This window comes from Bubalus bubalis, chromosome X (assembly GCF_019923935.1).
Source record: "Bubalus bubalis isolate 160015118507 breed Murrah chromosome X, NDDB_SH_1, whole genome shotgun sequence".
NCBI lineage: Eukaryota > Metazoa > Chordata > Mammalia > Artiodactyla > Bovidae > Bubalus > Bubalus bubalis.
The window spans coordinates 10,756,149-10,900,327 of record NC_059181.1 but is presented as its reverse complement, the minus strand read 5'-3'; the positions used below and the strand labels follow the sequence as shown (position 1 = coordinate 10,900,327).

The following is a 144,179-nucleotide window of genomic DNA, read 5'->3' as shown; positions in this document are numbered from 1 at the left end:
GTAAACAGTGCTGCAGTGAACATTGGGGCACATGTGTCTTTTTCAATTCTGTTTTCCTCAGGGTATATGCCCAGTAGTGGGATTCCTGGGTTGTTCAGTTCAGTTCAGTCGCTCAGTCGTGTCCGACTCTTTACAACCCCATGAATTGCAGCACACCAGGCCTCCCTGTCCATCACCAACTCCCAGAGTCTACCCAAACCCATGTCCATCGAGTCGGTGATGCCCTCCAACCATCTCATCCTCTGTTGTCCCCTTCTCCTCCTGCCCCCAATCCTTCCCAGCATTAGGGTCTTTTCCAATGAGTCAACTCTTTGCATGAGGTGGCCAAAGTATTGGAGTTTCAGCTTCAGCATCAGTCCTTCCAATGAACACCCAGGACTGATCTTTAGGATGGACTGGTTGGATCTCCTTGCAGTCCAAGGGACTCTCAAGAGTCTTCTCCAACACCACAGTTCAAAAGCATCAATTCTTCGGTGCTCAGCTTTCTTCACAGTCCAACTCTCACATCCATACATGACCACTAGAAAAACCATAGCCTTGACTAGACGGACCTTTGTTGGCAAAGTAATGTCTCTCCTTTTGAATATGCTATCTAGGTTGGTCATAACTTTTCTTCCAAGGAGTAAGTGTCTTTTAATTTAATGGCTGCAATCACCATCTGCAGTGATTTTGGAGCCCCCAAAAATAAAGTCTGACACTGTTTCCACTGTTTCCCTATTTCCCATGAAATCCATATATATACGTTAATATATAGCATTTGTCTTTCTTTCCTACTTCACTCTGTATAATAGGCTCTGAGTTCATCCATCTCATTAGAACTGACTCAAATGCTCCTTTATATAAATTAATAATATTCCATTGTGTATATGTACCACAGCTTCCTTATCCATTCCTCTGCCCATGGACATCTAGGTTGCTTCCATGTCCTAGCTATTGTAAACAGTGCTGCAGTGAACATTGGGGCACATGTGTCTTTTTCAATTCTGTTTTCCTCAGGGTATATGCCCAGTAGTGGGATTCCTGGGTTGTTCAGTTCAGTTCAGTCGCTCAGTCGTGTCCGACTCTTTACAACCCCATGAATTGCAGCACACCAGGCCTCCCTGTCCATCACCAACTCCCAGAGTCTACCCAAACCCATGTCCATCGAGTCGGTGATGCCCTCCAACCATCTCATCCTCTGTTGTCCCCTTCTCCTCCTGCCCCCAATCCTTCCCAGCATTAGGGTCTTTTCCAATGAGTCAACTCTTTGCATGAGGTGGCCAAAGTATTGGAGTTTCAGCTTCAGCATCAGTCCTTCCAATGAACACCCAGGACTGATCTTTAGGATGGACTGGTTGGATCTCCTTGCAGTCCAAGGGACTCTCAAGAGTCTTCTCCAACACCACAGTTCAAAAGCATCAATTCTTCGGTGCTCAGCTTTCTTCACCATCCAACTCTCACATCCATACATGACTACTGGGAAAACCATAGCCTTGACTAGACGGACCTTTGTTGGCAAAGTAATGTCTCTGCTTTTTAATATGCTATCTAGGTTGGTCATAACTTTCCTTCCAAGGAGTAAGCGTCTTTTAATTTCATGGCTGCAATCACCATCTGCAGTGATTTTGGAGCCCCCAAAAATAAAGTCTGACACTATTTCCACTGTTTCCCCATCTATTTCCCATGAAGTGATGGGACCAGAAGCACAAGCTGGAATCAAGATTGCTGGGAGAAATATCAATAACCTCAGATATGCAAATGACGCCACCCTTATGGCAGAAAGTGAAGAGGAACTAAAAAGCCTCTTGATAAAAGTGAAGAGGAGAGTGAAAAAGTTGGCTTAAAGCTCAACATTCAGAAAACGAAGATCATGGCATCTGGTCCTGGGTTGTATGGTAGTTTTATTCCTAGTTTTCTAAGGAATCTCCATACTGTTCTCCATAGTGGTTGTATCAGTTTGCATTCCCTCCAACAGTGCAAGAGGGTTCCCCCTTCTTCACACCCTATCCAGCATTCGTTGTTAGTAGACTTTTTGATGATGGCCATTCTGACTGGTGTGAGATGATAACCTCATGGTGGTTTTGAGTTGCATTTCTCTAATAATGAGCAATGTTGAGCATCTCTTCATGTGGTTATTAGCCATCTGTAGGTCTTCCCTTGGAGAAATGTCTGTTTAGGTCTTCTGCCCACTGTTTGATTGGGTTGTTCATTTTTCTGGTGTTGAGCTGCATGAACTGCTTGTATATTTTGGAGACTGTCAGTTGTTTTGTTTGCTATTGTTTCCTCCCATTCTGAGGGCTGTTCTCTCACTTGCTTAGTTTCCTTCGTTGTGCAAAAAGCTTTCAAGTTCAGCCAGTTCCCATCTGTTCACCTTGTTTTTACTTCCGTTACTCTGGGAGGTGGATCATAGAAGACCTTGCTGTGATTTATGTCGGAGAGTGCCCTGCGCAGGCTTTCTTGAAGTGCGATGAGCGGGGCTACTCTCTGGTTGCAGTGCGCAGACTCCTCATTGTGGTGCTCCTCTTGTTGCAGAGCATGGGCTCTAGGGCATGGGCTCAGTAGTTGTGGCTCAGGGGCTTAGTTGGTCCGCAGCATGTGGGGTCTTCTCGGATCAGGGATCAAACCTGTCTCCTGCATCGGCAGGTGAAATCTTTACCACTGAGCCACCACGGAAGCCCCAGGTTTTAAACTTTCTCTGAAACCTTTCCTTTTTTATGTTTATTTAACATTCATCAATAAGAATTTTAGTGCATATACTACAAGCCAACTGTTGTCATAATCTGAGCTGCTTATATCTAGGATTTTTAACTACTTAGAAACATTTAACATTTGTTTCCCTACAGCAAACTCTATATTCTTAAAATTTTTTCACATGATTGCCTCAAAAGTTGCCAGATACCACCTCTGAGTAATCAGCAATTGCAGACCCACAAGTGGAAGTCTCTTGATAATGGTGTCAGTGGTTTCATCTAATACAACCCAAGTGATTCTAGCTGAGGAAGTCTGGCTTCTTTGCAGGAGCACATCCCAAACTACAAACCTAAACACCTAATTCTCATTCACTATATCTCCCAGAGGACTATAGACTATAATTTTTATAGACTGGATGCCATGATCTTTGTTTTCTGAATGTTGCACTTTAAGCCAAATTTTTCACTCTCCTCTTTCACTTTCATCAAGAGGCTCTTTAGTTCTTATTCACTTTCTGCTTGAGGGTGGTGTCATCTGCATATCTGAGGTTATTGATATTTCTCCTGGCAATCTTGATTCCAGCTTGTGCTTCATCCAGCCCAGCATTTCTCATGATGTACTCTGCATATAAGTTAAATAAGCAGGGTAACACTATACAGCCTTGACGTACTCCTTTTCCTATTTGGGTCCAGTCTGTTGTTCCACGTCCAGTTCTAATTGTTGCTTCCTGACCTGCATACAGGTTTCTCAAGAAGCAGGTCAGATGGTCTGGTATTCCCATCTCTTTCAGAATTTTCCACAGTTTATTGTGATCCACACAGTCAAAGGCTTTGGCATAGTCAATAAAGCAGAAATAGATGTTTTTCTGGAACTCTCTTGCTTTTTCCATGATCCAATGGATGTTGGCAATTTGATCTCTGGTTCCTCTGCCTTTTCTAAAACTAGCTTTAAAAGTTGGCTTAAAACTCAAAATTCAGAAAACGAAGATCATGGCATTTGGCCCCATCAATTCATGGCAAATAGATGGGGAAACAGTGACAGACTTTACTTTCTTGGGCTCCAAAATCACTGAGGACAGTGACTTCAGTCATGAAATTAAAAGACACTTGCTCCTTGGAAGAAAATCTATGACCAACCTAGACAGCATATTAAAAAGCAGAGATATTATTTTGCCAACAAAGGTCCGTCTAGTCAAAGCTACAGTTTTTCCAATAGTCATGTATGGATGTGAGAGTTGGAGTATAATGAAGCTGAGCGCCGAAGAATTGATGCTTTTGAACTGTTGTTGGAGAAGACTCTTGAGAATCCCTTGGACAGCAAGGAGATCCAACCAGTCCATCCTAGAGGAAATCAGTCCTGAATAGTCATTGGAAGGACTGATGCTGAAGCTGAGGCTCCAATACTTTGACCACCTGAAAAAGAACTGACTCATTTGAAAAGACCCTATTGCTGGGACAGATCGAAGGCGGGAGGAGATGGGGATGACAGAGGATGAGATGATTGGATGGCATCACCGACTCAATAGACATGTGTTTGCATAGACTCCAGGAGTTGGTGATGGACAGGGAGGCCTGGCCTGCTGCAGTCCATGGGGTTGCAAAGTATCAGACTCGACTGAACAACTGAACTGATAATTGGTTAACTAAGTCAGATGATCTGGGGTATAGAGGGCTATACCTAATGATAGTTATTGACTTAAATTCTTGATTTAAATTATGATCTTACTAATAGTTGCTAGCTATATTATTTTCTATGTCGCTTGTTTCAGAAGATTATTTCTTATGTTACCAAATGTGTAACTGAGCCTGTGATAAAATGCTGATATGCAATTCCATATGGGATCAATGATTGTAATAATGTAACTCTAGGTATGGGAAGAAGCAACAAGAGGGAATATTTTCCTGGAGCAAGAGGCTAGTAAGACAGGTATGGTCCAGAGACTTTTGCTATTCGCAAGGCCTGGTCTAGTAACAGCACACTGAGTGGCCTATCAATGGAATCTTCGCTAGACCTGGGAATAAGCCTTCCCAGCACCACAGGTCACAATGGCCATGAAATGCCCCCAAAGTATGGTCAAATATGTGGCTATGAAGGGGCCCTGCTGACTGGAAATTGGCATTTGTCAGCTGCCTCTACAAAGACTAAATAATGACCATTGCAATCTGCTGATCTTCAACATCCCCTGAAAGGAGTTCAAGGGTGGAGATCAGAAATAAGGCACTCTGTGCTCTGGGAAAAACCCAGAAGAACAGGCATTTAGTCAGATGTTTTCAGGTAAAGATTTTTATGAGTCCAAATTCTTGCATCTTCTCATCCTTAGAGAAACACTAACATCATGAACCAATGTTTGGTCCTGATTCTCCTGGCTAGCCCCTCAGCAGCTTTTCTACTATTAATCTTTGGGCCATGTACCTTTAAGTTTCTTGTTAAGTTTGCTTTTTCTAGAATACAACAAATCTCCAAGTGGTAGTATGACAAGAATATCCTCTGGCCAACATCCAGAGAATGCTGAAACAAGCTGCCTTATCATTCCATGGACTCTTCCCCCTCTGTAAATGCACCCTGACAGAGAGCAGACAAAGGAACAAAGGTTTCCCAGAGCCCAACGATGCCCCCGTACAGCCTGAAGAAGCCATACTGGTTATTGCCCCTTTTCTCTTGAGACTGGGTTCCCAAATACCTGAGAAGGGAAATAGGTAGATAGTCAGACATGAGCAGGGTATCAAAAGAGGCCAAAGAAAAGTGAAAGTCGCTCAGTCATGTCCAACTCTTTGCAACCCCATGGACTATACAGTCCATGGAATTCTCCAGGCCAGAATACTGGAGTGGGTATCCTTTCCCTTCTCCAGGGGATGTTCCCAACAGCCCTAAAAATAGAGGGAGGAATGTGGTGTCCCAAGGATGAAAGAACAGGGGGGAAAAAAAAAACCAAGGAGGGCCTTGGAATGCAGGAATGGAAAAAAACAGACCCTTATTGTCCTTCCCACTCCCCCTCCATGTTGTAGCTATTAACGAATTTCAGGTCCTCCCGAGCAGTATAACCTGTCTCCCCTCTTACCCCATAGGGAGAAGGTATTTGCCTTTCTCTTCCCCCACCCAGTATACGTGCCTCATCCAATCAGCAAATGACCCACAAGACCACTATCCTGCTCCATGTACCCTGGATATAAAAATGGACCAAGGATTCCCATTCAACATCGGTTGTCTCTTGAGCCAGCCCACTGTTCTAATAGCGTCTCCCACTGTAATAAACTATTCTCCTCTCATGCTGCCTCATGTCTGGAAATTCTTTTCCAACCTGCACACAGACCATGACAGGAAAGATTGAGGGCATGAGGAGAAGGGGACAACAGAGGATGAGATGGTTGGATGGCATCATTGTGTAAAATGAAAATATCTCCTGCCATATTAACAAACAAGAAATGTCACAGCCATCAGCAATTTCTGGCCTCCCAATGTGAATGAGGGCTCCCAAAACAGCGATCCAGCGGCTGCTGCCATTCCCCACTGTGCTTGCTGAGGAGCTGGGGGAATGCAAGAAGCAAGGTGAACAGAGACAGGATTGGCCCCAATAGCTGAGGTGCCTATGAAAGGAATGAACTCAGTGAGCCTAGAGGCTTGATCTTCCCATACACAGAATGCTAAATTCCTTAACTTGATACCTGATCTTTGATGTTCAGACTGCTTGCTCCCTTTGTTGCTAACTTGTATATAGCCTAACTTCCTCTCCTGCCTCCTTAAAGCAGTTTTCTCAGAGCTACTGAGATGCTGTCTCCCGGGCTGAGAATCCTAAACATTCCCACCAAATAAAATAACTCTATATTCAGGTTGTGACTATATTTTTAGTCGAGTGGACATGGGTTTGAGCAAACTCCAGGAGACAGTGAAGGTCAGGAAAGCCTGATGTGCTGTAATCTACTGGGTTGCAAAGAGTCGGGACACAACAGAGCAACCGAACAACAATTTGAGGTGCTGTCTCCTGTGCTGCCTCAAATAAAACTTAACTCACAACTCTCTTTTATTTTTTTAAGTCAACAGGGCGTAGAGAAATTGGGGAATATTTATGAGATGTTTTGACAGTTCTGGTTTAAGGTTGGTCTTTTGTTCCGGGGGCTTGATGAGGATTAAGGATCAGAACTTGGTGTGATATGATAAGTGTAGTTTAGGCTGCTGCTGCTAAGTCGCTTCAGTCGTGTTCAACTCTGTGCGACCCCAGAGCCGGCAGCCCACCAGGCTTCCCTGTCCCCGGGATTCTCCAGGCCAGAACACTGGAGTGGGTTGCCATTGCCTTCTCCAATGCATGAAAGTGAAAAGTGAAAGTGAAGTCGCTCAGTCGTGTCCGACTCTTCGAGACCCCATGGACTGCAGCCCACCAGGCTCCTCAGTCCATGGGATTTTCCAGGCAAGAGTACTGGAGTGGGGTGCCATTGCCTTCTCCGTAGTTTAAGCTATAAGGACACAATGAAGTGTTTCCATCAAGTCTTAGAAAACAGCTATTTGATGCTATCTATCGACATGTTGGTTAGTCTGACTGAACAGAACAATAAAGGTATGTACATTTTTATCTTTCTAGGCAAGAGTTCCTGGGAGAGTTAAGTCATCCTGATAAAGACATCCAAATAGTAAAGGCATGTTAATATAGGTAGTAAACTGTATAGGAATAAGGGTTTCATTCTGAACCACAACCTCTGAATTGGGTTTCAGAGCCTATTTTGGTGATTAAAAGCTAGAGTTTGTCTTTGCATTCCTGCTGTCATAACCTTTAGGATCTTCTAGACAATAGATTCCTCTGGCTTAATGTGATGAGGTTCAATTTTATAAAGTACCAGCTTGAAAGTACATATCTCTAGCTTTTATCTTCCTACATATATATGTTCAAGTCTCTCAAATTTTATAAACAAATCTCTCCAGGTAACCTGGGGATGCCTGGGGCATTCAACAGTTTCTGTGATTCCCCCTGTGCTTGGCATCTCATCTTAGATGCCTCCTCCTGGCCGACTGGGAGGGTTCTTGACATCACCGCATTTCAGCAGCTCTGGGAATAGCACCTGTGCATGGCAAATGTATACCCACTGCTTGGAGAACTGCATTAATAAAGTAGACAAGGAAGAGGAAAAAGCAAGCAAGCAAGCAAAGGCAGTAAACCTCCACACTTTTTGAAACGGAGGCCCAGAGTCTCTCTGTTTCCTTTGCTCTTGGCTATCTGTCCTGTTTCCTCCACTCCACTGCTTTTCTTAAAATTTTGGATGACATCATAACTACTACTCAGTGGCCACTTCTTAGTCCTTATCTTGCTTGATCTTCCTGCTCCTCTAGAACTAAGAAAGAATTATCAGAAAGGATGAAAGATGATCAGGAAAGCATAGAGTCATGGAAGTCTACAGAGGAGTTTTAAGGAGGACATGATCAACACTGCCAAACATTGCAGAGAAATAGGACCAGAAGAATCATCCCATGCTTTCTGGCAGGTACAGGGTAGTTTGTTTGGAGAGAAACTTCCTTCAATACTTGCTCAGTGTTTTCCTTCTATATCAGTTTCTACCAATCAACCATGATTTGGATCTACTGCCAATGTAAGCAGATGACTATTCTCAAATTAAGGATGGTGGCTACTCCTGTTGATTTATTACTAAATGCAAGAAGTTGTTAACCTAAAACAATAAAACAGCCAGTTATTTACTAGCAAGATAGGTTTATTTGGGAACGGGAAAGAACTGCAGTCTGGGACATATAAATATGGTAAACCACAGGCAAGTCTGGTAAAGCAAAGGAGAAAAAACTCTTTTATAAGGAGAAGGGGAAATTTGGAGGAGCTATTATTTAAAAAATAATAATAAAAGTCCAATAAAGGAAACTGAGAGTTTGAAGTATAGTGGATTTTCATTGGCTGAGCTGTTACAGTCTATCTTTGGCTGAGATGTTGCCAGGCAAGAAGAAAATCTTTCTTCCCCCTGCACTTGGTGGGACTGTCATTTCTTGCTGGAAATGCTAAATATGTCTCTTCCTGTTGGGATCTGTATTGATATTGACTGATACGTGCATGAGAGTTCCCTCTTCTGGCCTCCTGACTCCATTTAACTGAGGTTTCTGCTTAATTTTCACAAAGTCTATGCTAATTGGAACCTTCAAGCTGTATTTGAGGAATGTTCTTGTTTTGTCTTTTTCTCCCATTCTTCGCTTTCTATTGATAAAGGAAATTTGAATTGGGACCCACGTAATGGTGTTGTAGCCATGCGTTTCGGGAAACAAACTCACTCAGAAGGACAATGCAGATAGTGGAGTACGGTTTATTACACCGGCAGGCCCAAGGCAGAGTCTCCTCTTAGCCAAGGACCCCGAACAACTTTTGTGAAAACCTTATATACCTTAAGTGTACTGCTCAAGCCCACATCCCCAGATTCCTTAAACCTAGCCTGGAAAGTGTTAAAGGGAGATACAATCAGGTTATAGCCATGATTCATAATCAGAAGGTCAGCTGGTTATACACTGTAGCCTACACCATGGGTGCCATAAAGATTACAAAGGTGATTGACTACATAGGGGATTATTACATTCTTTTTGGTGACAGGAAATCTTGGTATGGAATCTGGTGTTTATCAGTCTGGGAGGCCAGTTTGGCCATAGGTATGTTATCCCCATGGCTACCAGGCACATAGTTCAAAGTTCACTGAAAGTGCAAGATGGAATTTCCTTCTTTTTCAAGATGGAGTCAGCTTGGCCTGTTCCTTTCCTCCCTCAGTGGAGGCTGCTCCAATGGCCCAACTCACATCACAAATCTCAACCTAAGTCAGCCTGCACTTGAAAAAAGCACTTCACTGCCTAGGAAACCTAATATACACTAACCACAATCCTCCAGCTCAGATTTAGCTAGTTCATCTTACCTTAGAAAACAGAATGTGGTAACCTTACTAGGAAATCCCTGAGTGCCTAGCCAACAATGCCCTGTTTCTGCACTGCTGCCTCTACTGCTATCTAAAATTTGCTCTTGCCTAAATCCCTTGGGAAGTGTGCTCCACTGCTTATGAGGTGCTGTACTCCCCCAATCCATGGATCGTTTTCCCTTAAATAAAGGACATCAAACTTGTCACTAAATTTATTATTTTTGTCACTGACACTGTACAGCAATATGACGTGTATAGAATTTGTCAAAGCTCCCACAAAGACCACTAGAGCCACACCTAGGTCAGATAAAGCAGGTTTATTAAACTTGCTGAGTAAGCAAGCGCCCCAAGTTCACAAAGTCTCAGTAGTGACTTAAAAGAAGGAAGTTAGAGAAGCTACAAACATAGACAGTGTAGAGCTTTGGGGCTGGGCTCAGATGGTTCTAAGGCTGATTTAGGCAGGGAATGAACATGTGTCAGAATTTGTAAACCACACAGGTGGCTGAACCTTGGAACACACGGATCTGAATGGGCTGATGTTAAAACAATTTGAGTTTAAGCAGGGTTTGTTGCAAGTTTGTGGTTTGCCTTTCTGGGACACAGTTATGTTATCCATTATAGGAAATCATGCTATAAACAGTGTTTTAATATATTAAAAGGGAACGCAGCCATTGTTTTGCCTATTCCAAAGTTTTACATATTTTTTTCTTAATAAAAGTATTAGCTTTGCATTAGAGGTCTGGGAGCAACATGATATGGTACATGGATGATAACTGTAGATCTAAGTTAGTGCCATTGGGAACACAATGCTGGGTTGAGAAAGATTTTGACACTATGCCTGGGGTCTTAAAGAAAAAAAAAATCCTACGAAATAGTACAACATTCTTTTAGGATTCTGTAGAATTAGAATGGTCTGTAGAAACTGGAAAGCTAAAAACTACATTTTCTAGATTCACCTAAAGTTAGAATTTCAGATGTGCTTTGGGTTCTGCCAGTCAGATGCCTTCAAGCCAGAGGACATGAAGCATCTCTGCGCTGGCATGGATTGTGGCCCCAGACTCTGAGCTTCCCTGGTTATGCCCTTCTGCAGCATGGTTATGCATGTCTTTCTTGAACTTCATGAGCCAAACCAAGACCCTGCCATCAAATCCCCTTTGTTATTTGTCAGTCCTATTTGGGCTTCACTTGTAGCCAAGACTTCTGAGTGATATATCTAATAGCACACAGATTTTTCTATTCAATTTCAGGCCCTCAAAAAACCCATCCACAACCCCCAGATTAAAGAGTCCTACAGTGTAAGAATTTTATCATTTTGACTGAAAATCTAGTAGAAAGTTTATGAAATCTCTATCCACATGGCTACACATGAGTGATTATAAAGAATTCTTTGGGGAGTTTCCAAAAAAAATTAATCTTTTCCTCTTCCACTGATTCACCAAAATACCTAAAAACCATTCTTAAGGGGATGTTGCTCAGTGTTAAACTGTAACATCTTATTCTTTTTTTTTTTTTTTCCCAAAAAATAGGTACTATGCCCCTACTACAGTGGACACTATACTACATGAAGGCAATAAACATGATTCATGTTCTCATGGAGATTTAAGTCAAGTCGGGGAGAAAAACAAGTAAGCAGGGGGGTCTCTTATTTAAATGTCCCTGATGTACCATTTGGGGGTTTCTCTGATGGCTCAAGTGGTAAAGAATCCACCTGCAATGCAGGAGACACAGGAGACATGGATTCGATTCCTGGGTCAGGAAGATCCCCTGGAGGACAAAATGACACCCCACTTCAGTATTCTTGCCTTGGAGATCCCATGGACAGAAGAGACTGGTGGGCTACAGTCTGTAAGGTCACAAAGAGTCAGACACGACTGAGCACATGATGGATGGATAGATGTACCATTTATCATTCATTACACTAAATAAGAAATTTATTCACATAATATTCAGTCTATTTGGCATTATCTACAAAAGTTAAACATATGTCATCCCATGACTCAACAATCCCATTGCTAGATATAAAGCCAAGAAAAATGGTGCATAGGGCTACCAAAAGGCTTATACAAGAATATTTATTTTTTTATTTTTTATAAATTAGTAAATTTTATTTATTTTTAAAATTAATTTATGTTAATTGGAGGCTAATTACTTTACTATATTGTAGTGGGTTTTGCCATACATTCACATGAATCAGCCATGGGTGTACATGTGTTCCCCATCCTGAACTCCCCACCCCACTTCCCTCCCCATCCCATCCCTCGGGGTCATCCCAGTGCACCAGCCCTGAGCACCCTGTCTCATCCATCAAACCTGGGCTGACGCTCTATTTCACATATGATAATATACATGTTTCAATGCTATTCTCTCAAATCATCCCACCCTTACCTTCTCCCACAGAGTCTAAAAGTCTGTTCTTTACATCTGTGTCTCTTTTGCTGTCTCACATATAGGGTCAGCATTACCATCTTTCTAAATTGTGTTAATATACTGTATTGGTGTTTTTCTTTCTGGCTTACTTCACTCTGTATAATAGGCTCCAGTTTCATCCACCTCATTAGAACTGATTCAAATGTATTCTTTTTAATGGCTGAGTAATACTCCATTGTGTATATGTACCACAGCTTTCTTATCCATTCATCTGCTGATGGACATCTAGGTTGCTTCCATGTCCTGGCTATTGTAAACAGTGCTGCGATGAACATTGGGGTACGTGCAACTATTTCAATTCTGGTTTCCTTGGGGTGTATGCCCAGCAGTGGGATTGCCGGGTCGTATGGCAGTTCTATTTCCAGTTTTTTAAGGAATCTCTACACTGTTCTCCATAGTGGCTGTACTAGTTTGCATTCCCACCAACAGTGTAAGAGGGTTCCTTTCTCTCCGCACCATCTCCAGCATTTATTGTTTGTAGACTTTCTGATAGCAGCCATTCTGATGGGCGTGAGATGGTACCTCATTATGGTTTTGATTTGCATTTCTCTGATAATGAGTGATGTTGAGCACCTTTTCATGTGTTTGTTAGCCATCTGTAGAAAGGCTTATACAGGATATTTAAAACAGCTCTATTCATAACAGCCAAAAACTGGAAACAACCCAAATGTCCATTAACAATATAATGGATAAACAAAGTACGGTGTATTCATACAAATGGAAAACTATACAGCAAGAAAAAAAGAACAAAGAACAAATTCCTGCTAACCCCAACTGATGGAGGAGATAGATAGGCTCTAGGTTAGATATTTACATCTGGCCTCCTATTTGCATTTCTTGGGGCACAAAGAAGTGGGCTTCGGGCTGGATACTTACAACTGTTAGCATTTCCTGAGACAAGAGATAGATGGGCTCCAGTTAAGGCATTTACAGTCAGCCTCCTGCTTGACCTCTAAAATGGAAGAAAAACAGAAACAGGGTAAATAGTCAGTATTTGTTTCTTGTTAACACCTTAAGGTAATAGTCATGGTGATAGTCAAGGCAATAGTCACGGCAAGGACAAAGAGGGGCAAAATCCTGTTTGAGTAAAGGATTAAGGGATCTCCACTCCCCCTTCTCTTGGGACAAGGGAGACACTACACACGCACAGAAAGGCTCCTTGTGGGTCAAAAGTTAAGGGATAACTCCAGGCCATAATGAGTCTTGTTCCTTCCGGAAGCCTTCACTTCCATCTTGACTGAGGGATGTGTGTGCATCCAGGGGAAGGTCCCAGGATAAGTCAGGTGTGGAAAAAGAAACCAGATAATTGACCTGAAGGAAGACAAAGACCTGGAAAAACTGCCTTATATAAATGACTTAGCTGCCTCTTTACTGTGCTCCTTCTCACAAGGCGGGGACACCCAGACCCTTTCTCTCCAGGTGTGCATCTCTGCCTTGCTCCTGCTTAACTACAGACCATTTCTCTATGTGCTTTCCCACTTTTTGTTATACTGTGTCTTTAATAACAAACTTGATACCTGCATTTACAGTTTCTGCCTCTGTGATAAATGCATTTTTCACTGAAGGTAAAGATCCAGGGAAAATTAGCTTCTCGTCTCTAGCTCTTGCTGTTCTGGTGGCTAAGATTCCTGGTTCTCATCCAGGCTATGTTGTGCTATGCTAAGTCGCTCTGTTGTATCCAACTGTTTGCAACCCCATGGACTGTACTCCACCAGGCTCCTCTGTCCATGGGGATTCTCCAGGCAAGAATACTAGAGTGGGTTGCCATTTCCTACTCCAGGTAATCATCAGGACCCAGGGATCAAATCCAGGTCTCCCACATTGCAGGCAGATTCTTTACCATCTGAGCCACCAGGGAAGCCCAGGCTACCAAGGTTCAATTCCTGGGCAGGGAATTAAGATCTCACTTCACGCCACCATTCACTGCTGCCTTGCTGAGATCACAATCACATGGATGAAGCTCACAAACAATATGATAAGTGAAAGATACCAGACACTGGAGAGTACGTTGTGTGTGTGTGTGTGTGTGTGTGTGAAGTTGCTTCAGTATAATTCCATTTAAATGAAATTCAAGAATGTGCAAAACTAACTGATAGTTATAGAACTCAGCGGAGTGGTTACTTCTGGGTTGGGATTGGTATTGACTGAGAAAGGGGCATGAGACTAGCTATCACACAACCATGTATGTGTTAAACCTCAATTTTAAAAGTTTTTTTTTAAGTCCTGTCATTTGGAGAGGCTTTGAACTCTGGAGCTGGAGATGGGTTGTATAATGAGAGAGACTTCTTAAGGACACTACCTCTGGTCCTGCAATATGGTAATGTTGAGAGATTTGGAAGTGCTGCTACTCATGTTTGGCTCCATATGCAGACTTAATTGTGACCTAGATGTATTCCATTAACAAGAGCCATTCATCTGTCAGCTTAGCCTTGGTGACTGAGGCCAAATACATAAAGGGTGAGTTAAGACAAGCACTGGTTGATTTCAGCTTGTTTCACCAGCTCTCTTGTCAGGAGATTTTTGAGTATTAAACAGTAATCTAATTTAAGTAATTACATTGCTTCAATTTGGTAGTTAGAAAAGCCAAACACACCATTGTACTGTATTTTTTTAAAAATTAGAGAAGTAAGACTCAAAAGAGACACCAATTTTTTTTTCATATATATTGTGCCTTACCAACAAGCACTTGTAGTCAAAGGATCAAGGAAAAGCTAAGACAGGAAATAAAAATAAAAGTTGAGGCAAGAAGGATAATCTTTACTGAAATATCAAAGTGAGACTAGAATTAAGCTACAGGACTATTAGGATCAAATAGGTAATCAATCCATTTAGAGGAACCAGGTTACAGCTGCAGTGTGGTCCTAGAAGGACTTAGCCTAAAGGAGAATCTTTTGCAATGTAGGTTGTTTGAGCAGACATTTTCTTGGATGAGATGGGAGGGAAAGTGGCTCTTATTTTTTAAATTGAAGTATAGCTGATATTAGTCGCTCAGTTGTGTCCAACTCTTTGCAACCCCATGGACTGTCACCTGCCAAAGTCCTCTGTCTATGGAATTCTCCAGGCAAGAATACTGGAATGGGTAGCCATTTCCTTCTCCAGGGGATCTTCCAGACCCAGGGATCGAAACCTCATCTCCTGATTGCAGGTGGACTCTTTACCATCTGAGATACCAGGGGACCCCTAATAGCAGAAATAGAAGGACTAAGGATAAGGCAATGGCACCCCACTCCAGTACTTTTGCCTAGAAAATCCCATGGATGGAGGAGCCTGGTAGGCTGCAGTTCATGGGGTCGCTAGAGTCGGACACGAATGAGCGACTTTACTTTCACTTTTCACTTTCATGCATTGGAGAAGGAAATGGCAACCCACTCCAGTGTTCTTGCCTGGAGAATCCCAGGGACGGGGAAGCCTGGTAGGCTGCAGTCTATGGGGTCACACAGAGTCGGACACGACTGAAGCGATGCAGCAGCAGAAGGACTAAAGAGCCTCTTGATGAAGGTGACAGAGGAAAGTGAAAAAGCTGGCTTAAAACAACATTCAAAAAACTAAGATCATGGCATACAGTTCCATCACTTCATGACAAACAGAAGGGGGAAAAGTGGAAACAGTGACAGATTTTATTTTCTTGGGCTCCAAAATCACTGTGGACAGTGACTGCAGCCATGAAATTAAAAGACACTTGCTCCTTGGAAGAAAAGCTATGACAAACCTAGATGGCATATTAAAAAGCAGAGATATCACTTTGCTGACAAAGGTGCATATAGTAAAAGCTATGCTTTTTCCAGTAGTCATATACAGATGTGAGAGCTGGACCATAAAGAAGGTTGAGCACCAAAAAAATTGATATTTTTGAATTATGGTGCTGGAGAAGACTCTTGAGAGTCCCTTGGACAGCAAGGAGATCAAATCAGTCAATCCTAAAGGAAATCAACCCTGAATATTCATTGGAAGGACTGATGCTGAAGCTGAAGCTCCAATACTTTGGCCACCTGATGGGAAAAGCTGACTCATTGGAAAAGACTCTGATGCTGGGAAAGATTGAGGGCAGGAGAAGGGGACACAGAGAATGAGATGGTTGGATAACATCACTGACTCAATGGACATGAGTTTGAGCAAACTCAGAGATAGAGGAGGACAGGTAAGCCTGGCGTGCTGCAGTCCATGAGGGCACAAAGAATCAGAACATGACTTAGCAACTGAACAATAACAATAACTGAAATAAAATAAAACATATCAATCTTAAGTATACAGTTCAAGGGTCTTGATCATTACATACACATGCACCCACCATCCAAATCAAGACATAGACTATATCCTTCATGCCAGAAAGTCTCCTTGTGCCTCTTTCTAGTCAACATCCATTCAGTCTAATCCCTTCCAACCACTTTCTAATTTTTATTCTTCTAGGTTAGTTTTGCTTGTTTTAGAATTTCATTACATGGAATTCAACAGAATGATTTATTTTACTGAACATTTCTTTTTTTTTTTTCCATGCTGCACAACTTTCAGGATCTTATTTCCTTAACCAGGGATTGATCCTGGGCTGGCAGTGAAAGCACCAAGTCCTAACCACTGGACTACCAGGGAATTCCCCTCATTCAACATGTTTTTGAGATTCATCCATATTGTTGCATATGTCCAATTTATTTTCTTTTTATTACTCAAGAGTATTCTATTGTATAAATACACTGTTAGTTGATAATCTACTCTACTGCTGGTGGATATTTGAGTTGCTTCTAGTTTGTGGCTCTATAAATAAATTTGCTGTGAACATTTTTGTACAAATTTGAGAAAATACATTAGAGTGGGATTCTTGAGTATTAGAGTAGATAGATTTTTAACTTTATAAGGAATTGACAAAAAGTTCTCTAAAGTTGTCGTATCATTGGACACTACCACCAGCAGTTCAAGGAAATTCCAGTTGCTCCACATCCTTCCCAATAGTTGATGCAGTCAGTCTTTTTTATTTTAAACACTCTATTGATATCTTGGTTGGGTCGTAATTCCATTTCTGTGATGACTAATGATGTTGAGCACCTTTTCATGTGATTGTTGTACCTTCCTACATCTTCTTTTGTGAAGTGTCTGTTTTTAATACCTTTGACCCGCCATTTTTACAACCTGCTTTATTCTCCTTAAATAATAAGCAGTTATCCAGTTTGCTGCCTGAAAGAGTTCTGTGATGAAACAGATCAATTCAAGCAGTAGATTTAGCCAATATAGCTTTTTATACTGATCCAATGTCACAGTTCAGAGAAGGCAATGGCACCCCACTCCAGTACTCTTGCCTGGAAAATCCCATGGATGGAGGAGCCTGGAAGGCTGCAGTCCATGGGGTCGATGAGGGTCTGACGTAACTGAGCGACTTCACTTTCACTTTTCACTTTCACGCATTGGAGAAGAAAATGGCAGCCCACTCCAGTGTTCTTGCCTGGAGAATCCCAGGGACGGGGGAGCCTGGTGGGCTTACCGTCTATGGGGTCGCACAGAGTTGGACACGACTGAAGCGACTTAGCAGCAGCAGCAGCAGCAATGTCACAGTTAAAAAGCAAATAGCCTTGCTCAAATAATAAACCTGTATGACTTCCCCAGAGTCAAATGACGACTCTAGTACTTTATTTCCAACTCTGGGGTTTATGTACGTACTCCAAATAAACAGTTTCACCACAAGCATGAAAACTGCAGGCTATGGTCTATTATAGATAAATTATGTTTTTAAAAACTTATCTGTTTGTTTTTAAATGAACTCTGGCTAGGGGAACACTGCAAATCATAAGGATTTCTATACCCACAGAATGAGGTTGAGGCTGTGTGTGTGTGTGTGTGTGTGTATATATATATATATATATATATATATATATATATATATATATATAAAATCAATGAGTTTTAAAAGGCTTTAGAATGGTTGGCATGAAATAAACAGTAGATTCTCATTAAGGGATGAACAGAAAATTTTAGTTTCACCCACTATAAAGTGTTTCAATAAAGATCAAGATCTTACAGTGAATAAGAAAAGTTAAAATTTTACATAACCTCCTGCTCATTCTGCCTCTGTAACTCAGCTTGCCCCTTGCAAAGTCTGGATCATGTAGGTCACGTAGTCTTAGAAAATGGGGACTTACAATACTAGGAACTGGAGCTTATCTCACTCGCCCTTGTCCTGCTGTTTACAATTGCCCAGCCCCTGCAAACCTGCTTAATCATGCTGTCCATGTAAAGGTCAGACATCCCCCTCCCCATCTTGACTGCTGTTCCCACATGCGTGAAAACCCTTAGTTTAAACCAGCTTATTAGCAGCTAGTGTTGCCCACTATAGTAGGTCTATAAAAACTCTGTAACCCCTTTGTTCAGGGCTCAGAGCTTAGAGTGTTAACTCCTCTGGGCCTGCCGGTGTAATAAACCTGAGTTCTCCAACTCTCCAAGTGTGGTGCTTGGTTTCTCAATTAATGATTTCTGCAACAACAGAATGGAAGACTTGGATTTCTGAGGTAGGTTTACACCAATTCATCTAATGTCACTGTTAGATGTCACTAGAAAAATTATATTTATCTTAAGGGCTGATCAGTTTGAATGTTTAATTATTCTGTATTTGCCAATGAGGGCTTCAAGGTGGCTCAGTGGTAAAGAATCTACATGCAATACAGTTGACTCAAGAGATGCAGGTTTGACTCCTGGGTCAGGAAGATCCCCTGGAGAAGGAAATGGCAACCCACTACAGTATTCTTGCCTGGGAAATCCCATGGATGGAGGAACCTGGTGGCCTACAGTCCATGGGGTGGCAAAAGAGATGGACATGACTTAGCAGCTATACAACAACAGTTACCAATGAAGACTGATTAATTTAATGTGCTGTAAAGAACTTAATATTACCAAATGTAATCATAAATGTGATGGTAGGATATGGTACTATGCTGTTCAGTTGCTCAGTCCTGTCCGACTCTTTGCAACCCCATGGACTGTAGCACACCAGACTTTCCTGTCCTTCACCATCTCCCGGACTCCACTCAAACTCCTATTCATTGAGTCTGTGATGCCATCCAACCATCTCATCCTCTGTCGTCCCCTTCTCCTTCTGCCTTCAATCTTTCCCAGCACTAGGGTCTTTTCCAATGAGTCAGCTCTTCCCATCAAGTAACCAAAGTACTGGAGCTTCAGCTTCAGCATCAGTCCTTCCAATGAATATTCAGGGTTGATTTCCTTTAGTATTGACTGATTTGATCTCTGTCCCTGCTGTCCAAGGGACTCTCAAGAGTGTTCTTCAGCATCACAGTTTGAAGGCATCAATTCTTTGGTGCTTAGCCTTTTTTATTGTCCAGCTCTCACATTCATACATGACTACTGGAAAAACCATTGCTTTGACTATACAGACCTCTGTAGGCACAACAAAGGAAACTATAAGCAAGGTGAAAAGACAGCCTTCAGAATGGGAGAAAATAATAGCAAATGAAGCAACTGACAAAGAATTAATCTCAAAAATATACAAGCAACTCCTGCAGCTCAATTGCAGAAAAATAAGCGACCCAATCAAAAAATGGGCCAAAGAACTAAACAGACATTTCTCCAAAGAAGACATACAGATGGCTAACAAACACATGAAAAGATGCTCAACATCACTCATTATCAGAGAAATGCAAATCAAAACCACAATGAGGTACCATCTCATGCCAGTCAGAATAGCTGCTATCCAAAGTCTATAAACAATAAATGCTGGAGAGGGTGCGGAGGGAAAGGAACCCTCTTACACTGTCGGTGGGAATGCAAACTAGTACAGCCACTATGGAGAACAGTGTAGAGATTCCTTAAAAAACTGGAAATAGAACTGCCATATGACCCAGCAATCCCACTGCTGGGCATACACACCAAAGAAACCAGAATTGAAATAGACACACATACCTCAATGTTCATTGCAGCACTGTTTACAATAGCCAGGACATGGAAGCAACCTAGATGTCTATCAGCAGATGAATGGATAAGAAAGCTGTGGTACATATACACAATGGAATATTACTCAGCTATTAAAAAGAATGCATTTGAATCAGATCTAATGAGGTGGATGAAACTGGAGCCTATTATACAGAGTGAAGTAAGTCAGAAAGAAAAACACCAATATGGTATATTAACGCATATATATGGAATTTATAAAGATGGTAATGATGACCCTATATGTGAGACAGCAGAAGAGACACAGAGGTAAAGAACAGACTTTTGGACTCTGTGGGAGAAGGCGAGGGTGGGATGATTTGAGAAAATAGCACTGAAACATGTATATTATCATATGTGAAATAGAGCGTCAGCCCAGGTTTGATGGATGAGACAGGGTGCTCAGGGCTGGTGCACTGGGATGACCCTGAGGGATGGGATGGGGAGGGAGGTGGAAGGGAGGGTCAGGATGGGGAACACATGTACCCCCATGGCTGATTCATGTGAATGTATGGCAAAAACCACTACAATATTGTAAAGTAATTAGCCTCCAATTAAAATAATTTTTTAAAAAAAGAAAGATACAGTCTCTATAAAATAGATAACCAACAAAGAGCTACTGTATAGCACAGGGAATTGCACTCAATATTTTGTACTAATCTATAAGAGTTATATATATTCTTTCTCAGATTCTTCACATTCAGAATATATATATACATATATATAAACATACACATATATATAAACACACACACATATATATGTATAACTGAATCACCATGCTATATACGTGAAACTAACCCAACATTATAAATCAACTATACCCCAATACAAAAAAAAAAAAATTGAAAAGAAAGATATAGTCTCCACATTTGAGTATCTTAAGAGTCTACAAAAAGGGAAACAGGTTCCAAAAGAGGGACTGTTCAGTTCTATTCGTGGGGTGGGCTTCTCTAAGACAGTGCACCTTGTTGTCTTGAAAGATGTTAAAAAGTCCACTGAACTTGCCAGACTTGATTACTGAGTTACGGATGCCAGCCTATGACTGTCTTTGAAATAATGCAAGAGGAAGAAATCAAGATCCTAACACCTTTGTTTCTCATCACCAACTCCTGACTGTGAGCCTTCATCTTATATAAGCCCCTAGACTCCTTGTGGAGGAGGTCACAGTTCTTGAAGCATGAGCCTACAGCGTTCCCCTCTCCACTGGCTGAGAATTAAAGCCAACTTTCTGTTTCCTCCAAACTCTGTCTCCATATTTTTTATTCAGCTAAGTGGGCAGAGAAAGCCAAGATTTTGGCCAGCAACACTATCTCCTGATTTTCCATCTTTTTAAAAAATTGGATCAAAGAGCAAGAATATCTTGCTCAATACATATTATCAACTTTTTTTTTGGCTGTGCTGCATGGCCTGTGGGATCTTAGTTTCCTGCACAGGGGTTGAACCCAGGCCCCTTGCATTGGGAGTGCAGAGTTCTAGCCACTGGACCACTAGGGAAATCCCAGGGCTAGATGATTTCTTAAAGTAACTTTCTTCATATAATCTACACAATGGCTGCTTCCAAATTCTATATAGGGAAGTATCTAGAAGTAGTTATCTGTTTGAATCTGTGTTTGCACAGCAATTTACAAATACTAAGATGTCAGTTGTCCAAATCTAAGAATGGGTCAAGATTGCCAGGAGAAATATCAACAACCTCAGTTATGCAGATGACACCACTCTAATGGCAGAGTGAAAGGGAACTAAAGAGCCTTCTGATGAAGGTGAAAGAGGAGAGTGAAAAAGCTGGCTTAAAACTCAACATTCAAAAAACTAAGATCATGGCATCCATCCCATCATTTCATGGCAAATAGAAGGGGAAAAAGTAGAAACAATGGCAGATTTTTTCTCGGGCTCCAAAATCACTGCAGACAGTGACTGCAGCCATGAAATTAAAAAATGCTTGCTCCTTGGAAGTAAAGCTATGACAAACCTAGACAGTGTATTACAAAGCAGAGACATCACTTTGCTGACAAAGGTGTATGTAGTCAAAGCTATGGTTTTTCCAGTAGTCATGTACGGGTGAGAGAGTTGGACCATAAAGCTGAGCATTGAAGAACTGATGCTTTCGAATTGTAATGCTGAAGACTCTTGAGAGTCCCTTGGACTGCAAGGATATCAAACCAGTCAACCCTAAAGGAAATCAGCCCTGAATATTCATTGGATGGTCTGATGGTGAAACTGAAGCTCCTGTACTTTGGCCACCTGATGGAAAGAGTTGACTCATTGGAAAATACCCCGATTCTGGGAAAGACTGAAGGCAAAAGGAGAATAGGGCAGCAGACGATGAGATGGTTAGATAGCATCACCGACTCAGTTCAGTCGCTCAGTCGTGTCCGACTCTTTGTGACCCCATGAACTGCAGCACGCCAGGCCTCTGTCCATCACCAACTCCTGGATCTTACTCAAACTCATGCCCATTGAGTCAATGATGCCATCCAACCATCTCATCCTCTGTTGTCCCCTTCTCCTCCCACCTTCAGTCTTTCCCAGCATCAGAGTCTTCGTCAATGAGTCAACTCTTCGCATCAGGTGGCCAAAGTATTGGATTTTCAGCTTCAGCATCAGTCCCTCCAATGCATATTCAGGACTGATTTCCCTTACGATGGACTGGTTGGATCTCCTTGCAGTCCAAGGGACTCTCAAAAGTCTTCTCCTACAACGCAGTTCAAAAGCATCAATTCTTTGATGCTCAGCTTTCTTTATAGTCCAACTCTCTCACCCGTACATGACTACTGGAAAAACCATAGCCTTGACTAGATGGACCTTTGTTGGCAAAGTAATGTCTCTGCTTTGTAATATGCTGTCTAGGTTGGTCATAACTTTCCTTCCAAGGAATAAGCGTCTTTTAATTTCATGGCTGCAGTCACCATCTGTAGTGATTTTGGAGTCCAGAAAAATAAAGTCTGCCACTGTTTCCACTGTTTCCCCATCTATTTGCCATGAAGTGATGGGACTGGATGCCATGATCTTTGTTTTCTGAATGTTGAGCTTTAAGCCAACTTTTTCATTCTCCTCTTTCACTTTCATCAAGAGGTTCTTTAGTTCTTCTTCACTTTCTGCCATGAGGGTGGTGTCATCTGCATATTTGAGGTTACTGATATTTCTCCCAGCAATCTCGATTCTAGCTTGTGCTTCATCGAGTCAATGGACATAAATTTGAGTAAACTCCAGGAGATAGTAAAGGACAGGGAAGCCTGGAGTGCTGCAGTCTGTGGGGTCACAAAGAGTGCACAGGACTTAGTGACTAAACAACAAAGAATTGTTCACATGAAGATTGCTGGCTGGAGGCCTAAACATCCCTCAAACTACTCCTTAGGGTTATCAAGGAAAAACCAGAGCTGGACAGTAAAGAGATTAAAAAGAAGGAGGAGGAAGAGAAGAATAAAAAGGAAAAAGATTTTATTCAAGGCTACTACAATAGAGACAAGAGACTTCAGTATAGAATGAGGTTAATTCTGAATACAGCATGAGCAAGTGGAAATCTATAGCCAAGGAGCATTCTGGGGGCCAGTGGATAGAAAATGACTAAAAACAAACAGCAAGGGGGTTAGGGAAATTGTAGCTAAACTCACCTAACAGGATTCTTCGCTGAAGACAAGCCTGGGTAATCAGATATTACCTGAGGGACAGAAGAGGATGCAGAACCAGTCAGATATCAAAGGGGACCAGATATGGAGGATGAGGAAAGTAAAGTGTTAGTCAATCAGTCGTGTCCAGCTGTTTGTGATCCCATGGACTGTAGCCACCAGGATCCTCTGTCCATGGAATTCTCCAGGCAAGAACACTGGAGTGGGTTACCATTCTCTTCTCTAGGGGATCTTCTCCACCCAGGGATTGAACCCCAGTGTCCCGCATTGCAGGCAAATTCTTAACCGTCTAAGCCATGAGGGAAGCCCGGAGGCTGTAGGTTAAATTAACAAAGCAGGGTTTCTGCTAAAACTGGAAGTACACAGATGGGCCTAGGAGAAGGTTCAGGAGCTTGACATCAGTTTGGTGTGGTGATCTTCACCACCATCAACAGGAATTCACATAATATTGTTCCAATTCAAAGATGATTATTCAGAGCCTTGGAGATTTTAAGTAACTTGCTCTAGAGTCTCATGGATACACAAATGTCAGAGACCGAAAACAGAAATATCAGGGCCCAGTGAATGGGATTCCTCAGTTCATAGAACAAAAATCAAAAGAAGTAGCAAGAAGGATACTACGTCATCAGTCATTACAGGAGCTTTCTTGTAAGTCTCAAATATAACCACTTCTCACATCTCTACCACTGCCACCCTAGTCCAAACTACAGAGCAACTCAGCACAAAGACCACAGTCCCTCGACCTCACCCAAGCTCCTCCACAGTCCATGTTCCACATGTCTCCCAAACATTTTAGCAGTCTTCATGCTCCTTTGATTCATTTGGTAGACAAGAAAATAATTTTGGTCAGCCTCCTTTCATAACCCTTTAGTCCAGGTCCACTGCCCTCCCCACCCCACCCCCCAGCACACAAGGGAAAGAAGAACTGAAAGTACCTGAGCTGACCTGTTTCCCTCCTGTAGACTCTGGGTCTTGCCCATGCCTGGATGGGCAAGGCAGCCTGACACTGTCTCAGCTACCTTAGATAGTCTCCTTCACTCTCCTTGTTCAATTCCCAGTCTGCCACTTGGAGGAGAAAAAAAACCTTCATTTCAGTTTTCATCCCATCTTGAGTATCCGCTACGGAAGAGGTGCCATGCTATTTCCTAGGGACAGGATAGTGAAGCAGACACATATGGTCCCAGTATTTTGATACTGGGATACTGACAAACCAAGTCAATAAATAAATACAGAGAAAGTTCACCAGCCTGATAAGCACTAGGAAGAACGTGGGGTGTTAGATTAGAGAACAGTAGGGAGGGAGCCAACTTAGATTAGGTGGTTGGCAAAAGTCTCTCTGGGAAAATGACATTTAAGCTAAGACCGAAGGGAGGGTGAGGTTGGGGGTGTAAAGAGGCAAAAAGAGAACTTAATAAGTTCAAAGGCTCTGAGACTGAACAGACAATTGGCAAGTTCAGTAAACTGAAAAAGACCAGAATGCTCTTGCTGCACAGTGAACATGAAATTTCTTGAGAGAGAATCAGGAGTCCAATTAGATAAGGCCTTAGAGACAATGAGGTGGCTTCCCAGGTGGCTCAGACTGTAAAGAATCTGCCTGCAATGCAAGAGACGTGGGTTTGATCCCTGGGTTGGGAAGATTCCCTGGAGAAGGGAATGGTAACCCACTCCAGTATTCTTGCCTGGAGAATTCCATGGACAGAGGAGCCTGGTGGGCTGCAGTCCATGCGACTGCAAAGAGTCAGACACGGCTGGGTGACTAACACACTTTACAGACTATGGTAAGGAATCTGGATTCTATTCCAGGTATTAATATAATGGGAAGGTACTGAAGAGTTAAGTAGGGAAGAGAAATAATCAAATATTTCTTAATAGTTTGTGGGAAATGGATTTGAATGGTTAAGGGTAACAGTGGAAGACCAGGTAGGAGGCTGTGGCTCTGGTCAGGTAAGAGATAATGCTGGCTGGGACTGGGCTGGTGGCAGTGAAGAAGGAAAGAACTAGAGAGATCTAAAGATATAATGTGGAGGAAGAATCAAATAAAATTGCTGTTTTAAAAAATCCACTTTTTTCAAATAGCAATAGACTCATTTATTTTGTTAATAAAAATTAAATATTCTCAGATACAAATGGCAATATATATATAAGTAAAGAGTATTCTGGAGAAGGCAATGGCAACCCACTCCAGTACTCTTGCCTGAAAAATCCCATGGACGGAGGAGCCTGGTGGGCTGCAGTCCATGGGGTCGCTAGGAGTCGGACACAACTGAGTGACTTCCCTTTCACTTTTCACTTTCATGCATTGGAGAAGGAAATGGCAACCCACTCCAGTGTTCTTGCCTGGAGAATCCCAGGGACGGGGAAGCCTGGTGGGCTGCCGTCTCTGGGGTCGCACAGAGCCGGACAAGACTGAAGCGACTTAGCAGCAGCAGCAGCGAAGAGTATTCTAGGATTTAAAAAAAACAGAAAGAGACTCAGACTTAGACAACGAACTTATGGTTGCGGGTGGGTAAGAGACAGGGACCTTGGGATGGACATGTGCACACTGCTATATTTAAAATGATAATCAATAAGGACCTACTGTATAGCACATGGAACTCTGCTCAATGTTATGTGGCAGTCTGAATGGCAGGAGAGTTTGGGGGAGAATGGATACATGTATATGTATGGCTGAGTCCCTTCACTGTTCACCTGAAACTGTCACAACATTGTTAACCAGCTCTACTCCAATATAAAATAAAGTTTTTTAAAATAAAAATAGAGTATTCTAGGACTTCCCTGGTGGTGCAGTGGATAAGAAACTGCCTGCCAGTGCAGGGGACATGGGTCTGATCCCTGATCAGGGAAGACATGCCTCATGCCACATGCCTCAGAGCAACTAAGTCTATGCAACACTACTACTGAGCCCTTGTTTTAGAGCCCTCAAGTCACAACTACTGAGCTTGTGTGCTGCTGCTACTGAAGCCCACATGCCTAGAGTCTGTGCTCCACAACAAGTGAAGCCACAGCAATGAGAAGTCTGTGCACTGCAATGAAAAGTAGTCTCTGCTCACAGCAACTAGAGAAAGCCTGTGCAAAGAAACCAAAGTCCAGCACAGCCAAAAATAAAAAAGCGAGAGTATTCTAGACAGATAAAGTATCCACCTGCAATGCAGGAGACACAGGAGACGTGGGTTCGATCCCTGGATCGGGAAGATCCCCTAGAGCAGGAAATGGCAACCCACTCCAGTATTCTTGCCTGCAAAACCCCATGGACAGAGGAGCCTGACGGGCGACAGTTCAAAGTGTCACAAAGTTGGACATGACTGAGCAACTAAGCATGCACCTTCTAGAAATAAAAGTTATATTTGCCATTTGTGATTTAAGTTTTTCTGAAGGTACTTAGATGAATTATGATATTTGAAAAACATTTGAACCTTTATATGCATAAGTGCCACCAGATTTGGGGAAACATCATTTTAATTCACCTGAAATAGAAAAAAAAAGTTATATTCTGGCACTTAAAAGTGGATGACTGTTGAGTCACAAATTATTTAATCATTTAAAAACATTTTGAAAAAGAAGTTGCTGATGGAGTAGATGGAGAAGGTAGAATCAAGAATGGTGCCAAAGTTTCTGGTTGAACAATCAGTTGGTTGGTATTGACTGTTCCTTTAGTTTTTTTTAATATAATCTGCTTTATTAACATATTGTTCATCATTTTCTAAAGTCTGAACATCAATAGAACAAGCTCTGATTTGTAGTGTTTATCAATCTCCCTGGTGTAAATACTCCCTCCATGACCCATCTCAAGATTTTTTTGTTTTTGTTTTTGATTTAGACCATTTTTAAAGCCTTTATTGAGTTTCTTACAATATTGCTTCCATTTTATGCTTTTGGTTGTTTTTTTTTTTGTTTTTTTTTTTTTGCCACGGGTATGTGGAATCTTAGCTCTCCGACCAGGGATCGAACCTACACTCCCTATATTGGAAGGTGAAGTCTTAACCACTGGACCGCCAGGGAAGTTGGTATTGGCTTTGAATGAGATAAGGACAACTGAACAAGGTACGAGGTAAAGTTGTACAAAAGGATTAAAAGTTCAGTTCTGTACATGTTAAGTTGGAGATGGGCTTAGTCTTCTTGACTCTGGATAAGGTAAACCCAAAATGGTTTTGATGAAAACAAATGTGTCTTAAACTGACACAACAAATTAATAACGAAGGGAAATGTGTATAAGACTTTGCAAAAATTAAAGCATCCAGAACGGCTGTGTTTCTTAGAGATTTCATTTATCTAAAACTTGCAACTAATGACACTATGATGTAAGTCCACGATTTTTGCTCTCTTATAGATGGGTAAACAAAAGAATGAAAACTTAACTCACCCAAACCATACAGATAATAAGGGTAGGAGTTATTATGGTATAAATTGTAATAATATGATAAAGATAGGAGAAGATTACCTTATTATTCTATGACCTTATGTCAGAGGGTATTTTTCCCCAGCTCCAAACCTGACCTATACGTATTCTGGCTGATGATGCCAGAGAATTGCAACTCTGCAAACCACTTCTCTACCAGTAGGGGGAGCTAGCGAAACTGTAAATGAACAAGGAGGAAGAAACTCACTCTCCCTATCTGTTCGCTACACCTTGGCAGCAGCAGCTCCTTTACACTGCAGCATCTGAACCCAGCTGGCAGTTTTTCCAACATTTGCAGAAGAACCAGTTTCATCATCACTGCATCTCAACCCCCGAATAGCAGCCTCAGTTGGCAATGCCCCTCTTTCCTGATGTCTGGGTCCCAGTTCTCTCCTCTCAGTTTCTAAGTTTAAGTAATTTTAACCTCTTTATTTTGGTCAGCCATGACACCTCAGAGATCTTTTTATCCTTTAATAGTTAAAAATTCTTTATACGACATTCTTTTAAAAACTCATAATCTATTATAACCTTTTATTTTTGCAGTGAATACAGTTACAGGATGTCCTTTTAACAGTGACTTTCCTAGGCTTGCTTAAAGCTAAAGAGATAATTACAAGAATATTCTTTGTATAAAAACTGTCCTTTGCCTAGAAGAAAGACTAGAGAGCTCTTCAATTGATATCATACAACTCAATTTGGATTTCATACACAGAGAGAACGCTCTTCCAGGTGAACTTTTCTTTTCCCTCCAGAACTTATTTATTTTGTATAACTGAACTTTGTACCCTTTGACCAAAAAAAACCTCCCATTTTCCCCTCCCTCTGCACCTGGTAACCACCATTTTACTCTCTGCTTCTATGTTTTTGACTATTCCACATCCCACATATGATTGAAATCATGAAATATCTGTCTTCTGTTTTAATAACTAGTGTGGCTTTTTGTGGAGAAGGCAATGGCACCCCACTCCAGTGTTCTTGCCTGGAGAATCCCAGGGACGGGGGAGCCTGGTGGGCTGCCGTCTATGGGGTCGCACAGAGTCGGACACGACTGAAGTGACTTAGCAGCAGCAGCAGCAGTGGCTTTTTGTCTCCTAACTGTCCCCGGTTGATACAGGACTGAAAGATAAATATTACCAGTCAATGTCACTTATGAATACAGATGTTAAATTCTAAATAATACTTTAGTAAACTTAGAAACAAAACGGTTAGAGGCATAGTCTGCAGCCACAGAATGGATCAACAAAGAGCAGCAGGTCTAATAACTAAACCATTCATTTAATACTAAATTCTCATGGAGCACAGCCTATACATGCAAGACTCAGTCAGAAACAGGCCATAAGACTGGAAGAAGACATTGCAAATCAGATATCAGATAAGGAATTTGTATCTAGAACACATAAATAACACAGCTCAATAATAAGAAGCCAAATAACCCAATTTAAAAATGGGCAGAAGATCTGAAGAGACCTCACCAAAGGAGATAAATGAATGGCCAACAGGCACATGAAAAGATGCTCAACATCATTAGGGAATTCAGACTGAAACAGAAGAACATATGGAAAACCACTAGGTCATTCAGGTATGACCTAAATCCCTTACAATTATATAGTGGAAGTGACAAATACAGTAAAGGGATCAGATCTGATAGAGTGCCTGAAGAACTATGGACGAAGGTTCATTACATTGTACAGGACAGTGACCAAAACCATCCCCAAGAAAAAGAAATGCAAAAAGGCAAAATGGTTATCTGAGGAGGACTTACAAATAGCTGAGAAAGGAAGAAAAGCGAAAGGCAAAGGAGAAAAGGAAAGATATACCCATCTAAATGCAGAAAGTGTTAGTCTCTTAGCAGTGTCTGCCTCTTCGCGACCCTATGGACTGTAGCACATTAGGTTCCTCTGTCCATGGGATTCTCCAGGCAAGAGTACTGGAGTGGATTGCCATTTCCTTCTCCAAGGGATCTCCCCAACCCAGGGGTCGAACCTGGGTCTCCCACATTGCAGGCAGATTCTTCACCATCTGAGCCACTAGGGAATAGCAAGGAGATATAAGAAAGCCTTCTTAAGTGAACAATGCAAAAAAAAAAAAAAATAGAGGAAAACAACAGAATGGGAAAGACTAGAGATCACTTCAAGAAGATTAGAGATACCAAGGAAATATTTCATGCAAAGATGGGCACAATAAAGGACAGAAACAGTGTGAACCTAACAGAAGTAGAAGAAATTAAGAAGAGGTGGCAACAATACACAGAACAACTATACAAAAAAAGGTCTTAATGATCCAAATAAACACAATGGTGTGATTACTCACCTAGAGCCAGACATCCTAGAGTGTGAAGTCGAGTGGGCCTTAGGAAGCACTACTACGAACAAAGCTAATGGATGATGGAATTCCAGCTGAGCTATTTCAAATCCTGAAGGGTGATGCTGTTAATGTGCTGCACTCAATATGCCAGCAAATCTGGAAAACTCAGCAGTGGACACAGGAATGCAAAAGCTCAGTTTTGATTCCAGTTCCAAAGAAGGGCAATGGCAAAGAATGTTCAAACTACCATACAATTTCACTCATTTCATATGCTAGCAAAGTAATGCTCAAAATTCTTCAAGCTAGGATTCAACAGTATGTGAACTGAGAACTTCCAGATGTACAAGCTGAGTTTAGAAAAGGCAGAGGAATCAGAGATCAAATTGCCAACATCCACTGGATCATAGAAGAAGCAAGGGAATTTCAGAAAAACATCTACTTATGCTTCGTTGACTATGCTAAAGCCTTTGACTGTGTGGATCACAACAAACTGTGGAAAATTATTAGAGCGATGGGACTACCAGACCACCTTACTTGCCTCCTGAGAAACCTGTATGCAGGTCAAGAAACAACGGTTAGAACTTGACATGGAACAATGGACTAGTTCCAAATTGAGAAAGGAGTACGTCAAGGCTGTATATTGTTACCCTGCTAATTTAACTTGAATGCAGAGCACATCATGCAAAATGCCAGGCTGGATGAAGCACAAGCTGGGATCAAGATTGCCGGGAGAAATATCAACAAGCTCAGATATGCAGATGACACTGCCCTAATGGCAGAAACTGAAGAGGAACTAAAGAGCCTCTTGATGAAGGTGAAAGAGGAGAGTGAAAAAGCTAGCTTAAAACTCAACATTCAAAAAACTATGATCATGGCATCTGGTCTCATCACTTCTGGCAAATGGATATGGAAACAAAGGAAATAGTGAGAGACTTTATTTCCTTGGTCTCCCAAATCACTGCAGATGGTGACTGCAGCCATGAAATTAAAAGACGCTCGCTCCTTGGAAGAAAAACTATGACCAACCTAGACAGTGTATTAAAAAGCAGAAACATTACTTTGCCAACAAAGATTGGTATAGTTAAAGCTATGGTTTTTGTAATAGTCATGTAGGGATGTGAGAGTTGGACCATAAAGGAAGCTGAGCATTGAAGAATTGATGCTTTTGGACTGTGGTGTTGGAGAAGACTCTTGAGAGTCCCTTGGACAGCAAGGAGATCAAACCAGGCCATTCTAAAGGAAATCAGTCCTGAATATTCATTGGAAGGACTGATGCTGAAGCTGAAGTTCCAATACTTGGCCACCTGATGCGAAGAACTGACTCAGTGGAGAAGACCCTGATGCTGGGAAAGACTGAAGGCAGGAGGAGAAGGAGACGACTGAGGATGAGATGGTTGTATGGCATCACTACCTTGATGTACATGAGTTTGAGCAAGTTACAAGAGTTGGTGATGGACAGGGAAGCAGGGCGTGCTTCAGTCCATGGGGTGGCAAATAGTTGGACACAACTGAGCAACTAAACTGAATTGAACAAATGTCTACCAGCTGATGAATGGAGAGACAAAAATGCAGTTTTCTGGGGTACAGGTCACTGAAGAAAGCTGGATAAATGATTGGTTCTTTCCCTTTATTTACCAGCCTTAAGAAATATCATTTGATTGTCTAACATTTACCAAAGATGACCAATGAAGTTTTGTCAGTTTTTTTTCAAGTAATTGTAATGAGCTTATTGACTGATGAATATTTGATATGTTTTGCTTCTATTTTTGATATTTTCAAATTGATACATATCCATGTAAAATACAGAAGAAAAAAGTCATCCCAATCATTTGCCTGTATATGCATGCATGCGTGTGTCAAAGTCATTCATAACTGTATAAACCTCTGTTGACATTTTGGTTTGTTTCCTTCTGGCCTTATTTCTATGCATATAGTTTTATCAGATAAAAATGTACTAGATTCCAAATATCTCAGCATTTCTTCAGCACAAGTGTGAACACTGATATTGCTAGTGAGCAGTAGGGAAAGGGCTAAAAGCCAATCTCTGGCCTTCTGAGAGCTCAATGTAGTGGTCCTGTTCTCTTAACTTGACAGTTAAGATATCTTAACGTGACACAGTAATTTTCCCATGAATTCCAGGAGTCTGCAGTCTAACAAGCAGAAAGTACAAATAAATAACTATAACCAGAGGTAAAAATATTAAGTGGTATGAAAGGAAAATTCTATGGGAGAGATGATTTCTACTGATCCTCTTGCCTTCCTAGGGTATTGCTCTGTGGCTTCTCTTAATATGTTACTATGATTATTTAAAAACAAAAAGGATTCTAAATCAGTTCTTCTTGGCCACACATTAGAATCATCTGGGGGTACTTTTAAAGATCTCATGCTGCACCACAGACCAATCATGTCCAAATTTGGGAGGAGCGACTCAAGTATCAGCATTTTTAAAAAATTCCCCAGAGAATTCCAACATGCAGTGAAGGTTGAAAATTGCCAAATGACTACTGTATTCAAAACTCTATGCCAAATTCTATGCAGTACTATAAAATCCATTAGATATATGTATGTATATGGAAGCATTTCACATTTTTACAACATGCTGTTCTTACGTCAAGTCATTTTCCTTGTACATTTGTGTCCATTCAAGCAATTAAAGATAAAGGGGTTAGCCATTTGAACTCATAACTTATTGTACCTTATTAATTGCCCACTCTAACAGTACTAGTGAACTTAAGATCCTAATCAGAACTGCACGTTCAAAGTCATGAAAAAGTTAATGATTCATCCTCCTTTCTGTTGTTGCAGAAAGATGAGTATTTGATAACCCTCATGTTTATTCTGGAAGCAAAGGAGATGCCTACTGTAAAGAATGACCCCAATTTCCATTCCAGATTTAATCTAGAAGTCTAGAATTGTAGCTGCCTTTTTCTAAAATTGAAGTATAGTTGACTTACAATATTGTGTTATTTTCAAATGTAAAGCAAAGTAATTCAGTTATATTTTTTCAGATAATTTTCCATTATAGGTTATTAAAGGATATTAAATATGGTTTCCTGTGCTATATAGTACGTCCTTGTTATTTATTCTATATAGAGTATTCTATATAGAGTATATATTCTATATAATGTATATCTGTGAATCCCAAACTCCTACTTTATCCCTCCCCCTCCCCCTTTGGTAACCATAAGTTTGTTTTCTATGTCTGAGTCTTCTGTTTGTAAATAAGTTCCTTTGTATCATTTTTTTTTTTAGATTCCACATATAAGAGGTAACAAGTAATGTCTGTCTTTCTCTGCCAGACTTACTTCTCTTAGTTTGATAATATTTAGTTCCATTCATGGCGCTGCAAATGGTAATATTTCATTATTTTTTATGTCTGCAATTGCCTTTAAAATTTTTTATTGTGAAATAATTTCAAACTTACCCAAAAGTTGCAAAAACAGTATAAAGAAACCCCTCATATATGCCCTTCATGCAATTTCATCAACTGTTAACATTCTACCACCTTGGCTTTATCATACGATGGATAGATAGATAATAGATAGATGTGTAGAGAGATATAGATGGATAGTTTTTATGCTTACAAGAGTAAGAATAACATTATCATGTTCCTTAATCCCCTAAATATTTAGAGTGTATTTCCCCTTAGAATAACCCTTAGAATAAAAACATTCTCTTACAAACCACAAATCAATCACAAGAATCAGGGAATCTAGAGTTTATAATCAAATTTTCCCCACTGTCTCAATCATGTCCTTCAGTTCAGTAGCTCAGTTGTGTCTAACTATTTCCACCCTATGGACTGCAGCATGCCAGGCTTCCCTGTCTACCACCATCTCCTGGAGCTAGCTCAAACTCATGTCCATTGAGTTGGTGATGCCATCCAACCATCTCATTCTCTGTCATCTCCTTCTCCTCCTGCCTTAAGTCTTTCCCAGCATCAGGGTCTTCTCCAATGAGTCAGTTCTTTGCATCAGGTGGCCAAGTATTGGAGTTTCAGCTTCAGCATTAGTCCTTCCAATGAATATTCAGGACTGATTTCCTTTAGGATGGACTGGTTTGATCTCCTTGATGTCCAAGGGACTCTCAAGAGTCTTCGCCAACACCACAGCTCAAAAGCATCAATTCTTCAGTGCTCAGCTTTCTTTATGGTCCAACTCTCACATCCATACATCACCACTGGAAAAACCATAGCTTTGACTAGATGGACCATTGTTGGCAAAGTAATGTCTCTGCTTTTTAATAGGCTGTTTAGGTTGATCATAACTTTTCTTTCAAGGAGCAAGTGTCTTTTAATTTCATGGCTGCACTCACCATCTTCAGTGATTTAGGAGCCCCCCAAAATAAAGGTTCTCACTGTTCCCATTGTTTCCCCATCTGTTTGCTGTGAAGTGATAGGACAGGATGCCATGATCTTAGTTTTCTGAATGTTGAGCTTTAAGCCAACTTTTCCACTTTCCTCTTTCACTTTCATCAAGAGGCTCTTTAGTTCTTTACTTTCTACCATAAGGATGGTGTCATCTGCATATCTGAGGTTCTTGATATTTCTCTTGGCAATCTTGATTCCGGCTTGTGCTTCATCCAGCCTGGCATTTTGCATGATGTACTCTGCATTCAAGTTAAATAAGCAGAGTGACAATATACAGCCTTGACATACTTCTTTCCCGATTTGGAATCAGTCTGTTGTTCCATGTCAAGTTCAAACTGTTGCTTCTTGACCTGCATACAGATTTCTCAGGATGTAGGTCAGGTGGTCTGGTATTCCCATCTCTTGAAGAATTTTCCACAGTCTGTTGTGATCTACACAGTCAAAGGCTTTGGCATAGTCATAAAGCAGAAATAGATGTTTTTCTGGAACTCTCTTGCTTTTTAGATTATCCAACAGATGTTGGCAATTTGATCTCTGGTTCCTCTGCCTTTTCTAAATCCAGCTTGGACATCTGGAAGTTCATGGTTTATGTACTGTTGAAGCCTGGCTTGGAGAATTTTGAGCATTACTTTGCTAGCGTGATAGTGAGAGCAACTGTGCGGTAGTTTGAGCATTCTTGGCATTGCCTTTCTTTGGGATTGGAATGAAAACTGACCTTTTCCAGTCCTGTGGCCACTGCTGAGTTTTCCAAATTTGCTGGCATATTGAGTGCAGCCTTTCACAGCATCATCTTTTAGGATTTGAAATAACTCAACTGAAATTCCATCACCTCCACTAGCTGTATTCATAATGATGCTTCCTAAGGCCCACTTGACTTTGCATTCCAGGATATCTGTCTCTAGGTGAGTGATCACACCATCATGGTTATCTGAGTCATTAAGATCTTTTTGGTATAGTTCTTCTGTGTATTCTTGCCACCTCTTCTTAATAGCTTCTGCTTCTGTTAGGTCCATACCATTTCTGTCCTTTATTGAGCCCATCTTTGCATGAAATGTTCCCTTGGTATCTCTAATTTTCTTGAAGAGATCTCTAGTCTTTCTGATTCTATTGTCTTCCTCTATTTCTTTGCATTGATCATTGAGGAAGGCTTTCGTATCTCTCCTTGCTATCTTATCTTATCCTTCTCCATCAGAAGGCAGACAGAATGAAAACCACAATCACAGAAAATTAACCCATCTGATCCCATGGACCGCAGCCTTTTCTAACTCAATGAAACTATGAGCCATACCACGTAGGGCCACCCAAGGTCATGGTGGAGAGTTCTGACAAAATGTGGTCCACTGGAGAAGGGAATGGCAAACCATTTCAGTATTCTTGCCTTGAGAACCCCATGAACTGTATGAAAAGGCAAAAAGATAGGACACTGAAAGATGAACTCCCCAGGTCAGTAGGTGCCCAATATGCTACTGGAGATCAGTGGAGAAATAACTCCAGAAAGAATGAAGAGACGGAGCCAAAGCAAAAACAATACCCAGTTGTGGATGTGACTGGTAGTGAAAGTAAAGTCCGATGCTGTAAAGAGCAATATTGCTTAGGAACCTGGAATGTTAGGTCTGTGAATTCAGGCAAATTGGAAGTGGTCAAACAGGAGATAGTAAGAGTGAACATTGACATTTTAGGAATCAGTGATTTAAAATGGACTGGAATGGGTGAATTTAACTCAGATGACCATTTTATCTACTACTGTGGGCAAGATCCCTTAGAAGAAATGGGAGTAGCCATCATAGTCAACAAAAGAGTCTGAAATGCAGTACTTGGGTGCAATCTCAAAAATGACAGAATGATATCTGTCCATTTCCAAGGCAAACCATTCAGTATCACAGTAATCCAAGTCTATGCCCCAACCAGTAATGCTGAAGAAGCTGAAGTTGAATGGTTCTATGAAGACCTACAAGACCTTCTAGAACTAATACCCAAAACAGATGTCCTTTTCATCATAGGGGACTGGAATGCAAAAGTAGGAAGTCAAGAGATACCTGGAGTACCAGGCAAATTTGGCCTTGGAGTACAAAATGAAGCAGGTCAAAGGCTAACAGAGTTTTGTCAAGAGAACACACTGGTCATAGCTAACACCCTCTTTCAACAACACAAGAGACCCCTCTATACGTGGACATCACCAGATAGTCAATACCAAAATCATATTGATTATATTCTTTCCTACCACAGATGGAGAAGCTCTATACAGTCAGCAAAAACAAGACCAGGAGCTGACTGTGGCTCAGATCATGAACTCCTTATTGCCAAATTCGGACTTAAATTGAAAAAAAAATAAGGAAAACCACTAGACCATTCAGGAATGACCTAAATCAAACCCCTTATGATTAAACAGTGGAAGTGACAAATAGATTCAAGGGATTAGATCTGATAGAAAGAGTGCCTGAAGAACTATGGATGGAGGTTCATGACATTTTACAGGAGGGAGTGATCAAGACCATCCCCAAGAAAAAGAAATGCAAAAAAGCAAAATGGTTGTCTGAGGAGGCCTTACAAATAGCTGAAAAAAGAAAAGACATGAAAAGCAAAGGAGAAAAAGAAAGATACACCCATTTGAATGCAGAGTTCCAAAGAATAGCAAGGAGAGATAAGAAAGCCTTCCTGAGTGATCAATGCAAAGAAATAGAAGGGCCTTGCTTAGTAAATCTTTAATCCAATTTTCTGTTGATGGGCGGGGCTGTGTTCCCTCCTTTTTGTCTGACGTGAGACCAAACTATGGTGCAGGTAATGAAGATAGTGGTGACCTCCTTCAAAAGGTTCTTTGCATGCATGCACTGCCGCACTCAGTGCCTCGACCCTGCAGCAATACACCGCCAACCCACGCCTCCACCGGAGACTCCTGGACACTCACAGGCAAGTCTGGGTCAGTCTCTTGTCGGGACCCCTTTCTCCCGGGTCCTGGTGTGCACAGGGTTTTGTTTGTGCCTTCCAAGAGTCTGTTTCCCCAGTCCTGTGTAAGTTCTGTAAACAAAGGGACAATAATGTCCTTTCTAGCACTCTTCTGATCCAGGACCCAGTTCAAGAGTATTATGCATGACTTTTAGTTTCATGTCTCTCCCATCTCCTTTCATCTGAAATAGTTCCATGGCCTTCTTTGCTTTTCTTGCCATTGACAGTTGTGAAGAGTACAGGCCACTTGTATTATGGAAGGTCCCTCAGTCTGGGTTTATGTCCAGTTTTCTCAGGATTAGATTGAGTCTTGTGCTTTTGTTTGTTTGCTTGTTTGTTGGCCATGGTGTTTGGCTTGTGGGATCTCAGTTCCTGGACCAGGGGTTGAATTCAGGTCATGCAGTGAAAGCCCAGAATCCTAACCACCAGATCATCAGAAAACTCCCTGAGTTCCAAGGTTTTAGAGGAGGATACCAAATAAGAGCTCCTGTCTCACTGTCAAGGTACCACAGAAAGAGGATCATGAAGTTGGCTTATTTCATCACTGGTGAGGTTAACTTTGATCACTTGGTGTCTGCCAGTTTCGTCCACTGTCAAATTACTAATTTTCCCCTTGCAGTGTCATTTTGAGAGACCTGCAGGGCAGATATTAAGATGAGGTGAGCAAGGCACTTAGGGCACAAAATGTTGAGAAACTCACTCTCAAGAGGGAGTGCAAGTGCAGGTCTAGCCCCTGATAGGAACATCTATTATCCCTTTTCTGCAGTGAAAGCAAGGAGTCCTAAGCACTAGATTGACAGGGAATTTCCTGACTGTCCCTTTTAAAAACTACCTTGATACATAAGCAATTCCTCTGCCATCTCTTGGGGGGTTCAGGTGACAATTCTGCAAACTTAATGTTATGATATCAAATTTGAAAAATAAAACTGAAATAAAATTCTGCCATCAAATTTAGTCTCAATGAGAAAAGGAATCCAGGTGGATAGGGGTTAAAACAGTAAAAACAAAGCAAGTGGGAAACAGGATGTTGAGAAAAACCACTGGTGCGAGGAGCAGAGCATAAGGATCCCATTTACTGTGCCTGTCCCCGGGCTGGACCCTTGAGTCCATCCTAACAGAAATACCTGTTGTGCCTTCAAAATTCTAAGTGCCATCATGTGAATCCTCTGCTCTGGGAGTGAAAGGTCAATTGCTCAGCAGACTGGGTAGGAGCTGCCCCCGCTCATCTCTCTGACCTCATCTCCCACCTCCCGCTACAGCTCAGCAGCTCTGCTAGAACAAAGTCATCTGGCCTCAGGGACTTCGTGCTAGTTTTCTGGCACAGGACATTATGTTCCAGATCTCCATATGCCTCCTGCAGATTTCTGCTCAACCTGGTCAGTGAGGCCTTCTCTGAGAACCATCAAAGTTACTGCCCATTCACCCCTACTCCCTGCCTCCCTCCTCTGCTTCACATTTCTTCAGAGCACTTAGGACCACGTACTTACAAACATGTTTCTTTGTTTTATCTATTTCACCCCTGCTGGAATAGAGAGTTTAGGCAGGATAGGCATTTTTGTGAGTTTTGCTCACTTCTGGATCCCCAGTGTCTAGAACATGCCTAGTACATAAGAGCTCACCAAATGTGTGTGAGTGTGTCTGTGTGTGTGTCAGAGATAGGAACAGAGAAACAGAGAGAAAGGGAAAGGTCCACAGATAATGTTGAGAGGTAAGTTGGAACTGATGCTCTTGTCTCTAATAGGATGGGTTTATCGTGAAGCTAATAAAGCTTAAGGAAAAGTCCTAACATATTTACACAGCCATATGCTGAAATTTGTAAAAGTAAAATGCTTAAACTTCAGTTAGTTCAAAATAGCATCTCTCTCCACTCTGGCACCCCCACTCTCACACTTTCTGTAGTGGCTTTGTCCTGCATCAGCTTAGCTAAGCTGGAACCACATTCTCTTCTCCACATGCTTCCAGGTTAGGCATAGAGACATTTTGTGGGAGGCAGATGTGAACCGGAAATCAGATTTTTGAAGCTCCAAAGGTGAGTTCAGGGTGCCAGGAACTGTGACAGCTTGCACTCAAGTCACTGATCGGATCTCCACTTAGATGGCACTAGGTAACACTCTGCCACTAAACCTTCTTCCACATAGCCAGTCCCACTGACCTACAGCAACTTTGGGCTCAACAGCAGACACAGGGACAGCAGTCCACACGATAATCAGACCCTATTATGAGTCCCTCACTCTATGTCATTCATGGCAGTTCCGCTTCTTTGATGACCCCTGACTATTACACCTCCTATGGGGCTCAGTGACACTGGAGTGGTCAAAGGAACTCCAGTGGGGGCCAGCTGAAGGAAAATTGAGTTGGGCACATATTTCACTGGGATTCAGAGAATTATACTCACAATATGGTTTACAATCACTTCCTTGAATGGTTGGGTCATTTATAGCCACCCTAAATGTGAATGGCTCCCAGGAACACACTGATGGTCTGCTGTCAGAAGGCATATGGCAATATGATCATGCCTTAGGGCACCTGGCATCAGAAGCATGTGGGGTGTGGACAAGAAATGAGGTTTAAAATGTATAAAGCCAGAAGCAAATCTGTGGGAAGTTCTTTCTATCATATTATGCAATTTTTTTCAGATTTTGTGATATTTCTGGCATTTGTGAGCTTTTTAACAATCTTACTTTGTTATAATTTCTTTTCTCATTCCAAAGAATTGTTCACTTTTGTACCCAGTGTTGTATTATTAAGTTTGTATTACAGTTGCATATATTGGGTTAGCCAAAAAAGTTTGTTCAAGTTTTATGAAAAAACTCAAATGAACTTTTTGGCTAACCCAATAAATTGAAGAAATTAGGACACACCCTCTCACTATACACAAAAAGAAACGCAAATGGTTAAGTTAAAGACTTAAACATAAGACACCATAAAACTCCTAGAATAGATCATAGGTAAAGCATTCTCTAATATAAATCAGACCAATGTTTTCTTAGGTCAACCTCCTAAGGCAATAGAAAAAAAACAAAAATAAACAAATGGAACCTAATCAAACTTACAAGCTTTTTCACAGCAAAAGAAACCATTTAAAAATGAAAATGCAACCTACAGAATGGGAGAAAATATTTGCAAATGATATGACAGACAAGGGCTTAATTTTCAAAATATACAAATAGTTCATATACCTCAACAACAAAACAAACAAACAACTCAATGAAAAATGGGCAGAAGACCTAAATAGATATTTCTCTAAATAACTACAAATGGCCAATAGACACATGAAAAGATGTCAACATCACAAATTATTAGAGAAATGCAAATCAAAACTACAATGAGGTACCACCTCACACTGTTCTGAATGGTCATCATTAAAAACTCTACAAATAACATCAACATGAATTAGCCATAGATGTACATATGTCAATGCTTCCCTGGTGGCTCAAATGGTAAAGAATCTGCTTGCAATGCAGGAGACCTGAGTTTGATCCCTGGGTTGGGAAGATCCCCTGGAGAAAGAAATAGCAACCCACTCCAGTATTCCTACCTGGGATATCATATGTCCCAACCTTTTTGAACCTCACTCCCACTTCTCACCCTTTCCTACCCTTCTAGGTTGTGTATCCTTCAATTAAAAATAAACAAAACAAAAATAACCTCTACAAATAACAAATGCTGGAGAGGATATGGAGAAAAGGGAACCTTTCTCCACCATTGGTATGAATGTAGGTTGGTACAGCCACTGTGGAAAACATTGTGGAGGTTCCTCAGAAAACTAAAAATAGAATTACCATATAATCCAGTAATACCATTCCTGGGCATATATCCAGACAAAACAATAATACAAAAAGATATTAGGTTGGTGCAAACTAATTGCGGGGCTTCCCTGGTAGCTCAGATGGTAAAAGCATCTGCCTACAATGCGGGAGACCCGGGTTCAATCCCTGGGTCGGGAAGATCCCCTGGAGAAGGAAATGGCACCCCACTCCGGTACTCTTGCCTGGAAAATTCCATGGACCGAGGAGCCTGGTAGGCTACAGTCCATGGGGTCACAAAGAGTCAGACACGACTGAGTAACTTCACTTCACTTCACTTCACTTCACTTCAAACTAATTGCGGTTTTCCATTGTTGAACTTTGTTGTTTGATATTGGAATACATTCTCAAATAAATATGGTTAGTTATACATCATTTTAATGCACATTTCTCACTCTGTGCTTTTGCTAATGACTTATTGTTGTTTTTTTAGCTGCTCAGTCATGTCCAACTCTTTGCAACCCCATGGACTGTAGCCCACCAGGTTTCTTAGTCCATAGGATTTTTCCAGGCAAGAATACTGGAGTGGGTTGCCATTTCCTTCTCCTAGGGATCTTCCTGACCCAGGGAATTGAACCTGTGTTTCCTGCATTGGCAGGCAGATTCTTTACCACTGAGCCACCAGGTAAGCCCAATGAGTTTTTACTTGCTGTTTATTTTATATTTATTTTAGACTAGGGAAAATGATGTTAGACAAAGTGCAAATTCGAGCAATTTTCTTAGCCAAGTTCAAAATGGGTGGTAAAGCAGCAGAGACAACTTGCAACATTGACAAAGCATTTGACCCAGGAACTGCTAATGAACATACAGTGCAGCAGTGGTTCAAGAAGCTTTGCAAAGGAAACAAGAGCCTTGAAGATGAGGAGCGCCGAGGCTGGCCATTGGAAGTTGACAACGACCAATTGAGAGGACTACCAAATCTGATCCTCTTATAATTATTAATACACAGAAGTTGCCAAATAACTCAAAGTCAACCATTCTATGGTCATTTGGCATTTGAAGCAAATTGGAAAGGTGAAAAAGCTCCGTAAGTGGATGCCTCATGAGCTGACACACACACACACACACACACACAAATCATTGTTTTGAAGTGTTGTCTTCTCTTATTCTTTTCAACAACAATGAACCATTTCTCGATCGGATTGTGATGTGTGATGAAAAGTGGACTATATACAACAACTGGTGATGACCAGCTCAGTGGTTGGACCAAGAAGAAGCTTCAAAGCACTTTCCAAGGCAAAACTTGCACCAAAAAAGATCATGGTCACTGTTTGGTGGTCTGCTGCCCATCTGATCAACTACAGCCTTCTGAATCCAGGAGAAACCATTACATCTGAAAAGTATACTCAGCAAATCAAAGAGATGCACTGAAAACTGCAATGCCTGCAGCTAGCACTGGTCAACAGAATGGGTCCAATTCTTCTCCACAACACCACCTAACCACATGTGGCACAACCAACACTTCAAAAATTGAACGAATTGGGGTACAAAGTTTTGTCTCATCCACCATATTCACCTGACCTTTCACTAAACGACTACCACTTCTTCAAGCATCTCAACAATTTTTTTGCAGGGAAAGTGCTTCCACAATGAGTAGGAAGCAGAAAATGCCTTTCCAAGAGTTCCTTGAATCCCAAGGCGCAGATTTTTACACTACAGGAATAAACAAACTTATTTCTCACTTGCAAAAATGTGTTGATTGCAATGGTTCCTATTTTGATTCATAAAGATGTGTTTGAGCCTAATTATAATGATTCAAAATTCATGGTCCAAAACCTCAATTACCTTTTCATCAACCTAATATATGCACACCTATATTCATAGCAGAACTATTCACAGTAGCCAAGATATGGAAACAACCTAAATATCCATTGACAGATGAACAGATAAAGAAGATATGGTACGTATATACAATGGAATACTACTCAGCCATCAAAAAGAATGAAATAATGCCATTTGCAGCAACACAGATGCAACTAGAGAGTATCATACTAAGTCAGAAAGACAAAGACAAATACCACATGACATCATTTATACATGGACTCTAACATTTGACACAAATGAACTTGCCTATGAAACAGAAACAGACTCAGACATAGAGAACAGACTTGCAGTTGCCAAGGGGGAGGCGGTTGGGGGACAGATAGGGTGAGAGGCTAGGGTTAGCACATGTAAGCTATTATACATGGAATGGATAAACAACAAGGTCCTACAATATAGCACAAAGAACTATATTCAGTATCCTATGATAAACCATAATGGAAAAGAATATTTTAAAAAAGAATGTATGTATGTATATATATGTGTGTGTGTGTGTGTGTGTGTGTGTGTGTATAACTGAATCACTTTGCTGCACACCTGAAACTAACATGACATTGTAAATCAACTATACTTCAGTAAAAAGAAAAGTTTGTTCTGTTGTTCTTAAAGAGGAACTCCAAACTGCACAGGCTTCAGGACCCATGAGACCTGGACCATCCCCTGCTTCTAAATATGAAGCTGATGAAATTGGCTTTTCTCCTGAAAGCAATCAGGAACCACCACAGGATTGTGGTAGAGGACCTGTATCAATAATCAGACCTGTGCCAACTGGTGGTGCACTTGGAGCAGGGTCACACTGGCTTGTGAGAGCTAACTTAAACTTTCAGAAATTTCACAAAGTGGTTGAAATCATAATGGCAGCTTAAAATCATCCACTGTGGTAGTATTTATAACTACACAAATTGGCAAATGCTACAAAGCAGGCCTTCTTCTATCCCCACCCCCAGGGAACCCAATTTTAAACTTATACTGCTGGTATCAAGGGATTTCTTGGTCATAAATCCTCATGAGAAAATATGACCATAATTAATCTACTCTCAGGTGTAGCTGAGATGCAGATTAGATGAAGAGTAATAAAGGAAAAGGATGAAAAACTCTCTCAAGACAAACAAAACTGTACCTACCCATCCACTTTAAACCTTGCTTTTAAGATTAACCCTGCTGATCTTCAGTTCTATGGGAGAAGGGTTGGGGTTCACTAAAGTGGAGATTTTTGAGTTTGTGTGTTGCATGCCATGCCTCAGTTATGTCTCAGCCAAGCATTGATTATGACAAATACTATTTAATATTTTAAATTGGATTTAGAATCACATAGAAGGTCATTGCTTTTGCTTCTGGGGGGATTTCAAAGTGTGTATTAAAATAAATATAAAGATAAATATTTTCATTGATAGTCTAAAATTACACAGACTATATTTCATCTAGTCTAAAGTATCATGAATTTAAGACATTTTATATGTATAACTAAGGAAAAATGCTGCCAACTGTGAAGTGCCACTGTCAGTCAATTATGTTAAAATGTGAATAAGTGTGAGTCTCAGAATCCATGAAATATGAAATGGCCATTGGCGATTTCCTAGGCTAAAAGCATTGTTTAAGAAATGAGGAAATTTAAATAAGGCCCTACTGTATAGCACAGGGAACTATATTCAATATCCTAAGATAAACCAATAATGGAAAAGAATATAAAAAAGAATATGTGTGTATACATATATGAGTCATTTTGCTGTACAGCAGAAATTAACACAATATTGTAAATCAACTATACTTCAACTTAATAAATAAATAATAACAGAAATGAAGACATTCTAGCTCTGGAAGGGCAAACCATCTACTTAAGGTCATAGGCTTGCTGCTAAGGTGCTTCAGTCATGTCCAACTCTGCGCAACCCCACAGACAGCAGCCCACCAGGCTTGGTTACTGACAAAAGTGGAAATGGAATCCAGTTACCTCCTGCCTAGATCAAAGCTCGCAGTGATAATTTCATACATCAGAGACAACACTAAGGGTTAGTCTTCCAACTCTAGGAACAGGATGTGCAAAAATGTATGAATCATCCTCAGATAAATCAGAAAATGCCGGGCACAGTAGCTGGCCAACGGCGGGAACATCACTGTTAGTGTCCTTTACCTCTTATTATTGTTAGATTCAAAGTTGTTTAAATGCCAACATAATAAAGCCATTCAGAAAAACCAATATTCCTATAGAGTCTAGTCTTCTAGACTTGCATGGTCCAACATGGCAGCCACTAGTCACATGTGGTTATTTAAATTTATAATTAAACTAAATAAAGTAAAATTAAAAATTTATTTCCTCAGGCACAGTAGCCACATTTGAAGTGTTCAATATCCACAGGTGGCTAGTGGCTGATCCACTGGACACCACAGACACGGGACACTAACATCACGGCAGAAAATTCTATGGGACAGTGATGGTCTACATTCATAACAAGAGTACTATATTGCTCATGTTTTTTTGGTTTGAGAGCTTTTTTTTTTTCTCAACCCAAGTAAGGCTCTTCCCAAAACGTTTTACCAAACTTAACTTGATGAATGTATTTGTGCGCCCTCCTGTGGCTAGAGATGGAAACTAGTTTGCTTTAACTGAGGTGAAGCTTCATATTTATAAAAGGGATAGTTTAGAAATCTTTAGTAATCTCTAACACAATACTGGGGCTTCCCAGGTAGAGCCAGTGATAAAGAATTCACTTGCCAATGCAGGAGACACAGGAGACTCGGGTTCAAGCATCGGCTCAGGAAGATCCTTTGGAGGAGAATATAACACCCCATTCTGACATTCTTGCCTGGAAAACTCCATGGGCAAAGAAGCCTGGCTGACTACAGTCCATGGGGCCACAAAGAGTCAGTCTGAGCACAACACAATATCGTAAATCAACTATAATTTTTTTTTAATTTAAAGAAGTCTTTAGTAATCTGACCACTAGCAAGAAATGTTACATAAAACAGTATACATTTTGAATTCACTAGAGACTAAGGAAAATCTACTACATTTGAGAAGGTCTGAGCCTCAGCCTGAGAAACCTATATGCAGGTCAGGAAGCAACAGTTAGAAACCTATATGCATAGAGAAACCTATATGCAGGTCAGGAAGCAACAGTTAGAAATGGACATGGAACAACAAACTGGTTCCAAATAGGAAAAGGAGTATGTCAAGGCTGTATATTGTCATCCTGCTTATTTAACTTATATGTAGAGTACATCATGAGAAATGCTGGGCTGGAAGAAGCACAAGCTGGAATCAAGATTGCCGGGAGAAATATCAATAACTTCAGATATGCAGATGACACCACCCTTATGGCAGAAAGTGAAGGGGAACTCAAAAGCCTATTGATGAAAGTGAAAGTGGAGGGTGAAAAAGTTGGCTTAAAGCTCAACATTCAGAAAACGAAGATCATGGCATCTGGTCCCATCACTTCATGGGAAATAGATGGGGAAACAGTGGAAACAGTGTCAGACTTTATTTTTGGGGGCTCCAAAATCACTGCAGATGGTGATTGCAGCCATGAAATTAAAAGATGCTTACTTCTTGGAAGGAAAGTTATGACTAACCTAGATAGCATATTCAAAACCAGAGACACTACTTTGCCAACAAAGGTTTGTCTAGTCAAGGCTATGGTTTTTCCTGTGGTCATGTATGGATGTGAGAGTTGGACTGTGAAGAAAGCTGAGCGTCAAAGAATTGATGCTTTTGAACTGTGGTGTTGGAGAAGACTCTTGAGAGTCCCTTGGACTGCAAGGAGATTCAACCAGTCCATTCTAAAGGAGATCAGTCCTGGGTGTTCTTTGGAAGGAATGATGCTAAAGCTGAAACTCAGTACTTTGGCCACCTCATGCGAAGAGTTGACTCATTGGAAAAGACTCTGATGCTGGGAAGGATTAGGGGTCGCCAACTCGATGGACGTGAGTTTGAGTGAACTCCGGGAGTTGGTGATGGACATGCAGGCCTGGCGTGCTGCAATTCATGGGGTCGCAAAGAGTCGGACACGACTGAGCGACTGAACTGAACTGAACTGAGCCTCAGCTTGTGAGATAGACATTCCTGTTTAAACAAGGGATAGTACTATATAACTGCTTAAAAATGAGGAGAGACAGCCAGAATTATTCGGTGAATGATCCCAGGAACTCTCTCAGTGGTAGCTGGCAACAAAGAAGCTGGAACCCATGGCTCCGCCAGTGTGGTCTCGCAGGTGGGGAGGCTAAACTGAGACCCAGCTTTCCACTGGATGAAGGGGATTCCTGTTTCTGTGTGCCAGGCACGTGGCATTTCCTAACACTCCCCTACACAGCTGGCACCTAAACTCAGCTTCCTTGGTGTCTGATCCCCAGAATTTATTCTCCAGCTCTCCACTTGTTATGGCAGGCTGTTCAATGTGCCTGTGCAATAAAAACAGAGATCAGGAGTGGAAGGTTGAAGCTTTTCCTGCTGCAGTTGGTGCCATAATTCAGCAGCCCTAAACCAAGCTCGGGAGAAGGCAATGGCACCCCACTCCAGTACTCTTGCCTGGAAAATCCCATGGACAGAGGAGCTTGGTGGGCTGTGGTCCATGGGGTCGCACAGAGTCGGACATGACTGAAGCGACTTAGCAGCAGCAGCAGCAGACCAAGCTCACTCTCCACTGACTGCACACGGAATGGGATACCCGGGCAACCACTGAATCTTCTGCCCGGAGTCCAGCCTTACCACTGACACTCCTGGTATGGAAAAAATGAAAAAGCTAAAGTCTTTGTAAAGGTTTATTTTTTTCTTAAGACAACATTAATATGTAATTCCCAACAAAAACAAGAAATCAGAGAGCTTCTGGGTGGAGGTGCTGAGACCATGGCACCTGGAGAGGGCATGGAAGCTCTGTGCCCCTCCCATACTTTGCCCTCTGCATCTCTTCCATCTGGCTGTTTGTGAGTTAGATCCCTTTATAACACATCAGCAATCTCTAACAGATTACCCCTGTACTACTCAACCAACAAGTTGCAAAAGCATGCAAACTCTCTAATTCATTTTATGAAGACATTATAACCCTGAAATCAAATCTTGAAAAGTTTACAGGCATATCTCGGAGAAACTGAGGGTTCAGTTCCAAACCACAATAAAGGGAATATCACAGTGAAGAGAGTCATGCGACTTTTTGGTTTTCTAGTGCATATAAAAGTAATGTTTACACCATACTGTAATCTATTAAGTGTGCAATGGCATGAGGTCTTTTTTAAAAAGTACATATCTTAATTTAAAAATTTGTTATTGGGAATTCCCTGGCAGTTCGGAGATCCAACCAGTCCATCCTAAAGGAAATCAGTCCTGAATATTCATTGGAAGGACTGATGCTGAAGCTGAAACTCCAATACTTTGGCCACCTGATTCCAAGAGCTGACTCACTGGAACGACACTCACTGACACGACTGAGCGACTGAACTGAACTGAACTGGCAGTCCAGTGGTTAGGACTCGGTGCTTCCATTGCCAGAGGTCAGGTTCAATCCCTGATTGGGGAATTAAGGTCTCCCAAGCTGCATGGTGCAATCAAAAAAAAGTTATTGATAAAAAATGCTAACCATCATTTAAGCCTTCACTGACTCATAAACTTTTTGTAATAGTAACATCAAAAACCACTAATCACAGATGGCAATGGCAGCCCACTCCAGTACTCTTGCCTGGAAAAATTCCATGGACGGAGGAGCCTGGTAGGCTCCAGTCCATGGGGTCGCTAAGAGTCAGACACGACTGAGCGATTTCACTTTCACTTTTCACTTTCATGCATTGGAGAAGGAAATGGCAACCCCCTCAGGTGTTCTTGCCTGGAGAATCCCAGGAACGGGGGAGCCTGGTGGGCTGCCGTCTATGGGGTCGCACAGAGTCGGACACGACTGAAGCGACTTAGCAGCAGCAGCAGCATAACAAATACAATAATAATAACAAGAAGGTTTAAAATATTGTCAGAATTACCTAAATGTGACACACAAAGTGAGCAAATGTTGTTGGAAAAATGATGTCAATAGATTTACTTGAGGCAAGGTTGCCCAAAACCTTCCATTTGTAAAAACAACAACAACAACAACAACAAAAAAGGCGATGCCTGTGAAGCACAATACAGTGAAGTTCAATAAAAATGCTGCTGCTGCTGCTGCTAAATGGCTACAGTCATGTCCGACTCTGTGCGACCCCATAGATGGCAGCCCACCAGGCCCCCCCGCCCCTGGGATTCTCCAGGCAAGAACACTGGAGTGGGTTGCCATTTCCTTCTCCAATGCGTGAAAGTGAAAAGTGAAAGTGAAGTCCCTCAGTCGTGTCTGACTCTTAGCGACCCCATGGACTGCAGCCCACCAGGCTCCTCCATCCATGGGATTTTCCACTGAAGTAGGGTGCCATTGCCTTCTCCGTCAATAAAATGAGGTATGTTTATAGTTTGGGGGAAGAAAAACCCAAACAGAAGACCAAAGCACTAGCTGAAAAACTATAAATAGAATAATAGCAAACAATTCAATAGTACATTAACAGAATCATTCACCATGACCAAATAGGATTTAGTTCACGAATGCAAAGACTTCTGTTTTTCAGATTATTTTATTAAAAAATAAATAAAATCTTGCAGATTAAAAATAATCAGAAAATATACATAAGTAAAAGAAAATAAAGATTACCCAGAATTTTGTCACCCAAAGAGAATCACTAGCTAATACAGCTAACTAGAAGATTGCACTACACTCAGTTCAGTTCAGTCACTCAGTCGTGTCCGACTCTTTGCGACCCCATGAATCGCAGCACGCCAGGCCTCCCTGTCCATCACCAACTCCCAGAGTTCACCCAGACTCACGTCCATCGAGTCAGTGATGCCATCCAGCCATCTCATCCTCTGTCATCCCCTTCTCCTCCTGCCCCCAATCTCTCCCAGCATCAGAGTCTTTTCCAATGAGTCAACTCTTCGCATGAGGTAGGCAAAGTACTGGAGTTTCAGCTTTAGCATCATTCCTTCCAAAGAAATCCCAGGGCTGATCTCCTTCAGAATGGACTGGTTGGATCTCCTTGCAGTCCAAGGGACTCTCAAGAGTCTTCTCCAACACCACAGTTCAAAAGCATCAATTCTTCGGCGCTCAGCCTTCTTCACAGTCCAACTCTCACATCCATACATGACCACAGGAAAAACCATAGCCTTGACTAGACGGACCTTTGTTGGCAAAGTAATGTCTCTGCTTTTGAATATGGTATCTAGGTTGGTCATAACTTTCCTTCCAAGGAGTAAGCGTCTGTTAATTTCATGGCTGCAGTCACCATCTGCAGTGATTTTGGAGCCCCCAAAAATAAAGTCTGACACTGTTTCCACTGTTTCCCCATCTATTTCCCATGAAGTGATGGGACCAGATGCCATGATCTTCATTTTCTGAATGTTGAGCTTTAAGCCAACTTTTTCACTCTCCACTTTCACTTTCATCAAGAGGCTTTTGAGTTCCTCTTCACTTTCTGCCATAAGGGTGGTGTCATCTGCGTATCTGAGGTTATTGATATTTCTCCCGGCAATCTTGATTCCAGCTTGTGTTTCTTCCAGCCCAGTGTTTCTCATGATGTACTCTGCATATAAGTTAAATAAGCAGGGTGACAATATACAGCCTTGATGTACTCCTTTTCCTATTTGGAACCAGTCTGTTGTTCCATGTCCAGTTCTAACTGTTGCTTCCTGACCTGCATACAGATTTCTCAAGAGGCAGGTCAGGTGGTCTGGTATTCCCATCTCCTTCAGAATTTTCCATAGTTTATTGTGATCCACACAGTCAAAGGCTTTGGCATAGTCAATAAAGCAGAAATAGATGTTTTTCTGGAACTCTCTTGCTTTTTTCCATGATCCAGTGGATGTTGGCAATTTGATCTCTGGTTCCTCTGCCTTTTCTAAAACCAGCTTGAACATCAGGAAGTTCACGGTTCACATATTGCTGAAGCCTGGCTTGGAGAATTTTGAGCATTACTTTACTAGTGTGTGAGATGAGTGCAATTGTGCGGTAGTTTGAGCATTCTTTGGCATTGCCTTTCTTTGGGATTGGAATGAAAACTGACCTTTTCCAGTCCTGTGGCCACTACACTACACATTGTGGTAATGCTGCTTCCCACACTAGTTTACACAGCTTTAAAACGACATGAAATAAGCAATGTACGTGGCCAAAAAGCAGCTGCCTCCAGGGGATCAGGCATAGTTTCTGGGTCCCTCCACCACATGGAGCATGCTCAGTTGCAACCATTGGATTGAACCCAGTGCTGAGTACAACTCCGGGCAGCCACCCTTTCAGTTTAACACCTACGTGTACAGTATGCTGGGTGCTTTGTCTCTGAGATTAAGTGCCAAATCACATCCCTCCTAGTGCAGCTGCAACTCATCAATCAGGGCTTTCACAATGAATGCTTTTGAAAAGTAGGTACAAGCTGACCCACTAACATTCCACATTTATCTTAGTAAACTACATTCATGGGAGCAAATACATATAGTGTTGCTTTTATTTTAAATATATATATATATATCTTTATTAAGATATAATTCACACTGTACAATCGCCCATTTGAAGCATACAAATGACTAGGTTTTAGTGTATTTATGTGTGTGCAACTATTGCCACAATCTAATTTTAAAACATTTTCATTCTCCCTAAAAGAAACCTGAATACATTAGCAGTCACTCCCCATTTCCTCCCAAACCTCCCAGCCCTAGGCAATCACTAACCTACCTTGTGTCTCTATTCATACATTTCATTTAAAAAGACTCATACAACATATGGCATTTTTTGCCTGGTTTCTTTCACTTACTATATTTTCAATGTCTATCCATGGTGTAGGATATATCTGTACTTCATTTCTTTTTACTGCCAAATAATATTCCATTTTAATAGATATATCACATTTTACATAGCCATTCATCAGTTGATGGGACATTTGGGTTGTTTCTACTTTGTGACTACTATGAATAATGCTGTGATGAACAGTCATGTACAACTTTTGTGTACATCTGTGTTTACATTTCTCTTGGGTACATATCTATGAGTGCTTATTGGTGACAGAGTTTAGGACATGCACTAGCCCAGTTTATTATTCTTAGCTCATATCCTGTTTATCTTATTACGTTTTCCCACAACTCTCTGCTCTTCGTAAAACTTAGCATGAACACATTCATGTTTAACCACTTCTTCAGGTCTTCATTTCCCTATCACAGCTCCTGTGTCACATAAAACTTGTAGTAAATAAATTTGTAAGCTTTTTTCTTGTTAATCCATCTTTTGTTATAGGGGCCCCAGCTGAGAACTTAGAAGGGTAGAAGAAAAATTCTCTTTCTCTCCCCTCCCCTATCTTGGCTATTTGTACATCTTCATTGGAAAAAATATCTATTCACATTCTTTGCCCATTTTAAAATTGGGCTATCTTTTATTATTGAGTTGTAAGAGTCCTTTATGCATTTTGGATACATTCTCTTACCAGATACATGGGTTCCAAAAATTTTCTCCCGTTCTGTGGGTTGTCTTTTTACTTTCTTGATGTATCATTAGCACCATCAGTTCAGTTTGGTTCAGTTGCTCAGTCATGTCTGACTCTTTGCAATCCCATGAACCGCAGCACGCCAGGCCTCCCTGTCCATCACCAACTCCCAGAGTCTACCCAAACCCATGTCCATTGAGTCGGTGATGCCATCCAGCCATCTCATCCTCTGTCGTCCCCTTCTCCCCCTGCCTTCAATCTTTCCCAGCATCAGGGTCTTTTCAAATGAGTTAGCTCTTTGCGTCAGGTGGCCAAAGTATTGGAGTTTCAGCTTCAACATCAGTCCTTCCAATAAACACCCAGGACTGATTTCTTTTAGGATGGACTGGTTGGATCTCCTTGCAGTTCAAGGGACTCTCAAGAGTCTTCTCCAGCACCACAGTTCAAAAGCATCAATTATTTGATGCTCAGCTTTCTTTATAATCAACTCTCACATCCATACATGACCACTGGAAAAACCATAGCCTTGACTGGATGGACCTTTGTTGACAAAGTAATGTCTCTGCTTTTTAATATGCTGTCTAGGTTGGTGATAACTTTCCTTCCAAGGAGTAAGTGTCTTTTAATTTCATGGCTGCAAAGCTGCACTCACCACCTGCAGTGATTTTGGAGCCCCCCAAAAAATAAAGTCTGACACTGTTTCCACTGTTTCCCCATCTATTTCCCATGAAGTGATGGGACCAGATGCCATGATCTTAGTTTTCTGAATGTTGAGCTTTAAGTCAACTTTTTCACTCTCCACTTTCACTTTCATCAAGAGGCTCTTTAGTTCTTCACTATCTGCCATAAGGGTGGTGTCATCTGCATATCTGAGGTTATTGATATTTCTCCCAGCAATCTTGATTCCAGCTTGTGCTTCCTCCAGCCCAGCATGTCTCATGATGTACTCTGCATATAAGTTAAACAAACAGGGTGACAATATATAGCCTTGATGTACTCCTTTTCCTATTTGGAACCAGTCTGTTGCTCCATGTCCAGTTCTAAACTGTTGCTTCCTGATCTGCATACAGGTTTCTCAAGAGGCAGGTCAGATGGTCTGGTATTCCCATCTCCTTCAGAATTTTCCACAGTTTATTGTGATCCACACAGTCAAAGGCTTTGGCATAGTCAATAAAGCAGAAATAGATGTTTTTCTGAAACTCTCTTGCTTTTTTGATGATCCAGCGGATGTTGGTAATTTGATTAGCAGCATAGAGGTTTTAAATTTTGATGAAATCCGGTTTATCTTTTCTTGGGTGGGAGTCATTTGTTCTTTTGGTTTTATATCTCAGAAATCATTGCCTAACTCATGGTCTCAAGATTGTTGTTGTTTAGTCACTAAGTCCAGTCTGAATCTTTTGCAACCTCATGGACTGTAGCCCACCAGTCTCCCCTGCTCATGGGATTTCCAAGGCAAGAATATTGGAGTGGGTCGCCATGCCCTTCTCCAGGGGATCTTCCCAATTCAGAGATCAAACCCATGTCTCCTGCATTGGCAGGTGGATTCTTTACCACTGAGCCAACAGGAGAGCCCTCTCAAAGATTAACTCTTATCTTTTCTTCTGAGAGTTCTACAGTATGAGTCCTTCAAGTTTGTTCAAAACTATTTTGGCTTTTCTAGGCCCCCTGATCTTCCATATGCACTTGAGGGCCAGCTTATCAATTTCTGAAAAGTTAGTTAGGATTGTGATAAGGATTGCACTGAATCTATAGATCACTCACACTGTTTTGTAACCTGCTTTTTACCCCAATTAAGTATACTGTGGACATCTTTCCATTTCAATACTTCAAGGGCCATGATTTTTTATTCTTATGTAATAACTTAATAAACACTTATTAAACAAACACAAGACACAAGGTGGTCTGGTGTCTGGTTGATGGTTATACCAAGATGAATCAGGCACATATCATATCTGAAAAAGGAGCTTTCTACCTAGGAAGGGAAATAAGACATGAACAAAAATAACTGGGCTTCCCTGGTAGCTCAGTGGTAAAGAATCCACCTGCCAATGCAGGGGACGTGGGTTCGATCCCGGGTCAGGAAGATCCCCTGCAGAAGGAAATGGCAACCCACTCCTGGGAAATCCCATGGACAGGGGAGCCTGGCGAGCTAGTCCATGCGGTCGCAAAAGAGTTGGACACACCTTAGTGACTAAACAACAACAATAATAAATAACTGTATTCCAAGTATGAGAAAGAGCTAGATTAAATGCTACCAAAAAGAAAAAGATTATTCACAGATATGAGGAAGGAGGTAAAGCTTCCATGAAGATATAGACAGTTAGCTAAAACTAGGATTTCTTACCCTTTAGCACTATTGCTATTTGGGGATCATTCTTTGCTGTGGAGGCTGTACTGTGCACCATGGGATGTTTAGCAGCATCCCTGGCCTCTACCCACTAGACACAAAGAGCACTCCCCTCCCCCAGTGTGACAACCTAAAATGTCTCTGGCATTGCCAAATGTCCCCTGAGAGGCAAAATCACCCCTGATTGAGAGCCACTGAGCTAGAACTTAAATCATCATTGTTAATGGCTGTGTAGTACACTGCATAGATCATCTACAAGTTACGGAGCTAAGACTCTGTAATTGCACATTCCTGTTGTGTCTGATTTTCCACTATTTTTTTCTTTTAAGTAGTACTTTTATTTTATGTTACTTTGGGCTTCCCAGGTGGTGCTAGTGGTAAAGAATCTACCTGCCAATGCAGGAAACACAGAGACTTGGGTTCGATCCCTGAGTCGGGAAGATTCCTTGGAGTAGGAAATGGCAATCCACTCCAGCATTCTTGCCTGGAGAATTCCATGGACAGAGGAGTAAGGCGGGCTACAGTCCATGGGGGTGTAAAGAGCCAGACATGACTGAGCATACATATACATGTTATATTATTTATTTATTGCTATGCCATGCTGTGTGTGTAAAGAACCCACCTGCCAATGCAGGAGAGGTAAGAGACATGGGCTTGGTCCCTGGTTGCAGAAAATCCCCTGGTGGAGGGCATGGCAACCCACTCCAGTATTCTTGATTGGAAAATTCCATGGACAAAGAAGCCTGGGGGGCTACAGTCCATGGGGCTGCAAAGAGTCAGACACAACAAAGCAACTCAGCATGCACACTCATGCTGCATGGAAGATCTTAGTTCCTCGACCAGGGACTGAACCCATGCCACCCGCATTGGGAGTGTGGAGTCTAAACCACTGGACCACCAGAGAAGTCCCTCCACTATGTTTTATAAAACATTACTTTTAGAAGTATGACATGACATTGGCTCCTTAGGATAAGTAGCTAACATCATGCTAGATTTCTTTTTTACTATGAAAGTTATACATGTTAAAATTAGTCTTTCGAAGGCAACCCTCAGAATGGGAAAAAATAATAGAAAATGAAACAACTGACAAAGGATTAATTTTCAAAATATACAAGCAGCTCATACAAGTCGACACAAGAAAAACAAACATCCCAATCAAAAAGTGGGGAAAAGACCTAATCAGACATTTTTCCAAAGAAGACATACAGATGGCTAACAAAAACATGAAAAGATGCTCAACATCACTCATTATTAGAGAAATGCAAATCAAAACTACAATGAAATATCACCTCACACTGGTCAGAATGGCCATCATCAAAAAGTCTACAAACAATAAATGCTGGACAGGGTGTGGAGAAAAGGGAACACTCTTGCACTGTTGGTGGGAATGTAAATTGATACAGCTGCTATGGAAGATGGTATGGAGATTTCTTTAAAAAAAAAAAAAAACTAGGAATAAAATCACCATATGGCCCAGCAATCCCACTCCTAGGCATATATTCTGAGGAAACCAAAATTTAAAAAGACACATGTACCCTAATGTTCATTGCAGCACTACCTTACAATAGCTAGAACATGGAAGCAACCTAGATGTCCATTGACAGATGAATGGATAAAGAAGCTGTGGTACACATATACAATGGAATATTACTCAGCCATAAAAAGGAACACATTTGTGTCAGTGCTAATGAGGTGGATGAACCTAGAACCTATTATACAGAGTGAAGTAAGTCAGAAAGAGAAAGATAAATAGTGTATACTGATGCATATATATGGAATCTAGAAAGATGGTACCAATGAATTTATTTGCAGGGCAGAAAAGGAGAAACAGACATAGAGAATAGAGTTATGGACATGGTGTGGGGGGTGGAGAGGGTGAGATGTGTGGAGAGAGTAACATGGAAACTTACATTACCGTATGTAAAATAGCCAATGGGAATTTGCTGTATGACTCAGGGAACTCAAACAGGGGCTCTATATCAACCTAGAGGGGTGGGATGGAGATGGAGATGGAAGGGAGGTTCAAGAGGGAGGGGACATATGTAGACCTATGTCTTATTCATGTTGAGGTTTGACAGAAAACAACAAAATTCTGTAAATCAATTATCCTTCAATTAAAAAACAAATTTTAAAAATTAGTCTTTCAAACAATTTGAAAAAGTAAAATTAAAAGCCTTGCTCAATCTCACTCTCCAGAAATATAGTCTGTGGTATGTCAGTTTTAAATTGTTATATGTATTCAGAAGTGAAGTGACAAAAGCCTTCTTTTAAGGCATTTTTATCATCACATGGGATACTCTGGTCTATTCACTACAAATTTCATCTGGAGCTTTCCAAGCCACAGTTTTTAAAATACAGGTCTTGGCCCATATGTGAAACCAACTTAAAGGATCATGATTAACATTTTTAAAAAATGAAAGAGAACAAAATAGATCAGACCATCAGAGTATATTACACACAGTGATGAGAGGTACTACTTTGTAAGAATTTTGTTTCAGTATCATAGAAAGATAGGTGATAGATTGAAAGATAATAGATAATGTAAAATGTAGATGTTGCTGTGGATTGCAGCCAAGAAAAAATTTAAAGCCACTGCTTTAAGCAATATATATACACACACACACACACACACATACATACATATAAAACATTCCTTTATATATTATATCATCCCTTTATATATTATATATATATATATATAATATATATATATATAAAACATTCCTTTTTATAATGGGAGTGAAGTGGTAGGTGATGCAAGCCTATTTTTTCTTGACCAAAAATAACAATAAATATAATGTAAGCAAGAATACTTAATGTTAACAATTACTTCCCAGAAAAGGAACACTGAATTCCATACTGGATAATGATTCATGTAAATTTAAAGTCAGAGCTCCATCAGTTCAAATTCCTCTGACTTCTTAGAAATTAAATGATTCAGTAAGAATCATCCACAATGCTTTTATATGTTTACAGTTTAAACAGTACTGTGATATACATTAAGATGGTTGCTGATAATAGATAACCAACAAGGATCTACCGTATAGCACAGGGAACTATACTTAGTATCTTGTAATAACATAATGGAAAAGAATCTGAAAAAGAATATATATATGTATACCTGAATCACTCTGCTGTACATTTGAAACTAACACATTGTAAATCAACTATATTTCAATAAAAATTCTACTCTCTTAGCAAATTTAAATTGTATAGTACAGTAGTATCGACTATATTATACCTTAGATCCTCAGTCAGACCTTATTCATCCTACAACTGAAAATTTGCACCCTTTTACCAGGTTCTCCCTTTCTCTCCCACCATCCATCCACCGGCAATTACTTTGCTTCTCTGTTTCTATGAGTGTTTTTTTGGGTTTTTTTTTTTTTTTTTCCTTTTTTATTACCCATAAAGTGATACCGTGTAGCATTTGTCTTTCTCTCTCTGGCTTAGTCCAGTTAGAATGATGCCCTCCACATTATAAATGACAGGATTTCCTTCTCTCTTTCTGGCCACCCTGCAGGATGATCCAATCAGGGAACTTAGTTCCCATGGCCCCTGAAGTGGAAGTGTGGAGTCCTAACCTCTGGACCACTAGGGAATTCCCAGGATTTCCTTCTTTTTAAAGGCTGAATGATATTCCATTGTACATACATACCACATCTTCTTTAACCCTTCAGTCATTGACTAACTCTTAGGTTGTTTCTATACGTTGGTTACTGTGAGTAGTGCTGCAGTGAACATGGGGGTGCAAATATCTCTTCAACTTAATGATCTAGGGACTTCCCTAGTGGTCCAGTGGTAGGCACTATGTGCTTTCACTGCTGAGGGCCAGGGTTCAATCCCTGGTCAGGGAACTAGGATCCCACAAGCTGTGGAGTGCAGCCAAAAAAAAAAAAAAAGATTTGGTTTCTTTTGGAATATAAACCTAGAAGTGGGATTACTGAATCATATGGAAGTTCTCTTTTTACTTTTTAGGTATCTCCATACTGTTTTCCATAGTGGCTATACCAGTTTACATTCCCACCACCAGTCGACAAGGATTCCCTTTCTCCACACCCTCACCAGCATTTGTTATCTCATCTTTTTGATGATAGACATTCTGACAGGTGTGAAGTGATATCTCAGAACAGTTTTGATTTGCATTTCCCCAATGATTACAGATGTTGAGCTCCTTTTCATCTATCTGTTGGCCATTTGTTTTCTGGGAAAATGTCTATTCGGGTCCTTTGCCTATTTTAAAAATCTTCTAGGGATTTTAGTTTCGCATTTAGGTCTATTATCCACTTTGAGTTAATATTCACAAAAGATGTATGATCTGCATCTCAATTCGATCTTTTGCACGTGACTATCCTGTTCTTCTCACAGCATTTGTTGAACAGACTATCCTTTGTCCACTGAATTGCCCTTGCTTCTCTATTGAAGAAAGGGTAAGACATTTTCAATAACACATCCAGGTGCTCTTTTTGTGTCAGCTTTTTCTGCTATAAACCAACTACATCTGCATTTAAGGGAACAGCAATGGAGTCAAGGATCTAGTGTTTGTTTATTTTTTTTGGATCTAGTGTTTATTAACATAATCTGCTGCTGCTGCTGCTAAGTTGCTTCAGTCGTGTCCGACTCTGTGTGACCCCATAGATGGAAGCCCACCAGGCTCCCTTGTCCCTGAGATTCTCCAGGCAAGAGTACTGGAGTGGGGTGCCATTGCCTTCTCCATAATATAATCTAAGCTCCTTCAATTACAAGCTGTGAGATCAGGGGCAAGTTACTTCTCTGAGCCTCAGTCTTCTAAAGTATATAATGGGTTTGATAATAATAGATTGATAATAATCATAGGGTTATCATGAGACAAATTAGATAATATATGTAAAATAACTGGCACATACTAACTGCTCAATATATGTTATTATTACAGGGGCTATTATTATTACAGTACTCTAAATTTAACTTGCTTCCTGTCTCAGGGACTCACCATCAAAATATATCAGACAAGAAAATACACATATTTTTCTTCATTCTCTAGATTTCTTTCTAATTTTTATAAAATCGTGTACCATTTAGGTTTGTTGGTTCTTTTTTCAAAACCACATTCTCTGTCAACTCATCTATAGTGACAGAAAGCAGATCAGTGCTTTTTCTCTGGCCAGAGATAGAGGAAGGAACACAGCGAAACTTTTGGGGACAATTAAAATGTTCTGGTTTTTTATTGTGGCAGTGCTTTCATGGGTGTTTACATCTGTCAAAACGATGAATTGTATACTTTAAGTGGGTGCAGTTTATGGTACATACACTGTATCTGAATAAAGCTAAAGCACGTTCCTCATTATGAGACAAGTCAGGAAATGTAAATGCTATCTGGACACTGATATCAAAGAATTTTACAAGTTTTTTTGCATGTAAGAATGTATTGCAGTTATTTTGAATTTTTTGAAAAAGAAGCCCTTAGAATCTTCATACACTGCTGATGAGAATGTAAATTGGTGCCGCCACTATGGAAAACAGTGTGATTACTCCCAAAATTAAGAATAGAACTACAGTATGATCCAGATATTCCAATTTTTTTTTTTTTTTTTTTTTTTTTTGCCACACTACACGGCTTGTAGGATCTCAGTTTCCCAACCAGGGATTGAATCAGGGTCTAGCAGTGAAATCCTGGAATCCTGGCCACTAGGCTGTTAGGGAACTCCCCCGGCTATTCCACTTCTGACTATTTATGCAAATAATACAAAAACACTAATTCAAAAAGATACATGCACCCCTATGCTCATCTCAGTATTATTTACAATAGTTAAGTGCCCATCAGTGGATGAATGGATAAAGAAGATATGATCCATACACATACACACACACACAGGAATACTAATCAGTCACAAAAAGACGAAATCTTGCCATCTGCAACAACATGGATGGACCTTGAAGGTATAATGCTGAGTGAAATTAGTCAGACTGAGAAAGAAAAATACCACATGATTTCACACATATGTGGAATAAAACACACACACACACACAAATAAATGGACAAACCAAACCAAAACAAACACACAAAGAACAGTGTATTGGTTACCAGAGGGAAAGAGAGGAAGGGAAAAATGAGTAAAGGGGGTCAAACTGTATGGTGATCAATAGAAACTAAATGGTGGTAAGCACACTGTAGGGTGTAGAGAAGTGAAAATATAATGCTCTACACCTGAAATATACGTTCTAAACCAATGTTAACCTCAATGTGAAAAAATAGTAAGGAGCCACTGTATTTTAGAGATGCGTATAGAAATATTTACAGGTGAAATCATATGAGATGTGATACGTGCTTCAAAATAAATGAGGGACGTCAGGACTGGGTGGGGGTTTAGATGAAACACATTTGACCATGAGCTGATCATTATTGAAGGTAGGTGGTATCTACAGGATCTTCATTACACTATTCTCTTTTGTGTATGCTTGAAATTGTAACTTAAAATTTGAAAAAACCCACACATGCCAGGAATTATTATCTTTACTTCAACTAGTAGATGAATAAGACTGAAAGTATCCCTAAGGTTTTCTTTATTGTTTCTGCATACCATTTTTTTTTTTTGAGTTTAGAACAGAAAAAGGTTTATTGCACAGCCATGCAAGGATATGGGCAGCTCATGCTTTAAAAACCCCAAAACTTGGACATTCCTGGTGGCCCAGTGGTAAAAATTCACCTGTAAATGCAGGGGACACGGGTTTAATATATCCCTGGTCTGGGAAGATTCCACATGCCGCGGAGCAACCAAGCCCATGTGCCACAACTACTGAGCCCATGCACCTAGAGCCCTCGAGCCACAACAAGAGAAGCACCGCAACGACAAGCCCAAACACAACTAGAGAGTAGCCGCTGCTCACGCCAACTAGAGAAAAGTCTGCACAGCAATGAAGACCCAGCACAGCCAAAAATAAATAAATAAATAAATTCAAAAACACTCCCCAAAAGCTTTCAGCAGAGTCCTTTTCTAGGATAGGGGAGGGAGGGGCAAACGTCTTGGTGTCAAGACCTGTTCTTGAGGTCAGGTGACAAAGTTCCTGCAAACCTCCACCAAACAAGTATTATTCTCTGTTCTGACAAGAAGGGGCAAGGTTCCAAGACTCAACATTCACCCTCAGAGCTCCAGGTCCTGGTTGACAGGAGCGGGTCCCTGTGCCGGCTGGTCATCCTGCCCTAAAGCGTTCAACCAGCACCCAGGCTGGGTCCTTCCAACCAGTGCCAGGCCTGGTTGAGGAGACAGATCTCAGCTGGCGGCACCCTCAGGGCCGGGTCCCCAGATCTCGCTTAGCCATCCTCGCTGAGGGAGCCAGGCGCCCAGGGCCCAGCCAGCCCTCAGGCTCCTCAGGTAGCCAAAATCGGGGGGCAGTCAGGACCCACAGTCTGTGACTCATGCAGTCTGTGACTCATGCCGCTGCCATTAGGTCACAGAGACAGGAGAAGGTCACTGCCACCTCAAGGGCTGGGCCTGGCCAGTGGGCGGCCTTGGCCAGGGCTCTGGAGCCCTCCAGGACACAGCCCCCAGCCTGTCCCCTGGGCCGCCGGTCCCCCCAGTTCACCCGCCGGCTGGTGGACAGGTGAGGTAACTGCCCCCTCAGAGGGCTGGGATCTGCCTCTTGCCTCAGTCTCCACCTGCAGAACGCCACTCCCCAGCCGTTGGCCCACCAACGGTCATTGGGTGACAGCTGCTCACTTAGGGAGGGGCCCAGTGCGGTGCTCACCAATGGCTGAGCAGGACCACTGCTGGTTGCTCATGACAGTTGCTCACTTGGGGGGCAGGGCTGAGTGACCCTTAGTGGTCTCACAGTAACCACGGCCTGGTAATGGGGCCTGCACACCATTTTTAACTTTCATTTGTAAGTAAAAATGTTGAGGTAATTGTGGATTCACACACAGTATAAGAAATATCATAGATACAGCCTTCATACACTGTGCCCAGTTTCCTCCAAAGCTTAACAGCTTGCAAAATTATAGATGTTGTTCGGTCACTAAGTCGTCTCTGACCCTTTGTGACCCCAGGCACTGCAGCACGTCAGGCTCCTTTGTCCTGGACCATCTCCCAGAGTTTGCTCAAATTCATGTCCACTGAGTCAGTGATGCCATCCAATCATCTCATCCTCTGCTGCCCCCTTCCCCTTTTACCTTCAATCTTTCTCAGCATCAGGGTCTTTTCCAATAAGTCAGCTCTTCTCATCAAGTGGCCAAAGTACTGGAGCTTCAGCATCAGCATCAGTCCTTCCAGTGAATATTCAAGGTTGATTTTCTTTAGGATTAACTAGTTGGATCTCCTTGCTGTCCAAGGGACTCTCAAAAGTCTTCTCCAGCACCACAGTTCAAAAGCATCAATTCTTTATCCAGCCTGGTATTTCGCATGATGTGCTCTGCATATAAGTTAAATAAGCAGGGTGACAATATACAACCTTGACACACTCCTTTCCAAACTTTGAACCAGTCCGTTGTTCCATGTCCAGTTCTAACTGTTGCTTCTTGACTTGCATACAGGTTTCTCAGGAGACAGGTAAGGTGGTCTGGTACTCCCATTTCTTGAAGAATTTTCCAGTTTGTTGTGATCCACACAATCAAAGGCTTTAGCATAGTCAATGAAGCAGATGTTTTTCTGAAATTCTTCTTTCTCTATGACCCAACGGATGTTGACAATTTGGTCTCTGGTTCCTCTACCTTTTCTAAATCCACCTTGTACATCTTCAAGTTCTCGGTTCACATACTGTTGAAGCCTAGCTTGAAGGATTTTGAGCATTACTTTGCTAGTGTGTGAAATGAGTGCAATTATGCGGTAGTTTGAACATTCTTTGGCATAGCCTTTCTTTGGGATTGGAATAAAAACTGACCTTTTCCATTCCTGTGGCCACTGCTGAGTTTTCCAGATATGCTGGCATACTGAGTGCAACACTTTAAAAGCATCATCTTTTAGGATTTGAAATAGCTCAGCTGGAATTCCATCACCTCCACTAACTTTCTTCGTAACCCCAGTTTTACCTGTATTTATTTTTGTGTTTGAGTGTCTTTGTGTATTAAGTGCTACATAATTTTATTCCTGTGTAGATTCATGTATCCATCACCACTGTCAAGATACCGAACAATTCCAATGCCATAAGCACAAGGATTCCTCCCTCATGTTGCTGTTTTATAACCACACTCACATTCCTTAAACCTTACCCTAATCCCTAAAGTCTGGCCACTACTAATCTCTCCTGGATTTCTAAGGTTTTGTCATTTCAAAAATGCTGTATGAGTGGAATGATAAGGCATGTAACCTTTTGGGATTGGCTTGTTTTGCTCAACATAATTCTGTATAGATTCACTCAAGTTGTGTGTATCAATTGTCCCTTTCTTTTTATCGCTGAGTAGGATTCTGTGGTATGGATTGTAGAACGGCTTGTTTAACTATTCACCAGCAGAAGGACATCTGGGCTGATTTCAGTTCTTGGCTCTTACAAATAAAGCTGCTATGAACATTCACAGATGCATTTTTCATCTAACATTTTGTTTTGCTAGCAGTATAATAATTTCTCTTATTCATTAATCTTAGACTATTGGTAATTTTCCAAACTTTCCAAGTAAAATCTGTTGGGTTAATTGCTTTATACATTTTAAGCATGTGTAATTTCCCTTAAGTGAGATTATGAAGTATTTTCTAAGTGGTATTATGAATTTCTCTGACTTTTCTTCTAACATACTTAGAAAAGCAGGTCTCAATAGAAATCTGTAAATGACCTTACAATTATAGACCTCTTGAAGACTATGACAGCTTTACATTAGTGCTGGTTTTTTCTTTGCAAGAATTAAATGAAGCAATCTTGCTGTAACTTCTGCACCTCATAAATATGTATTAGGAGACACATTTTCCAACTGATACATTTAAATGCCATCACTAAGGGTCAGAGAACATGTTACAGGTTTGAAATTTGTGCCCTTGGGTCTTTAGGCATAAAGTACAATAATGATGTAATTTACATTCAGCCACAGATACACTGAAAATTGCCAAATACCAGGCTATTCTATTTTCAAAAATCACCACTGATCCTTTTAAAGGCAAAGTATGTTTTTGTTGTAGTTATTTACCTGCCTGAGCTCTAAGCTGACCCTTTTAACTCTGCTGTGATACCAGGGCTGGGGCTCTGCAAACAGCTTTTCCAAACTCCCAAGCCAGTTCCCTTCCCATTAGGTTCTGTCAGTGGAAGTTCTGATGGAGGACTAGAAGGAGGGACAATGGACCTATGGTTGCCAGCTTCCATCAACAGCCCCCTCTCCCCCAACCTCATGCAGGGCTCCAGCATCCAGCTTCTTTCAGCCTTCCCAGCATCACCATACCATGGCCCCACAGAGGTACCAGTGCCCACCAGCCACACCTTCTTAGGGGTCTGAGCAGGGGCTGCTGGAGTGCACCCACCAAAGGTCCATGCACCAGCCTATGCAGGGCCTCTCTTCCAAGCTCTGAGGTCCTGGTAATCCCACTTCTTTCCTTTCATTCTCCAAGCCCTAGGCGTGGGAACTGCTTCTTGCAGTTACTAATATCAGCCCTAGGGGTACAAGAAGCAGTGACAAAAATTCAAGTTGCCTTGTTATCTTTTCTTCCAGCTGTGCATCCAGTTCTCTGTATTGAATCTGCTCTGTTGGAAACACTTTGTATGCCTTTCTGTTTTCCTGTAGCTTTCACAGAATTGCAAATACACATTTGCAAAGTTTTCAATACCTTATCTCTTTCCTTTCCAACTGCAAGGGTCATAATCCTTATTCAGTAGAACACTGAATTAAATAGTTAAATTCAGGCCTTGGAGGGGGAAGGGGTTAGGTGAACATCAGACATTCTTTGGTTGTAAGCAACAGATGGACTCAGGCTAACTTCAGCAAAAAGGGAATATATGGTAGGGCCTGAGGAGATGACAGAATAAAAGAGCTATTCTAGACATCTCAGAAGCAGGAACCAGTGGCCAGCATTTTGGGGTGCTTCACCAGCAATAGTCTAGGGAATCCACATTCCAGAAAGGGGGTGGTTGATTGGCCCCTGGGGGTTAAGTACCCCCAGGGTACTTTGGCTTGGCTGCTGGAGAGCAGGGTATCCTGATGGACAGTCCTACCAAACTGTAAGAAGTCTGGAGAAGGAAGTGGAGCTCACTCTGGAAGAGGAAGAATGGACACTGGCCAGCAATTACCGAGTCCAGTGAACTTCAGAGGAGGTCTTCAGCTGTAAACTAAAATGTATTATATACTAAAACTTTGAATAAAAGAACATGCTAGGGGTAGAATTGTGCGGTAGCTTGAGCATTCTCTGGCATTGCCTTTCTTTGGGATTGGAATGAAAACTGACCTTTTCCTGTCCTGTGGCCACTGCTGAGTTTTCCAAATGTGCTGGCATATTGAGTGCAGCACTTTCACAGCATCATCTTTCAGGATTTGAAATAGCTCAACTGGAATTCCATCACCTCCACTAGCTTTGTTCGTAGTGATGCTTTCTAAGGCCCACTTGACTTCACATTCCAGGATGTCTGGCTCTAGGTCAGTGATCACACCATTGTGATTATCTGGGTCGTGAAGATCTTTTTGTACAGTTCTTCTGTGTATTCTTGCCATCTCTTCTTAATATCTTCTGTTTCTGTTAGGTCCATACCATTTCTGTCCTTTATCGAGCCCATCTTTGCATGAAATGTTCCCTTGGTATCTCTGATTTTCTTGAAGAGATCCCTAGTCTTTCCCATTCTGTTGTTTTCCTCTATTTCTTTGCATTGATCACTGAAGAAGGCTTTCTTATCTCTTCTTGCTATTCTTTGGAACTCTGCATTCAGATGCTTCTATCTTTCCTTTTCTCCTTTGCTTTTTGCTTCTCTTCTTTTCACAGCTATTTGTAAGGCCTCCCCAGACAGCCATTTTGCTTTTTTGCATTTCGTTTCCATGGGGATGGTCTTGATCCCTGTCTCCTGTACAATGTCACGAACCTCAGTCCATAGTTCATCAGGCACTTTATCAGATCTAGGCTCTTAAATCTATTTCTCACTTCTACTGTATAATCATAAGAGATTTGATTTAGGTCATACCTGAATGGTCTAGTGGTTTTCCCTACTTTCTTCAATTTAAGTCTGAATTTGGCAATAAGGAGTTCATGATCTGAGCCACAGTCAGCTCCTGGTCTTGTTTTTGCTGACTGTATAGAGCTTCTCCATCTTTGGCTGCAAAGAATATAATCAATCTGATTTTGGTGTTGACCATCTGGTGATGTCCATGTATAGAGTCTTCTCTTGTGTTGTTGGAAGAGGGTGTTTGTTATGACCAGCACATTTTCTTGGCAAAACTCTATTAGTCTTTGCCCTGCTTCATTCCGTATTCCAAGTCCAAATTTGCCTGTTACTCCAGGTGTTTCTTGACTTCCTACTTTTGCATTCCAGTCCCCTATAATGAAAAGGACATCTTTTTTGGGTGTTAGTTCTAAAAGGTCTTGTAGGTCTTCATAGAACCGTTCAACTTCAGCTTCTTCAGCGTTACTGTAAAGTAATGCTCAAAATTCTCCAAGCCAGGCTTCAGCAATATGTGAACCGTGAACTTCCTGATGTTCAAGCTGGTTTTAGAAAAGGCAGAGGAACCAGAGATCAAATTGCCAACATCCACTGGATCATGGAAAAAGCAAAGAGTTCCAGAAAAACATCTATTTCTGCTTTATTGAGAAAGCCTTTTATGCCAAAGCCTTTGAACTCTGTGGATCACAATAAACTGTGGAAAATTCTGAAGGAGATGGGAATACCAGACCACCTGACCTGCCTCTTGAGAAATCTGTATGCAGGTCAGGAAGCAACAGTTAGAACTGGACATGGAACAACAGACTGGTTCCAAATGGAAAAAGGAGTACGTCAAGGCTGTATATTGTCACCCTGCTTATTTAACTTATATGCAGAGTACATCATGAGAAACGCTGGGCTGGAAGAAGCACAAGCTGGAATCAAGATTGCCGGGAGAAATATCAATAACCTCAGATATGCAGATGACACCACCCTTATGGCAGAAAGTGAAGAGGAACTCAAAAGCCTCGATGAAAGTGAAAGAGGAGAGTGAAAAAGTTGGCTTAAAGCTCAACATTCAGAAAACGAAGATCATGGCATCCGGTCCCATCACTTCATGGGAAATAGATGGGGAAACAGTGGAAACAGTGTCAGACTTTATTTTTGGGGGCTCCGAAATCACTGCAGATGGTGAGTGCAGCCATGAAATTAAAAGATGTTTACTCCTTGGAAGGAAAGGTATGACCAACCTAGATAGCATATTCAAAAGCAGAGACATTACTTTGCCAACAAAGGTCCATCTAGTCAAGGCTATGGTTTTTCCAGTGGTCATGTATGGATGTGAGAGTTGGACTGTGAAGAAGGCTGAGCGCCGAAGAATTGATGCTTTTGAACTGTGGTGTTGGAGAAGACTCTTGAGAGTCCCTTGGACTGCAAGGAGATCCAACCAGTCCATTCTGAAGGAGACCAGTCCTGGGATTTCTTTGGAAGGAATGATGCTAAAGCTGAAACTCCAGTACTTTGGCCACCTCATGCGAAGAGTTGACTCATTGGAAAAGACTCTGATGCTGGGAGGGATTGGGGGCAGGAGGAGAAGGGGACGACAGAGGATGAGATGGCTGGATGGCATCACTGACTCGATGGACGTGAGTCTGGGTGAACTCCGGGAGTTGGTGATGGACAGGGAGGCCTGGCGTGCTGCAATTCATGGGGTTGCAAAGAGTCGGACTCGACTGAGCGACTGATCTGATCTGAGGGGTAGAATGCTCAGAGAAAGTTTTCTAAAAGGAGGTTCTATGTGAGAAGACTTCTCATCTCTGCTATGGATTGGGTAAAGGTCAGGAGGAATTTCCTATTCAATATTTTTCATTGGAGAAGTATTTATTTACTTCGCTCCGGTGATTCCAAGTCTAAGCCCCAAGGATTCTGGTCTAGGTCATTTCCTTGACTCACTGTCACCAATGCAGAGCTCGACTGGCTTAACCTTAAAGGCTAGCACAGCAGGGTAAACTGGCCTTTCAGAAATCTAGAGGGATACTCCACAAGGGTTAAATATTAACTAATTTATAAGTATAAAAGAATTACTTCACTCTTATATCACAATAGTAAATGAAAACAAAGTACAAGTTCAAACAAGTAGAGTGTGCTTTCAATTTTATAATAATTTCCCTCCAACTCCCTCTTACACAATTGCATTCAATATTTTAAGAGAGATTACTTAGAATTGTATCACACTAAAGCAATTCTGTCCATTTGTCTCCATCACTCATCTACCATTCCTTTTGATATTTTTTATAAAATGTGTGAGATTTATTCTGTTTATAAGACTAACGTCTGTCCATTGAAGAAAACTTTTATATATAGAGCAACATATAAAGAAAAAAACAACCATCATCAATAATATCAGCAACCAAGAGACAAGGACTATTAATGTTTTCGTGTATTTTCTTCCACTCCTAATGATTTGGATAAAAACAATTTGACCAGAAACAAAAATTGGTATACTTTATGTGATGGACAGGGAGGCCTGGCGTGCTGCGATTCATGGGGTCGCAAAGAGTAGGACACGACTGAGCGACTGATCTGATCTGATCTGATGTACTTCTTTTACTTGTGTAATTTTCAGATTTTTCTGTAATGAGTTTTCCTTTCTTGACAAGAAAAACAAACAACAAAGGGATGTATAAAAGAGCAGGAGAGTCGTGTGTTGTTCATTCCAGGTATCTCCAGTTCCCATAACACTGCCTGGCACACAGTAAGAACTGTAACATCTTTTTGAATGGCTATGATTTTTTGCCAAAAACTAGTGAGAAAGAGTTGCTAATGAACAGATTCATCCACAGCTACGTCAGGATATTATTTCCCTCTCTCATTCCTTTTGGTTAACAGTTCATTTTATCACATACAATCATTTTTTCTGTCTTAATAGAAGACCAAGTAAATACAAATTCCAGCTCCAACATTCACTATGTGACCTTGGCATTGTTTACCTGAGCTTCCTCGTCTGGTAAGCTCTGGTTCAGTTGCTGGGGGTACACCAAAACAAAGATCCTGCCATTGATTTGCATTCTAGTGTAGGAGAAAAAGCCTATGAACAAACATTTGTCAGGTGGTAATAAGTGCTCTGAAAAAAAAGGAAGGGGCCAGAAAGTGATTACCTGTAGAGGCAGATGAGGGTGTGTTGCTGTTTTATAAGGGGCGGTCAGATAAAGAACAGACTTGCGGTTGCCATGTGGGAAGAAGGAGGGGAAGGAAGGATTGGGAGTTTGGGATTAGCAGATGCAAACTATTATATATAGGATGGATAAACAACAAGGTCCTAGGGTATAGGACAGGGAACTATATTCAAAATCCCATGATAAACTATAATGGAAAAGAATATGAAAAAGAATATATATATATATATGTATAACCAAATCACCTTGCTGCACAACAGAAATTAACACAACATTGCAAATCAATTATACTTCAATAAAATTTTTAAAAATTCATAAAGGGTAGTCAGGAACTGGCTACAGGTTTCAAAAAATATACTAGTGACCAGTCTTAAACCACAACTTGTGACTCATCGCAATCACAAAAGCAATGTAGGGAGTCATTTGAGTATTTTAAAAAATGAAATAAAATACCAGAGTGCACTGCACATATTAAAGGCTAGCACTGTGTGGTATAACTTGTTTTGGTTTATATACAAGTGTACTAATCTGTAAAACACAGTTGGCATGGAGAAATTGGTGGTTAACACTATAGCAACTTTGAGGTAAGCAGTGTTAGAAAAAGGTACCTAAAGAGGGCATCTCTCGGTTAAGACAGTCCACACCTTGTGAGCACACTAGCTTCAGTCCTGTCCGAATCTTTGCGACCCTATGGACTGCAGCCCACTAGGCTCCTCTGTCTATGGGATTCTCCAGGCAAGAATACGGGAATGGGTTGCCATTTGCCATTTTCTCCTCCAGGGGATCTTCCCTATTTGATTAGTAGACTTAGCTAAGTGCAAGAGAGACAAAAAAACAACCACAGAGAAAGTAAGAGAAAAGATTAGGACCAGAGCTAAGTAGGTGGGGTGAAAGGCAAAAAAACATAACTTAACAGTTTGCAATTCAAGGGAGAAAAACTGGTATCACATTTTTGAGGCAAAAAAGTACCTAGCCAGAAAAAAGACCAAAAAATTCTGGAGAAATAAAACTGGCAGATTCAATTTAACAACAACAAAATCCAGAACACAGTATGCTGTACCAGATACTTTTGGAGTAAGTGTATGATAGCGCCCGAATATTTTCACAAACTCCCAAAATATCTGTTCTGAATTTCCTACTCAGACACTTAGTGAGGTGGACAGCATAAAGATTTTAAAATCATATCGTCTGGAAAGATTTCTTTCAATCCTTTAAACATTTAATAGGTTTTAGAAATCATGCTTACCCATCAGAAAATAAGTAAAATATATTAATGGGAGACTGGAAAACAGCTGCCAAGCCTTCAATTATTCTAGAACAAGGTGGGCAAACTACAGTCCTCCACTTAAATCTAACCTGCCACCAGTTTTTGTAGGGCCCAGGAGCTCAAAATTTTTTTTCCATTTTCAAGCGGTTGAAAATAATCAAAAGAACATTTTTTGACTCGTGAAAGTTATATGAAGTTCACATTTCAGTGCCTATTAAGTTTTATTGGAATACAGCCAGGTTCACCCATCTTGTCTAGGGCTGCTTTCTTGCTGTAACACTGACGAGTACTTGCCCCCAAAGACTGAAATATTTACTATCGGGCCCCTTTTAGAAAAAAAAAAAAGATTTACCAACCAGTGTTTTAGAACAAGAGGGCTGTGTTTAAACACCCTTCCAACCCTCTTCCCTCTCCAGCCGCTCCTCCCTTCCCCAGCTTCAGTCACTAACATTCCTGGGCCTCACATGAAAGGGAGAGCGTTATAATAATGAATTGTATCATATCGGAAACCAGAGACACCAGACAGTAAATTTCTATATAAGGTAATACAAGTGATTCTGCCATGGACTAGAGGAATGCCTGGGTTTGTTTCCCAATCAGAAAAGTGGGCATCAGAGCAGCAACTGCCCGATTTCTTTTGAGAATAACCATCGTCGCTTGCAAGAAGGCACTTGGAAAATAGCACAGCAGCAAATGTTCTGGGGCAGGGGTGCTTTTGCAGGGAGGGCCTCCTCTCCGAGTCTGGATGTAGACTGAGGTTGCCTTTGCGCTAGGCTCCTCGGCCACCTACTCCCAGCCCGTCCCCTTTGCTCCTGGCCCTCATTTTCATTCCCTTTTGGCCTTGCAGCCTGCTTTCTCCTCACCCCTGCGTACCCCTCAGGGGCTACCAAGTTCCAGGGCAGAGCAAGGCTCAGGCAAGCCGGTCCCAGGTCCGCTCTACCCAGCTCTTTCCAGCTTCGCCAGCCTAGGGTGGGGTCACCCTGGGACCCCCGCAGGTGACAAATATGACTCAGCAAGGCCCAGGGCTAGGACGGATACAAGAATGGCAGTGCAGGAACAAAATCCTCTGCAGTACGACAGGACTCAAATATCATTTTAAAGACTCGCATTTGTTAACAAAGACGTAACTCAAATCAGCCTCCGGGCGCTGGCGGCCTGTGCTTGAACAGGCCGCAGGTTTAGCCTACAAGGCAGGCCCAGCGGCTTGAAGAGTCGGAAAACGCCCGCGGCCTCTGCCAAAGGCCCCTTTTGCCTCCGACAATCCCACCTCGGCTCGACCAGGCCCCAGAAAAGGCCAGTCAGTTGGAGGGAGAACTTTCAGAGTGCACAGACTTATGCATGTCCGTTACTGTCAGGGAGACTTTGAGGGCACAGTAGTCTCTCGAGACTAGAAACCATTTTCCTCTCTAGCGCTGAGATTTTGCTTGGCTAAGCGGCAGCAGCCTCCCAGCCCCCCAGCCCCCCACCCCCACCGCCAAAGCCGCAGCAAGCAGCCACGTCCCGCGGCCCCAGGGCTCGCCGCCCCGGGGCTCGCAGCCCCCACGCAGCTTGCACGCCGCGCCTCCTTTCGCCCCACCCCCTCGCGCCCCCATCCGCCCCCGCGGCCTGCCCTGGGAGCGCCAGGCGAGCCCTCGCGCCTGCGCCTCGCCAACTTCCTGCCGCGGAACGCCCGGCCCACCCTCAAAAGCCCGCCTCCGAACGCCGCGTTAAACCTGCCTGCCGCCAGTCATTGGTCAAAAAGACGAAGCCGTTGGCTCCGAGGCCCGCCCAAGCCACCGCCTCTCACTTTTCCCAGGGCGGATGCGCCTGCGCTCAGCTGCCTGGGCGGGCTGGGAGGCGCGGGTTGAAAAGTCTCGTTCCAAGTTTGGAGAGAGAGAGAAGAGCGCCTCAGACCTCGGTACCCGCAAGCGGGGAGGAGGCAGCAGAGAAGGACGCAGCGTCTGGGGAGCTCCCAGGCTGTAAAACGGAGCTCAGGCTTCGAGAGCTAGAAGTGTGTGACGCGCCTGGGAAAGGCAGGAGCGCTTGTGGTTGGGCTGCTCTTGGCTAGCAGGGGGAGTCCGAGGCGGCGGCGAGGGGCGAACGACCCGACGCAAGATGGCGAGTAAAGAGAGTAAGAGGCCCCGCGGGGCGGCGCGCGGCGGGGGGCGGTGAGCGTGCGAGGCCGCGGCACGCGCCGGCGAAAGGCGCGAATTGGCGTGAGGAGCAGGGGGCGGGGCCGGGCGCGAGGCAGGGCGCGCGCCTCGAGGGGCCTACGCGGGACGGGGCCGCGGCGCGAAGGGTTCCGAGCACTTCCGGAGCCAGGCGCGGGGCCGCGGTTGGGCCCCCTTCCCGCTACCCCCCGCCGTCACCCCCCTCTGGCGGCGGTGCTTGCTCTGCACCCGGGCGGAGGCGGTCTCCGTCGCCGGAAAGCGAGCACCACCTTCCACGCGCGCGCGTCGACCGCCTCGGGGTCGCGGCCCTTGTCCGGGGGATTCTGGAAACCGCCGACTTATGGCTGCCGGCTCGGGTTTCGTGGGAGCTGAGGCCTCTTCTGGTGGGGGATGGGGGGAGCGGGCCGATGCGTTTCTGCTACACGTGGATTCGTCTCGCCGGGTGGGTCGAGGAGCCCCTTTACATACGGGTCGTCATCTTGGAACAGGTGCGAACAGCTGTAACCGGCAAAACAATTGCGATGTCTATGTAATTAATTGCCCAATATTGTATACGCAGGCGGTATTGATTTCAAACTGCAAAAAAATAAGCTTCCTGGTGTTAATATTCTCCTCGCGTTATGGAAGACCAGTGAGTTGGTCGTGTCCAATTTAGTGGTTAAGAGAAAGAGGAGATTAGGTGTGGCCGTCTCGAGGTGACCTCCAGTATAGATTTCGATCCCTTTCAGACACTTAATCGTGTGGGCTTTGTCCAAATTTCAGTGTTTGAAGATACTGTGGAGGAGCGTGTCATCAATGAAGAATATAAAATCTGGAAGAAGAATACACCGTTTCTGTATGACCTGGTTATGACCCATGCTCTTCAGTGGCCGAGTCTTACCGTTCAGTGGCTTCCTGAAGTGACTAAGTAAGGGTTTTTGTCAACTCTTATTTTGCATAAATTTTGCTGTTAACCTGAATCTCCTAGTTTTTCGCGTTTTATACATAGAACATAAGCAAGTAATCGAGTAAGCCTTTGGGTGATGTGGCAGGTGATTTTTATTTTCAAAACTGGTTTATAGGGTGGTTTCTGACGTATAAATGTGGAATTAAAAGGGGGCAGAGAATCTGTTCTGAGATTAAGGATATTTGTAGGATGCACCAGATATATTTGACATTTCTTGAACTTAAATATAGACGCTGGGTTTTCTTTGGACCCCAGACTAATGGATTTCTTTAAAACTCCGTGGGAAAAGTGCACGAATCATAAGTGTATGACTTGATGAATTTTTGCAAAATGAATACCTCCTTGTAACCAGCCCACAAGACGAATACGTTTTAATTGGCAAAGGAGAAAATAATTTCGCAGCAGTTCAACGAAAAGGTGGTGTAGTATGGGATACACTTTGAGGTTGTTGTTGGTCTTCATCTCTTTGTAAAATTTCTCTGGTAATAATTGCTGACATTTGTTGAGCACATCTAAAGAGTTTTATGTCCTATTTGGTTTAATACAACAGTACAATAATTATTTTTTATTATCCTCTTCTTTTTAATCGATGTGGAAATGGGCTGAGATGTTAAGTAACATGCCCCAGATCACACAGCTGTTAAGTGGTGGAGCGGGCTTTGGAATGCAAACCAGGTGGCCCCAGAGTTGAGGCAATCTCTGCACTAGGTTATGGTTCTCATACACTTGCACTTTCCTAGTAAGAACCTGGCCATGTACTTTAAAAACGTATTAAATTTGATTGTTGTGTGTATGTTATTTAATGAGGATTTATTAAACTCTAAAGAAGTTTTGCAACAACTTTTAAAAATAAGAGTAAATTACTTTCATATAAAACTCATATAATGGCCAGATTTTCCATATGTGAACATTGACTTCTATACGGTTAGGGACTTCAGTGGACTTTTCAAAAATCTCAATGTAAATATACAGATGTGGAAAGAGGAGCCAAGAACTAAATAATGGAGACTTCTAAGCGTTGACATTTACAGCTTTGACCATCAAATGCTTAAGGGTATTGAGGTTCTGATGTAGTGCAGTATGGGCATTTGACTGTGTCTTCCTATTAAGCAGATTTAAAACTTAAACAACTTAATTTACATTTTCTTGAATCTTTTTGATCTTTGACAGTAGAAAAGAGCCCAGGCTTTAAGGTTAGAGATCTGAATTTGAATCCTGCCCCTTGCTTCTTAGCTTTGTGAATTAGGACAAAATGATCAGTCTCTATCCTGAAATAGTCTGGTCTGTAAATGGAGATGCTGAGAGTTCTCACAGCCTTCATGTAAGGAAATAAATAAGATCACACATGTTAAAATGCTGGCACAGAATGAGTACACAGTAAGTGGTGACTGATGGTAATTCTCCCACCCTTTCCTATTCAGAAATAAGTTGTTAGGGTGGAATAGCTCTGTTTCCATTTGTATTTCAATGAAAGCTGCTTACTGAAATCTTTTTAAAGATTTCACATTACCTATTATGTTTTTTGTGTAAAAGATTTTAAAGAGAATAGATCTGTGTGTTCTCAGCCCAGATACTACTTTTATATTAACACTTAGGAACTTAACAGAAAATACATTATATATTCCATGGGGTTCTTTGCATACAAAGAAGTGGGATCTGGTTGTGGGATGGGCAGTGGCTCTGGGAGTGCAAGAAAATGCCAGCCAGCCTGCATTCTTGTGTGTGGAAGACGGCTGAGTGGTGCTTTGCAGGTTTCTGTTTGGACTATGAAGGGACTGTGATTGTGTTTTGTCACTATGTAGGACAGTAGAAATGTTGGACACTCTTACAGCCTGGTTCTTTGAGAGGTAGGCCCTACTCAACCTCATCTGGCTGGTCTTCTGTATACATACAACATGCTTCCAAAGGATTACTTGCACTTTCTGAGCTGTTGCCCTTAAATTCAGTTAGGTGATCATCCAAATAATTGATTTGGCTCTTTAAATTTTTATTTAGGTATCTCTAAGAAACTGTTTTTCAAAACCAGTAGATCATTACTTCATATGTCTTATTGAATAATTTCTTAAACATATTGAGACTTAGGCTCTACCTAAAAATCTATGTATGCATTCAAATTCACATGATACAAAGCTGCATAGAGTGAAAACTAAGTTCCCCTTCCACATCCTCTGTTCTCCTGGTTGCCTTACCCAGAGCAGAAACAGTCATTTGTGATTTCTTATCCATTCTGCCAGCATGAAGAAGTACATGCTATGTCCCTCCGTCCTCTTTTTCTGTTAGGAAGTTGTTGACTTGACTTTGGATCTTAGTTCCCCAACCAGAGATCGAACTAGCCCTGCAGTGGAAGCTTGGAGTTTTCTAACCACTGAACCACCAGGGAAGTCTCTGTTCACTTGATTTTTTAAAGTAGTTTATATTGGAGACTTTTTTCCTATAAGCATGCTTAGATATATGCTCTTTTGTTTTAAGGGCTCGGTAGAATTCCTTTATGGATATACCACTGTAACTTATGTCACCAGTTCCTTATTGATGGATATTTGTTTTCAGTCTTTGGCTATTTCAGGCATTACTACCAAGAATAACCTTGTGATGATAATCTGTGATTGTCAGGTGAATTTCTCAGCAGTGGAGTCTTAAGTGGTCAAAGAATTCTGGCACTGAAAATGGACAAGGTCTTTTATAATGAGTGCTTCTGCAGCCTTAGGTACATTCAGTATTCGAAGAAAGCAGTGAGATATTGATGGGCTCAGAAAAGTAGGCTTGTTTTTCGATGATGAAGATGAAGGAATTTGTAATAAAAAGAAAAATCCTTATACGATAATGGAGTCAGAGGAAACTGGAATAACTGAATTTTGGTGTCAAAAGGAGCTTTTCAGACCCTCCAGTCCATGTTGTAATTCTACTCCTTAAAAAGGTCATATGATGAACTGACGTGTTTGACCGTAACTTTACCTGTAGGTCTTAGAATTTTCTACTTAACGCCATAAAAAACAAGTCACTTTTCTTCCTTTTATGTCAGCCCTAATATTGCTTTGTGGTGCCTCCTTTCTCTCAAGTATTCCTATTTCTTTTCAAATGGTTCTCATGAGATATGTTTAAGTTCCCTTTCACTTCAAGCCACTATTCCCTGTAAAACTTTCATTTTTGCCTAAATCCTTCTAAAATGCATTGCCTAGAGCCTAATTTTCTAAGTGTGGTTTTTCCAGTTACAAATTAGTAAATGAATGCCCATGTGTATTGCCTCTTCCTACCCTATATAAGTTCATGTAAGATGAAAGTAATTACATTTTTTGATAACCACATCGTATTCTTGGCCACTGAACACACATCAACTCAGACCCATGTCTTAATTTTTTAAATAGAAGATTCACTTTTTTTATTTTTAAAAATATTTTATTTATTTATTATTTATTTGACTGTGCCAGATCTTGCAGGATCTTTGATCTTCATTGCAGTCTGTGGGATCTTTAGTTGTGGCATGTGGGATCTGATTCCCTGACCAGGGGTGGAATTTGGGCCTCCTGCATTGAGAGTGTACAGTCTTAGCCATTAGACCACTAGGGAAGTTCCCATGTCCTTTTTCAAATGAACTCCTATTGCTTAGCCATGGCTGCCTTATTCTGTTCTTGGAGTTTTTGTGTATTTACTGCTCTTTCATACCCTAAGCCCAATCTTGGTAAAATTTAATCTTGTATTTTTTAGTTATTACTAAATTATATGCCTGGAAGTAATTCACAAACCTTTATTCTAAACCAATGAATCCTTTGTACAGCTGGAATTTAGAAACAGATAGTCTAGGTTTGTTTTTTTTTTTTAATGTTGGGGCTCAGAGCCTTCCTTCTCAGCCTGCCTTACTGATGTGGAACCATGGGACACAGGTGAAAGTTGTTCTGAATAATACAAATGGGAATGCATTGTTAATAGATACAGATGCAAAGTCATCACTTGGATTAAGTGCCAAGAGGCATCAGTGGTTTCTTTAGCCACAAGGAGTTACCATAGAATAGGGTAACAAAGAAGACCCTTCCCCTGCAAAAATGGGAATGCCTGTTTTATAAACATTAAGCACCATAAATATAAATAAGGGGTTTTCACATCATGTCATTTTTACTCATAACCTGTTTTTTAGGTGAAGAAATTGAGACCCACGGGGAAGTTGTCATTTAAGGAATCACATATAACTAATTTTAGTTTGAGCCAGGGCTTAAACCCAGTTTTTCTTGACTCAGCACTTTATTTTGTCCATTCTGCCTTTTTACCTGTTACTGGGAAACCAGAAATACCTAGTGTATTAAAATTGAAGGTTTTTTTTTTAAGGTGAGAAGTCATGATTTATGAATACAGGAGTTGGTGATAGACAGTTTGTTAGCAACTGATTTCTTATAGGATTGTGGTTGGGGGGGGAGTCGAAGTTTTAGTCGCTCAGTCATGTCCGACTCTTTGTGACTCTGTGACCCCTTGGACTGTAGCCAGGCTCCTCTGTCCATGGAATTCTCCAGGCAAGAATACTGGAGAGGGTAGCCATTCCCTCTCCAGGGGGTCTTCTTGACCCAGGGATCAAATCTGGGTCTCCTGCTTTGCAGGCAGATTCTTTACCATGTGAGCCACCAGGGAAGCCCCTTATAAGATTAGTATGACTTATTTTCTTTCCTAAACAGACCGGAAGGAAAGGATTATGCCCTTCATTGGCTAGTGCTGGGGACTCACACATCTGATGAGCAGAATCATCTCGTGGTTGCTCGAGTCCATATTCCGAATGATGATGCGCAGTTTGATGCTTCCCACTGTGACAGTGAAAAGGGTGGTAAGTAATCCATATATTCCAGCATTGGTGTCTGAGGAGTGAGCCTCTAATTATACATTAACTTTATACCAATATCTTTTGGGTAGTTGAACCTCAACTCTGAAATTTTACCTTCACACAATGAGATAAATCTCTCTGCACTGGTACGGAAAGATGTCCAAGATAAATTGAGTAACTGATATGTATGATTATAGTAACAGTTTTGGTAATAGTAAGAATATGTGTTGGTGTGTGCATAGAAAAAAAAGTCAGGCATTTACACCAAATGGTTAATAGCTTTTTTATGAAAGTTGTTGACTCCCTTCCCCCAAACCAAACATAATTCCCCTGTTTGGCATTCCCACAACCACCCAAGTTGATGATTTTGCTAGGAGGACTCAAAAGACTCATCAAATTATACTCAAGGCTAAAGTTTGTTACAATGAGAAATGAACAAAAGCAGCAGGGAAAAGATACATACATCAGGGAGTCTAGGGAGGTCCAGCACAAATCTCATCCAGGGCCACACAGGATGTACTTGGTTTCTGGCAACAAATAACAGGGAGACATGTGGGCTATCTCTGCTCAGGGAAACCCATTTGAGGGTCAGGGTCTCTGTCTGTCTTGGGGGTTGGTTGTATAGGCAAATTATACTGGCAGCCGTGGCAACTGAATCTTGAGACCCCAGTAATGAACTCAGGTGTGTATCGTCGATCTTGATATTTGTACAAAGCCACCCTGACAAACTGGTACAGCATGGTCCATTGCTTCGGGTATACACCACAAAATCAACCCATCAGTGACATAGAGAACATTCTGAGGTCCATGTTCCCAGGAGTTGATCAGGGGTCAGTCATGGTCCCAGTTTCCATCAGAGTGGCGAGGACTAAGCAAGCAGACCTGTTGGATTAGTGCTTCCCCACAACCCCACGTGGTTGTATAGATCTTAACATTGTCCAGTACTTTTTAAAAAATAAAATACTGCTTTATAGCTAAAATCTTGCCAACCCTGCTCCATTCCTCTCTGCTTTCCTTTCCAGAATTCATCACTGTCCTGAAATTAGTGTGCCATTTTCAACTATTTTTATTATTCACACATAATGCTGTACAGTTTGCTTTTTTCATTCAGTTCTCTCTGTGTGTGTACCATGTAAATATGTCTAGTTCATTCTTTTACTGCTGTGTAGTATTCCATTATACTTAAACCCCCATTTATTCTTCTGTCAAGGGGCAGTTGGGTTATATCTCTGTGGATATTTTGTTCTTGGAGCAGTGCTTCAGTGAATATCCTTGCCAAGTCTTCTCGTACTTGTGGGAGAATTTATCTAGTGGAATGGAATTGCTGAGTTGTGTGGTGTATTCATTCTCAACCTAAAATAATATAAAAGTTTTCCAAAATTATTTACTCAGTTTACCACTTTCGCAATTCATAGTCCATTACCCTACAACCTTATGCATTATTTCTGTAAATATTGTTGTAATCAGAAAATTTTTAATGGCTTTTAGTCCTAAGTGAGTGAAAGTCGCTCAGTCGTGTCTGACTCTTTGCCACCACATGGACTATATAGTCCATGGAATTCTCCAGACCAGAATACTGGAGTGGGTAGCCTTTCCCTTCTCCAGGGGATCTTCCCAACCCAGGGATCAAACCCAGGTCTCCTGCATTGCAGGAGGATTCTTTACCAACTGAGCCACAAGGAAAGCCTAAAGTATGTAGTTAATTGGGCTTTCAGCTTAAGAATTAGTCTCTGCATAATAATATGGAGATATTTAGTTATTAGTCACTTGTCCAGTGAATTATATTCTAACAAGTGACTGCAATATTTACTTGACATCAAGCTTTTTAAAATTTTAGTTATGGTTTTGTTTTTTTTTAGTTACAGTATTTTTAATGGATACTATTATTATTAAGATAGTGGTTTTTTCAGACTTTTCCTTTTGAGTTTTAAGAAAGCTCTGTACACAGTAAATCTTACCTGAAAGCCCAGTTCTTATTAAAGGAAACCTGTTGAGTTTGTTTTCACTAAAGGAATTGGGAAGCTTAAGAATCTTTGTAGCAGAAGAGTGAGAGAGAGAGAGTGTCCCACGGTGGTGGGAGGTTGAAAACACAGAAAAAGCGACAGCTTTGGAGCAGGGTCTCAAGAGGTAGCAAGTGGTGGATCAGGAGGGGGTGTTCTTAGAAAGACCGAGGCATTTTCTTTCATTGACACGATGGGAAGGGAAAGTGCACAGAGGGAAATGGGTGATTGCATATGGTTGTGTGAGAGGAGTTGTGTGAAATGGGATATGATTTTCAGCCCCAGAAATAATAAGCAATGGTGTTTGTCATAGAGAGGAAGAATGGCTAATTTTCTTTTTTTTTTTTAATTTGCCTGAGTGACTTGTAGGACCTTAGTTCCCCAACCATGGATCCAACCTGGGCTCCCCCAGTGAAAGCACCAACTGCTAACCACTGGACTGCCAGAGAATTTCCAAGAATGGCTAATTAAGCCTTGGGAGCCAGTGTTGATTATGCATTCCCACATAGCAAGATGTGGCTGAAACTGAGAAAAGGCTTATGGATTTCAGTGTGATTTCACCAGGCCCCAGCTAGTCTATTTTACTTGTTACCTCCCTGGCTCCGTTAAACATTTGAGTTAGTGTTACTTGACCTGAGATACAGAGTGAGAGAAAAAGCAATGTGCAAAGAAGAAGTGACAGGTCAGGAAGAAATAACAGTTATAATGTCAAGCCTCCAAGCTTTTAATGTGTCAGCAACTAATTGGAGTTTTTATCTATGAGCACAGGAAAGAAAATATTCTTGTTTGCTATTTGCTTAGATGTTCTCTACTTATATTCTTTCTGCTATCATCTTACTGCTTCTCCGAAGTTATCATACTTTTTTGTGTGGCTTTGTCACTTTGCTGAGGTCTTTTTAATAAGTATTTAACATACAGTCATATTCCCACACCAGATAGAAAGGTTAGCCCACTCATTTTAGTTTTGGCACTCCACCAGCAGTTGAACCAATGTGCTCAACTGGATTGAGCAGATGTGTTCAAGGATTCTGGTTGAACTGACTTGTGCGTGTCTGTGTCTTGGTGTTGGGTGGAGGTTAGTCAGCATGGGTTTCTGATACGAGGATGTTTTTGACGTTAGACTCAAGGAGTGTTCATGCTCCTGAGGATGAACCTATCTTAAAGAAACCTAAAATACGATTCTAATTTCAGCACTTCCAAATGAGTTGTGTTTGAACTAAAAGGCTGAGGTGTGTTAGTTGCCTGGTTATTTGAATTTTCATGAATAATTACATCATCTTCACAACTGAAAGAAGCCTATTTTTAATTGTTTTAAGTCCAAAATGGAACTGAATTAACTTGCAAGAATAGGTATCAGTATTTTCCAATTCAGATGGACTTGAATAAATTAATTCTAAGGGGCAAATGAACCTATATTTTTCTGTGCTTGCTTGGTCTCACTCTTGCTCTCTTACCAATTTGTGTTATATTCCATCAGATTAAAATCTCAGGTTGATTAAGTGACTTATGAATTTTAATCGTAAGTATATGTGTTTATTTCTTTCTTCTCACATTAGAATTTGGTGGCTTTGGTTCTGTAACAGGAAAAATTGAATGTGAAATTAAAATTAACCATGAAGGAGAAGTAAATCGTGCTCGTTACATGCCGCAGAATCCTCACATCATTGCTACAAAAACACCATCTTCTGATGTGCTGGTTTTTGACTATACGAAGCACCCTGCTAAACCAGGTATGCATTAATAAAGTCAGACCACTGCTTGATCCTTCTTGATTCGAAATAATTGCTTTGATGTCATACAGACTAGTATACTCCAACTTTTAGAGGTTTAGAAATGGTTTCAGGGATCCAAAAACCATGCTCAATTTCAGTGATTTAATGCAGGACCTCACAGCAGGTTATATTCCTGGCTAAGATTTATTACAGCAAAGGATATAGAGCAAAAAAGGAGGAAAAAACTGGCTAAAGTTTGTTATTACAAAGGATACAGAGCAAAAACAAGAGGAGAAAGATACACATCAGACAGAGTCCAGAGAGGTCAGGCGTAGACTTGTGAGTCCTTTTCCACTGGGGCCACACACCACAGGGGTAGAAATGTCTGTCGAGGGAAGCCCATTTGAGTCTCAGTGTCTGGGGTTTTTATGGCAGTCTGGTCACATAGGTATATCCTGCTCTGTGACCAGCCATGGTAAGGGAAACTCCGAAGCCCATTTGAGTCTCAGTGTCTGGGGTTTTTATGGCAGTCTGGTCACATAGGTATATCCTGCTCTGTGACCAGCCATGGTAAGGGAAACTCCGGACCCCAGCAGTGAAGTCAGATGCTTCATGAATCTTGCTCAACAATCCTGCAAGTCTCAACAAGCTGCCACAGCATGCCGCACTGCTCTGGGCGTACACAGCTACATCAGACAGTGACATGAAGAATTTTGTGAGGGTCACATTCCCAGGGGTGACGAGGTCAGTCATGGTTGTAGGCTACTCTGGAGACATGCAAGGACTGAACATCCAGACCTGCTGCTTTCTTCAAAAAATTGTTTTAAAAATTGACTTGGATTGTCACCATGTAAATTTGTGGGCTGGTACAGTTTTCAGTGTTTTGTGTTAGAATGTAGTACTAGGTTTTGCAAAGGAACCAGTCATTTTATTGGTTTACATAGAGTATTTGAAATGTAGCACAGAGAACAGCTTTTCAGGGTGGCTGTGGGTCAGACCAAATCCTTGTTTGTGTGCAGTGCTTTTGTAGGCATTATAATAAATGTTAAGACTTATTCAGGAGTGAGAATTTGCTCTTAGCAGTTCTGATAAACAGATAATCACTTAGTAATCAATGTTATTTCTTTTTCTTTCTTTTTTCTTTAGACCCAAGTGGAGAGTGTAATCCTGACCTTAGGCTAAGAGGCCACCAAAAGGAAGGCTATGGCCTTTCTTGGAATTCCAATTTGAGTGGACATCTCCTAAGTGCATCTGATGACCATGTGAGAAACCTGTTCTTCCTAATCTACTCATGTACTAAGAGTTAAAGACTGAAGGAGACTAATAGATGAAAGGTTTTCTAAGATAATACTGATTGTTGTGATAACATTTCCACAGGTTTTAGAACATTGGTTATCACACTGCCCTTTTGGAGTCTTAGAATTCCACAAATCTCTTTTGAAGCAGCCATAGAATGGAGGAAAAGTGGGCAAAAGGTGTTCCATTTAAAAGTGGACCTCTGTAATGGAGACTCTTTAAAGCATTTGTAAGGCCTGATTAATACATTTTAGGTTTTTTTTTGTTTTTTACAGTTTTTTTAAGTGTACAATTCTCTGAGTTTTACTTTATTCACAAAGTTGTGACACCATCAACACTAATTAAAAACCATTTTCATTAGATGTCACAAAAAGTAACTCCATATTCATTAAGCAGTCTACTCACTCCTTCCTTCTCCCGGCAACCACTAGTTTACTTTCTATCTCTGTAGATTTGTTTTTTCTTGATATTTCATATAAATGGAATTATTTAGTATGCAACTTTTTCTGTCCGACTGCTTTTACTTAGCATGATGTTTTCAAGGTTCATCCATGTGAGCATATGTCAATACTTGATTTCTTTATGGCTGAACATTACTCCATTATATAGATATACCACAATTCATTTATCAATTGGTAGACATTGGGTTGTTTCCAGTTCGGGCTACTTTGAGTATTGCTACTGTGAACATTTTTGTACAGGTTTTTGTGTAGATAAATGTTTTCATTTCTCTTGGGTAGTCACCTAGGAGTGTAATTACTGGGTCATATGGTAACTTTAAGTTTAGCTATTAAAAGAACTACTAAACTGTTTTCCAAAGCAGCTGTACTACTTCACATCCCTACCACCAATGTACCCATGTTCCAGTTTCTCCATGTCCTCACCAACAGTTGTTATGGTCTGTCATTATTATAACCATTCTGTTCTTGCCTGGAGAATCCCAGGGACGGGGGAGCCTGGTGGGCTGCCATCTATGGGGTCACACAGAGTCGGACACGACTGAAGTGACTTAGCAGCAGTAGCAGCAGCAGTGGGTTTAAAGTGGTATTTCATTGTGATTTTGACTTATATGTACTAATGATGTTGAGCATCTTTTCATGTGCTTGTGGCCATTTCTGTATCATCTTTGGAAAAACTTGTATTGAAATCCTTTGTCCATTTTTAAATTTTTTATGGTTGAATTTTAAGAGTTTGTTTTAAAATATATTCTAGATATGAGTCCTTTATCAGATATGTGATTTAAAAAATTTTTCTCCATTCTTTAGGTTGTCTTTTCACTTTTTTGATGATTTCCTCTGAAACAAAAGTTCAGTTTATGTATTTTTCATCATTTTGGCTTTTGATATCATATCTAAGAAGCCATTACATAATTCAGCATCACAAAGATTTACACCTACGTTTTTTCTAAGAATTCCACAGTTTTAGCTCTTATATTTAGGTCTTTGGTCCATGTTGATATGGTGTGAGGTAGGGGTCCAGCTTCATTTTCTGTGTGTGGATATCCAGGTTTTCCAGCTAATCTTTCCCTATGGAGTTGCCTTGGCATCCTTTAAAGTGTTTTAATAATGAAAAAGTACCACACAGATGCAAAGTGATCATGTTAATTTATTACAGACCAATGTTTGTAACATTCTTGCCACTAACAGCCCCATATTTTCTTTCATGGTTCCCATACTGCAAGCATAGTATTTGGTATGATTCCAAGCACAAGCCAAAAGTAGACTTCTGGAGCTTTTGAAAGTTCATGTAACTTGGCCACAGTTTGCATTTTATGTCAGCCATGTGAAAATAGGTTCCCTTGCCTTCTTGTTAGTATATTCTCATGTATATGTCTGTTAATGGCAATTTCTATTAAGCTTTTTGAAACACTGAAGTAGGTAATTGGCCCAGTCAAAATTGTTTAGTTATAGGCAACAAAAACCAACTTTGGGTGCCTGGGTTTTTTTTTTCCTTTTTCTTTTTTTTTTTGGTAAATTTAAAATTTTCACGACTTTTAGTTTTTATTTTTAAAGATAATCTTCAGGTGGATGTTCTGAGTGATCTTTAAAAAACATCTAGTTTATTTTTTAACAGTAAGTGTATACCCTCTTTACCTGTTTCTTCTGCCCTCTACTCCTGGCAACCACCAGTCTGTTCTTTGTATCTATGAGCTTGTTTTTTTGTTCCTGTTGTTTTTAAGTTTCCATATATAAGCGAGATCATATGGTATTTGTCTTTCCCTAACTTATTTCACTTCGCATGATGCCCTCAAATTTCATGCTGTCATAGATGACAAGATTTCCTCTTTTTATGGCTGAGTAGTATTCCATTGCACACATATAGCACATCTTCATCCATTCATGCACTGATGGACACTTAGGTTGTTTTCATGTCATGGGTACTGTAAAGAATGCCACCATGAACATGGTGCATATATCTTTTCAAATTAGTGTTTGTGTTTTCTTTGTATAAATGTCAAAGTGGGATTGTATCATGTGGTAGTTCTATTTTTACTTTTCTGAAGAACTTCCATAAATACTGGGTTGGGCAAAAAGTTTGTTCAGGTTTTTCCACACCATATAATGAAAAAACCTGAATGAACTTTTTGGCCAACCCTGTATTTTCCTTGGTGGCTGCAAAGAGGGTGCTGACTGATTTAAACAGAAAAGGAATTAATTGTAAGGGCATTGGGTAGGGTAGCTCACAGAATCACTGTGATGGCAAGAAAATGGCCTGGAAAAGAGGAGAGGCCAGGTTGTTGACCCAAATTAGGCCAGTGAGGATATCACTCTTGCCATCCGTGGAAAGTGGATGTAACACTCCCATGCCCCTCTAACCCATCATCAGAACAGATTCTCTGAAAGAAAGCCTTCTTCTGTTTCCCTCAGAGTGGACATAGGATAGTCTCCCACACAGGGAGGATGGGTTATACTCAAGAACTTAATTACTAGTACTTTTTGAGGACAACAGGCTGGGAGTTGCTAGTCATAATTAATAGCTGACGTTTCCTAAGGGCTCCACATAGGCGAGGCATCTTGGTAATTTTCCCAGGATCTTTCTGAGGTGAGGAGCAGGTAATGGCAATAGTTTGACACATTCCACCTTTTCCGTGCATGTAAATTGCGTCCAAGTGTGTAAGTATCAACAGAGACTAAGGGCCACATGTATTGTGTAACAGAAACCCTTTCAGATAATAAAATGATTGATGAAGAGAGGAAGCTGATACTAGTGTCAGTGGAATTAATTTGAATATACCTTAATGGAATTACCTCATACTCCATTGAGATGACAATCACTGCCCTATAGTTTGCAATATTTTTTCATAGAAACTTCAGACTTTTCTCAGCTATTTTTATGACGAGATGTTAAGAAAAGACTCAGACTCTCAAAGCCTGCGGATCTGTAACCTTTGAGGTCTGGGCAGGCCCTGTGGTCTCTTCAGTAGCCTTGTAGGGGTTTCTAGGTTGTTCACCTGTTGCACTTGCTGATGTATGTAGTGGTTTCTGCTGTGAAGTGACAGTTGTCCAAAAGCTTTTACTTTTATTTAAGAGGCATGTTTTAGTTTTAATTCCCAGTTTCCCAGCCCAGCATGAAGTTTTAAGATATGCATTTCAGTTTGGTGGATATTGAACCCCAGGCTCTCTGTGTTGTGTAATCTAGGTGAATTTTAGATACTTGATTGAATGTATGTAGGTAGAAACTCTAACCAGGATGTTTCTTGCCTGCCACCATGCTATCCTCCCATCCCCATTACACTGTATTTTCCTTCCCCTCTGCATCTCAGATTGTGGAAGCTACACCTGTACACTTTTCTGTTTATGAAACTTCACTTTTTTAAAAATAACTTTCATATAGTAAGTAGCTTTGTTTTTAATAAAAGAGTTTTAAATAAGGTGTTAACATTTAAATTCAGTCTCTCATAACTAACTCTTGTTTTGTTCCTTCTTCAGACTGTCTGTCTGTGGGATATTAATGCAGGACCAAAGGAAGGCAAAATTGTGGATGCTAAAGCAATTTTTACCGGCCACTCGGCTGTTGTAGAGGATGTGGCCTGGCACCTGCTGCATGAGTCCTTGTTTGGATCTGTTGCTGATGATCAGAAACTTATGATGTAAGGTGGAAAATTGAGTGGGGTTTTGTTATATGGGTGTCCTGAATGACCATCAGTGATTGTGGTGGCTTTTAAATTGTGTCTTGGGCTTCAAAAAAAGAAAAAGAAACAGCTTTAGTGAGGTATAATTGACATGATAAGCTATAAATAGGTATGGCCTTTTTACGTAAAAGTTACTGTGCTGTATGATTGAACACAACTTTTTATTTAGAAAAAGAAAAAAACAGGTACGTGCACATGAAGAAACATGCTTGGGGCAGTGGTATGTATCAAAATCGGGGATCAGGGTGACTTGCATTGAAGTTGAGGGAGGAGAGTGATTGTGCGTCAAGGCATGGCTACAGGGCTGCATTCAAGCACCTGGAATGCTTTTTATCTCATAAACTAGCATCTGAGGCAAACAAAGCAAAATACTGAATTTGACTAGGCTAGGTTATAGATACCAAACAGTAGTCTCTAGTATTTTGTGCATGCTTGAAATAGTTGGTAATCCAGACAGGAACATAATGAACAAGAAAGCAGAGAGAGCCCTAGTTTGTTCTGCGCAGGTTTAGAGCATATCACCTAGTGGTTGGAAGTCCAGGTTGCCAACTCTGCATGGTTAGTGTCCCTGAAGAGGCAAGTTAGCGAGAGAACAGTGGCATGGCGTGACGCTGATGTGGGCACAAGTGTGGGGGAGAGAGGCGGGGCAGGGTTGAGTGGCCTGCTCTTGTGCTGTGTGCCTTGTACCTTTGTGTTTTAGATGGGACACCAGGTCCAATACCACCTCCAAGCCGAGCCACCTGGTTGATGCGCACACTGCCGAGGTCAATTGCCTGTCCTTCAATCCCTACAGCGAGTTCATTCTCGCAACTGGCTCTGCGGATAAGGTTTCTAAGTTTTTGCATTTTTGGTGTTTACAAACCTAGTTGTCTTTGTTACTACAATATTTTAAAATTCTTACATAAAGTGCAGAAACAAATTCCTTTTCATTTTATTTTTCTTCAGACTGTAGCTTTATGGGATCTGCGTAATTTAAAATTGAAACTCCATACCTTTGAATCTCATAAAGATGAAATTTTCCAGGTATGTGACAGTTTTCTGGTGTCTCTGTCAGATTTTAGTAACTTTTTACTAGAGGGAAGTTTATAAATTTTTTTCTTTTACATAGTGGACTTGGGACATTGGGTTTTTTGTTTTGTTTTTGGCTATGCCATGTGGCTTGTGGGATCTTAGTTCACCAACCAGGGATTGAACCCTGGCAGTGAAAGCCTAGAGTGCTAACCATTGGACCACCAGGGAATTCCCTGGTTTTTTTTTTTGTTTTTTTTTTTTTTTTTAAGCTCCTTGCCTACTGTTTAAGTAAACTAGTGAGAAATAACTTGGAGTTTTCTAGATATTGTTAGTTCAGAAGTAAAGGAACAATTTGCAAAATAGGACCAGTTTAAAAAGTGGAGGTAGTTTCCTGGTAGTCTAGTGGTTAGGACTCAGCACTGGCATTGCTGTGGCCTGGGTTCAATCCCTGGTCATGGAACTGAGATCTCAGAAGCTGAGCAGTACAGCCAAAAATAAGTAAATTAATTTTTTAATGAAATATCTTGTATATAGTTTAAAATAGAGATGTGCATAGGCTAAGGTACACTTCATTGGAAATGTTAAAAGCTTCTGGGATGGTTTGGGGGCTAAGTTTACTGGGAGCCCTAGCAGGAGTTACCCTTGAGGAGTATGACCCTCCCAGGGGTAGGCTGAAGAGATGTGGCATTTAAGAGCACCTGAAGGGACAGCACAAAGAGAGTGAAGGCTTGTAGGCCAAGCAAAGGGTACAGAAGATGAAATGGGAAAATATCTAGGATTAGAACAATAGCCACAAACCCAGTAATGGATGATTCTTTATATTTTCAAATATGTATTGCTAGGTCCACTGGTCTCCACATAACGAAACCATTCTGGCTTCAAGTGGTACTGATCGCCGCCTGAATGTGTGGGATTTAAGGTAACTCAGGATCTGGTGACAGAAATTGCATAAATATGCTAATATAGCAGATTATGTAATAATTCATAGACTAGAAGAGCAATGTGCTAACCCCAGTTTAATAAGTCTAAAATTAATCTTCAGTACCTTCCTAAAGAGTGTTCCATAAAATAGAAGTGAATCAGCAAATGGAATGTGAAAAAAACTGATACAAATGTGCGTTTTGATTTTCTTTGTAATTAGGACTGAAGTCAGGGTTAGGGGTGCATGTGTATTTTAACATCCAAACAATGGTATTGAAAAAACTAGCTATAGAAAGGGGTAAAGACATCAGCTGTTTGTGTTCAACATCCATCTGCAGGACTAATCTTTTTCAGTTGTTTTTTCCCCACAGGTATGAGCTCTTCCTGTGGGTTGTGTAACTGCTGAGGATGAGAACAGGATAAGCACAGCCAATGCCATCAGAGCTTTTTGTTCTTCTGGGGCTTCATTATGGAAACAGTTTCTCCCAGTTTTTAAAGTTCTTGACTGCAGGGTTTCTATTCTAAGAATTTCAGACTCTGCTTTTTTTGAGCTTTTAGAGCCATTAATAATGTTGCTGTATTATGTATCTCTCCGTAGAGGTGTTCTTATCTGGAATCTAAATCATAACATTTCCCAAAATAACTGCTTTCCTACCTGTATTGCTTTGAAGTGGACTAAGTTTTTAGACAAGGCGGCCTTAATTACAAAGACAGTATACCCACTTTTCAGTGTATGGAACAGTAAAACTGCTAAACTGCTAATGTTCTGTGTTCTTACGGAAGAAACCCTAGTCATGATAGATGCTTGAAAATGTGAAGAATCTTTAAAACAGACATCTGAGAATATTCTTTTTTACTTGAAAACAAACTAGCAAAGTCCACCTGTGGAATAGGTATCGAGGATGATAATGGTGTGTAACTTGAGTGATTTCACTGTCAGAACTGCTAGCAAATTCTACAAATTGAAGTTCTGGGGGGTTGTGTTTGTTTTTTTCATTGAAATTAAGATAAGAAAAAATTAAAACTTAACCTGTCCTTGGCTTATACATTCCATATTTAAAGTTGTTTTGTTGTCCTACCTTTAGCAGATCTGCAGTATTGGTGTGTAGTTGTATTTCACTCCTGGGATGAAAAAGGGTTTAAGAGTGAAGTGTAGGGATTGGGCATCAGTTCTTCTGTGAATATTTTATATACTTTTCACCTTTTAATCCTAATTCAGTAAACACCTCAGTTAAGATATTGAATGAATTCTAAATTAATGTTTTATTAACAATAATTTCTATTCTGCAGTGTCACTTATGAACAGCTGTTATTACCATTTCCAGAAAGTAAACACCCTGCCCTCCCACCAAATAATTAATACAAAAACTCTAACTGATAACAGTACAGAAGTACATTGCTTTAGGATGGGATTTCTGGGCTGATGCTGGCTTTGCAAACTTTGTTGCTAGAAGAATTTGAATACTGAAGGCATTATGTTTTTTCTCAATAGCAAAATTGGAGAAGAACAATCAGCAGAAGATGCAGAAGATGGGCCTCCAGAACTCCTGGTATATATTGACTTTTTCTTATGCAAGATGAAGTGTCATACGCAGACTGGACTATTTGTCATTGTTTCATGTATTTGAAAAAGGAGTCAGGACGTTCAGATTCTGTCTCTTGAGGATGATTTCAAATTGGAAGTCTTGGAGGTTATTGTGATTTAGTCTGAAAAACCTTGTTTTGTGATGCAGGGCTTCATAAATTTTAAGTCTTTTTTTAGTTAAAGTGTCGTTACCAACTATTTTTACTTTGGTAATAATAGTTTTTTAAATTTTGGTAATACTGGTTTGTTCTTGTTTTGGGGGGGTTTTTGACATTCCCCGACCAGGGATGAAACCCGTGCCCCCTGCATTGGGAGCACAGAGTCTTAACCACTTGACTGCCAGTGAAGTCCCTGGTAACTGTTTTATTGAGATAAAATTTACAGACCATACAGTTCACTATCTAAACACTTCAGTGATTTTTAGTATATTCATAGAGTTGTACAACCATCACAAGTCAATTTTAGAACATTTTTGTCACCTCCGAAAGAAACTGTACCTTTAACCATCACCTCTCAGTCTTCTTTTGTGAGCCCCTGGCTACCACTAACCTACTTTCCGTCTCTCTAGATTTGCCTGTACTAGACATTTCATATGAGAGGAATCACACAGTATGTGGTCTCTTGTGACTGAGTCTTTTTATATATATATATATATCACAGGGAGAGGACAGTGTATAACTTTGTATTTAACCTCTCTTAACAATTTTGTGGTCCTTGAGAAAATTCACTAGGATTTTGCTTTCTGTTTCTTGAGAGTCTGAAATCAAGGGACATTCATATTGATTGTCCTTATAAGAATTTTTTTAATTTTTAAAAAAATTTTATTTTTTGGCATTGCTGTGCAGCATGTGGGATATTAGTTCCCCAACCAGGGATTGAACCTGTGCCCCTGCAGTGAAGCCAGGAGGCTTAACCACTGGACTGCCAGGAAGTCCCAAGAATTGTTTCTTCTGAATCTTAATTCTAAGATATATAAGGCCCTGTGCAGGAAGTAAGATTGCTCCCTTCCGCATTTTTTAGCAAATACCTCGGTTTAGCCCTAATGGGGACTTTGTGGAGTCCTGGAAATTTTTTTCCCCCCAGCCTTGGGGCAGTGTGTCTTGGGAGAGATTGAAGGATGGCTGAGAGGTATGCCTTTCCTTTACTAAGGGGGAGAAGGGAATCCTTCAGGGGGCCACAGAAGAACCAGGAGTCTCCAGGTGTTCCAGTTTCAGGAAAGATAACTTGACATCCTGGAAATGTATTACCTTGAGTATTTTTACCTAACTATATATCTGCTAATAAGGCAGAATTTGAGTGTTGATTGTATTAGGTATGGAAACAGCACTGTGGTCATGAAGGAAAAGGTCATTTCAGGTGATGTAGGCTGAATGAATATTTAGGGGTAAGGTATGCTATCTGCACTTTTTGGTGGCTCAGCCAGTGGTATGTTAACAGTATTTGGGGCATCTAGGTGAAGGTTATCCAACCATTTGTTGTACTGTCACCTTTCTGGAGGGTTTGGAAATGGGCAAAGAGTGGTGGAGGGCTAGATGACCACCCTCCCTCCAGACTGCAGTTCAGCAACCCGTTTCTAGACTGATGCTGTAAAAACTAGCTTCTAACATAAGATATGAAACCAACACTTTTTTGTTCTTATTAACAGTTTATTCATGGAGGACACACTGCCAAGATATCAGATTTTAGTTGGAACCCAAATGAGCCTTGGGTCATTTGCTCAGTGTCTGAGGATAACATCATGCAGATATGGCAAATGGTGAGCTAAAGTGTTTTATTTTTCTTCAGTGACTATCTTGAAGAGATTTTTACTAATGATATAATAGAAATATTTCAAAGTATATCAGTGCATACTACATCAAATATTTATAGAAGGAAAGTCTTAAAAGACCTTTCTGCATTTTAACAAGTCTTTAGTTGAGTGTGCACATGTGGACATTGCACCAGCTCCAGTTTTCATGATTATGACTCTTCATCAACTGGGCTCTCGGCATCATTGCTCCATGTCCAGCGTCTGCTGTCATGCAGTGTATTCACACTGAGATCCTGAGATGCACACTTGACATTTCTGAGACATGGTTTACCAGCCCTTTCATAAGCTTCAGGGCTATCTATTGCTCCATCTAAATGCCTGAAACGCTTTAGGAAAATGCCTTTTTTGGACAACTTAAATAAGTAGTGCATGGTCAGCTAGATATATGTGTGAAATTATACCCTGGCAAATAATTTTTGAGAACGCCGGCCTGCCTTTTCCTCGTGAAATTTATTAAAGTCGGAGAGTAAAACACAAAAAGTAAACTATGAAGTTTACTCTTAAGTGTTTCCACATTTAATTTCCAACATTAAATCACACTGGCCAGTGACACCTAAAATCTGGATAGAACTATTAAATGCTGTTTTTAGACAGTCTTGTAAAATTTTTAGGGAGTTTTACCTCTGATTTTATTTGGTTATTATCTCCAGGCTGAAAATATTTACAATGATGAAGAATCAGATGTCACAACACCGGAACTGGAGGGGCAAGGATCTTAAACCCAAAGTACGAGAAACGTTTCTCTTGAATGTAATGCTACACGAATGCTTGACTTATCAAGCGCAAAAACAGCATTGTATAGTAGGCAGTTGAAGTGGGTGGCATATGGCGTTCTTTACCTTCTGATCCTAGCACTTTCAAGTGAGCTATTGCGTACTGTATCATATTGTAGCTTTTAGGGAAGAATGTTGCTTAAGAAAGATTATCAGCTTTGTTTTAAAATACAAGTAAGCAGGGTACTGCCTTTGATTAACTATAAGTCCTTGTTTTCTTCTCTAAGTGCTTGCTGTTCCCAAATATGCAAGAATAACTTTTACACTTTCTCCCTCCAACACTTCTTGTTTGGCTTTGCAGAAATAAAGTTTTAAAATAAACTTTGTTTTATTATTTTAGACCCTCGGTTTGCGGGGGGGGGGGGGTGATGCGTATGGATGAATGTCCCTTTTTTATGAGGCAGCTACTGGGTATACACTACACGCCGAGAACTTACTGAATTTTCTTTCCAGGGTACACTGTATCCTAATACAAACATGGTGAGAAGTTAGGTGTTTGGTGGTTGATTGGTGAACCTAGAACTACCTAACTTACATGTCATTTGACCCATATGCCATTTGGGCCTTAACTTGGGTGGCTTTAAACAAAAATACAAGCTTGTTTGCTTGTGTGGCAGGTCAGCAGAGGGAACAAACCAGCCTGCAGCTTAGCCCTCAACCTCTTCTGTAAGGCCTGCTAGCTAGGAATAGTCTTTACATTGATTTTTATTTTATTAAAATTTAAAAACAATTTTTTTTGCCATACCACAAGGCAAAATCCCTGGGAGGGACTGGGGGCAGGAGAAGGGGACAACAGAGGATGAGATGGTTGGATGGCATCACTGACTCAATGAACGTGAGTCTGAGTGAACTCTGGGAGTTTGTGATGGACAGGGAGGCCTGGAGTGCTGCGATTCATGGGGTTGTGAAGAGTCAGACATGACTGAGCGACTGAACTGAACAAGGCATGCAGGGTCCTAGTTTCTCAACCAGGGATTAAATCTGGGCCCCAGGCAGTGAAAGTGCTGAGTCTTAACCACTGAACTGCCAGGGAATTCTCTACATTGATTTTTAAAGGTTGTTTGGGAAAAAAGCAGCACACTAATCCTAACCTACTTTTGACTTACAGAAAAAGCTTGCCAACTCCTTATGATTGTGCTTAAATACTTACTTTCATTTTTGTGTGTGTGTGGTTAAATACTTTTGCTCACCATCAACTAAGGTCTTTCCTATGTGCCTCTGTGTACATACACACTCTGCTAGTCAGATAAGTAACACCTTGGAATGTGCTAAGAGTTGGCCAAACTGAAGAAATCCATAGTCCTGGATTTTTAAAGCTTTGACGACAGCTACAGTGCAGAATTTTCCTAGTCCTCTGTTTTAGAGGTTAAAAAAAAAGTCCTAACATGTCTGGCTACAGAAAACTTGTTTTCTGTCCCCAGCCAGAGTGGGGCTGAGTGTACCAGCCCTTTTTTCTTAAGTCATACAATAATGAAACTACCTTTTAAGGCACAAGGACAGTATCTACAACTGTCTTTGGATTTGATAGACATTAAGGTCACACAGGCAACAAAATACACAGAAGCTGTTAAATTTATCATACATATTTACTTAATCTATACAGAATTGAGTAGATAAAATCAGATTCACATTAGTGAAAAATCTCTACAAAATGTCTTTGAAAAGCAAAACAAGACTGCCTCTTAAACAATTCGTATCCTCATGAAAGACGTGGGCTGTAAAAATAAAGCAGTGTGTTTAGCACAAACTAGAAGATATCTGCATCATTTTTTCACAGTTATTTCCATCTACAGTCTGAAAGAGGTAGATTTTTCTGCAACACCTGAGAATTGAATTGATAACCAGGTGTAATAAAGGCAGTTGCATACATAACTAAAAAATACTGGTCTCGAGACCAAGAAATGTACTCCTACAAGTCTGAGGATGAAATGGTCCATTATCCAAGACCCAAGTTTTCTCTATTCCTTGGAGTCTCCTGCCACTATAAATAATACACATCAAGACTCCACGATGGTGCAACAAATGCAGTTGAAGCAAATTTGACATTTGATCTTTCCTGGGCCAGCCTTAGCATCTGTGTTCTAGAATGTGGTAGAAATGGAGCGTGCTACAAAGCCACAATGCTGGGCTGGCGAGGTGATTGCCCTAGGAGCGTGTCCTCCTCAGAGGGTCCCATTCATATTTATTCACAGGGTAATGAGAGGAAAGATTCTGAAAGGATACCAAATGCACCCAGACAGAATCCATGTCCTTTAAACACCATGAGAGCATCTAGCTAAAAATACATAGCAAGCCAAAAGCAGCAGGCCAAGTACTGTTAATCACGTCGCTTTATAAAGCCCTTGAAAATATGCAACAGGTCCGAGCTTTACACTCTTCCACACAGGACAAGCACCACAAAGAAACGTGGTGGCTACACAAATGGCTTAAGACAGTAAGAGCTGTACATCCAGCAGAGCGCTTGTGAAATGGGACCATTAGTACTAATTTTACAGTAGAGTATAGTTCTGATATATACCTCCATTTCCTCTCAGGGAAATGAGTCCAGTATTTCATTTAGTAGCCAAAGGTGGTATTTATAAAAGGCTATGTTTGTTTTTGCTTCCGACTCATTTTGACAGTAATTAGATAACAGTGGGTTTCTTTTCCTCCACTGTCTGGCCCTTTGATTAACACGACCAATGGTGGAAGCTTAGACGTAATCCTCCACTCCAGGCGCTGTTGCCAACAATTTTCAATTCTTTCAACCCAGTTTAGACCACGAATGTGACAGGACAAATAAAACTTTAACAAAGAGAAAAACCCTTCTAACTGGACAGAAGAGTTTGTTCAGTCCAGTAAGCAATTCAAGAAGTGTCAGTTTGATAGTTTTTGCTCAGTGGAATGTGCTAACATCAGTTCTAGTAGAACCTTTTTATTTCATAAAGTATTTCAATGCAAATTATACCAGGGACAAAGTCAAATCTTGTCAGTGCAGCCTGGTTAATGATGTGTATAAACTCGACCACATTTGACATTGTGAAGAACAAAGGAAAGTTATGAAAGAGCAAATCCAAAAGTGATGTGCTGCATTTCCGAAGTCCCCCATTCCAAGTGTAGACACCTTGATAATACTGTTTTGTTTTTCCATAAAAAAGAATAAAAACTAAGAAAAGGGTGAGAAACAGACTGAAAGCGTAAGTAATAAATAGATCCTGGCTACTTAGCTCTCTGCCACATTTCCTTTAAATTAAAAACGCTGGTTCCAGTCTGTTTTATACATGAAATAAAATCAGTTTCAGCTAGCATGTTCATAATTAAAATTCCCTTTTAAAAACCCTGGAGAACTGTGCTAGTTGGACTCAGAATAGTTGGGCACCAACTTTCAAGTAGCCAGAAAGTAGTGGAGGGACTTCTGCTTAAGAAAAGCTACACAATGGTTTTACCCTCATTGTCTTAAACTGACAAAGGACTGTCAGTGGCAATTCTCCATGGGAAGTGGAGGATGTGCACCCAAAATCCCAACTGAAAAGCAAACCACCAGGCTCCCCACCCTGTAGGCTTTCAGGTGGTCCAGCCAGGCGCTTCTAACCTGAAAACGGTGATGGGACTACTTTTTAGTCACATAAACAGTAAGCCTGTTTCTCCAATAATTTGCCTATATATACTACTTTGTTTAAATTATACCTCTATGTACAATATTCTGCCAAAACAGAAATTCTAGGCTTGCGGACATCTTAATTTGTCAAGTGATATATCAAAAAGCTAATTTGAATCAAATATGCTGTGCTTGTTTCTGACCCAAGGCTTCAGTTTTATTGGCATTTAGATGGACAGGGAGGCTTTGCGTGCTACATACTCCATGGGGTTGCAAAGAGTCGGACGTGACTGAGCAACTGAACTGAACTGAATCATCTTGATTTTCCTTTTTTTTTTTTGAGTTATATTCTTGGGGGGGGGGTAGATATTTAAATGAATATTGTTTTCACATCAAGGAACCATTATCCGGGAGTTCACTGGCGGTCCAGTGGTTAGGACACGGTGCCTTCATTGCCGAGGGTACGAGTTCAATCCCTGGTTGGGGAACTAAGATCCCACAGGCCACAAAGCACAGCCAAAAAAAGAAGAAAAAAAGAAGGAACCATTATCAGAACAAAGTTCCCTTGTAATGGTCAGCCCTGGTGAATGAAATTTTAATTCAGACAAAATTCTGTGCAAGGAGCAAGGGAGAGGGAAAAAGGCAATGAGCACATGCATTCTGATGAAGGGGAACGAGGCAGATGTGCAACATGGCTGAGGAAAACGTAGAGTAAAACTATTCAAACCTGCCAAGCAGCCTCCTGTACCACTTAAGTCCAGTAGTTCTAAGAAAATACAGATATGGTAGAAAAAGTAAGAAAATTTTCACCACAAAACCAAGTTACTACTAACAGAGGAAGTTATACACAAAATAGAGCTCTCAATACAGTGATCATACTTGGTCTCAGTCAACTGACTCGATGCCGGGCCCGGCTCCCAGGGACCCGGCCTCAGGGATAACCCGGGCGGCACTCTGCCAGGTGGCACCGGACTCCTCGGGAGGAGCCGAGGTGGCGCAGGGCTGGGCCTCGGGTGGCACTGGGCCTCCACCTGCCGCCCTCCCGGACACCTGCTCCTTCAGCACCTCCACCTTCTCGTTGAGCTCGTTCCTCTCTGTCTGCAGAGCCCGGCACAGCTTCTCCAGCCGTTCCAGTTTTATTTGAAAGGCCTTGTACTCTTTATCTCGGACAGTTTTCTATAAAGAGGAGAAAAGGCAGGGTTTATTTAACCTAACTGAATATGAATTACATTACTGGATACAACAAATTAAATCTTTTGAGCCACTTGTTGGGTCACCTGAACATGTTCAATTTCTTCAAACACTTCCTAACATCCAGCTAGCTGGGTTCTGCACACTTAACTATGGACACCAGTTAACATGCTTCTGATGTGACAAAATGAAAATCCCTGTCATGTTTCTTAAAAAGAAGCAAAGTAAAAAAAATACCAGTCTACCTTTAATAACATTCTGTATTGATAAATTAATAAGGAAATACAAGATACTCACCACCAAAGACTAGCAGATAAAATAAGGGCTTGCTTAAAAACAGAACTCATTTCCACATACATTTCTCTCATTTTACCAGTCCTCAGATGAGATACAAGATTCAGGGTGTGTTATTTAGTGTTTGCAAACCTCAGCTTTGTAAGACTGGCAGAAAGTACTATGCTGCGTTTTTGTAAGAGACAGGCACCCGAGTTGGTGGCCTGTGCTCCCACTGAGAAACCTGATCCAGCCAGGTGGGTGCCTGGCAAAAAGGCAGATTCCCTGACCCCCACACCAAGTGAATCAAACTTGCTGGAGCCCAGCAACTCAGGTCTTACAAGCTGGGGATCACAGCAGGCTGGGTGGTAGGAAACCCAACACCTCACTCAGGGTCCTCCCTACAGCCTAAGTCCTGACGGGACAGACTGCACTCAGCACTACCCCTCTCTGCCCAGCTCTGGCCAGTCCTCAACTGTGACAGCAGTGTGGCAAGGTAGCGTGCTTCCCTAACCTGAACTAATCACACCCTCCTCGCGGGAAGCCACCTCACCTCTTCAGCCATTTGCAGAAGTGCTTTGTTATTGTTTTCCCACTTGGTCCGCCATACGATTGTTTCTTTTTCCAGTTTTTTAATTTTCTTTGTCATCTGTGAATTGACACAATTGCAAATTTAAATTCTAAATGCCGTTTCTTATCTCTACAGCCAACCCCAAGCCCTGACCGGTCCTCCCTGCCCCCATCATCCCCCTGCCCACCCCAGAGTACCGCTGGGTGCAGTGCTGGGGGTGGGTAGAGCTCATCTCTCCAACTCCCAGGGTGGTGGTGGCCAAAGCGGGGTTCATACAATGAGAAAAACACATCTCAGCCCCTCATTTTTCAGAGGCAGTGACACCTGGTGGAAGCTGCCCGCCAGCACACTCAGCGCTTGCTTGGGCCAAGAGCAACCATCCTCCTTCCCAAGTTGGACCAAAAACATCTGTTCCTGAATTTTCTGTGCATTAACAACTTCATATGATTCTTGGAAGGAATGAAGTTCCCCCTCCTCCCCAAGATAGAGAGCTCGCCTCCGCCCCAACCTCAGAGGCTGCAGCCGTCTGGGAACCAGAAGCAGCAGAGGGGACTGGGACCAGGGAAAAGTCATTAACCAGCTTCCCTAATACGATGACGACTCACCACTTCTGGTTTTGCTAAAAAATAAAATGGATCCAAAAATCAGAGGATTGTTCTTAACCAACACCGCCAAAGCCCAGTTTTCAGAAATTCAGGACGAGATTTCACTCTGGCGCCAACGAGCTGGCTCAAGGACAACCGCCCCCCCCCACCCCCACCCCCGTTGCCATGCCTCTGGCCACAGTCTCTGGGTTCCCCAGATGCCTGATGGGGGTCACCAGAGCCCTTGCCCCCACCAAACACTGCCTGAAATACGCCACTTTATGAAGGGCAAGCATTTTTGTTATTTGTAAGGAGGAAGGCAGAGAAAGGGCACAGAACTCGCCTCCAGTCACACTGTGGACCTTTAGCCCAGGGCCATGGTCCTGCCACCACCATCTCCCCCTATGCTTCCACCCCTAAAAGCCCCCGGTGTAAGGATGGACGCATGGGCACAGGTATAGACACTGGGTCTTAGTTTAATATCCAGGATACAGCTCTCCTTATTGTAGGCAGGAAAAAGAACCAGAGCCCCAAAAATCACTCTGGTGGAGGGAGAAAGAATTTAGTGGGAGTATAAAAGAAAAAAAGAAACCTAAAAAGGTAGAAATACCAATGATTATCAACCAACCAAAATACGTAGCTAGCATTCTGAGCTTGGCTTGTCATTAAATAATTTACTCTTCAAGGATACCAGGCTTTGTGAAAAGGATTGGGGGAGGGTTGGGGGATATCACCTGAAGCCAATACAACAGACACAACAAACAAAAAATAAACCACTTTATTGCTAACAACAAATTGTATTTAATAGAGGAGTTAACTTTGGTGGCCTAGAGGGCACTAGCTACATGTGGTACTACTGGGGGCAAAGTGACAGGATACGCCGCCACCGGAGGACTGGAAGAGATGGAGAGAGCACCATAAAAACAGGAATGCACCCAGGCCACGAACATGCTTAAAATGGCTTATTATATAAAGTCCCTTTTAGGCAAATACTCCACTTAAAATAGGAAAATACCTTTTCCATTTCCTGCCGGAAGGTTGTAAACAGTTCATTGCTTTTTGCCATGGTAGTCTGGAATTCTTCAAACTTATCCATATAAAGAGAAAGCTACAGAAAACAAGTATGAATAATTTAGATGTCTAGGTAAATGATTTAAAATCTCAGACTTTCAAAAAGAACATAACATGGTTAAACATTAGTTACCTGTTCTAAGTGACAGAAATAAGAATAGATGCACACCCAATCCTCAATACCAGACATCAATGGCTGCAGTTCTAAGAACCTACCGAAATGCACTGAAACTTAGGCGGTTATGCTGATCTCACCATCTTTATATTTAAGTGTTTAAAATATACAAATATTAGCTCCATTCCACCAATTATAATAAAAACTGAAGGAGGTGGAATAGCTTTTAAATTTCATATAACAAATCCTTTATGAAACACCTCCTTTCCTTATATTTGAAAAACTGATCCTTGAAAAAAGATCATTCTTTTGGAATACCACCTGCATAGTTCTTAGCTTGATATCAGAGATATCTTTTTTAATGCAGGCAAGAAAATGAAACAGAAACCAAAGAACTGGTTTCGTTGGGAGAGAAAGAATTCAGTGGGAGTATAGTTAAGAGGAAAAAAGATAAAAGAGGTAGAAACATCAATATTTCTTTTAACTCCCACCCTGAAGGAATTTTTATTCTAGCTGGGAAAATAACACCAACTGACAAGGCAAGCAAAATGTGGAACACGAGTCACTTTTTCCTCCCACAGGACAGGAATTCACAGAAGCTGGGGCTGGAGAAGGCACGGGAAGGGTCAGAAAAAAATTGCTGCTTGTGACTGAGGCCAGAGCTAGGTCTCAAGGGCAGGCTGAATTTTTTCATTTCAGACAAGGAAGGAACCCTAAGAGTCCACCTAATGTAATTGCATTAGTTTAGGATGAGTAAACAGGCCCAGAGGAATAAAGTGCTTTGCTCAAGATCACACAATACATACAAAGAAAGCAGAAGAGAATAAAAGACCACCAGAGGCCAAGAAGCAGTGCCTTTCCACCTTCAGCAGTGCGGTGTTCATAGCAGCAGAGAGAAGCCGTGACCAGGGAGGGGAGGGGCGATGTGCCGGGACAGAGCGGGGAGGCTGGTAGCAAGACAGAGGCCAGCTCTGCTGGCTGAGGAGATGCAGACCTAAAGCGAAGCTACCAGTGGCATCAGGCCAGAGGAGGTGATGATAAGACAGCCAAAGCATGCCCGTGGAAGGGTGAGGCCAGGGGCCAGGATGAATAGAAATTTCAGGGCCAAGAGAAGAGCACAGAGGATTTCCGCACAGAACAGCTCATAGAGGGGCGCACGGTGACAGACTCTCTGGGCTGCTGGCCTGGGGTCGGGAACGGCGATGAGGCTCAGGCGGGTGGACAGAGCAGTCCTGGCACTTGAGGGAGATTCTTAGAATGGTCTGTTTTTATTGAATACGGAACATCTGGGTGGACTGTCCCATCAGAGTTCAGTGCTGCCCCCCTCTGGGTAATCAGTATGTGACAACTACCATCTTGGACGTAGGAGCCTAGATTACAAAATGGTGGTCAAAACACACCAGTAAGATGAAGAGTTCATCAACAAAGCCTGGAAACGGACATGGCAAACAAGAACAGAGGACAAGATTGACTCTTGGGAAGAACCGCACATTTAGGGAGCAGAAAAGGAGGTGGCAGCAAAGGAAACAGTAATGATCAAATAACATTACTCAGGACAATAGCCATCACAGACAAGAGAAGCTGCACTCCTAAGAGTACAACAGAACTTGAGCTGCTGTGGACTCGGTAGAAGGGCCCTCTGGGGCCTTGCGTTAAAGTCCATCTTCTGAAGCCATATATAGACTTTTTATATGTTTTCCACATCGATTCTCTTCTCCGTTTACATGGACAACTGACTTTATAGGGCTAATACATGGACAACTGACTTTATAGGGCTAATAAGGGGTTCAAATTTCCTAGAAGCACTGTAGCACAATAATTTATGGTGGAAAGTTCAAAAGACTTCTCCAACTGTCACTTTAAGTTAGGCTAGCTTTGCAGGAAATGAGTGTCACCACATTGTAAAACATGCTCAAAGACCAAGAGCACTCAAAAGATGTGTTCAGGGCTTCCATAGTAGTCCAGTGGTCAAGAATCCTGCTAACGCAAGGGTCAGGGGATCGATCCCTGCTCCAGGAACATGCCATGGGGCGACTGGGCCCAGGGACCTAGAGCCTGTACTCCACAACAAGAGAATCCGCGATGAAGAGTAGCCCCTGCTTGCCGCAACTAGAGAAAGCCTGAGTGCAGCAATGCAGACCCGGTGCATCCATAAATAAACAAACAATTTAAAAGAAAAAGATGTGTTCATAAAGATTCAGGCCAGTCTGCGTTTTAGAATGAATCTAGAGTTCATACATTAAAGAAACTTGTTACATGATAAACTTTCAAAATGCATAATACATTTTTCATCATCTAGCTAACCTTTTCTGAGAAAGGATGAATTATTGCTACAAATACCTAATTTCACCTGTCTGTAAAGACATGGGAATTCCTTCCTGCACCTCTTTTTTGAGTAGGGATGAAGCATCTGTTACCCTTCTTCCACACAAGGCACACACAGAGAAAGACTGCATTAGAACAAACCTAAGGGGTCTGGATTAAAAAGTGGGGAGGCAACAAAGCAAAGCCTAAAATCCCAGACAGCTTCATGGGTAAATTCTACCAAACACTGAAAGAACTAATACCAATTCTTATCAAACTCGTCTCAAAAAGTCAAGAGAAGGGAATACTCCCAAACTCATTCTATGAGGTCAGCATTGCCCTCGTACCAAAAGACAGTCCAGGCCAGATAAGAAAACTACAAGGATGGTTCAAATAGGCAAATCAATAAATATATCACATTAACAGAATAGAATGAAAGACAAAAATCATATGACCTCAACAGATGCAGGAAATGCATTTGGTAAAACTCAACACCATTCATGATAAAAATGCTCAACAACAAAAAGAGCTCAATGGGAAATTCCCTGGCAGTCCAGTGGTTAGGCCCCTGTGCTTTCATTGCTGCAGGTACTGATGCAATTCCTGGTCAGGGAACTACGATTCCACAAGCTGTGTGGTACGGAAAAAGAAAAGAAAAAATTTCAACAAACTAGGTACAAGGAGGGAACATAAGATAATAAAGGTCATATATGACATACCCTTAGCTAACATCATACCCAAGAGTCAGTGAAAGGTTGAAAGCTTTCCCTCTAAAATCAGGAATAAGACAAAGATGCCCACTATCACCACTTCTGTTCAACACAATAGTGAAATTCCTAGCCTGTGCAATTAGACAAAAAATAAACAGCATACAGATCAGAAAGGAAGACGCAAAACTCTTTGCTGATGACATGATCTCATATACAGAAAATCCTGAAGACCCCACCAAAAAACTGGTAGAATAAATTCAGTAAGGTTTCAGAACACAAAATCAATACACAGAAATCAGTTGTGTTTCTATACACTGACAAAACATCTGAAAAAGAAAAAAGAAAGTCAAGACAAAACTAAGTGGAAAGATACTCTGTGTTCATGGATCAGAAGAGTCAATATCATTAAAAATGTCTATACTAGTTAAAGCCCTATCAAGATTCCAATGGCATTTTCCAAAGAAATAGAAAAAATAATCCTAGAATTTGTATGGAACCACAAAAAAGAAAAAATTGAGAGCCCCAAAATAAACCCTCACAAATATGGTTAATAATATTTGACAAGGGAATCAAGAATACTCAATGGGAAAAGGAAAGTATCTTCAATAAAAGGTATTGGGAAAATTGGATAACCATATGCAGAAGAATGAAACTAGGCTGTTATCTCATACCATTTACAAAAATTAACTTGAAATAGGTTAAGAACTTAAAAAGATCTTAAACTGTAAACTCCTAGAAGAAAACATAGGTAAAAAGCTCCTTGACAGTGGTTTTGGCAATGAATTTTTGGATAAGACATCAAAAGCAAGAGCAACAAAAGCAAAAATCGACACATGGGACTACACTGAACTAAAAAGCTTCTATACAAAAAAACAATCCACAAAGTGGAAAGGCAACATACAGAATGGGAGAAAATATCTGCAAACCATATATATCTGATAAAGGATTAATATCCAAAATATATAAGACACTCATACAATTCAATAGCAAAAAAAGTTAATTAAAATTTGTAAAAATCTAATTAAAAAACCAGCAGAGGATTTGAATAGACATTTTCCCAAAGACATAAAAATGGCCAACAAGTACATGAAAAGATGTTCAATTGTCACAAGTTATCGGGGAAATACAAATCAAAACCACCTGTCAGATTGGCCAAAACAAAAAAGACAAGAGATAACAAGTGCGGGTGAGAGTGTAGAGAAAAAAGAACTCTTGTGCACCGCTGGTGGATTAAATTGGTGCAGCCACTACAGAAAACAGTAAAAAGGCTCCTCAAAAACTTCAAAACAGAACTATCACTTTATTCAGAAATTCTGCTTCTAGGTATGTATCCAAAAGAAATGAAAATAGGATCTCAGGTGTCTGTACTCTGGTGTTCCTAATCTGCGTTATTCACAATTGCCAAGGTATGAAAGAAACCTAAGTGTCCATCAACAGATAAATGTATAAAGAGGATGCGGTATACGGACTTCCCTGGTAGTCTAGTTGAGACTCTGTGCTTCCACTGCAGGGGGCATGGATTGGAACCTTGGCTGAGGAACTAAGATCCTGCATGCCATGTGGCACAGTCAAAAAGAAACTTTTAAAAAATATGTGGTATACATACACAATGGAATATTATGCAGCCATAAGAAGAAAATCTTACAATTTGTGACCACACAGATGGACTTTGAGGGCATTATGCTAAGTGAAATAAGTGAGACACAGAGAGACAAATACTAGATACTGTATGCTCTCACTCACATGTACAATCTTAAAAAGTGAAACACAAAGAAACAGAATAGAACGGAGGTTGCCAGAGGCAGAGGGTGAGGAGAAAGGGGGTCAGTACCGGAGATCTCACACAGCATGGTGACTACAGTTAGGGCCCTGCAGACAGTGGGGCCAACTGTCCCATCTGCCTGGTTCCTGGGACTCAGGACTTTAAACCAGGAAGGTCCTAGGCAGGTCAGGTGGAGGGGGTCACCCTAAATGAAGAGGAAAACTCCAAGAGGGACGTGTGGTCCACTCTCAGGTCTGCTGGGAGCAAGCAAAAGCATCTGAGACAAGATTCAAGGTACATGTCAAACGAACCATCGATTTTTTTTTTCCCCTTACAAATTCTACCACCCCCGCTGTCAAGTTACCTGCTGTTTTAGTTGTATTTCTTGTTGTTTCATTTGTTCATATTTGTGTCTTGATTCCGTTGCTTCTTTTAATAACTAGAAAACAGAAACATTCTGGCAAAATACTAATAGTAATTAAAAGATGACTACAAGGTCCAATATCCAGATAGTTGGGCTTTTTTAGCAAGAACCATGAGATGTTAGATCATGAAAAAGTTGATATTACTACATCTGTGAATCAAATAATCTGTCACATCAATTGCTAATTACCTGTATCTTTGATTTGTTCCATTCTTAACACTCACAAATGTAGGAATACACTTTCATTCCTTAGAGAAAGTACCTGTGAGGCCTAATAACAAGTTTATAAAACTCAGGGTTAAATTGTATTTTTTTAGATGAAAACAATTAGAAGTCTAACAGAAAATATGTCTAGCAGAAAATATGGGTGGGAATCTTGACATTATCTGGGTCATTCAGAAAGTCTCCCTGGAACTTCCCTGGCAGTGCAGTGGTTAAGACACTGTGCTTCCACCATGAGGAACACAGGTTTGATCCCTGGTCAGGGAACTAAGATCCCACATGCCATACAGTACGGAAAAAAGAAAAATTAGAAAGCCCTTCTGCTCCACGAGAGGCAAGATGAGGCAGATTGAGAGGGTAGGGAGCAAAAACAATGAAATCAGAGAACTGGTTTCTGATCACTTTTTTTTTTTTCAAGTGGGGGAGACTATTAGAATGGAAGCTTTAATTTATATACTTGAGTTTAAGAAAATTATATCATGAAATTACAATGTAGTAGGCAGCTGTAAAATTCAGTTCCTGAAGCAAAATGTCACACTTAGTCCATTAGTCTTGAAAAGTCTTTAAAAACAACCAGAAATACACGCATCATGTGTGCATGTATGACATTTCTACTCCAACTGGGGAAACGACAACTGTCTCTTCAATTATGCAGAGGATGGCACTGTCAGTTCATGTGAAAGGCGACGCTGTGCAAAAAATACATCTCTCTTAACCCTAGACTTGCACTCAGCATGACATGTTCTCATCATGAGGCCCCACTGGGATCCGAGTCTTCATATTTGGCTCACCTTGGGGCCTAAGGGACTTGAGTGAAAGCTGCATGGGACACTTTTCATTACTGTAACCACTTCTTCTGACTTTATTTTTTGGTTAAGCAGGTAAAGTTGAATTTGCATGTATTAAGTATATATACCCAATGAGATTCCACTGTACTCACAATTATTGACAGACAACATAATCTGAGTACATATTCTGGGAATAATGCTGAGTGATTAGGGTGTAGAGAATTCTGTTAAATTTTTATCAGAAAAGTATACTAGAATAAACAACTTCCCTAGTTTCAAGTTACCTGTTTGGAAACAAAATCTAACAGTATGTATCAATAGGACATCCATGTTTGTAAAGCTTGCTATTAAAATGAATTCTCGAATATAATGTGCTAAATACTGGTATAATCCTTAAACTTGGTAGGCATTATCTAAAAAGAGAAATAAATATTCCAAACACAGAAAAGTGCAATGAATACAGGTGTTTGTACTAAGTTGGTCTAATTCCTCCAGTGTATCTTCTGTTTGTAAAGTTGAATAGAAAGAAAAGGCTAATGCTTTCTAACACACGTGCCCTTTATAATCTAGAACAAAAAAATTAGCACCTAGTGCTACCTGAAACGTAGAATGGCTTTGGTCACAATTTTGGCCATCATTTCTTTTTTTAAGAAATAGCACTTACAAACTCTCGCTCTCTCTGATGTTTCTCATCAGCTTCTTTTATCAGCTGTGTCGTCTGCTGCAGTTTGGCGTCCACAAGTTGTTGCTGCAGTTCCTTATGCTTGAATACTTTATCAATGTGCTATGGGGAAAGGACAATTTCTTCTGTCACTTCATGAGAAGAGGGACAGAATGACGAGGACACATGAGACAAGTCACAAGACCTCACTCGTGAGGCTGCTCTTCCTGCAGGGCTAACACCAGTGGGCGCCTGCCTGAGAGCTGGGCTGGCAGCAGCCTGTGCTCAGCACGCCTCCCTCTGGAGATGGCCCATCGGCACCTCAGTGGCTGCCCTGTACCTCCTATTTCAGCCCTAAGGTGAAAATGAAGCCCAAACTGTATCCAGAAAAAGATGGCTAAGGAGATCAAACTGTTAAACTCATCCATCATACACACAATTCCTGGATAGTTTTTTCTCCCCATTAAAATTTCCTGATTTCTCAGTTGGAGACAGCATGCCGTTACAGGAGGAATGGCACCAAATTCTCCCCTCTCTGGGGGGAGCCATACGAACAATGCGAAGTTGTAAATGCCAGTGCAATGGCGGTACTATGTAAGGTGCTTGCTACCTGCCACTTACCAGATACATTTGGCAAAAGGTCATTATTATTTCCAGGTGAAAGTATTTAGTGGTTATTTATGTATGATAAAGTCATCAGAACATCCCTCTCTGACCAAGGAAAGAACATTCAATAATACTTGAATAAGGCTCACAGTAAAGTGATTTAAATATACATAGCTTGCAGATTTTCTATATCATTGTCATATTAAACAACAAAACTAAAAGAATAATTTTAAGAAAAGTGAGAGCTTTATAATCCAATAGAAAGTTTATTCTCTAGGACAAAAAATGTTTCTTAAATAAACACACTAAGAACTTAAAAAAAGAGAAAAGGAAATCTTTAGAGATTTGAGACACATCAACCGTAAAACAGATGGGTTTTATTTGGATCTTGGTTCAAATAGCTTGTTTCTCTTTTTTTAAAAAAGGATGGAGACAACCAAAAAAATTTAAATGATGACTAGATTTTAATATTATATAAGTACTGTTAATTTTTTAGGTGTGAATATAGTATGCTGGAGAAGGCAATGGCACCCCACTCCAGTACTCTTGCCTGGAAAATCCCATGGATGGAGGAGCCTGGTAGGCTGCAGTCCATGGGGTCACTAAGAGTCGGACACGACTGAGCGATTTCACTTTCACTTTTCCCTTTCATGCATTGGAGAAGGAAATGGCAACCCACTCCAGTGTTCTTGCCTGGAGAATCCCAGGGACGGGGGAGCCTGGTGGGCTGCCGTCTATGGGGTCACACAGAGTTGGACACGACTGAAGCGACTTAGCAGCAGCAGCAGCAGCAGTATAGTATGCTAGTCACACCTAAAAACAAATCCCTCATCTTGATGAGGTCCACCCTCAAATATACATGAATGGACTGATACCTTGGATTTGCTTCATAATAACCTAGGAGGAAGTGATGGGAACATAGCTGAAACTACAATTTCATCTGCTAACACCAGGTGATACAGTCTCTACTCTTCTTTGTAATTTTCCATAATGATAAGAATAAAAAAGGTAAGCAAAAAGCATCGAAAGTGATAGAAAACCTTTTTAAAAACTAAGTTTTTGAAGGGCCATATGTAAAACTCGAAATTAATAGAATCTAAAATTTGCCATGAAAATTGGATAAAATAACCCAAAGAGATGCCACAATCTCTCTGTTTTTAAAATCAGGTCTTTTAATCTATCTGTGTAAGTGATACAACACACATAAGAGAACAATGTTTTACTAACTTAAAAGGCAGAGTATCTTTCATTTAAAAAACCTAACCCTTTATTCCTACCCATTTGACCTCTAAAAGGGAGGAATTTTAAAAAGCACATGATCATCTATTTGCATTTAATCTAGACACCATACCCAGACTTCCCAACTAGCTTGTACAAGTCTTAGTTTGGAGGCCAGCGACCAAGATAAGCAGCCAGAGATTCTTCCAGTAAATTTTTTACTTCAACTAGGTGTAAAAAGGTTTAGAAACAGGTTCTTTTTCTCCTCCCCCAAATGGTATAAAACCCCCATTAAAAAAAAATTGAAACACAGGTATAATGCAATGGTGCTTAGTCACTCAGTCATGTCCGACTCTTTGTGACCCCATGGACTGTGGCCCGCCAGCTCCGCTGTCCATGGGGATTCTCCAGGCAAGAAAACTGGAGTGGGTTGCCATTTCCTTCTCCAGGATGCAATGGTAGTGTAGACCTTATAGATTATTACAGATGTCTAAAATACAGCATATTTGGGGGCCAGGTATTTACTCATTTTTAGTCTAGATAAGGGGGGGAAAAAATCTATGCCCAAGTCATAATCTTCCAGAATCACATGGAAGACAAGTTGTGCTTAACACCGTCTCCAAGAAATTGCTTCACAGACCCAAATCCAGTGACTTCTGGGCCATCCCTAAGAATCCTGCGAGGAAAGGATTCCACTACACATACACAAAGGTTCTAAAACACCCCAGAATGAGTGCTTCAGTGAATGGTTCTGGTTCATCGTGACAGGGGACAGTCCCCGCTAACGTTGCCTAAACACCTGGTTGCCCCTACCTCCTCCCGCAGCGCGTACTGCTCAATGAGCTTCTTCAGCTTCTCGCCCAGCTCGATGTTCTCCTGGCGGAGCTTGGCGTTGTGCATGTCATGTTGCTCCAGCTGGGCCTGGATTTCATTCAAAGTGATTTGGAAGTGTGCAGTGGCTTCTTTTCGTCTTTCTTCCTCCTCTCTGGCCTGCTGCATATTTTCTTCCTTATTACCCCAAAAAATTTCTGTTAATGGTACAGACCTAGACATAAGATGCTCACAAAAGACACTGCTGCCGTGGGGATTCACTGCTCGCTGCCCTGAAGTGGTGCTTCTAAACCGGAATTCCTTCCCTTTATTTACGACCGGAAGGCTCTCATTTGAAAGCAACCAGGTTCTCCTAAACAGATAATCAGAGACACAGGCTGCCCCGCCCTAAAGTGCTCTGTGGCCATCTAAAGCCCACCGTGCTGAGAGACGAAGGAGCTTCCCCAGGCAGCCAGCTACCTCCACGCAGGCTTCCCAAATACCTGCTCTCACTGGTCTCACAGGGCAGCATCTCAAATCAGCCTGAAGAGGGAAATCCCTTCTTGCACCTTATTTTCGGGGTTATCCCTTCTACTCCCTAGACAGCAAGGGGCAAAAGGAACATGTATCTTAAAAGCTTAGTCCCAACTCTTGCTCAGATACAAGTGCTAAGAGACCTCTATGTGTCTACAGCATTATCAGTCCAATCAAAGTGAATTTGCTGCTACGGGGAAAATACCACCTAGTTTCATGAACAATGAAATCCAAGGATTCAAAAACAAAGAAAAACTAACGGCTCCCCCATCAGGTGAAGGTCCATTTCCTGAGGGTTCCTATTCCTATGTTCTAGGGCCTTGGGTGTCTGGTGTGGTGGGGGAATCTGATGAGCGATCCCGCTCAGTCACGTGAGGACAGGCCCACCTGCATCCCTGCCCCTTTCTCTTCTTCCCTTGTTGGTACCAACCACCTTTTGGGTACCCACTGCCTCATCTTTTAACCAACCAAGGAATAAGTGTTCTTCTACTTGTCAATGGGGAGCTGGAATGGGCAAGGGCAGCTGGCAATGCAGCCAATGAACAGCCCTTGAGGAGCTCAATGGGGCCTTTCCCTTCCCTCAAGTCTGCTCCTACTCATTTCGGTCCACATTTCACACATGCTAAAAAATGACTTCAGTGCTCAGCCAGAAACTGAAAATTTGAGCTTTCTAAGCCATGGCTCTTAGCAGGAAAGCTGTGGTCTAAACATCAACCTCATCTATATTCCCCACGAGCAAGTACGAGGTGTGGTAAGAAGGATCAGGCCAAGCAAAATAGAATGGCGGCTGTCTCCAAGGAGACACAAGGATTAAGTTCAAATAGATACACGGTGACTATAAATTCAGCTAAGTCAGTCTCTCCTGAAAAACAGAAAAAGGAACCAACTCACCTTTAACGTCTTATTGTGACGCTGAAGTTCCCTGCAAAGAGACTCGAGCTTGCTTCTTGCCAAGATAGCCTTGCTGTGTTCACTCTGCAAATGAACTTTCTCTTTCATGATCTGGGCTTGCTTCTTCTGCAGAATCTTCATTTGCTTCTGAACGTTCCTGCTCTCCTCCAGCTAAAATTAACAAGCACTTTACATTTAGGAAATACAGTGAAAACCTTTGAGTGATGGCTGGAAGAATTACAGTAAGAACCATGGAATACACTTCCCAAAACCCACAGTATTGTAGTGTAATATTTTATTTAAATTGTTTCATGCTATGCTACTCTGCCAACCTCTTTTTTCATTATGATAAGAAAGTAAGCAAATGATTTAGCGTAGGAGAAAAACAATCTTCAGTCCTTCACTTATTTATTAAAAACAAAAAATGATGTTTTGGACAACTTTTCAGGAATCAACACCATAAAGTTTTACTTTCTTGAAAAACACACTCAAGCTACTTATTAAACTGATCCTCCAAATTAAGAACTTAATAAGCAGCAATCAGTGTTCCTTGCAAGTGGGAGGGGAATCACTCTCCTCCCACTTGTAGGTTTGGAGCAAATGTGTCTGTTTCAAAGTTAAACCAACACTAACAGATAAGATGGCAGCTTTATTGACCTATCACTGAAGAAGGATGCTGAGTCACTATTTCAAGAGCAAGAGCGACACCTTGTGGCCTCTCAAAACACCATGCATCCTTGCAGGCGAGATGCTTACAGCTATTAAAAACACCTTTATGGAAATTCCCGCCAGAAAATAATTTTTTGTAAAATACCCTCATAATCTTACTCGGGGAGGGGGGAGGGCGGCAGGATCTGCACACACTATCAATAACTCCACTGAGAACTGGAACTCCCCTTGGCCTCCCCCATTCAAGGTAACCACAATCCTGAATCCTGGGGTCCCTTCCTTTGCTATTCCTGGTATTTTATGTCATCCGTGCGGTGTCCTAAAAGAACTCGTTTTGATTTTAGTTTTTTTGACTTTATTTGCTACTGCAACCAAGAAACCCCATTTTAAAATTTTCTTTAAATGAATTCAAGCTTAAATGGCCACATGTGGCTAGTGGCTACTGTTTCGGACAGCACAGCTACAGATTACACTGCCAGGACTCATCTCGATTCTTTGCATGTAGCTACAGAGCAGGGACCAGCAAACAAACTCTGTAAGTGGCCAGAAAGGAAATATTTTAGGCTTTGCCTGTTTTGCTGTCGTTGTCTTTTAAACAACATTTAACCCATTCTTAGCTTGTGGGCAGTACAAAAACAAGCCTTGCAGGCTTTGGCCCACAGGTTGCATAATATTTCACTTAAAAAAAAAAACACAGCACACAACACACTTTGTTGACCCAGTCTCTTGTCAGTAGGCATTTGGGTGGTTTCCAGGTTCTATTACAATTTGCACATTCTCACACATGTGCTTCCTGGTGTAATACACACCACGCAAGAATTTCTTCTGGGTACGAACCTAGAACTAGGGTTTTGGGGAAATGATTTCTAAATGTTCTGTTGCACATGACAAGGACACAGCTTTCCAGAGCAGCAGGCACATTTACTCCCCCACCAGCAACTTATAAGAGATCAAATAGATGTACTTCTTCTCTAAAACATCAATCACCTTTCTTCATTTATGCCACTTATAATGGACACAAAGTAGCATCTCGCTGTGGCTTTGATTTGCATTTCTCTGAGTATTCATAAGGTCAAATATCCCTCGTATATTTATGTACCTTTATGTTAAGATATCTTCACATCTTGATGTTTTTCCACTTCTATGAAATACCTCTTACACTTGTCTGGCCCAGTTTTCCATTGGGCTGATTGTCTGTATCATATCCATTTGTAGATTTTCCCTAGCTATTCCTGACATAGAATCTTCTGTTGGTTATTATTTGTTGAAAATATGTTCTCCCCAGTTTGTGATGTGTCTTCTCCCTCTCTTTTAAAGTGTCTTCTGATGAAGAGAAAGTCTTAATTTCAATAGAGCCAATTTCTGAGATGTTGTCTCCAGTAGTGCTTTTTGTGTCATAAAAAATCCTCCTCTTAATCCAAGCTTGGTAAAAATATTCGTCTGTTAACGTATTTAAATAAACCTAAACAATATCTAAAATTTTAGGTTCTTAATCCATTTGGAATTCATCACTGCATATGGTGTTTAAGGATCTAATTTCATTTTTTTTCCACATAAGGATATCCAGTTTTTAAGCTCCATTAATTTCTGAAGGATGGTATAATTCTCCTTAAATGCAACTATAGTTTATATAAGATGCTCTTCAAAATCCCCAAGGGGTGTTTTTTCCCATGGAACTAATAAGCTCCTAAGAATCTAAAATTTTATAGAAAGTAAAGTGTCAAGAATATCCAAGACACTTCTGATGAAAAGAAGATATACCTACCCAACCAGGTAATCAAGATTTATTATTATGCTATAATAATGTACACAACTAAGGAACGGGAAAGAACAGCACCATTATGTACTTAAGGACCATGTTACAGGAGCCACACTTGGCCAGTGAAATGTGGCGATTTCATAAACCCATGTTATCCGGTGAACGTGGCAGCCACAAGTGCCAGTGATGTCAGATGAAGCTGTGACAAAAACGACAGAGGACTGTGACGGCAAAATGGAAGTTTCTGGAGTAATCCTTGGGAAGAAGGCTACTCCCTCGATGGTCTCACTGCTGTATAATCTATATGCTCTACCTTCTTCTAAAAAATGAGTTTTGTATCAAGAAACAAAGCTTGATAACATTTTTTGAAAACAGCACACATTTCGTCCTTCATATGTTCGGCACAAATCTAAATCAAAGAGAGGTTGCTCACTGAGCAACATCCCAAATGTACGTACGTGTCACATCCCAAAATGAATGTAGCCATTACTGGTGCTTTTAAAAAATTAACCATGCCACGCCACCACACACACACACACACACAAAACAAATGCCACGAAGAAAACAACTTAGACCCTTGCTACTTAGCAGTGCTATCCAAGAAGCTGAAAGCACCATCACCAACCTCACGTGGGAGCCTGTTAAAATGCAGACTCTCAGGCTCCAGAGAATAACAATGTGCTTTTGAACAACCCAAGTCCCAGCATCCGTGTGAGCCTCGGAAGGACCGCTGAGACCGCCGTCTGCTGCTTCTGCTAATCCACGTGTGGCTCTGTTGCTGTCCCAACACTGGGTCAAGCACCTAATCTGCTACGCTGCTTTTTTCTCTTTTCCCTTTTTTGTCTTCTTTTTCCACCACTTCTCACACAATTCTCTTCATGTGGATAAAACCAACAGGACTGTCTTCCACAACCAATGTTCCTGAAGCCAGCAATCTGACCTCCTTGTGTTTTCTGCACTCTTCACACCTGTGAATGTTCTGGGCTCTTTTCATTGATGCGTGGGGCTTCCCACTGCTCTGAACAGAAGGTGCCAGACTGCTGAATGCCAGCTAAGTGGAGGCATACACAGACTCATTTGTAAATAAATACAACTGTAATTCTTTGAGCAATAATTCATTTTCAAAGCTGGTCACTGACACAAAGTAGTGTTCACAACATGGAATAACTGCCTTAACAACAGATGAAAAGGTATAAAAACTGTCGGTGATAATTCACCTAAGTATTTCACAAAAGACAGTAATTTAGCATATTAGAACCACTCATTCTACAAGTTTCCCACAGCCCTTACTTCAAAGGGCTTTATGGCTTTCCTATTCCTCAACTTAAAAAGGACAGCAGAGTTTCCATATTGAGAGTGCTTTCATAATTTTACAAAGGGAATTAATGTGACTTAACACAGGGGCAGAACAAATGAGGTTAATTTCTTTCAAAGATGGAAAAAGGAATGCCTGGCACATAGTGGATGCTAAATAAATATTTCCGAGACACAGTATTGTTTTAGTAGACTCTCACCTAACTCACAATTATTTCAATCCCAATGGTTAAGAGCCTTTATCTCTAGAATTCCCTTGGAAAAAGTTAAATACAGGAACCACTACCCTCCAACGACTGGCATTTAAAATATCACAACACAGGAATGGAAAGGTAGACTTAGAAATACTCTAAGATTGAGTTTCAAAAAAAAAAATCTATGCTGTAGCTTTAGCATTATAATGCTCTATAAATGTGTTATCTTATAAAATGAAGTCACAGAAGCAAAAAAAAAAAAAAGCCACAAGAAATCAGATTCTCCTCTTCAATTATGGAGTAAAATACAATTTTACATTTAAAGCTATGTCAAAATCATTTTAAAAAGCTTATCAAGCACATACACATTTTGCTATATTTTATATGGGCCTCACCCCTTTGATTCAATACTCACAAGATCAGCATATTTCTTACAGAGAGCTGCCAGCTTCTCTTCTGGAGTTGAAAGAGTGTTTAGGGCTTGCATCAATAATAAGACTTCTTTTCCTGGTGATTAAAAAAATAAGAAAGAAGTCCCAGAAGAATGTGATCAAATCTAACCTGTTATTTCTAAGTAGCACTTCCTATGTTCTGACATCCAGAGTAAAATAATTTATGCCCACAGCTAGAAATTAGAGATTTACTAGCTAAATTAAGAAAGCTATTTTTAAAATCTGGATCAGCAGGCACCCCTTCCTCCCCATCTCTACCCCAAAGTTCTCCACTCAACAACACTGTGAGCTATCTGTGAAAAGAACTTGCTGAAGGCTTAAAAATTCCCTTAATTACTGATATCCAAGTTAAGACAAAGGGCAAGTTACAAAGGGCAAAATATTTTTAAAAGCTTCCTCCTGACCAAGTACGAATACAGAAGGAAGTTCAAAGGGAATTTTGGCTGGTACTCTCTGCCTATCTAAGACGCTCATAATCACTGGTGACACAGATCTTTTCCTTTGAGCAATTTAAATAACTTCTCATGACTTAGCAAGCATGTTCCATGTGTTAACCAAATTTAGTATTAAAAAAAAAAAAAAAGGATGTCAAGATGGCACTTCCCTTGGGAAAAAGAGCTGAACACAGTATTATTTTAAGGACTCTGGCAGGGAGAGCAGGTGGCTGAGATAGGAGGGAACAAATGGTGTTTTAAAATAAGTGATACATTTTATTTCTTCAGCTGGGTAGTAGGTACCATTTTTATTTTTTTTTAATGTTCACTCTTTCTGAAGGGTATTTCATTAAAAATACATATGTGGGGACTTGCCTGGTGGTCCAGTGGTTAAGACTCCATGCTTCTACTGTAGGGGGTAGGGGTTCAATCCCTGGTTGGGGAACTAAGACCCCACAGGCTGTGTAGTGTGGTGAAAAAATATATTATGTATATTGAACATGACTTTGGTATATACGGTGTACAGATTGCTATGATGAAAACAAGCAGGCAACTTCAAAACAGAATGCTTTCCTGTCCACAGAAAATTTGAGTAATAAATCCTCTCTCACTTGGCCCAAGATCAGTAAGAATTTTTAAAGAAATGACTAAATATGATAATTGAATACAATTAGAAATAATAAGGTAACCTGCAATTTTTATGAAAATTCACTGTTTTTTTCTGAGATACAATTCACAGACCATAAAATTCACCCTTTTAAAGTGAACAATTGAGGATTATCACAAAGTTGTATAACTATCACCACTGTCTAACTTCAGGACATGCTCATCACCACAAAAAGAAATCCCATGCCAATGAGCAGTCACTCCCCAGGCTCCCTCCTCCAGGCCCCTGTTAGCTACTACTCTACTTTCTGTTTCTGTGGATTTGCCAATTTTAGGTATTTCATATTAAGTGCAACTGTGTCATTTTTGGCCATTTGTGTCTGTTTGCTTTCGCTTATTATCTTCAAGGTTCACCCACCTGCATATCAGGATACATTCCTTTCTATGGCTGAGCACTCAAGCACTCCAAGATACGATTTTGTGTGCACACGTTTTCAACCCTCTTGGAAATATAACCAGAGGTAGAACTGCTGTGTCATATGGTAACATGATATGTAACTTTCTAAGACTCCTTCTGCTTTTACACATTTAACTGGGGCGGCTGATTTTGAAGAAATTTGTCTTGTTTGCAAGGAATTAAGATTTTTTTCCTATTTCTACAAATTTTTAAGTTCTCCAAGTTAACAAAAAATGGATTTAATAAGGAAGATCATTCCAACTCAACATATAGAAAACCAAACAAATAAAACACTGTTAATCTCAGGTAGAACAAGTATGAAAAACTTAGGAACAACCAGTAACCTTAAAAGGGAAAATCAGATTTCCTAATGAGATTTACCATACCACAATCTTAGTCCTAAATCTCAAACACAGTAGGAAAAAGAAAACATATTCTTGAAAACCCAGTCTTAACCCACTTCCTGAACTATACATCTCTAAAGTTTTGTGACTAGGTTTGAAATAAAATGATCGAATAAATCTATAGTTTTCACAGTAAATTTTGGTCAGACTACATTAAAGATGCAAACAAGGCAAGTCAAATACTACTTCTGGGTGGGAACTCTCTGGTGGTCCAGTGGTTATGACTCTCCACATGCACTGCTAAGGGCATAAGTTCAACCCCTGGCTGGGGAACTAACATCCTACAAGCAAGGCAGCATGACCCCCCTGACTCCCCCACCCAAAAATACTACTTCTGTCAAGTTGTCCCCAGATTTCCTCCACGAAAGCCCATTCCTGACTACCCAGAGAGAAGTAATTCCTCCTCTGCTACCTTGGCCCCCACATGCCACTGCAGCAACAGGCCACCTGCCTCGCTGAGAATGACCGAAGTGTTAGCTGAGCAACATCACTCTCGACACTGCCGTGTTCATCCATCAGTGCCTGTGCTGCTGGAAACACAGGTCAAAGGAGCAACATGTGAAGCGTGCAAGCCCCAAGCAGAGGCGATGAGGCCATTACCTAAGGCTTTGTCTTTGCTCCTGCTGCACTCTGAATCCTGCTGGCCATCAGGGGGATCTGTTCGAGCCTCTCGCCCGGGAATTTCCTCCCGTGACTCCCGTGTGCAGTACGCCGGGCTCACCAAACTCCTGCTCTTTGTTATAAAGTCACTGCGTGCATCCTCTTCCAAAGAATGCTTGTTACTTGTACCACCACAGTGAGCGTCTTGATGTTGAAGAATATCATTGGACTGAGAGTTATGCAGCATATCCGCTTTCACCCCGAGCCCGCACATTCCAGCTTCTTCCATTGTGCCAATCACAAACTAGAGGGAAGGGAGAGGAGAAAAAAAGATGGGAGAGGGGGAGTAAATTAAATGTAATCAGTGTTTACAATCAATTACACACCATAGGTTGACAGCTTTTTTCTTTCTTAGTCATTTGTAAAATTGATGTAAATATGGTAGTTTCTAAGCTTCTATGCTGCTACTGCTAAGTCACTTCAGTCGTGTCCAACTCTGTGCGACCCCAGAGACAGCAGCCCACCAGGCTCCCCGGTCCCTGGGATTCTCCAGGCAAGAACACTGGAGTGGGTTGCCATTTCCTTCTCCAATGCATGAAAGTGGAAAGTGAAAGTGAAGTCACTCAGTCGTGTCTGACTCTTAGCGACCCCATGGACTGCAGCCCACCAGGCTCCTCCGCCCATGGGATTTTCCAGGCAAGAGTACTGGAGTGGGGTGCCATTGCCTTCTCCCAAGCTTCTATGAGAGGTGACTTAACTGTAAAGAGTAAGAAAATTCAAGTTAAGATGGCCAAAAAGCACATGAAAAGATGCTCAACAACACTAACTGATTAGAGTAATATCAAAACTACAATGAGGTACCACTTCACATCAGTCAGAATGGCCATCATCAAAAAATCTGCAAACAATACATGCTGGAGAAAGTGAAAGTGAAAGTCGCTTAGTCGTGTCTGACTCTTAGCGACCCTATGGACTATACAGTTCCTGAAATTCTCCAGGCCAGAATACTGGAGTGGGTAGCCTTTCACTTCTGCAGGGGATCTTCCCAACCCAGGGATCAAACCCAGGTCTCCCGCATTGCAAGTGGATTCTTTACCAGCTGAGCCACCAGGGAAGCCCACACATGCTAGAGAGGGTGTAGAGAAGAGGGAATCCTCCTACACTGTTGGTGGGAATGCAAACTGGTACAGCCACTATGGAGAACAACATGGAGGTTCCTTAAGAAACTAAAATAGAGCTACCATATGATCTAACAATCCCACTGCTGGGACTATATCCAGAGAAAACCATAATTTGAAAAGATACATGCACCATGATGTTCGCTGCAGCACTATTTAAATAGCCAAGACACGGAAGCCACCTAAGAGTCCATCAACAGTGGAATGGGTAAAGAAGACGTTGTATGTATATATACAATGGAATATTAACCATAAAAAAAAAGAATGAAATAATGCCAACTGCAGCAACATGGATGGACCTAGAGAATGTCATACTGAGTGAAGTAAGTCAGACATGGAAAGACAAATATAATATGATATCACTTATATGTGGAATTTAAAAAATGGGTACCAATGAACTTATTCACAAAACAGAAGTAGAGTCACAGATGTTGAAAACAAACTTATGGCTACCAGGAGGGAAAGGGAGAGGAAGATAAACTGGGAGTTTGGGATTGACATATACATGCTACTAAATATAAAATAGATAAAAAAGGACCCACTGTATAGCACAGAGAACTCTATTCAATACTCTGTAATGACCTATATGAAAAAGAATCGAAGATAAAAGAGTGGAGAGATATATATATATATATAAAAAACTGATTCACTTTGCTGTACACCTGAAACTAACATAATACTGTAAATCAATTACACTCCAATAAAAATAAAAGTAAAATAAAATTAAAGTTAAAACAAATCATACAACTGAGTGGTATCAAAGGAAACAAGAAATGCCATTTAGTTGTACATCTAAACTTATTTCACACACACAAAATAAACTTACTTCCTTATAAAAATTCACCACTTAAAATAATTAGTACCTTAAAAGACATGAAATTATCCCAAGTTAATGAATGTTCTTTTCTCAGGTCTTAGCCTCTAGGACACGTACAGTAGAGACGGCTCACTGACTGTCCAGCAGTAACCCAGGCGCCTCCAAAATCCTGCAGAGCCAGGACTGCTGGTCGAGCGCTCAGAATGGCCGTCATTTCATAGCCCCTTTCGCATGACTCTCATGCGAAGTTCCCATCAATAAAACGTGAGCCAGAGGAATGACTTTGCCTTCTGCAACAAAACTTTTCTTCTGAGAAGCACACATTCTTTCTCCCCCATCTCCTTCCCACTCTGGCTGGACAGAGATCTCCAAGACCCTAAGAGACGGCAGAGCCATAGGATGAAAGCAGCTCGGGCCCCTAAGCCCACACACATAAAGCCACCCTTCTAACCAAGAACACCCACACTGGACTACTAAATGAGAAAGTGAATACCTTGCTCTCTTCAAAGTCACAGACATTGTGAGAATTAGGTGTTAAGCAGCTCCCCCTGCTCTAACAGACAGCAGGCATGGGAGAGCAGGCTTCATTCTAATACTTTATTCTCCACCAGTACTTTAAACTTACTTTCTCTTCTATCATCCTGGCCAACCCATTTACTCATGGGGGAGGTGGTGGTTTTCTCCTTTTTAACACTACTTGGTCATGTGACGGGGCACAAATTTAAATTCTGTACATTTCCTCTCTGCATAAAAGACGGCCTCTTCCTTTTCTGAAGAACATTAACTGATGGGGAGGTGGCTAATACCTTTCTCTTATCACAAGTGGACAAAAGCTGCATTACATAAGTTAAGAGAACAGAGATTTCCTATTTCAAATTATTCAATAGTATTCAAGTGAAGAAATGAAGATAATTTTTAAAGAAGATAATTTAAAGTATCAAAGTAGCAGGGAATTGAGAGGTTATAGGAACTAAATTCTTATCTTTTATAGTTGAATGTTGATAAATCAAGAACTCTGCTTTTGCAAGAATCAACTGGTGCAGCCAGTTTTAAAACCTCTTTCGCAATATGGCTACCTTCCAACTCAGTTAATTCTACCCCAAGGATTTTACCCTAGTATGTACAGATGTGCAGCCAAAGGCCAAGAATCTTAAAAGCTGTACTATTTGTAATTGCCCCCAAATGAAATCAACCCAAATTTCTATCAACAGAAGAATGGCTGCATTGTAGTGTGTTCATACCATCCACCAAAGAGAACCAAGTACTGCTAGATGCAGCAATAGGGATGAGTCTCACAGAAAACATGCTACAGGAAACCATTTACATATAGAGTTCCCAAACAGGAAAGCCAATCATTGGTGCTGGAAATCAAGGCAGTGTTGACCACTGAGTGCAGGGGCTTCTGAGGTGCTCAGTAACAGCTAGATGGAGTAACACAGATGTTCACTTTGCAAAAATTCGTTAAGGCTAAGCTTTTACAATGTGTATACTTTTCTGAATGTATGTTTTACCTCAATAAGGTTTATTTTGAAAGCTGCAATTTACATATTAAACAGGGATCAGAAAAGCAATACAAGTGTAATCTCTCTCCCCAGAGGAAAATATTTCTGTTTAGGGTGAGGGTTCCAATTTCTCCACATCTTCATCAATACTTGTTATTGTCCGTCGTTTTGATTACAGCCATGGTATTTGGTGTGACAGTATCTCACCTAATGACTAGTGATGTTGAGAACCTTTTCATGTGCTTATTCACCATTTGTATACCTCCTCTGGAAAAACATTTATCCAGCTCCTTTGCCCATTTTTTAATTTGGGTTATTTGTTATTTTATAATTGAGTTATAAGAGTTCTTTATACACACCTAGATACAAGTCTCCTATCATATGTATGATTTGCAAATATTTTCTCTTATTGCTGTCCTTCATTCTCCCAATTTTGGAGAAAACTCACAGTATATTCATCAACCTATTTCAAAATGTCATAGGAAATTTAACTAAAAGTTACTCTGGAATTCAGATTAAAAGCATATAGGTCAATTATGACTACCATAGACAGAAAAAAAAAAAAAAGACAGTTTAGAAAGGCCAAAATGTTCAACTAACTCAAATTAACAGCTGGTGGCACCGAGCATAAATAAGGATATTAAATTAATCTGTATAGTGCACAGCCATTACATCTCATGTTATCCTTCTAATATTATTTCATCATTCCCTATTTTTAGTTAACACTACTTTTTTGTCTTTCCAGATACTCCTTTCACCTCTAAACTCCTGTCACACATATTATGTTATCACTTATTTGGTATGTACATGCTCCTAGATAATGGCAGCTTATGTATAAAAGGTGCTCAAGTACCAACGAAGTGGAAAACACAGGGGTCAAATGGCTGCTGAAAACAAACCATGGGAAGTGTCTAAGTGCTACCACACTAGTTTGAGAAAATATCACTATTATTATTTTGTCATTAGAAGCAAGACAGTATTACATTTCCATTCTCTCCTGTACAATTAATTTTGATTTATTCTTAACATTTGCTAATGAAAGACACTCTGGCTCTATAAAATCTTTGGTTTATGAATAAGTCCAGTTCCAGCTTGATTATCTTGATTATTAACAGTCTACAAGTACTCTTGATACAGCAGGCCCCAACTTTTCCTACTTGAGGTTCTGCACTGGACCATTTGATATGAAGCAAATTCTTAGGGCCAATAAGTTCATTTAAATTGTAAATGATTTCTCAGTCTTCATCTCCTTAAGCACAGAATTCTATATCACACAGCCTACTCTGCCCTTTCTGACAACCATTCTGGACATCTTTGCTAGGAGCAGCAACAGCTAACACTTATTCAGCAAATACTACTGCCAGGCACTATGGTATGCACTTTCTGTACTCCCTAATTTAATCCTCACAACTATGCTGAGACAGTTACCATTATTATCTCTGCTTTACACATCCGCAAACTGTGGCATGGTAATGTTAAGTATCCTGCCAAAGTGAAAGTGAAAGTGAAGTCACTCAGTGGTGTCTGACCCTTTGCAACCCTGTGGACTGTAGCCCACCAGGCTCCTCCGTCCATGGGATTCTCCAAGCAAGAATACTGGAGTGGGTCACCATTTCATCCTGCCAAAGGTCATAGTAAATTGCAGGGCAAAGATCTGAACCCTGGCCATCTAACTTGAGTCCATGCTCTTAACCACAGCAACATACTGCTTTCTGACGAGCCTATGTCTACTGTACAAACATCCACGCCCTGCCTGACCTTCTAGTAAATACAGCAGTCTATTTAACAATGGGGAGAGATGCTCCCAAAGTTTACATATAAAAAGAAATTACAAAACAGCATGTACCATGTATTATGTATATATACATACACACGTAGAAAGCACTGGGAGGAAATACATCTAGAAACAGATGGTTTTGGGAATTCCCTGCGGTCCAATGGTTAGGACCTACACTTTCATTGCTGAGAGCTTGGGTTCAATCCCTGGTCGGGGAACTAAGATGTCCTGGGCCACATGGCATGGCCCAATAATAATAATAATAAAAGTTTAAAACTTTCACCTGGGACTCCCCTGGTGGTCCAATGCCTAAGACTCCACGCTCCCAATGCAGGGGGCCCCGGGTTCAAGCCCTGGTCAGGGGACTAGATTCCACATGCCACAACTAAGAGTTTGCCTGTAGCAACTAAAGATCCTGCATTATGCAACTAACAGACATGGCAAAGACAAGTAAATAAATAAAAACTAAAAAAACCCACCCACAACAACTTTCACTTCTGCTCCTTCAAATATTGTTGAAGTTAAAGAACCATATTTCTTTGGCTTATTTTGTTTCAATGTTTTTAATGATGGCTGTTCTTTTACTAAGACCAGTCTGAAGGAAAAACAAAAAAGCTAACACCCACATTCGCTTCCTAATTATTTCAAGTACCATCTGCTCAAACCAGCTTGAATGCCTTCGGCCAGCACCAGGCACGTGCTGAGTGCAGACACTTGGTCCTGGCCGGTCCTGCCCATGAGGGTTGGGTGGCCGCAGGAGGCGCAGGGGGAAAAGGCTGCATGCACAGATGCATTTCCTCACCCCTGGCAGAAATCCTGAGCTCGCCTCTGGTCCCCAGAGTCTTGAGAAACTTCTCAAGTAGGTAATGGGAACCTTCAGAACTTACAAGCCCCATTACTTCTCCACTCCACTGAGAGGTGGGCCTCACTATTTCCAGACAAGGAAAATGAGACTCAGTGAGTCTTGCCCAAGATCATCTTCAGGTCAGTAAAAGGGGATGGGGAAACTCAAAACCAGGTCTGTCAAACTCAAGAGCCTATGTTCTCACCATCACACTGCTCCCCTCCCTTCACACATAAGCCTTGGAAAATACAAGTTCAAAGTCAAACATGCAGTTACAAAAGAAATCTAAGACATTAAACATCTTTTAAAAAAAAATCTAGCATACTAGATATACCAGCATGAATTTAGGAAAACACTGGGAAAGGGCTGGAATTTTTAGCAGTAACTAACTCTGGGATTTAGGGAGGCAAGACAATACTAATTTGGGGGTAGAGATATCTTTAAATACTTTCAAGTGATTGTATTTAAGACACTGAGAGGTTTTCCTAAAACTTTTTTGTCTTAGGATTAAACTAAATTATCTCTAAAAATATCTTCAACCCCATGTTTCTAATAATTTCGTCTAGGAGTCATCCACTACGAAGAAGGAACGTGAAGACAGAGCACACGCCTGCCTGGCCACAAGGTGAGGAAAGAAGCCACAGACACCAGGCACTTCCCACTCTCAGCATGGCTGAGACACGTCTTCTTTGGTTTTGAAAATACAAACCTCTTTCCTAAGTTTCCTGTATTTTGAAAGGCTTTTTCCAAATACAAATTTTTACAAACAAATCTATTATAAAACTTCCATTTTCATATGTGTTTTTTTTTAATACTATTTCTTTAAACGGATGGAGTTGGTAGATTCATGCACTTTTGAAATTAGAAAAGTGGCAGGAGATCTAAATAGACATTTCTCCGAAGACATACAAATAGCTAAAAGGCACACAAAAAGATGCTCAACATGGTTAATTGTCAGAGAAATGCAAATCAAAACCACAATGAGGTATGATCACACACCAGTCAGAATGGTCATCATCCAAAAGTCTACGAAAAATAAATGCTGGAGAGGGTATGGAGAAAAGGGAACCCTCTTGCATGGTTGATGGGAATGTACATTGATACAGCCACTATGGAGATTCCTTAAAAAACCAGGAATAAAACTACCATATGACCCAACAATCCCACTCTTGGGGATATACCTTGAGGAAACCATAACTCAAAGAGACACGTGTACCCCAACATTCACTGCAGCACTATTTACAAGAGCTAGGACATGGAAGCAGCCTAGATGTCCATCCACAGATGAATAAAGAAGTCGAATATTACACAGCCATAAAAAGAAATGCATTTGAGTCCGTTTTAATGAGGTGTGAGAACCTAGGGCCAACTATACAGAATGAAGTAAGTCAGAAAGAGAGAAACAAATATCAATTTAATGCATATATATATAGAATCTAGAAAGATGGTACTGATGAAGCTATCTGCAGGGCAGGAATAGAGATGCAGACATAGAGAACACACTTGTGGACACAGTGGGGGAAGGAGAGGGTGGGACGAAAAGAAAGAACAGCACCAAAACACACACATCGCCATATGTAAAAGAGACAGCCGGTGGGAACTTGCTAGATGACCAGGGAGCTCAGACCCGGTGTTCTGTGACAACCTAGCGCTTTCTCAGAAAACTCAGAAGCTAATTTATTTTTTTAAAGAAGAGGAAAATCAATTTACTAAATATTAATTGGAAACTTCAGACTAGCCAGAAGACAACGTTCATAGGGCTTCAAATGACTCAGAGATCCAATTTTCAAGGATTTCTGAATAATCCAATTACAGTTAAAGAAAATGCCCAACATATGAAAACATGTTCAACCTGGATTTCCCTGGTGGTCCAGTGGTTAAGACTCTGCATTTCCACTGTAGGGGGCATGAGTTTGATCCCTGGTCAGGGAACTAAGATCCCATACACTGTGTGGCAAGGCCAAAAGAAAAAAAAAAAGAAGTTCAACCTCATTCATAATTAAAAGAAATACAAATGAAAATAGAAATCAAAGGAATACTGACCAGATTTAAAAGGATGATTTAAAACAAACAAAACTTCATGTGGGCAAACAGGCTGCCCCAGTATAGTCCTGGGAAGTCTATCTTGGTAGCGTATTGGTTTTGCACAGGTATTTAGCAGTTATTTCTGAATGTCTGAATGCACATTCACTTTCACCAGTGAGTCCACTGAAGTTTATTCCACAGATATTCTCACTCAAGGGCAAAGGCTACTCAACACACCACCACTTGTTGCTATGCACAGGAACCAGATGGTCTACTGATACAGAACTGGGTAAATAAATAATGGTCATCCATACAAGGTAAAAGGAGGCAGTTATTCAAGAGACTAAGGCAGTGCCATGTCAATAAGGACCAATCTCCAAGGTGCAATTAAGGGAAAAAAAGCATTTGGTCCTGGATGGACATGTGAGTATAAAAACATATTCATACAGAAGCCAGTAAATGGAGGAAACTTTTCTATAAAGTTATCTCCCAAACTATGTGCTAGACATTTAAATCGCTCACCATGACCAGTATTATAAGAAGTATTATAAAAAGCAATACTGTATTTTTTCACTATTCCATCACACCCCAGGCTCAGAGTCTGAAGACTGTAGGAGTTTGTCTTGAGTCATTTCATATCATCTTCTCCCTTCACCCTGCTTGATAGACCTCTGGGTTTGTCCCCCCAAATCTTTACACTACATTATAGAAAGAAATTGGATTATGGGGGGGCGGGGGGGAGGATCTACTAAGCATGAATTTTTGCAGCCATTCTGATTTATCTCCTTAAAACAATTCTGAAAATTGAAACAACTCATTTAAACTTGGCCTCAATTTGAAAGTACAGCTAGACCAGTCACTTCACCAGTTTAAAAAACAAGGTTCATCATGGATAGTTAACTCTTCCCAAGTAGAATCAGTTTGAGATACCTGGAATACACAAAAGAGGGTTAACAGTGTATATAAGGCTAAATTCTCAGTGGAGGGAGGAAGGAAGGAAAAAAAACCTAACATTTATTACTTGCTAAGTGCTGGACATTTAAAATACACTAGTTTAGCCTTACAATTCTAAGATAGTGACAGTATTACTTCATTATACAGATAAAGTAGGGAGCAAAGTAAGAAGTGAGGGAAGAAGCAGCTGTGATTTGAGACCTACATGTACAGAGCCTGGAATGGAGGTAGTGTTTCTACAGGAAATGTCCTAAAGAATCACATCTAAAGTTAAGAAACATAAAGAACACCCAAACGCCCATCGATGGATGAACTAATAAAATAAAATATGGTAAAGGCATACCTGATTTTATTATGCTTTGCAGATATTGCACTTTTTACAAACTGAAGGTTTGTGGCAACTCTGCGTTGTCAGATGATTAGCGTTTTTTTCACAATAACGTATTTAAAGTATGTACATATTTTTTTTTAAGACATAATGCTACTCCACACTTAACAGACTACAGAGCACAAAGAATCATAGTAAACAACCATACGCACTGGGAAACCAAAAAATTCGTCTGACTCACCTCATTGTGTTATTTGCTTCACTGCAGTGGTTTGGACTAGAACCTGCACTATCTTCAAGGTGCACTTGCATCTGACATTAGGATATTATTTAACCTTAAAAAGATCATTCTGACACATGCTGCAACATGGATGAACCTTGAATAAGACATTATGTTAAATGAAAAAAGTCGAACAAAAGAATGTAGTCTGATTTCACTTACATGTTACCTGGAGTAGTCAAATTCATAAAGCAAGGAAACAGAACAGTGGCTTCCAGGAGGAGAGGGAATGGAGTCAGAGGTTCAGTTTGGAAAGATGAAAAAGTGGTATAGCTTGCACAACACTGTTAATGTCTTAATGCTAATGAACTGTATGCCTAAAAATGACCAAGTTTATGTTATGTATATTTTACCCCACACACATGAACAAAGAATCATGGTAAATCATGATTTCAAATATTCAAAAACCTAACTTTATACTGGTCATCAAGAATTAATATAAACATATTCCAGTTGCTTGGATTACTGAATTGCTCTATTAGCAAGACAAAGCAATTGAGTTAGTGATAATTGGGATGCCACACTCCTCACAACAAGTCTTAGGGAAAGGCCCATGAAAAATAAGCCTATTCTCTTCTGACAGAATAAACAACAAAAAGCAGACTCCACTTCTGATAAAACTGGAGGGCGGTGGTTCTCAAGTACAGTCTGTAGACCCTTTCAGGGAGTCTGCAAGCTAAAAAACTATTTCCATAATAATACTAAAATGGCATTTGTCTTTTTTGGTGTTGACATCTGTACTGATGGTACAGAAACAATAATGAGTAACCCTGCTGGCTCCTTAGAATAAATCAAGGCAGCAGCAGCACCAAACTACACTAGGAGTCATGGGTTTTGTCCTACATCTTGATGTACTGGCGGTGGGGGCGGGGATGACTACTCTTTTACCTAACAATAATTTCTTTTAAAGACAGCTCACCGCTGTTTATTCAGACTTGGGTATTTGGCAGGTATATTTTCTCCAATATATATGAACAGAGTCTGTCACTTAAAGGCAAACAACTGACAGTATTTGTTGCCAAAGATAAAATTTGAGTTTTCAAGCAAAATTCAGAATTTTTGAAAACTATCTGCCACTGGAAGCTTCCAAATACTTAGACTTTTCTGATGAATTCTGTGATTTTGATATTGTAAAAAGTGTGATAACATTTGGAATATCAACACAATCCAGTAAACCAGTATTTTCTAAATGACTAATGGATGATACCACAAAATGATGCATGAGAAAAAACATCCATTCAAAGTGCAAAGTAGACCCATAGTTTTAAAACAGTACAAAAAGTTACATGAGATTTCAGAACCCACACTGGCAACTAACCTTCAAGAACTATTACTTGCTGAGTTTTGGTGTAGTATCAAAGAATTCCCACAATTATCTAAAAAGGCTATTAAAATACTCCTCCCTGTTCCAACTACAAATGTGTGTGAGGCTAGATTGTCTTCACACACTTCAACTAAAATGGCATGTTTCCACAGATGGAATGCACAAGCAGATCTGAGAATTTAGCTATCTCCTACTAAGCCAATCATTAAAGAAATCTGCAAAAACGTAAAGCAATGCCATTCTTCTCAATTTTTATTCTGGAAAACAAGCTACTTTTAACTTTTAAAACAACACTATTTATAATGTTAATGTGTGGAATGCAGTTTCTTCCTCCTACTATTCATGACCTTGTAGAATTCTCCTCCTTCCCCTTGAGTGTGAGCTGGACCTAGTGCCTGGCTTCTAATGCAGAGAGAATTTGGCAAACGTGAGGTTGTCACTTCTTTGGTTATGTGACAAAAGACTGCAGCTTCCTTCTCTTTTGTGCTGGTGCTCTGTCTTGCTTCATTCAATGAAGTCAACAGCCATGCTGTGAGATGCCTAAGGAAAGGCCCTGGTGGCAAGGAAGCAAGGGAGGCCTCCAGCCAGCAGCTCATGAGCAACTGAGGCCCTGGTCCACCAACCTGCAAAGCACTGGATCCTGCCCACACCACATGAATGTGAGCTTGGAAGTGGATCCTGCCCACTCAAGCCTTCAGATGACTGCAGCCCATGAGGCCCTGAAGCACAGGACGCAGTGAAGTCACTTTCAGACTCCTGAATCGTAAATGTTGTGTCAGGTGCTAAGTTTGGGGACAATACGTTATACAGGAGGAACGGATAACTAGTACAAGGCCAGTTGATTTTTTAAGTGAATAATAACTTAAAATTGTTTCAATTTGTAAACATGGGAATCATTATGATATATAACCCACATAAACAAAAGCTTCTTGGGGTTTTCAATAATTTTTGAGTATGCAATAAAGCCCTGAAACCGAAAAGCTTGAGAACTGCCACCCTGGCCATGGTGGAGCAGGGACAGAGAGGTGAGAGGCCAGCTCAGTGAAAGCAGAGTCTGAGACAGCTCCTGAACCAAGCAGATCCATCTCTAGGGAACATGCCCTGGGATTGGGTGGGAGGACCACACCTAACAAATCAGCCCCTTTCCCTTTTGGTTAGGGCACTACAGTACCAACACTATAATCCACATGGGTGGGTGAGGGAGACTTGGTATAAGCCATTTGCCCTTGGCCTTTCTTTGTTGTTCCAGTTCATTCGGAAGCCTCTCCAACAGTACTTGATATACTTCTTCACTGAATCCTCAAAATTACCGTAAAGGGTGGTATCTTAGCTCCTGGACCAGGAATTGAACCTGGGGCCCTGGAAGTGAGGGTGCCGAGTCCTAACCACTGGGCTACCAGGGAAATCCCGAGGAGTTGTCCCAACTTGTAACTTTAGGCAGCAAAAGGCTCCAGAATGATTGTCACAGCATGTAAAGAACAGGGGCATTAATGAGGTAAATGAGAAGAAAAGAGGGGCAAACCAGTGCTGAAGTTAAGGCACAGGCACCTGATTTCTCCTACTAGTAAAGAAGCCAAGAAGGGGTCAGTGTTACTATCTATAGTGGTCGGTGCTAACATCTTAAACTGTGCAGATCATCTGCCTTTTAATCCAAGAATGATGGCATTCGATTTCACATTTAACTTCTATAGCCATTTCTTTTATTAAAACGAAGGCTGCTGGACTCTATGACTTGCAAAATCACTTCTAGCTCTAAAAGTGTAATTCAGCGATTAACAGCAATCTGAGAGATACCTATGTCAGCCTAAACACCTATCTAAGCAGCAGAAGGATCAGGAAATGAGATTTTAATATATAAAGCCGCTGAAATGTGCTTGGGCCTAATCTATTTTGCAAAGGGACAGGGGCTGGGCCACACATTTAGCATCTTCAAGCCACAGACTCCTGAGAGGTAGAATGGTCCTCTCCTTTTATGAGTTACCTGAATGCAGCATCCCTGTCCTGACTTTATGACATCATCCTTCACCAGCTCCATGTGGACCAATCATGATGCACCTCTGAAACACCAAACCTTCTCTTTTTTCCTTTGGCCTTCTCTTTGTCTTATCCGACTTAACCCGACCCGATCAGCTCTTTGTTAACACTACATTGTGTAGACTTTGGCAGGGTCTCTCTCTAAACCCTCTCCTTTTCAATTCATCCAAATTAAACTTGGAGGTGCTTTTACGGGGAGTCACACTGCAATACATCTACTAAATAAAACATCTTAAGGTCAACTTAGGGCATAACAGGATGAAACAAAAGCTGTAAGACTCACAACTCCCCTGGTTCTTGGATTACTATAGCTTCCCTATACCCTCAAAGACCCAACCCCACCCTTCCTAATTTGTTTTCATTTAGCAAAATCTATTACTCATTTTTACATCATGAGAAACGCTGGGCTGGAAGAAGCACAAGCTGGAATCAAGATTCCCGGGAGAAATATCAATAACCTCAGATATGCAGATGACACCACCCTTATGGCAGAAAGTGAAGACCAACTAATAAGCCTCTTGATGAAAGTGAAAGAGGAGAATGAAAAAGTTGGCTTAAAGCTCAACATTCAGAAAACGAAGATCATGGCATCTGGTCCTGTCCCTTCATGGCAAATAGATGGGGAAACAGCAGAAACAGTGGCTGACTTCATTTTTGGGGGCTCCAAAATCACTGCAGATGGTGAGTGCAGCCATGAAATTAAAGGACGCTTTACTCCTTGGAAGGAAAGTTATGACCAACCTACACAGCATATTAAAAAGCAGAGACATTACTTTGTCAACAAAGGTCCACCTAGTCAAGGCTATGGGTTTTCCAGAAGTCATATATGGATGTGAGAGTTGGACTATAAAGAAGGCTGAGCACCAAAGAATTGATGCTTTTGAACTGTGGTGTTGGAGAAGACTCTTGAGAGTCCCTTGGACTGCAAGGAGATCCAACCAGTCCATCCTAAAGGAGATCAGTCCTGGGTGTTCATTGGAAAGACTGATATTGAAGCTGAAACTCCAATGCTTTGGCCACCTGATGCGAAGAGCTGACTCATTTGAAAAGACCCTGATGCTGGGAAAGATTGAGGGCAGGAGGAGAAGGGGACGACAGAGGATGAGATGGTTGGATGGCATCACCGACTCAATGGACATGAGTTTGGTTAAACTCCTGGAGTTGGTGATGGACAGGGAGGCCTGGTGTGCTGCAGTTCATGGGGTCGCAGAGTCGGACACGACTGAGCGACTGAACTGATTACTCATTTTACCTACTACCAAGTTTTATTCACATTCAGTGAAGAGCACATTTTTATTTACTATCCTCAAGAAATGTGTTTAGAAAGCACAAGACACATGGAATATGGCTAATGGCTTCGGAGCCCAAAAAGCCTGGCCTTTGAATATACCACTTACTACCTGCTGTGTGGCCACGGGAGGTCAACCTCTGTTTCCTGATCTATAAACTAGAGATGTACAGGACCTACCTTCTAGAGCTGTGAGATTAGATACAGTGAATATATATTGCTACCATGCAACAGAACTGTTTAAAATAATATTTGAATAAAGGTGCACTTGCAAATTATGCAAAATGCCTACATCCTTTTTTTAAAATATTTATTTATTTATTTGGCTGCACCGGGTTTTGGCTGTGGCAGGCAGTAACTTCCCTGCAGCATGTGGGAGCTCAGCTCCCTGATCAGGGATCGAACCCGAACCCTGGTCCCCTGCGTTGGGAGCATGGAGTTTCAGCCATTGGACCACCAGGAAGTCCCCATTCTCACTTTTTTTTTTTTCATTCTCACTTTTAGTATGACCCACATGTCAATCTAAAACATCCTAAATGAAACATGCTTCCAAGCTACTGGCACATCTTCCTCATCAAACCATTCTACTTTGTTCTGAGTAGGGAAAGAAGAAAAATGAAAAAGTGGTAGCTTAGCAATATTATTCATGGCAGACTACAGAGTAGGAAGTGGTGGGTAATGAGGGTTGTCCTGGGGATTTGGAAATGTAATACAGAATGCAAATCAGTACCCTGAGCGATAAATGTTAATAAAATTATGTCAACAAGACAACACTGGTGATTTTATATGTTTCCTTCAAGTAAGAACATTTAAGAGAATTTTAACTAGGAAATAGACTGAATCATAAAAACATACTAGGGAAAAAAAATACTCAAAGTTCAAACTCTTAAAGGGTCACTTGACTTATTTTATCCTCTTCTAGAAATGCCCTGCTTGGGAAAATTCTAAACATAGCTAATTCTCAATGGTGGTGAATATTATATTAAATCTGTATACCACTTTGCACACTTTAAATACTGTCACATCTATTATAATAACTAAAAGTTACTGATAATCACGTTAGAACCAAACAAAAGCTGCGGGGAGGGAGAGGCACAGGGATTTCTTTGGGATATTAGGTTAAAACTCCCTGGGTAAGCAGAATCTGTCCATGCAGTCAAGTATGTCGGTTGCATTATCAATTACACAATTATATACCAGCTCTATGCCAACGTCACCAACTCTGAGCTCTGTTATTTAATAAGAGTAAGGTTTTCTGGTGGTTGTTTTGTTTTAACGCCCAGGGCTACCATCTATTCTGCAGAGGTAAGGAGATATTAGAATGCAAATACATTCTAAGTGCTTAGGGCAATGCAGGAAACGGTGAGTTCCTTTCCTTTGAAACACAACTCTGAAAAGTGTAAAATTGAACAGCATATCTACTAAAAAGAAAACTATTACAGTGACTCCTGTGAAGCATTCCACACAAAGGCAAATCACTTGCACCCTGTTTTACAGAATCTGGATTTGGCATGTACATTCCTAAACAAAACTTCTCTAGTCAAGACCAATATAAACGACACAAAATAACATACACAACACCTTCCATAACATCATAAATGACTGTGACATACATATTATGATCTACAAAGGTCTGTGTATGTGCTGCGTCTGGTCTCCCTTTTTACTGCTTTGCTTGTTTGCTTCTCCATGAAAATAAAATTTACCAAAGCTTGCTGATAGAATTAGATGACAATGTTGTAAACAGAAGATCACTTTGAATGGCACCCCACTCCAGTACTCTTGCCTGGAAAATCCCATGGGCAGAGGAGCCTGGTGAGCTGCGGTCCATGGGGTCGCTCGGACATGACTGAGCAAATTCACTTTCACTTTTCACTTTCATGCACTGGAGAAGGAAATGGCAACCCACTCCAGTGTTCTTGCCTGGAGAATCCCAGGGACGGGGGAGCCTGGTGGGCTGCAGTCTATGGAGTCGCACAGAGTCGGACACGACTGAAGCGACTTAGCAGCAGCAGCAATCTCTGTGCTAGGAGAGTGGAAATTCATCATCAAGTTTGCAAATGGGGAGAAAAACAAGATAATCAAATGGTTCCTTTCTATCCCATACTCTTGCCCCACCCTGACCTGATTTTTCCTCATTAAGTCGATCACAGAGAGATTCTGGGAAGAGGGAAGAATACAAAGGTTGGAAGATAGATTTGGGATTCCAAGGTGGCTCAGTGGGTAAAGAATCTGCCTGCAATGCAGGAGACCTGGGTTCAAGCCCTGGGTTGAGAAGATCCCCTGGAGGAGGGCATGGCAACCCACTCCAATATTCTTGCCTGGGAAACCCCATGGACAGAGGAGCCTGGCGGGCTACCGTGCACGGGGGGCAAAGAGTCCAACAGGACTGAAGTGACTGAGCGCTGAGAACACGCAAGACAGATTTACAGAATAACACCCTGAAAGCAAGAGAAACTGCTCTTTCATATATACTCCCCTCCAGACCAAGTAAAATTCGAACATGCCTGGCACTGTGTTGAACGTGTCACATCAACGCTTATGCTTCACAACAGTCCTATGCATTAGGGATTAGCATCAGCCCCCTTTACAGATGATGCAATTGAGACTTGGAACGATTGCAAAACCTGCTCAAGGCTATAAAGCTACAGAGCTAATAAGCAGGAAGAGCCATGAGTCTTGACTTCAAATCCATACTATTTGCCCAGTGTTGTTTGTTATTCAGTTGCTAAGTCGTGTCCAACTCTGTGACCCCATGGACTGTAGCCCATCAGGCTCCTCTGTCTATGGGGTTTTCCAGGCAAGAATGCTAGAGTGGCTTGCCATTTCCTTCTCCGGAGGATCTTCCCAACCCAGGGATCTTCCCAACCCAGGGATCTAATTTGTGTCTCCTGCACAGCAGGCGGATTCTTTACCACTGAGCCACCTGGGAAGCCCATTTGCCCACTACCACCTACTTATTACTGTAGTGTAGATCCATGGGGTTGCAAAGAGTCGGACAAGACTTAGAGACTTAGTGACTAAGCAGCAACATGATGAAAGGATATTGGGTTCCAGACTCAGCTTCACCCCTTGAGCTAATTCCGTGACCTTGCTGAGCAATTTGTCATCTATAAATGAAGACCATGACAGCTGCTCAGCCTTCTCCATAGCATGAGTGATGCTGACAGAGTTAATGTATGTGCAAATATGCCATAAATACTACAGGTCACCACATAAATGTAAGATTTCATTAATTTGAGCACAGATCCCATATACCTGTATCCTTCCTATGGGACCTAAAAATAAGTTTGCTGCTGCTGCTACTGCTGCTAAGTCACTTCAGTTGTGTCCGACTCTGTGTGACCCATAGACGGCAGCCCACCAGGCTCCCCCATCCCTGGGATTCTCCAGGCAAGAACACTGGAGTGGGTTGCCATTTCCTTCTCCAATGCATGAAAGTAAAAAGTGCAAGTGAAGTCGCTCAGTTGTGTCCGACCCTTAGCGACCCCATGGACTGCAGCCTACCAGGCTCCTCCATCCATGGGATTCTCCAGGCAAGAGTACTGGAGTGGGGTGCCATTGCCTTCTCCTAAAAATAAGTTTAAAAGTAGTTAAATAATTTTTAACACTCCAAGCAAAAATCTAGGGGGAAAAAAATCAACCTTAAGACATTCTAGAAATGGCAAAAGAATAGAGACAGTAAAAAGATCAGTGGTGGCCAGTGCTTTGGGGGAAGAGAGGATGGGATAGAGGTTTTAGGGTAGTAAAACTCTTCAGCATGATATCTGTAATGGTGTATATATGTCATTATACATGTGTCAAAACTCTTAGAAGGTACAGCACCAACAATGAACCCTAATGTAAACTATGGACTTTAGTTAGTAGGAAGGTTATCAATATTGACTCATCAACTGTAACAAATGTTGCAAGATATAAATAATAGGGCAAAGGGATACCCTGTGAACTCCGCAATTTACATTCAATTTTTGGTAAACCTAAAACTGCTAAAAAAAAAAAAAAAAAAGCCTATTAATTTTTGAAAACTCAATCTTATAAAACAAATTCTAGTAAAAATAAAAACAAACAAACAAAAAACCCACCAATTCTACATAGGGATTTAAGAAGTTCTATGAATGAACCTGGGGTTCCAAAAAATGCCTAGAATACTTAACAAAGTAATATCCATCTTTTTAGGCCAGTGTCATCCAAGAGAACTTTATGAAATGTGCAATGATGGAAATATTCTACATCTACTCTAATACAGCAGCCACCAGGCACACTGGCTATTGAACACACGGAATGTGGTTTGTATACTGAGGAAAGCAATTTTTAATTTTACTTAATTTTAATTAACAGTTAAATAGCAACAGGCACAATAGCAAGTGGCTATCACCTCAGCACAGTTTTAGACAATTCAAGAGACTCTTAGAAATGTACTGTAATGTTAAAACAGAAAAGGTACCTCAAGAGACCATTCAATCAGTCATAGCTATGAAACAATGCAAAATTACCTGAGGTCAAGAATGACAAGATGGTTAAGACAAACAGGAAGCAACAAAGTCCATCTCCAATTGTCTCTCACTTTAAGTCCCATAATGTAACCCAAAAGTGACAAAATGTTCACTGTCCTCTTTAATTCCTTCAATATTTTCAAAACAACCCAATCAGTTAAAACACCATTTCTGCTTCCTGAAAAAATAGGGCAGAGGTTAAGTTAGAATTAGGAATATGTTTTCAAGCTACTGGCCCAGAGGAAATAAAAAATGAAGGGTCCTAAGGAAATAACTTAAAAGTAACTTCTGCAAACACAAGATATTCATCCTTCTTTTTTTTAATTAAAATTCAAAAACTAATGTTTAACCATGCATTTCAATTCCATGTCACAGTCAACTGGAAATCAAAAGGAAAAATGATGCCCGGAATAGCCTGAGCAAAGAAAGGTGCCTGATGGAAGTCAACAAAAATGAGACAATACAGACACACAGGTCTCTTCTCATCCAGCTGTCAAACAGAGTACTGCCTCAAAGGGTCATTACTTCTTGGTCCTTTAAAATGCTAGTTGGTTAAATCTCAGTTCCTAATTCAGACTTTTTATCCTTTTGCTAAGGGCATAAAAAGGAACTCATGTCCTCAATTACAGTGGCTTTTCACTGGAGTCCTCCTCTGGGGGACCTACGAAATCAAACACTGAGATTGGCTCCCCACCCTCAGAGAGTAAGTGAGGTGTCCAAAGTGACAGTGTTGAATCCCTAGAGTTACTTCAGTCCACAGCTTCTTTTTCAGTCCTGCAAGCACTGGATCTTTCTTTTTGAGTACAAAGAGAAAGAAAGGTAATTGAGAAGTAGTGACACTCTCATGCAGAGACGTGAAAACACCTAACCTTAGAAACAGGCCCCCAAAAGCTAATTCTTGACATTCTGCACAGAGGGAAAACCAACCTTTGTTCTTTTTCAAGTTCACGAGTCGCATTAGAAAAATATTATTTCGTAATTTCCTAAAGGAGTGATCTTTATGAGTATTCAAATGCATAATTAAGTAACATTAAACAGCCCCGAGTGATCAAGCAGGACGTCCAACAAGTTGAACGTTTCAATCTGTTCACCGGCAAAGAACAAGACGAGATTCCACCTTTCCAGTCCGTTTCCCTGCACTTCTCTCTTCCTGGGCCCTGAAAACCCTGTACCCCGTTCGTTGTGCAATCTTTTTCGAACTCCACCCACTGACTCCAGAACAAGTAGAATTCTCCCATTCTGAAGGTCTTGATTTTCCTGTATCCAGGGAGACAGTGAAAACTCCTTGACGTGAGTCAAGTAAGGTCCAGCGCAACTCCCAGATCAAGAGAGACCAAAGGCCAATGTAGGGGAAGCGCTCCACTGTCCGCTCACCGGGTGGGGTGGGGTGGGGGTGGGGGGTCAATAAAGTAAGAAAAGGGGGAGAAATATAAGGGGAAGGAGGGCTGCATTGGGAAGACCGGCTATCCGCGATGTTCCTCCCAAGTCTGCGGGACCCAGGTCCTCCAGCATCTTCTCCCCACCGCCCGCCCCACGTGCAGCCAAGCCCTTAGCACCGGGACACTGGCCCCAGGGCCTGGGTCCCGGGGGCCGAGCGGCCGCGCTCGCCAGCCGGCGCAGTGGCGCTGGAGAAGGGGGGCGCAGCGCAGCCCCGGATCCCGCGCCGTTATCTTACTGCGCAACAGCCTTGCCCGCGCCGCTGGGACGCACCCCGCAGCGCGCCCCGCGCACCTGCCGGGCGCGAGGGCGAGTCCGTGACCCCCGGCAGCCCCTCGACGGTGGTGCCCAGCGCTAGGAGCACGGGAAGCACGCGGAGGGCGGGGGTTGGGAGAGGGAACACCTGGTGTCCGGGGCCCCGCGACGCCGGCCGCACGTGGCTGTCACACCTGGCGCGCCCCCGCCAAGCACCCCTTCCCCCTCTCACCAGGGTGCGCCCCCTGCCCTCTCTCCCGCCTCCGCCGCGCGCCTCCAGTCCCCAACCATCAGACCTCCCACCCCACCCATCCTGGTTTCATCTGCCCACCTGCTCCCACTGTCGTCACCCCCGGGACCGGAGAGGGCCGGATGTTCGCCCCATGGCTAAAAGGTAACCCGAGAGAGTGAAGAGGTGGACCCCGCAACAGCTAGCCCCAGCATTTCCCCGGCCGGGCAACAAGGCGGCCAGCCCCCACACTGACCTTCTGCCGCGGGCTGCGTCGCCGTCCGCCCCGTCCGGCCTCAACTGCCTCCTCGGCGCCGCCGCCTCTTCCCCGCGCAGCCTCCTCTACCCGCGTCGCCATGAGGTGACGGCAGCAGCCAAACAAGCGGCCCGACAAGGGGCACGGAACCTCTCAGGGCCTCGCGCCCCGCCCCTGAACCCCTCCGCCAATCGCCGCATGCAGGGCTCCCACGTGACCGGAGGAGGTTGGCCCCCGAGGGGACAGGACGAGATGGGGGTAGGGAGCACTGAAGCAGGGGCTGGGCTTCTGCAGGGCCGAAGGGCGAACCGAGGCCGCGCGAGTCTGCGTGAAGGGAGAAAGGGACTCTGGAGCGGACTATAAGTCCCAGCAGGCAGCGCAGCCATGGCTCGCAGACGCGGACCAGGATTGAAGCGTAATGCGGCGTTCCGAAATGCGGGAGAGTAGCGACTGTGCTGTGTGTGCAGCCTCCTGGGATTTGTAGTTTCCTAGGAGCGATGTACCAGTATCTTTATTATCCTACGGGAAAAGTTCAGAAATATTTCAGTGTTTGGGAAGGAGCGGGATCGGGGACACATTGTTGTGTTTTTGTTTTGGTTGCTCTTTTCCGGAACTGAGGCCGAATGATTGGAGGAAGAGAGAAAATACTTCGTGACTTTCAAGGCAGGAGAGTTGTAATGGCTTTCAGAATTTGCGGTTTCTGGCTCGGACACCTGTCCCGAGTCCTGCCCCTCCACCAGAGCTTTCAGCACCGCCTACCGATCCCGAGCTCCTGCGCAATGGGGGCTGCGTCATATTCGCCTTGGCTGAACCGCCTTAGCTTCTAGCACAGTTCTCCATCCACCCTTAGTTGGCGCTTAATACACATTGAACGTACTCCGCTTTTTCCGCCAGTCGTTTCGTTACTGAATTTTTTTTAGCAAACTCGGTTTGCTGAGTCCATTTTCTTTCTTGATGAAATTGGGGCAGGGATGGAGTTTTTCTCAAGAGTACTCCCTATTTATATCTGATGGAACCAGATGTCCAGTGACCAAGCTTCTTGATAGTCACAGACTGTCATGAAATCCTGACATGTTGCCTTAAATAATTCATTATGAAAATTTGTGTAAATCGTATGCTATTTTTTATGAGAGAATACAAAGCAGTGGTTGCAGGCCCCAAAGATTTAATAACTTACATGAGAATAAATTTCAGTATTGGGGGAATTCCTTCTATTAATTTTAATTATTTCTGTGAATTTTGGGGAAAGTACCATTATTTTACTTCACAGGCAGAACATCTCAGTCCAGCTTTGACATTTCAAAACTAGAACAACAGATAATTAACCTAGACTCTATATAAAAATGCCTAGAGTATATAAAGCTGATGGCTTCAGCCACTATTCCTCACCTTCTGAAAAGCAAAAGTCCCAGCCAGATGCAGAATAATCTATCGGTAATGCTGCTTCTAACTGACCTGGGGAATTGAGTGTTAAAACAGACTGCAGTTAATTTATGGTACAGGAGAACACCATGCAGCTACTAAAAATGATAAACATTTTTTTATTTTTATAAGCATTTTTTAAATTGACCTAGAAAATCTACATAGCACAGTAAGCTTTAAAAAAATCCAGTTTTTATAGAATTGCCTGTAGGTTTATAAAGAGATGTTTAGAAGGACATTAATCAAAATGTTAATAATGTTTTTCCCTGGGAGGTGAAACTTGGGAGTATTTTTACTTCACGATTTTCTGTATTGTTTGAAAATACAATATTGAAAAAGCTAGCTTAAAACTCAACATTCAAAAAACTAAGACCATGGCATCTGGTCCTGTCACTTCATGGCAAATAGATGGGGAAACAATGAAAACAGTGGCAGACTTTATTTTCTTGGACTCCAAAATCACTGCAGATGGTGACTGCAGCCATGAAATTAAAAGACGCTTGCTCCTTGGAAGAAAAGCTATGACCAACCTAGACAGCATTCTAAAAAGCAGAGACATTACTTTGCCAACAAAGGTCCATCTAGTCAAGGCTATGGTTTTCCCAGTAGTCATGTATGGATGTGAGAGTTGGACCGTAAAGAAAGCTGATTGCTGAAGATTTGATGCTTTTGGTGTTGGAGAAGACTCTTGAGAGTCCCTTGGACAGCAAGGAGATCCAACCAGTCCATCCTAAAGGAAATCAGTCCTGAATATTCATTGGAAGGGCTGATGCTGAAGCTGAAACTCCAATACTTTGGCCACCTGATGTGGAGAATTGACTCATTAGAAAAGACCCTGATGCTGGGAAAGATTGAAGGCGGGAGGAGGAGGGGACGACAGAGGATGAGATGGCTCGATGGCATCACCGAATGAATGGACATGAGTTTGAGCAAGCTCTGGGAATTGGTGATGGACAGGGAAACCTGGTGTTCTGCAGTCCATGGGGTCACAAAGAATCAGACACGACTGAATGACTGAATTGAACTGATATATGGAACAAAAAAAATCAATAGTTATCTTTATTAAGAAAACAAAAGGACTATGCAAGTGACCTCAAGTCCTAAGAGGAATGAAAAATAGTTCATTGTATTTGTTTTAGTTGGTGGTGGTGGTTAGTCGCTGAGTCTGACTTTTGTGATTCCATGGACTGTAGCCTGCCAGGCTCCTCTGTCCATGGGATTCTCCAGGCAAGAATACTAGAGTGGGTTGCCATTTTCTTCTCCAGAGGATCTTCCCGACCCAGAAATTGAATCCAGGTCTCCTGAATTGCAGGCAGAGTCTTTACCCACTGAGCTACGAGGGAAGCCCTTTGTTTTAGTTATATACATTCTTATTTCAAAGGTATTGGGAAGGCTTGTAAACATACACACGATATGCCATGACGTACATATGTGTGTGAAGATACAGATATATGTCATATCATTCATTTATATACAAATAGAGAGGGAGAGAAAGAAATGAGAAAAAGTGAAAATGATAAAAGGTTTGAGAAAAATAAGATGAAGTCATGGGTGAGTTGATTACATGAAATATATGCCTTGTCCACAAGCTAGAGGTAAACCAGATTTTTATTTTGAGCTTCTTGACAGCTGAGAAAAGAGGGAAACACAATTTACAGAGCGAGTCACAACATAAAAAAATAAAAGCAAACTGGGTGCTCAAGATAAACATAGCTATTTTGGCTCCAGTGAGAAATATGAATTTCAGAGGTCTGCTTCTTATAATGTCCTTAATGGAGGTGGTAGCGTTTTAAAAATCTGTCCACAAGTTCCTTAATGCCCCTCTCTTCAAAAGGTGGAGTCTACCAAAAGAAAAAAAGAAAAAGGTGGAGTCTGATTCCTCTATTCTTGCAAGTGGGCCATGCTTAGTGATCCATTTCTAAGGAAAACAACTTAGCAGAAGGGAGAGAGAAAGAATAGTTTCTG

The 144,179-nt window shown here is 41.3% G+C and overlaps 2 protein-coding genes across 4 annotated transcripts; one reads left to right on the top strand and one right to left on the bottom strand.

The window, feature by feature from the left end:
- Positions 1-73,186: 73,186 nt before the first annotated feature.
- On the top strand, positions 73,187-94,891 carry RBBP7 (RB binding protein 7, chromatin remodeling factor). 3 transcript variants are annotated; one of them, XM_006041175.3, is made up of 12 exons: positions 73,187-73,543; positions 74,346-74,490; positions 79,188-79,333; positions 82,887-83,060; positions 84,189-84,304; positions 88,268-88,428; positions 89,171-89,297; positions 89,416-89,493; positions 90,324-90,400; positions 91,895-91,952; positions 93,633-93,743; positions 94,448-94,891. In XM_006041175.3, exons 1-12 carry the CDS (start codon positions 73,528-73,530, stop codon positions 94,514-94,516), a joined length of 1,278 nt encoding a protein of 425 aa, XP_006041237.1. In that variant the 5' UTR covers positions 73,187-73,527; the 3' UTR covers positions 94,517-94,891. The 3 variants fall into 3 exon arrangements, with proteins under 3 accessions (XP_006041237.1, XP_006041236.1, XP_006041235.1); XM_006041174.3 differs by lacking the exon at positions 73,187-73,543 and adding an exon at positions 73,783-74,071 and having other exon boundaries at positions 82,914-83,060; XM_006041173.3 differs by lacking the exon at positions 73,187-73,543 and adding an exon at positions 73,794-74,071.
- A 1,246-nt stretch (positions 94,892-96,137) lies between these two features.
- On the bottom strand, positions 96,138-141,011 carry TXLNG (taxilin gamma). Its single transcript, XM_006041176.4, has 10 exons — positions 140,793-141,011; positions 119,772-120,075; positions 117,234-117,325; positions 112,883-113,053; positions 111,461-111,655; positions 108,827-108,946; positions 107,093-107,167; positions 101,782-101,874; positions 100,165-100,260; positions 96,138-99,323 (listed from the first exon to the last, which is right to left on the bottom strand). The coding sequence occupies exons 1-10, from the start codon at positions 140,892-140,894 to the stop codon at positions 99,033-99,035; spliced, it is 1,539 nt and encodes a 512-aa protein (XP_006041238.3). The 5' UTR covers positions 140,895-141,011; the 3' UTR covers positions 96,138-99,032.
- Positions 141,012-144,179: the final 3,168 nt, after the last annotated feature.

Coding starts and splice junctions, on each gene's coding strand:
- RBBP7 (XM_006041173.3), top strand. CDS start 73,924: ATGGCTGCCGGCTCGGGTTTCGTGGGAGCTGAGGCCTCTTCTGGTGGG. Junction 79,334..82,886: donor CTGTGACAGTGAAAAGGGTG/GTAAGTAATCCA, acceptor TTCTCACATTAG/AATTTGGTGGCTTTGGTTCT. Junction 83,061..84,188: donor GAAGCACCCTGCTAAACCAG/GTATGCATTAAT, acceptor TTTTTTCTTTAG/ACCCAAGTGGAGAGTGTAAT.
- TXLNG (XM_006041176.4), bottom strand. CDS start 140,894: ATGGCGACGCGGGTAGAGGAGGCTGCGCGGGGAAGAGGCGGCGGCGCC. Junction 113,054..117,233: donor GTAAGAAATATGCTGATCTT/GTGAGTATTGAA, acceptor TGTTAATTTTAG/CTGGAGGAGAGCAGGAACGT. Junction 108,947..111,460: donor AGTACGCGCTGCGGGAGGAG/GTAGGGGCAACC, acceptor CTTTCCCCATAG/CACATTGATAAAGTATTCAA.